We start from the raw sequence: 109,049 nt of genomic DNA, 5'->3' as shown, positions 1-109,049 counted from the left end.
GATTTGTGTGGAAAATGCTAAAGATATCAATTAGGTCCCTTTGGTCTAATGTTTCATTTAAGGTTTGTGTTTCCTTGTTGAGATCTTCCTGGTGGCTCAGAGGTTAAAGTGTCTGCCTGCAATGTGGGAGACCTGGGTTTGATCCTTATTAATTTTCTGTTTTGATGATCTGCCCATTGGTATAACTGGGGTGTTAACATCCCTTACCATGATTGTGTTGCTGTCAATTTCCCTTTTTACGTTTGTTAGTATTTGCCTTATGTACTGAGGTGCTTCTGTGCTGGGTACATAGATGTTTAGAATTTTGTCTTCTTTTGGGATTGATCCCTTGATCATTATGTAATGTCCCTTCTTATCTTAAAGTCAATTTTGTCAGAAATGAGAATTGCCACTCCAACTTCCTTTTGATTTCCATGTGCATGGAATATGTTTTCCATCCTTTTACTTTCAGTCTGTATGTGTTTCTAGGTCTGAAGTGGGTCTCTTGTAGACAGCCTATATATGGGTCTTGTTTTCTATCCATTCAGCCAATCTGTGTCTTTTGGTTGGAGAGTTTAATCCATTTACATTTAAAGTAATTATTTATATATTACTATTAGCATTTTACTATTATAATATAATATAATGCTGTATGTTCCTATAGCATTTTAAAAATTAATATATTTATTTTAATTGGAGGCTAATTAATTGACAATATTGTAGTGGTTTTTGCCATATGTTGACATGAATCAGCCATGGGTGTACATGTGTCTCCCATCCTGAAGCCCCCTCCCACCTCCCTCCCCATTCAATCCCTCAAAGTCATCCCAGTGCACTGGCCCTGAGCCCCTTGTCTCATGCATCCAACCTGGACTGGCAATCTATTTCACATATTATAATATACATGTTTCAATGCTATTCTCTAAATCATCCCACCCTTGCCTTCTCCTACAGAGTTGAAAAGTCTGTTGTTTACATCCTGTCTCTTTCACTGTCTCACATATAGGGTCATCATTAACATCTTTCTAAATTCCATATATATGCCTTAATATGCTGTACTGGTGTTTTCTTTCTGACTTACTTCACTCTGTATGCTGCTGCTGCTAAGTCGCTTCAGGCATGTCCGACTCTGTGTGACCCCATAGGCGGCAGCCCACCAGGCTCCCCTGTCCCTGGGATTCTGCAGGCAAGAACACTGGAGTGGGTGGCCATTTCCTTCTCCAGTGCATGAAAGTGAAAAGTGAAAGTGAAGTCGCTCAGTCATGTCCGACTCTTAGTGACCGCATGGACTGCAGCCTACCAGGCTCCTCCATCCATGGGATTTTCCAGACAAGAATACTGGAGTGGGATGCCATTGCCTTCTCCATCACTCTGTATAATAGGCTCCATTTTCATCCACCTCATTAGAACTGATTCAAATGCATTTTTAATCACTGAGTAGTATTCCATTGTGTATACATACCACAGCTTTCTTATCCATTAATTTGTGAATGGGCATCTATGTTGCTTTCATGTCTTAGCTATTGTAAACAGTGCTGTGATGAACATTGGGGTACATGTGTCTCTTTCAATTCTGGATTCTTCAGTGTGTATGCCTAGCAGTGGGATTGCTGGATCATATGGCAGTTCCATTTCCAGTTTTTTAAGGAATCTCCACAGTATTCTCCATAGTAACTGTACTAGTTTACATTTCCACAAACAGTGTAAGAAGGTTCCTTTTTTCCATACTCTCCAGAATTTATTGTTTGTAGACTTTTTGATAGCAGCCTTTCTGACCAGCATGAGATGGTACCTCATTGTGATTTTAATTTGCATTTCTCTGATAATGAGTAATGTTGAACATCTTTTCATATGTTTGTTAGCCATCTGTATGTCTTTTTGAGAAAATGTCTGTTAGTTCTTTGGCCCATTTTTTGATTGAGTCATTTATTTTTCTGTAAATTGATCTTCATGAGCTGGTTTAATAGTTTGGAGAATAATTCCTTGTCAGTTGCTTTGTTTGCTATTATTTTCTCCCATTCTGAAGGCTATCTTTTCACCTTATAATTTCCTTTCCTTGGAGAAAACCTTTTAACCCCTTAGGTCCCATTTGTTTATTTTTTTTTCTTCTATTTCCATTACTCTGGGAGGTATGGACAGAGGATCTTGCTGTGATTTAGGTCAGCAGTCCATGGGGTCCTCTAGGAGTTTTATAGTTTCTGGTCTTACATTTAGATTTTAATACATTTTGAGTTTCATTTTGTGTAGGTGTTAGAAAGTGTTCTAGATTCATTCTTTCAAGTGTTTTTTTCCTGGCACCACTTGTTAAAGGGACAAGGGTAGCCTGGTGGGCTGTCATCTATGGGGTCACATCTCTGGGCTTTCTATCTTGTTCCATTGATTTATGTTTTTGGCAGTAGAAGTACCATAGTTTTAGTTTCCTTTGTTATAGTCTGAAAGGTAGGTTGATTCCTCCAGTTTATTTTATTTCCCATTTGTTTATTGTTTTTTTGTATTTCTATTTCCATTAGTTCTGGGAGGTGAGTCATAGCTTATTAGGAGTTGCTTGAATGTGATTTATGTCAGAGTATGTTTTTGCCCATTTTTCCTTAGGAGTTTTATAGTTTCTGGTCTTACATTTAGATCTTTAATCCATTTTGAGTTTATTTTTGTGTATGGTGTTAGAAAGTGTTCTGGTTTCATTTCTTTTTTTCTCAAGTGGTTTCTGACCAGTTTTCCCAGCACCACTTGTTAAAGAGATTGTCTTTTCTCCATTGTATATTCTTGCCTCCTTTGTGAAAGATAAGGTTTCCATAGGTGTGTGGGTTTATCTCTGGGCTTTCTATCTTGTTCCATTGATCTATATTTTTGGCATTGTGCCAGTACCATGCTATCTTATTGACTGTAGCTTTGTAATATAGTCTGAAGCCAGGTAGGTTGATTCCTCCAGTTCCATTCTTATTTCTCAAGATTGCTTTGGCTATTCGAGATTTTTTTGTATTTCCATACAAATTGCGAGTTTATTTATTCTAGTTCTCTGAAAAATGCCATTAGTAGCTTGATAGGAAAAACATTGAATCATTCCTAGATTGCTTTTGTAAAAGTATACTCATTTTGTATACAAACATTAAAGCATTTTTTATACTACTATATTAATCAATACTGATACATGAACATGGTATATTTCTACATCTATTTGTGTTCTTTGGGTTTTTCATCAATGTTTTATAGTTTTCTATATATAGGTCTTTTGTTTCTTTAGGAAGATTTATTCCTATTTTATTCTTTTCATTGCACTAGTGAATGGAATTGTTTCCTTAATTTCACTTTCTGTTTTCTCATCGTTAGTGTATAGGAAAAGCAGAAAGTAGGCAGATTTGGTTTTGGGGTTAATTTTATATCCTTCAACTTTACTATATTCATTGACTAGCTCTAGTAATTTTCTGGTAGACTCTTTAGGGTTTTCTATGTAGAGGATCATGTCATCTGCAAAGACTGAGAGTTTTACTACTTTTTCCCAATCTGGATTCCATTTATTTCTGTTTTCTCTTCTGATTTCTGTGGCTAAAACCTCCAAAATTATGTTGAATATAGTAGTGAGAGTGGGCACCTTTCTCTTCTTCCTGACTTTAGGGAAAATACTTTCAATTTTCACCATTGAGGGTAATGTTTGCTGTGGGTTTATCATATATGGCCTTTATTATTCTGAGTTATGTTCCTTCTATGCATAGCTTCTGGAGGGTTTTTTTTATCATAAATTGATGTTGAATTTTGTCCAAATATTTCTCTGCATATATTGAGATAATCATATGGTTTTTATCTTTTAATTTGTTAATGTGGTGTATCACCTTGATTGATTTGTGAAAATTGAAGAATCCTTGCATCCCTGGGATAAAGCCCACTTGGTCATGATGTATGATTTTTTTAATATGTTGTTGAATTTTATTTCCTAAAATTTTTTTAAAGGATTTTTGCATCTATGTTCATCAGTGATATTGATCTGTAGTTTTCGTTTTTTGTGGCATATTTGTCTGGTTTTGGTATTAGGGTGATGGTGGCCTCATAGAATGAGTTTGGAAATTTACCTTCCTCTGCAATTTCCTGGAAGAGTTTGAGTAGGATAGGTGTTAGGTCTTCTCTAAATTTTTGGTAGAATTCAGCTGTGAAGCCATCTGGTCTTGGGCTTTTGTTTACTGGAAGATTACTGATTACAGTTTCATTTCCATGCTTGTGATGGGTCTGTTAAGATTTTATCTTTCTTCCTGGTTCAGTTTTGGAAGGTTAGACTTTTTTAAGAATTCGTCCATTTCTTTCAAGTGGTCCATTTTATTGTCATAAAGTTGCTGATAGTAATCTCTTCTGATCCTTTGTATTTCTGTGTTGTCTGTTGTGATTTCTCCATTTTCATTTCTAATTTTGTTGATTTGATTCTTCTCCCTTTGTTTCTTGATGAGTCTGGTTAATGGTTTTTCTATTTTATTTATCTTCTCAAAGAACCAGCTTTTAGTTTTGTTGATTTTTGCTGCAGTCTCCTTTCTTTTTTAATTACTTCTGCCCTAATTTTTATGAGTTATTTCCTTCTACTAACCCTGGGGTTCTTCATTTTTTCTTTTTCTAGTTGCTTTAGGTATACAGTTAGGTTATTTATTGGATTTTTCTCTTGTTTCTTGAGGTAGGCTTGTAATGCTATGAACCTTCCTCTTAGCACTGCTTTTACTGAATCCCTTAGGTTTTGTGTTGTCATGTTTTCATTCATTTATATGCATATTTTGACTTCTTTTTTTACTTCTTCCATGATTTGTTGGTTATTCAGAAGCATGTTGTTTAGCCTCCATATATTTGTATTTTTTATAGTTTTTTTTTTTTTTTTTTCCCCATGAGTTGACATCTAATCTTACTGCATTGGGATCAGAAAAGATGCCTGGAATGATTTCAATTTTTTGAATTTACCAAGGCTAGATTTATGGCCCAGTATGTGATCTATCTTGTAGAAGGTTCCATGTGCTCTTGAGAAAAGATGAAATGCATTGTTTGGGGGTGAAATGTCATATAGATATTCTTAGGTCTAACTAGTCCATTGTATCATTTATAATTTGTGTTTCCTTGCTAATTTTCTGTTTAGTTGATCTATCCATAGGTGTGAGTGGGATATTAAAGTCTCCCACTTTTATTGTGTTACTGTGAATTTCCCCTTTCACACTTGTTAGCATTTGCCTTACATATTGTGGTCTGCCTATGTTGGGTGCATATATATTTATAATTGTTATATCTTCTTCTTGGATTGATCCTTTGACCACGTCCTTCTTTGTTGTTTTTCATGGCCTTTATTTCAAAATCTATTTTATCTGATATGAGTATTGCTACTCCTGCCTTTTTGGTCTGCATTTGCTTGAAATATATTTTTCCAGCACTCTACTTTCAGTCTGTATGTGTCCCTTTTTTTGAGGTGGGTCCCTTGTAGACAGCATATATGTGGGTCTTGTTTTTTTATCCATTCAGCCAGTCTTTGTCTTTTGGTTGGGGCATTCAACCCATTTACATTTTGGTAATTATTGTTAAGTATGATCCTGTTGCCATTTATTTTGTTGTTTTGGATTTGAGTTTATAAACCTTTATAGCTTCCTTTGTAGCTCAGTTGGTAAAATCTGGCTGCAGTGCAGGAGACCTGGGTTTGATCCCTGGTTTGGGAAGATCCCCTGGAGAAGGAAATGACAACCCACTCCAGTGTCCTTACCTGGAAAATCTCATGGACAGAGGAGCCTGGTGGGCTGCCGTCCATGGGGTCGCAAAGAGTAGGGCATGACTGAGTGACTAACACTTTCTTACTTATAAACCTTTTCTGTGTTTCCTGTCTAGAGAAGTTCCTTTATCATTTGTTGAAGAGCTGGTTTGGTGGTTCTGAATTCTCTCAGCTTTTGCTTGTCTGTAAAGCTTTTCATTTCCCCTGCATATTTGAATGAGATTCTTACTGGGTATAGAATGTAGGTTGTAGGTTTTTCTCTTTCATCACTTTAGGAATGTCCTGCCAATCCCTTCTGGCCTGAAGAGTTTCTGTAGAAAGATCAGCTGTTATCCTTATGGGAACCCCCTGTGTGTTATTTGTTGGTTTTCCCTTGCTGCTTTTAATATTTTCTCTTTGTGTTTGATCTTCATTAATTTGATTAATATGTGTCTTGGGGTGTTTCACTTTGGGTTTATCCTGTTTTGTACCCTCTGGCTTTCTTGGACTTGGGTGGCTATTTCCTTCCATATTTTAGGGAAGTTTTCAAGTATTATCTCCTCAAGTATTTTCTCATGGCCTTTCTTTTTGTCTTCTTCTGGGACTCCTATGATTCAAATGTTGGGGTGTTTAACATTGTCCCAGAGGTCTGTGATGTTGTCCTCATTTCTTTTAATTCTTTTTTTCTTTTTTCCTCTCGGCTTCATTTATTTCCACCATTTTTATCTTTCACCTCACTTATCTTATCTGCTGCTTCAGTTATTCTATTGTTGGTTCCCTGTAGAGTTCTTTTGATCTTATTTATTGCATTATTCATTATTGATTGACTCTTTTTTATCTCTTCTAGGTCCTTGTTAAACATTCTTGCATCTTCTCAACTGGTCTAGTCTATTTATCTGTAACTCCATTTTGTTTTCAAGATTTTGGATCATCTTTACTATCATTATTCTGAATTCTTTTTGAGATAGACTCCATATCTCCTCCTCTTTTGTATGATTTTTTGGGAATTTATCATGTTCCTTTACTGGCTGAATATTTCTCTGCCTTTTCATTTTGTTTAGATTGTTCTTTTTGGGGTGGCCTTTCTGTATGCTGGAAGTTTGTGGTTCCTCTTTATTGTGGAGGTTGCACCCTGTATGTGTGGTTGGTCATTTGGCTTGTCAAGGTTTCCTGGTTATGGAAGCTTGCATCTGTGTTCTTGTGGGTGGAGCTGAATCTCTTCTCTCTGAGTGCAGTTAAGTGCCCAGTAGTGAGTTTTTAGCTGTCTATGGGTTTGGTGTGACTTTGGACAGCCTGTATATTGAAGCTCAGGGCGATGTTCCTGTGTTGCTGGAGAATTAGCATGATATGTCTTGCTCTGGAACTTGTTGACTCTTGGGTGGAACTTGGTTTCAGTGTAGGTATGCAGGGTTTTGGATGTGCTCTTGTTGATTAATGTTCCCTGGAGTCAGGAGTTCTCTGGTGTTCTCTTACCTCTGGCTTTCAGTCTTACAGTAGCCTCAAGATTTCTCCATCCATACAGCACTGCTGATAAAACATCTAGATAAATGGTGAAAAGAGTCTCCACAGTGAGGGACACCCAGAAAGGTTCAGAGTTACATGGAGAAGAGAAGAGGGAGGAGGAAGATAGAAGTGACCAGGAGGTGAAGAGGGGAATCAAAAGGGGAGAGAGCAGTCTAGCCAATAATCAATTCTGTATGTGCTGTCCACAGTCTGGAACACCCAGAGAGTTTCATTCAATTAAATAGAGAAGAGAAGAGGGAGAAGAGAGATAGAGGTGACCACGAGGAGAAGAGGGGCAGTCAAAAGGGGAGAGACCAATCTAGCCTGTAATCAGTTCCCTAAGTGTTCTCCACAGCCTGGAACACCCAGAGAGATTCAGAGTTAAGTAGAGAAACGTATGGGGAGGGAGGAGATAGAGGTGACCTGGGGGACAATAGGGAGAGTTAAAAGGAAGAGAGCAATCAAACCAGTAATCACACCCCTAAGTAAAAATGGGTACTGAAGATTAGATTCTTAAAGGTACACAATTGATAACAGATACTAAAAATGCAAAGATTAAAAATTTAGAGTAGAGTAGGTTAGACTCTTAAAAATTTAGACTCTGAAAAAATACAACATTAAAAAAATACAAAACCAATCACAAATTATAAAAAATACATATATGAAATTTGCTTTAAAAAATAAGGTCTTTTTTTGCAAGATAATAGTACATTATAAAAATGAAAATTAAAGGTGTAATAAAGAACTGAAAAATTAAAAAAAATGATAACATTAAAAATATATCTAGGAATTTCTCTGGAGCTGTTGAGGGCAATGTGGGGTCAGTTCAGTTTCAGATAGTTCCTTGTTCCAGCTTATACTTCTTTTCAAGGTCTATAGGCCCCCTCCAGTGCTTAGTCAATGCTAACTACAGGGTTTCAATCTGTTGTGCCTGTCACTTTGAGAGCAGTTCCCTGTTACTTGTTTATTTTGGCTTCCACTGTTTGTAAGTCTCTTCAGTGTCTAATTTCCGCCTTGATGCAAGGGGGCGAAGGTGGTCACTTGTTTAGGTTCACTTGTTCAGTCGTGCTGTGGGGAGGGAGGAATACTGCAAACAAATATCACTGGCATGTGTTGGGAGTGCTCACAGTGTATGGACCACACTGGGTTTCCCTAGCTCATGGTGGCTGTGCTTTCCCTGTCTACACTGCTCAGACTCCAGGTTGCTTTGAGGGGAACTTTCCAAAGCGGGCCCTATGTTGCATGCACTTCCCAGGTTTAAGCTGCTCAGGTTCAGGTTCTCCACAAAGGCATAGACTTGGCTGGGCCTGCGTTTTTTGCCCTTCCCAGGTCCGAGAAGCTCAGGCAACCAGGTCTTGGCAAGCACACTGTCCCGGTTGTGCAGTGAGTCTTATCACCTCTCTGGTCCCACTCGCTCGGTTTACTGGATGCGCCACCAGAGCGCCGTCTCAGGTGTGTCGTGTGTCTCCTCTGGGGAGCTGATCTCAGGTTGCAACCCTCCTGGCAGATGTCAACTGTCCAATATCCCAGGAAGACATGGTTAGCAAATGGGAGCCTGTTCCCAGTTTGGTGGAGGATGCCATCTCTGGGGCCAAAGTTGCCCCTCACCTTCCAGCTCTGGCTGTCGCCTGCCTGCCTCTCTGCCTCCGGTGTGGGGAGGAGCCGGTCAGCAGCCTGCTAGCTCTCCTTTGGCATTTGATCAATCCTTTGTTCTGTGAGCGGGCCAGGATGTGGCTTAGGTTAGAGCTTTTCTTTCTCTCTCTCTCTCTCTTTTTTTCCCTTTCTCTCTGTCTGTCCCACAGTTTGGGTTGCTATTTCACGTTAGCTCCCTCAGATTGTCCTCAGGGCATTCAGGACTGGTCCTTAACCCTAAGCAATGCAACAGTGCCTCCCCACTTGCTGGTGGCAGACGTGAGCATCTGAGCTATTTCTCCACTTGGAGTTTTGGTTAAGGCACATATTCTGTGTTTTTGTTTTTTTTTTTCCCTCCCTGTTATGTTGCCCTCTTCCTGGTGGCTCAGAGGTTAAAGCATCTGGCCGCAATGTGGGAGACCTGGGTTCAATCCCTGGGTAGGGAAGATCCCCTGGAGAAGGAAATGACAACCCACTCCAGTATTCTTGCCTGGAAAATCCCATGGACAGAGGACCCTGGTAGGCTACAGTTCATAGGGTCACAAAGAGTTGGACACAACTGAGTGAGTTCACTTTCTTTCTTTCTTTCTTTCTTTTTTTTTATGTTGCCCTCTGAGATTCCAAAACTCCCCACAGACCCACTGGTGAGAGGGTTTCCTGGTGTTTGGAAACTTCTCCCCCTTCACGACTCCTCCCCAGGACTGGTCTCTGTCCCTAACTCTTTTGTCTCTCTTTTTGGCTTTTATATTTTGTCCTATCTCCTTTGGAAGAGAATGGGCTACCTTTCTGGGTGCCTTTCCGCCAGTGTTCAGAAGTTGTTTTGGGGAAGTTGCTCAGCATTTAAATGATCTTTTGATGAATTTGTGGGGAGAAAGTGATCTCCCGTCCTATTTCTCCTCCATCTTAAGACCGCTCCCACTTAGCATTTTCTTAATTGTTTTGTTTTTTTTGTAGGTCTTTCCTTTGTCTTATGCTTATTGCCTATATGTCTCTTTAATATATGTTGTAAAGCTGGTTTGGTGGTGCTAAAATCTCTTAACTACTGTTTGTCTGTAAAGGTTTTAATTTTCCATCAATTTTGAATGAAATCCTTGCCAGGTAAAGTAATCTTGCTTGTAGATTTTCCCCTTTCAGTACTTTAAATATATCCTGCCATTCCTTTCTGGCCTGTAGGATTTCTGCTGAAACATCAGCAGTTAATTGAATGGCTTTTCCTTGTGTGTTACTTGTTGCTTTTCCCTTGCTGGTTTTAATATTCTTTCCTTGTGTTTAATCTCTGTTGGTTAGTATGTGTCTTGACATGTTTCTGCTTGGATTTATCCTGTATTGGACTCTCTGTGCTTCTTGAACTTGATTGACTATTTCCTTTCCCATGCTGGGAAGGTTTTCAACTATAGTATCTTCAAAAAAATTCTCAGTGCCTTTCTTTTTCTCTTCTTCCTCTGGGACCTCTATAACTCAAATGTTGGTGTGTTTAATACTGTCCCAGAGGTCTCTGAAGCTCTCCTCAATTATTTTTATTCTTTTTCCTTTATTCTGCTCATCAGCAACTATTTCAACCATTCTATCTTCCAGCTCACTGTTCCATTCTTCTGCTTCAGTTAATCTATTATTGTTTCCTTCTAGAGTATTTTTAATTTCAGTAATTGTGTTATTCATCTTTGTTTGTTTATTCTTTATTTCTTCTATATCCTTGGTAATTGTGTTAATTTTGTTGATTGCTTCTTGGCATTTTATACCTTCTATTTTCAAGGTTTTGGAACATCTTTACCATCATTATTCTGAATTTTTTTTCAGGTATTTGAACTATTTCCTCTTAGGGTTTTTTTTTTTTTTTTTTTTTTGTCTTGTGTGCTTCTAGTTTGTTCCTTCATTTGAGCAATATTTTTTTACCTTTTTTTTTTTTTTTTTTTTTTCATTGTTGCATTTGATGTCTCCTTTTCTCAGGCTTTCAGGTCGAATTCCTTCTTCCTTTTAGTTTCTGCCCTTGCTGTGTAAGGTTGTGCCAGTGGTTTGTGTAGGCTTCTTTTGGGTGTGACTTTTGTTTGTACTCTGGTGAAAGGAGTTTTTTTCTTTTTTTTTTTTTTTCCTCTGATGGGCAGGGCTGTATGAGGTGGCAATCCTGTTTACTGATGACTGGGTTTGTGTTTTTATCTTTTTGTTGTTTGGGTGAGGCATCCTACACTGGGTGCTGCTGGCAGTTGGGTGATGCCAGGTGTAGACAAGTGGAGGCCTTTATGGGAGTTCTCACTAATAAATACTCCCTGGGGTTAGGAGTTTTATGGCAGGCTAGAGTCTTGTCAGTGCTCCCACTGCAAAGGCTCTGGGCCTGATCTCTGGCCAGGGAAGTGAGATACCACAGGTGGTTTGTAATGGCATTAAAGGGGATAAAACAAACACACTAAAACAAGAAATGAACTACAAACCTCAGACAAATGGCAGATACAAAATCAGGCAAGTACTAACAAAAAATGGGAAATATACACACACATAACAAAAACCAAAATAGTGAAAAAAAAAAAATAAAAGTAGAAGAGATTGATCCAGTGAGCAAAGGAAAGTAAGAATGATATCAACTAGTTATTAACAAATCTGACTAAAAGCATAAATGGAAAACAAAACAAAAGCCATATGTCAACTGGGGAATAAAACAACTAAAGCAAAACAGACTAATAAACATAATGAGGAAAAGTGAGAAAAGGAAAAAAATAAAGAAAGGCTAGAAAAGCAAATTTAAATAGAGGTAGATAAAGAAGTTTTACATATATTAAAGAAAAACAACAACAGAAAAAAATAAGAAAAGCAAGCAAAAGAATATATGTGGAAAAATAGTGATAATATATTTTTTTAAAGCTTTGAAAATTAAAGAGGAAAACAACCCTCAAAACCACAAAAGCCCTTTCTAGGGGACTTGCATCCCTGTCTGGTGTATCTACAGCTGTGGCAAAGATAGTCTCAAAATCCCATTCAATTCAGACCAATGGTCAGCTGCTTCAGAGTGGCAGCCCTCCTGTGCAGCTCTGTCCCTTAAAGGCAAATTAAATGTGTGGTTAAAAATTTTTCTCAAAAGTGTAAATAGATTTAATTGTAGTATTAAAATCAACAGCTACAACAACAGAGAGCAAAAAACAAGTAAAAATTTAAAAACCCAGTAGCAACTACTGAATAAATTAAAATATAAGAATAATAAATGTTTTTCTTGGATCATCTGTCAGCATCCTTTTCCTCAATGTGAGTCACAGTCCACCTCACCTCCCTAGGATGCCCTCCAGTTCTGGGCTGGTCTCTTACCTGTTGTGGCCACAGCTCAGACTCTGATCTGGTCCTACTCTTTCATGTTCTTGCTCTGATGTCCACATCTTCCAGTGCTAGTGTGTTTTCTTTTGCAGGAACTCTCACTGTCCTTTATATATTCCATAGATACAAAGTCTTCCAGGTGATCATGTGGATTCAATCTTCAGCTTGTACCACTGGTGGGAATGTTTTGGTTCTATTCCTTAGACACCTGCCCCTGGATTTCACTTGTGGTTTTATCTCCACCTTTGCATGTGAGTCGTCCACAGGAGTTTACTCCTGAGGCTCCCCTGGAGGACTTGGGTGTGCCCCAGGGAGGACTGAATGTGGAGGTGATGCAGTTGTTTGGATTGCAGGAGCCCTGGCAGTACCAGGTACTAAGGGGAGCCACTGGGTAGGACAGCAGGAAATATGGTGCAATTAGGGTTTTTGTAGCCTCTGGTTGCTCTGTCCTTGTGGGATTGAGCTAGGGAGTGACACAGGAGCTTGGATAATGGGGACCATGGCAACACCGGATACATAGCTGTGGCTACTGTCACAGGAGGTATGTGACTATTAGGGATTTTTCTAGCTTCTGAAAGCTCTGCCCAGTGAGGATTGAGCATGGAGGTGACACAGCTGCTTGAATTATGGGAACCCTGGCAGTGCCAAGAGTGCAGGGAAACCAACTGTCTCAGCTGCAGAAGCGATAGTCCTATTAGAGTCGTTTCCTAGCTTCTGGCATCTGGCCATCAGAGGGCCTCTTTGGCTGGTCCTTCTCTGTTGCTTGACCCCTTCAGGCGCTTACAGACCCCCCACTTGGGGTCATTGTCTGTTGTTCATCACATCAGGGACTTAAAGATCACCCTGGCTGGGGTCCTTCTGTGTTGCTTTGCACGTCAGGTCCTTAAAGGGCCACCCTCCCTGTGTTGTTTCAGCTGTCTGGTGCTGATATGTGCAGAGAAAGGCTATAGAGATGGCTCCATTCTCTGTGTGTTACTCAGCAGTATCACGCTGCCTCCAGGTTAGCTGGCTTTCCTTCATAAGCAACTCCCACTGTGCTCTCCTCTCTCGGGTTCCTTCACACCATCTCCCTTCAGTCAACAATAGACCTTGCCATGGGATTGCTTTCCAAACTCTATGTTCCAGCTCCAACCTTAAGCCCTTTCTAGGGGACTTGCATCCCTGTCTGGTGTATCTACAGCTGTGGCAAAGATAGTCTGTGTGATCCTCATTCCATTCAGACTCTCACTGGTCAGCTGCTTCACTTTCCAACAGTCTTAGTGCTCCAGCTCTGTTGCAAATATTTGCCCTCCTGTGCAGCTCTCGCCCTGCTTCAGTTCCCAACCCCAGATGCAGATCCACTTCTACTCGCTCTCTTCTTTTTTTGCCCTCCTTCCTTTGTCCTGCTGAGTGTTGCCTGGTTCTATATATTCTTTTCCAGTGGTCAGATTCTCAGCTGGTGTTCTGCAAGATCTTCTGTGTCTGGAGGTATATTCCTGATGTATCCATGGAGAGAGATGTACTCCACCTGCACCTACTCTTCCGCCATCATGGATCTCATCATGGTATAGAGCCCACACCTCACTCCAAGTCAGGATTGCTGTGGGTGGTTGTCAAATTTCTGTTGTTGGGCTGGGATAAAAAGCAATGGATATCTTGTTCTTCTCATTTGAACATACTTCTCAGTTGATCATTTTTCTTGATTCTCTGTGTTCATATCTGTGCATTAGACTAAACATCCACTTGTCCTAGTCTTTACAGATTGGCCTCAGAAGTAGAACCTTTCCAGAATTCAACCTTTTCAATCAGCCTGGCCAGAATTTTGGTTACCTCTTTAACCTCTCTGCTCATCCAAACTTCTGTGTTTGTAGTCAGCCTCCTCCAGGAGTCAAGAGTATGCAGTAATCTACAAGTCAAAATACTTGGTGGAACAGGCAATTGGAGTTTATCACCTCACTCACTCTGCACTCACTGACTTGGGGAAAGGAGCTGTGGTTAATGCCTGCATGCTAGTTCAAACCCTGTGCCTTCTGCACCATGATTTAGTTCTCTGTAGTCCCCAGGCACAAATGCAAACTTTGGGTTTCATCAGCTCTCAGGGACAGGTTAGTTAGAAGCCAATTCCTCAGGCAGAACTGGAAAAGATGAAGGTCCAGATGTGCCGTCTGACTCCATCCATGGAGAAACTGGGAGTTGCTTACTCTTCATTAAGCTAGGGGAAGACCTGTGAAAAGTGCTGGTACAGATTTATAACTGCCACTTCATTTCTGTAATCCCAGGAGATTGGAAATCCTAGGCCTCCCAGAGGTAGGTAAATTGGAAGCTGGACCCTGGACTGCTGCTGCTGCTAAGTCGCTTTAGTCGTGTCCGACTCTGTGCGACCCCAGAGACGGCAGCCCACCAGGCTCCCCCATCCCTGGGATTCTCCAGGCAAGAACACTGGAGTGGGTTGCCATTTCCTTCTCCAATGCATGAAAGTGAAGAGTGAAAGTGAAGTCGCTCAGTTGTGTCCAACTCTAGAGACCCCATGGACTGCAGCCTACCAGGCCCCTCCGTCCATAGGATTTGCCAGGCAAGAGTACTGGAGCGGGACACTGGACTAGCATTTGCAAAATCAGAGACCTAGATTGTGGATCAAACTCTTTGCTCCTCCAGGAGAAGCTGGAAATTGAGTGTTCCCTTCAAATTGTATGGATCTGCTGCATGGATTTTATTGCAGGAATGTGTCTTAGTTTTCCCTGCCACTTAGGATTTTGACATTTTCTCACTTGCCTTGAATGCAGAACTTCTCATCTACTGTTTCTATTTTGAATCGAAGGAGCTGATATACACATAGTTGTTAATTCAGTGTGTCTGTGGAGGGAAGGAGAGGTCAAGGTGGCCTATTCCACTCTCTTACTAATATCACTGCAGTATTTCCAAATTATATGTGTTGGGCTTGTTTGCTTTTCTATTTTTAGTTTTATGGAAAAACAATTACTGATTTTCAGTCTTTATCATTACTATTATTGCTATGTAATTTTAAAATTCCCCTCAGCACACTTTTGTGTCATCCCATAAATCATATAAAACTTTACTTATTATGGTTTTATTTTCATTCAATTCAAAATATTCAGTTTGCTCTTTTGATTTCTTCTTTATCCATCAAGTACTAAAATAAATTAGCTGAATTCTATGAAGATGTCTAGTAGGTGACAGAATTGTACTTTTCCAAGTTTAGTTATTCATGGTTTGAAGGATCAATATTTTGTCCTTAGTAAAATGAATGGATGTATTGATCTTTGTCATCTTCATTGAACTCCATGTACTGATATGGCTTTAAGCACTCAGTTTTGATGACAGCATTTCAAATTCTCAGAGACAAAGGCTGGGGTCATTATGGTGGAAGATTCTGTGATCGTCACCTGATCTGTGTTCTGGGTTGTGTAAGAGATCCAGACTAGACAATACTTTCAACAAGTCCCAGGAAAGGAAACCCATTGCTAAAAGATTTCTGACATGCTGTGGGATTCCAGATCCTTTAGACAAACAGATTTCTAATAATTTCCTATAAGGGATTTGGAGTATTTTAAATCTTGCTTTGTTCTAGAAAATAGAAATCAAGTGTTTTAGTTTAATATCTTTGGAAATTCATAGTTTTTTTTTTTTTTTTATCTTACACAGGACCTTAAATGATTAGAAGTTTTCTTGGTTTATAGTCATAAATGACCCCCCTTTTTTGTATCATTATCTTATTTTGGTCCTTATGAAATGTGTATCAAATATATGCTTACCTTTTCTTTATGCTTTCTCCCTTTTAGAAACATGTTCAAAATCCAATATAAGGATTGAGAATGGATTTTTGTCTGAATCTACCTTTACGTATCCCCTAAATAAACAAACAGAATATAAGTGTAAACCAGGATATGTAACAGCAGATGGTAAGACATCAGGGTTAATTACATGTCTGCAAAATGGATGGTCAGCTCAACCTGTATGCATTAGTAAGTAATTCATTATCTTAGTATTGTTTATCCTGATGATAACTATACAGAAGTATTCTTTAACTTTGTTCTTTTTCCTTTTTTTTTTTTTTTTTTTTTTTTTTTTTGATGGCAGGGTCATATGAAGTGTTTTGTGGTTTCCATGGATGTATTTGAAAAGATCAATTACAAAGCTTTGAAAAATGTATCTTTTTTTTTTTTTTTTAAAAATTATCAGTGGAGTAGAAAATCATTGTACCTTTTAGTTCAACGTTTTGTCACTTTAAAACATCCTGTGACTAAAATCTAATTTTGCTAAGAGCCTTACCTCTCTTCCAGGATAAATTCATTTATTTTCAGCTGAGACCTTTATGCTGATTGCATCTGCTTTTATTTTAGGAGACTCTTAAGCCAGAGTCTCTGCTCCTAAGCCTAAAAGTTATGTTTTTAAGCAAAGATGTGAGGCCATGGTGCATAAACTTCAAATAATATGATATATAATTCATATGTTTGAGTCTCTAGGATAGATATCCTTGTGAAAAATTCTCTTTTAGGAAATCTTCATAAACATCCAGTTAGTGGAGACAGAGAAACACTTCTAGACAGGACCAAATTCTGCTGTGCTGAAGGTTTTTCTTGTAGCAACACATAGATGTTTATGAAGATTTTCTAAGAACAATTAATGAGTTTGTTTTATTCATCCCAAAGCTACACACTGATATTTTTGAAGTGATATTTTACATATTCACTTTAGGTGAAGTGGGTATTTATAATATCCCTTTCTACTGTTTTCATTTTATTTTTCCAGTGTCTATATTACTACAGGCACTACACCCTCAAAATGAAAAAAGTTGCACATATCAAACTTATTTTATTTTAATATATGACACTTTTCCATTATAACACTCTTTTTATGAAAAATGTCTCTATTATTATATGTTACTAGTATAATTTTGCTTTAACATATTATGAAATTTGAAGCAAATTATTTAAACTATTAACATCAGTCTATGGTGTTAGTGAAAACAGATTGTTTGTTAACATATTTTCTTGTAAATAGCTATAAATAATAGAATTATGTGTGTATTGAATCTTGGTAAGTATAAAAGAATATACAACCATTAGAAATATAGTTGGAAAAGGAAAATCAGCATGTGAATTTTAAAAACTTTATAGCATCTTTAAAAAAATAACTTGCCTTTTGAAAATTACTTTTTTTCAATGAAGTTTTCCCTGGCAAATATGTCACAACTGCTAATTAATTTGGCATTTATTTTAATACTAGCTTTGGGAAAAAATGCATAAGTACAGCAACTGAGGAACATGTTCATAAAGTAAATAATTCAGGAACCTTAAGTGTTGAGAAAAAAGTTGCATAGAAATACACTTGTTTTCACTTTGAGTAATTATTTCAGGACAGTGATATATCACTGGCATGTTTGGCTAATTTTTTATGATTAGTACATACTAATTGGTGAAGCCCTTTTCCCTTGAGATGAAACTCAATCAAATTGCCCACTAAATAATATTAGAAATGAAATCACAATCCCATTATCCCTTAGAATCCTGTGACAGGCCAGTATTTGAGAAGGCCAGAGTCAAAAGTGATGGCACGTGGTTCAGGCTGAACGACAGGCTGGACTACGAATGTCTTGATGGGTATGAGAACCGAGATGGACGTACCACAGGCTCCATAGTATGTAGTCAAGACGGCTGGTCTGATAAAGCTGCATGCTATGGTAAGCACTCTTTTCCAGATGTTCTTTCCTTGAAGATAAGCAAAATTTAACAGTAATTGTCAGAAGTGTTTTATTTTTACAAATTACACAGATCTAGAATCATCTTTAAGGAATGATGCTTCCTTCTACTTTAATGTAAACTGGAAGGAGGGGAAGTTTTAAAGTCCAATGACTCACTCAATACAAAATGACAGGGTCTTGCAACCTGTTCAAGTATTTGCTTGTAAGTGTCTGCTTATACCTCCTACCTTGAATGTTAACTTCTGCAGGTTTTGACAGGTGCTTTTTATTTTCTGACTTTGACAAGTTCTGAGGACAATGACATGGATCTCTTTTATTTTGCCAATCAGATGTGTTTTTTCCAGGTTTGAAAATAGGGCTTCAGTCTCTGGTAAGCTGAGTGGATGTTGAGTGTCCCAAGTCAAGGGAAGAGTTATGTGCAAACTTTGGCAGCAAAGTAATATTTGGAAAATATGAAGGTGGGCAGATTCTTCTGAATGAGAGAGGATTTTATGAGCTGAAGCTGATATGAGGCAAAGGAAAGATGAGCTGGGTTATTTCAAGGCATATTAACATTGATTGATTTTATGATTCATGAAAAGCCATAGGGAATTTTAAGAAAAGGAATGATATAATTTTATTTGGATTTTTGAAGGCCGTTTGTGGATTTTTCTGTATGCTGTGCTTATGATGGACAAGAGAAGATTCAAAAACCATGTGGGGTGAAAAAGTGTGGGGATTAGATAAATTCTTGGCTGAAGTGATTCAGAGCAGAGAATAGATTTGGGATATATTTTCCTGGTAATAAATGCACATAACGTTGCTAAATGTTGGTTGTCAGAAAGAGCAAAAGTTGAAGGGACTCATGTTTTGAATACCATTTTCTCATAACAAGTAAGCAAATGGAAATGACTTTATACATGGTACTGGCAGGAGAAAGAACACTCTTGCAAGAGCATCACAACTTTGACCTGAACACATTGTGGTTGGGCCAATGGGGACCATAAACATTGGATACATCAACTGTAGTGTTGAATGCATAGGTTTAAGCAGGAGATATACACATGAGATTATCACTCTCTAAATGATGACATCAGATTAGAAAAGAATGTAGAATGAAAATAGAAGAAAGCTCAAGACTGAGTCCTGAAGTTTCCAACACTGAGGTGTCTGACAGAAGAAGAATAGATGGCAAAGTGGACAGAAAGAAAGGAGGACCCAGAGAATTTAGGAGGAAAAAATGTCAGAATGAATGTTGCATAGATTGGACAGAAGAAAATGATTTAATAACAAGGGATAATAAATTGACTAATAGTAATTTCTATGGAATCAGCCTGAAATGGTTCTATATCCAATTCCACCATTTGCTAACTATGAATCTAAGGGCAACAACCTGTTTGAAGTTTGTTCACTCCTCTGAATCTGTAAAATGATTTAATATTTACAAATGTTCTAATATTTCAAAAGATTTTTTAGTTATTAAAATAAATTATTCATATACACTTGTCATAATGCCTACCATACAGTTTATTCAAGGAAATTGTAAACTAATTACATTAGAATAGTTACACTAATGAATACTTCTAATTCAGTTAATAAGCCAGGTTAAAAGACTTAAAATGTGGTGCCAACATTAATTGTGAGAGATACAGTTTCAGATGGAGTAGACAGGGGAAAACCTACTTAAAACCTGCTAAATAAATTATTAGTAAGAAATGCAATACAGCATGTGGACATAACTCTTTGAAAAGGCTTGGTTGTGACAGAGAACAAGAGGTTCAGGATAGAGATTTCAGATAGACACACAGGGGAAGCTTGTTAGAGGAACAGGCCAGGCTTGTTCAACAGTTTTCAGAGCCCAGGTAATTTCACTTTCAGGCTGTCAGCAAGCACCTAATATGTGCCAGAAGTGGCCTAAGAGTAATTGTGAAGAATACAGTGGGGGACAGTGGTATGTCTTTCAAGAGCTTTCATGCCAGTATGAAAAAAAAAAAAAAAGATGAATTAAAGCAAATAATGAACCAAAAAGTAAAAATATTTCTATTATATTGTTCCAATAAGTGTATTCTAAGAACAAAAGAATCCAAGTGCTTAGAAAGTAGGAGGGACTGCAGATCAAGTTTATGTAGGAAGACGTCTATGCAAAGAAAGCCTGGAAACCATTCATCAGCAGAGGCACATGCCTTTGCAGCAGCCATGGCAGCAAAGCAATTGGCTTATTTTAAAAAGATCAGATGGTAAAGAATCTGCCTGCAATGCAGGAGACTTGGGTTCAATCCCTGGGTCAGGAAGATCCCTTGGAGAAGGAATGGCAACCCTCTGCAGTATTCTTGCCTGAAGAATTCCACAGACAGAGAGAGTCTGGTGGGCTATAGTCCATGGGGTCAAAAAGAGGCATACCTGAGAGACTACACTTTCACTTTCAAAATTTCTGAGCCACCTGACAGTAAAATATCCACTTGCATTGCGGGAGACCTGGATTGGATCCCTGGGTTAGGGAAGATCCCTTAGAGAAGGGAATGGCAACCCACTGCAATATTTTTGCCTGAAGAATTCCATGGAATTTTGGTGAGCTGCAGTCAGGGGGATCACAAGAGATGATCCACACAACTGAGCTACTAACAATTCTAAGTAAAGGGAAAGGCTTTTAAGATGATCATGTCTTTCTTACAGTCACTCTATGTGAAGACAGCAGTTGGAAAAAGCCTAATGCCAAGATCTTTTTGTTGTTGTTAAACCAATATTTAACACAGTATGATAAAATAGGAATTTTACATAAGATAAACATAAAATATGTAAACAAAATCACATAAATTAGAAGTATTGCTATGTGGAAGTTTGGAATAGAATTTTAGGAAAGGAATCCCAATGATTCTCATCAATAGTAACCTCTCATCTAAGCTACAAAACTCAACATTAAAAAAAAACAGAAACAGAAACAAACAACAACAACAAAAAAGCAGAAACAAAGTTATTGATTTTGGGGGAGGGGGCATTACTTTTAAAACTAGTTAGCTTATATATAATTTTATGATAATGTTTGAAAATTTTAGATAGTATGATCCTTCTTTTTGGTGAGATTCTAATTCTTAAATTCCAATTGAGAAGTTTATAAATGATTTAGCAATAGGAAGATTCCAAATAAAGAATAATGCAATTTTTGATAATATGTAGCAATCCCTGATGGCTCAGATGGTAAAGAATCTGCCTACAATGCGGGAGACCTGGGTTTGATCCCTTGGTTAGGAAGATCCCCTAGAGAAGGGGAATGATTACCCACTCCAGTATTCTTGCCCAGAGAATTCCATGGACAGAGAGCCTGGCCAGCTATACTCCATGGGGTCACAAAGGGTCAGACACAACTGAGCGACTAATCCACACACAGCAATGTTACAAATTTCATAGATTTTACACATTTTCAATGATAAGTTTATACATTTTTAAAATGAATCAGAATAATTAAACATATATTAATAGTTAAGCTCATTTATAGGTACAATAAGATTAGATGTTTGTGTTGTCATATACCTATAATCAAGACACCTAGAATATGCCTATGTGACCTTGAACATGTTTACTCATTTTGTTTCATGTTTCAGTTTGATTTCTACACTTGTAGATAAAATTAAGTGATTTTTAATGTACCTGTAACTCAAATATAAGAGAAATGTCTCTCTTGTGTGTTCTAGTTTCCCAGTTATATTTTTTATATCATTTTTTCATTTGTATTCAATTTTAAAATTGTGTTTTTTTTTATTCTGAGAGAATATTTCTACATTTTGAGACCAAAAAAGTAGCATTATATTTTGTAAATGTCAGTGATAAAATCAGATCCAGTATTAACAAGTTGACTTTACAAATAAATTATCAGGCATATATGTTGCTGCTCAATACCTTAATATTTCTCAAAATCCCAGATGAATGCAGAGGATGTATAAAACCTAACATAATGTTTTTCAAGGAAGAACATTAATGTGTGTTCTGTGTATGCAGTATCCAGCACCTCATTTTATGTGACACAAATAATATTTATTTTGCAATGGTTAAATATTCTCACTCAATTACTTATCTTTTTTGATAGAAAGAGAATGCAGTATTCCCGAAATGGATCCATACTTAAATGCTTATCCCAGGAAAGAAACATATAAAGTTGGAGATGTGCTGAAATTCTCCTGCAGTCAAGGCCGTATTATGGTTGGAGCAGATTCAGTTCAGTGCTACCACTTTGGATGGTCCCCTAAACTTCCAACGTGTAAAGGTAAATATTTATCTGACAGTTGTTGGAGCAAGAGTTGGGATTTCAGATATCAACCTTTTTATTTCCCTCCCTTAATTTTCTGTCCACTTCCAGTGCATCTATAGTCTAATGCATTAAGGCAGAGATATACCCACCAAGGTGGAGAAGGAAATGGCAACCCACTCCAGTATTCTTGCCTGGATAATCCTGGGGACAGAGAAGCCTGGTGGGCTGCTGTCTATGGGGTTGCACAGAGTCAGACATGACTGAATGACTTAGCAGCAGCATACCCACCAAGGACATGTGCTGGGTAGTAGATACCTCAGTTTTCCTTCTTTAAGAAATTAACCTCCAGGTGCTTCTTGAAATATGTGGTGGAGAATCCACATAAATGCATGAGGAACCTGACACTGGCAGGATTTCTTGTTAGTTTTCCTTTTTCCTGCAATTCTACCATTAATATTGGAGAGTTTATATACTGTGGGCTTTACATCTAGTGTCCTCAAGTATGTCTAAAGAGTGTTCAAGTAACTTAAAATCAATTCAGTCACATGTATCAAATCATGTGAATCAAAGTTAAACTGTTCAAATGCTTCTCTCAAATGATATTTTTTTCAAAAAGTTTTCACACAGTGTTTCTGTGGAATAAAAGTATTGCTATAATTTATACACCCAGATTGAGTAACTGGTTTGCATATTTATTTAGCATGTCTGGATAATGAACATGCTTTCTGAGCATACATAGACTTCAATATGTTAGTTCAAGATGAGTAACAGAATCAGTAAACACTATTCTTTTTTCATTGTTTAAGAATGCTAAAATAAATTATATAACAAATAAAATTGATCATTTAGAGAAATAAATTTCTGCATTAGCTGGATTTTTCAGTTATAAGACACAATGTAACCATAATTTATGCAATATTTCTACAGCAAGGAAAGTAAAATCGTGTGCTCCACCTCCTCAACTTCTTAATGGGAAAGGGAAAGAAATACACAAAGAAGAATATGCACACAATGAGGTCGTGGAATATGCTTGCAACCCCAGATTTCTGATGAAGGGTTCTCATAAAATTCAGTGTGTTGATGGAGAATGGACAGCTTTACCTGTGTGTATTGGTAATGTATTAAAAGTAGTAATATTTCAAGGTAAATCATTACTCTTATTTGTATCTATATACACATTTAAATAATATTTTAAAGACAAATATTTTTGTGGATTTTCAGAGGAGGAGCGTACCTGTGGAAATATACCTGACCTTGATCACAGTGATATCAAACCTTCTGTCCCTCCCTATCACCATGGAGACTCGGTTGAGTTCAGTTGCAGAGAAGCATTTACAATGATTGGACCCAGATTTATCACGTGTATTAGTGGAGAGTGGACCCAGCCTCCTCAGTGCATTGGTCAGAATACATATCTCAAATTGACCTTTAGTATTTGCAGCCATTCTGTTGAAATTTAGAGTTATCCTTGAGAATGTCAGATCTTAAAATATAATGATCCCAAACATTTGATTTTTATAGTCCAATATGTGTCTAAAGAGGAAAAATATAAACTAGCAATAGAATTTTATCTATCTTTCTGTCCTGATTTGGACATTGTTTATCTTGACAAGTGTGAAACTAAATCTTACTGATAGATACTCATGTGATTAAAATGGGAGTACTAGTTATCAGGAAAATACAACTATCATTGCAGAAATGCCATTTTTGCTTTTATATGGTACTCTTTCTTTTAGAACATTGGAAACCAGGAATTATAGTTGAGGAAAATACCCATTTGATACATTTCTGTAGGAATCTTGCCTCTCTCAAGCTTCTAACTGATAATTTCTCTATCTGTTTCAAATTCTGCAAAGAAAATTTACTGTGCTGGGGAGGGTGGGCTCCAGCCCTCCCTGTTAGTAGGTAACTCTGTCATGGGAGGCACTTGGGGTGGGGCCAGGAACCTGCCCTGACACATTTCCTGTAAGAGACTCATCCTGACTTTTGGATGACCAAGTCTTTGATGACTGACCAGGAGAATCAATGTTAGCTGCCTTCTTTCATTTTTTCTCTTGGAATAGACTTTTTCCTGGAGTTTTCCTGGGCTCTGCATTCAAAGACAGCCCTGGATGTCCAGGCCTATTAACTCATTATATTTCTAGTCATTAATTATTCCAAGAAGAAGGCAGGGCTTTGGCTCAGGCCCTGAGTGAGGGCAGGGACTGATAGCTGTTTTCTTTGCCGACAGTATGTCAAAAGACCCATTCTCAAAAGACCAGTTGACAGATGGGAGACATTCAGTGGGAGTTTATTTAGTTAAATAGTAATTTTTTGCTTATTAATCCCTGCATTTTCATGAACACATTATTGTCCTAGGTATTGCCAGTTCTTCAAGACCAAACCTCATCTTTGTCCTCTTCTATCTCCTCAAATGACCTCACCTCATTTAACTTTTCATTCTACCTAATGCCAAAATGTTTGCTTCAATTATTACTCTTCTGACCTCAGAGTTTTCCTTGCAAAGGTTAATCCTCTACCTGTATTCAGTTTAATGTAGTCCCCCTTTGCTATAATAGACCTTATTCCAGTTTTCTTCTCTCGAGGTTTATTTTGTAACTCTGTCTAATCTAGCTTGTCATTCTTCCTACTATGCTTATTTTCTCCTAATAAAATACGTCTGCTTTCCTTCCAGAAATCAGTCCATCATAGGATGAGGCCCACAGCCACTATTTCTCCTTTTGAGTATACATCTTCCTTTGGCCACCATTCCTTGAAGAATACTACTGGTTTTATGTCCCTCAACACCCTGAACAAAACTTAAAAACAAGGCTAATTCTCAAGCCTTTAGTGTGTTTTCAATTCAGCTTGTTATTTTATTTTTTCAGAGTTTCATTTTGAAATCATCACTTTTCTTTGACTACCTACTTGACTTTTCCTTATTTTATTCATTTCACTTAAACCTTTATCATTAACAAATCATTAACATATACTGCCAAAGATCTATACAGATATTTTGTCAAATTCAAAAAGAACTTCCACCTGCATTGAATTTATAAAATAGGTATATATATATAAAGCTTTTTTAGTCCATATTTAACTTATCCTGGAGCTAGAAAAAAATTGTTATCATGGCTTTATATTGCATTATAATGATCTGATACATAACATAGTGGCTCAAAGACTCTAAGTGTATATACAAGATAGGTTGTAACTTTAAGTACCCATCTTCTTATTTCAAGTGTTTGTTTATTTTTGGTGTCAGGTAAAAGATTTGCTTAAAAGTTAAGATTCTATACAAAACACCTTGGATGTAGTTTTCTTATTATGTTTCATATTATTTCTTGAAAAAAAATGTATATAAAGTAGCAACTTTGTATGCTTTGTCCACAGAAAATTGTTTTTATTTTATTGTTTTAAGATTGTGAATTAAAAATAATGTAGAGATGCTTAAGGTCAACAAGCAAATTATATGAACATTTGCACAGATTTCAAGTTTGGGACCAAATTTATTCATGTGATAGCTATTTGCTATGTAGATCATCAAAAAGTATTCCAGTCAAAAAGGCAGAAATCTTTAGGATGGGTATTTTCTCTGAAATTTCAAAAACTGGATGCAAGACTCAGGCTCATGTATAATTTTTCATCTCATGCAATTTGATCAGCAAAAACTTGGCTGGTGGAATTTGTAGGCAGAAATTGTAACATCATTATTTTATTGACAAAATAAGCTATTTTTTGTTATTGGCTATTTGGTTCTTTAGAATTAGTCTTTTCAAGAGAATGTTTTCATTTTATAGCAACAGATGAACTTAGGAAGTGTAAATGGTCAACATTATTTCCACCTGAGGGGAAACCAGCACATAAGATTGAATATGACCATAACACCAACAAAAGTTACCAATGTCGAGGAAAATCAGAACACAAACACTCAATCTGTATAAATGGAGAATGGGATCCTAAAGTAGACTGCAAAGAAGGTAATCTCTTGTCCATAATGTTTTAAAAAATGTATTCTATATCTCTCTAACTTGTAAAAGTAGTATCTTTGTGTCCTTCAAGGAAATTTATCTATTTATCATTCCAAATATTTTCCATCTGCAAGGTAATTTAGAAGCTAATCAAAATACTGTGTCTAAATATTAATTGTATAATGTGCCTTAATCAGCTATGTGAAAAACCACTCAGAGACTTTGTGACTTTAAATTAACATCTGGGCAGTAGGTGTGCTCATTTTACAGAAAAAAGCATTGTTTCTGATTTTGTGTATTACACATAAATGTACTTATGTTTATGCTGAACTATTATGTATTTATCAATGTATCTATATGTATCAATCTATGTATATCTATCTTATATATATTTATGTATCTATCTAGTCATCTATTTCTTTGTTTAACTATCTTGAAAAGTCTTGAGTCATGTTTACATGATGAATTCCAATTGAATAGGTTCATTTCAGTTTTCCACTTTTAATATCTGTGTTTCTCTGCTCTCCAATCTTCTCCCTATCTTGGCTCCATGATCTTGACTCCCTATCCTCAATATGTTTACCAATTTCTACAAGCCTAGAATATCTAGAAAGAAGCTTCAAATCAATAGAAAACCAGATCTACTGTCTAATATTCAACCTCATAATTCATCCTTTTATAAAGATCCTAATATAAAAATCATATAACAATAAAGCTGTATTAATGTAGAATAAATTATTTAGAAAAACATAACTATTTGGGAATTAAACAACAAGCTTCTAAATAACTGCCATGCTGATACATAATGTACATTGTATATTATGGGCTTCCCTGGAAGTTGTGCTGGTAAAGAATCCGCCTGCCATGCAGGAGACCCCAGTTCAATTTCTAGATCAGGAATATCCCCTAGAGAAGAGTTAGGCTGCCCACTCCAGGATTCTTGAGTTTCCCTGGTAGATCAGTCTATAATCTGCTTGTTGGGGGGGACCTGGGTTCAATCCCTGTGTTGTGAGGATCCCATGGAGGCAACCCACTCCAGTTTCTTGCCTGGAGAAGCCCCAAGGACAGAGGAGCCTGGCAGGTTGCAGACCATGGGATCACAAAGAGTGAGACACGACCTAGTGGCTAAGCACAGTGTTGTATATTATACATTATATATCTATGATTGTTGGCCCTTGTGAATTAACTTTTCTATAATTATAAAATATTTCTTACTTTTTGTCATGCACCTTGTTTGGAAATCTATATTAGCTTATTAAATATAATTAAATTAAAACAATTTAATATTTCATATGATGAAAGAATTCCCAACAAATTTCAATATTCAAGTTTATAAATTATTCTAAATTTACTGTCAGATAAGATCAATCACTGAATCATGTCCAACCTTTTATAAAGAATCCAAATATAAAAATCCCTGTCCATCAATAACTCCCAGATTAACCCAGACTAAATCTATTTAGAAAAACATCCAGCCATCTCATCCTCTGTTGTCCCCTTCTCCTCTTGAATTAATCCCTCCCAGCATCAAAGTCTTTTAAATGAGTCAACTCTTCCATGAGGTGGCCAAACACTGGAGTTTCAGCTTTAGTATCATTTCTTCCAAAGAAATCCCAGGATGATCTCCTTCAGAATGGACTGGTTGGATGTCCTTGCAGTCAAAGGGACTCTCAAAAGTCTTCTCCAACACCACAGTTTAAAAGCATCAATTCTTTGGTGCAGCCTTCTTCATATCCATACATGACCACAGGAAAAACCATAGCCTTGACTAGGACAAACCTTTGATGGCAAAGTTGTCTCTGCTTTTGAATATGCTATCTAGGTTGGTCATAATTTCCTTCCAAGGGGGGACCGTCTTTTAATTTCATGGCTGCAGTCACCATCTGTAGTGATTTTGGATCCCAGAAAAATAAAGTCTGACACAGTTTCTTGTTTCCCCATCTATTTCCCATGAAGTGGGTGGGACAGATGCCATGACCTTCGTTTTGAATGACCAACTTTTCCACTCTCCATTTCATTTCATCAAGAGGCTTTTGAGTTTCTCTTCATGATATCTGAGGTTATTGATATTTCTCCCGGCAATCTTGATTCCAGCATTGTTTCTTAGTCCAGCATTATGTATTTAGGGTGACAATATACAGCCTGATGAACTCCTTTTCCTATTTGGAACCAGTCTGTTGTTCCATGTCCAGTTAACTCTTGCTTTTGATTATAAAATTTCTCAATTTTTGGTCTGTACCCATCTCTTTCAGAAATATATATTTGATTGTTAAATATCAAAGGCTTATAGTCAATACAACAATTTATTATTTCATATGATGAAGGAATTCCCCACAAATTTCAAGGAACTCATGTTTATAAATTAATAGCAAATATAAAATTAAAAGAGCTTGCTACACAACTGCATCTTTAAAGGAAACAAGTAACATTTACAGGTAGTGAAGTACATATGTTCTACAGTTTCTTCTAGAAACTTTATAATTTTATGTGAGTATATTTAAGTATGTTATCTGTCTCATGTTAACATTTGAGGATTGCATAAAGTAGGAGTTGATTTTTTATGGATGGATTGTCAATTATTTTAAGAATATGTGTGGAAAAGCCATTGAAGTGAAAAATCAGTTAACTATGAAAGTGTTGATTTATTTCTGAACTTTATATTTAGTCACTTAACTATCTTCACTGCTGCCAAATTACCTTTGTAACTAGCTTTTTAGCAGGCTGAAAGTCTGATAATAGTCTCCAAGTATGTTCCTCTCACTCAAAATTACTTTAGTTATTTTGGTTTTGAACATAGAAATTTCAGGGGAGACTTACAAATTTTGATAAAATGTTGGGTTGTATATTGAACAGGATGACTTTGTAATGAGAAACAAATTGTGGACAATTGGTTTCTTTACCATATTGAATTTTGAATTCATAAACATGGTATGTCTCTATTTATTTCTGCTTCAATCTTTCCAGACATACAAATAGGCTCCCCTGGGGGCTCAGACAGTAAAAAATCTGCCTGCAATTCAGGAGACCCGGGTTCAATCCCTGAGTAGGGAAGATTCCCTGGAGAAGGGAATGGCTACCCACTCCAGTATTCTTGCCTGCAGAATCCCATGGACAGAGAAGCCTGGCAGGCTGCAGTCCATAGGGTTGCAGAGAGTTGGACACGACTGAGCACACGTGAGATCTGATATCCAGTTTGCTTCTTCAAAAAATTCCCTTGATGAAGAATTCAGTTTCTTTAATAGGGAGTATGCTATTCACATTTTCTACATTGTCTTATCACTGTGTGACTGTTGCATTTTTCAAGAAATATCTCTATTTTACCTAACTTATGAAATTGATTGATGTAAAATCATTTCTAATAGTCACATAACATTCTATTTTTCTTTTAATCCTATAGTATATTGGGTAATCTCACCTCTTTCATTTTTGGTATTGAGAGTTGTTTCCCTCCTTTATTTTGTGAATAGAGTTTTGTTTTTCAAAGTTATTATTTTCAAATTAACATTTTTAACACAGTTTCTTCCATTTCCTCTCTTGTCTGATTTTTATCTTGTTAATATTCATGATTTTTAACTTTCTTAATTTTCTGTTTTCTCTTTTCTATTAATCTTTCTCAATTTTTTCTCTCTTGTGGACTTAATTTTCCTTTTTTCTGATCACTTCATTTTAATTTTACTCTCTCATTTTTTAAGATAAAAATGATAACATTGATTCAAACCATCATGCTTTTTAAATCTAAACCTGTAAAACTACCTTTTTTTACTTCTAAGTATTGCTTTACCTGTGCCTCAAAAATTTATAAATATGTATCAATTTTATTTTCAATTAACTGTATGTGAAATATTTTCTAATATTCCTAGTGGCTTCTTTGATGTAACAGTTGTTTAGAAATGTGTTGTTTAATTCTCACATATTTATGATTTTCTAAATAATTCATTCTCCATTAACAGTAATACTGTGGTATGATTGTTATCTAGAGAGCTGCATATATTTACTGTACACAATTTGATGATTATCATCAGGTGATTACATAGATAATTTATTCTTATTGATTTCTAATCTAATTCCCTTGTCATAGAACACACTCTGTAAATTTTTAATATTTTGAATTTTATTCTTTCTTTGTTGCACAGCATATTGTCTATCTTTGTGATGTTTCCATTTCATATAAAGTATATGTATATTCTAGTTTCTAGATCAGGTTAACATTGTTCATAGTGTTCTAAAATGTACCTATATCTTAAAATAGCTTTTTCTAGTTGTTTTATCCATCAGAGTAGGAATGCTCTCAGAATTGCTAACAAGGGGTGTGGATTTGTCTATTTCTTCTTTCAGTTCTGCCCATCTTTGCTTCATGTATTCTGATATATTCTTAGATACATTATATATTTATAATGGCTTAGTCCTTGTGAATTACCTTTTTAATATTTATAAAATAGGTCTTCATAGTTTTCATAATATGCCTTCTCTGGAAGTCCACATTAATTTATTGAAATATAGCTAATTAATTTAAAACACCTGATTATTTTCATGTGATAAAAGAATTCCTAATCAATTTCATGTAATGTGTCCTCAAATTATTCTCTATAAATTAAAAGCAATTGTAAATTAAAAGAAATGCTAGCTAAACAACTTATTCACCCATATCACAAAACTTGGAAATTAAAAAAAAAATTTTTCTGTGATTTACTGACAGAAAATATGTTAAATTAAGTAAAATGAAAACTGTATACTTTGGAATCTATGGTATACAGCAAAAAACAAAGATATGTATAGATTAAAACTTGCTTTACAAAAAAAAGGACTTAAGTAATAGGTAGTACAATCTAGAATCTAGAAAAGAACATACATCCAAAGAACATAGAAGGAAAGAAAAACTAAAATTAAAATGTCAATTTTTATAATAAGCTAAAAAGTATAAATAGCTGATTTGCAAAATATTCAGTTTATGGGGAAATGTAGTATAGACTAACTTTTGCAAGACTTTTAACAAATTAAAATTATTAGGACAAAAATGTTTAAACATCAGACAAAAAATAAATTATTGAAAATACATTGATAAAAATGTCAAAATAGTTAAAACAGAAATAAGAGAAATATTTTGATGAAACATAAACTATTCCAAGTCTTCCCTGGTGGCTCTGATGGTAAAGAGTCCACCCAAGTTGCAGGAGACCTCGGTTCGATTCCTGTGTTGGGAAGATCCACTGGAGGAGGGCAAGGCAACCCACTCCAGTATTCTTGCCTGGAGAATCCAGAATCCCCATGGACAGAGGAGCCTGGCAGATTATAGTCCATGGGGTCGCAAAGAGTCTGACATTACTGAGTGACTAAGCACAACACAGCACAAAAAATACTCCTATTGACTTAGATCAGAATAGAAAATCTGATGATATTACTAATGATGAATAAAGTGTATTCAGTCAAATATTTCCCTGAATTTAATACAAAATGTTGGCTCCCTGAAAGGATTTATGTGTTTCCAGCTTATACTTGCATAGTGTTTCTAATGAAATAGAAATGAAGTATGACAGGATAAAACAAAACCAAGGAGTCAAAAAAGGCTCCAAATTCTTCCAGGTGTATTCACGCAGTCTTCCCTCAGTTGAGCACAACAGCCTTTGTTTTCAGATTATGAATTGGATATTTGATGTATCCCTATTTGATGGACTCAGACACAGTTTACAGAGGGATCTTCTATACCCTCTGGTCACGTACAAAAAGCCAGGCTTTCTAATCTGTTAAAGGTGCATTCATTAGTGTATTTATCTTTTAACAGTGCAGGCAAGCTAGTGAATTGTACCTCCAGGAGAGTACTGAACTGTAAACAATACACTCTAAATCCCAGTGAACCTACCTAACTCTTACCTTGTTCAAGAATCAGCATCACATTAATAGTTTATTAACTAAATGTAGTTTCTATCTGGCTGATCAACTCCCATGGTAGAAAAATTGGTGAGGGCTTCAATCCAAGTCCAATATATCTGATCATGAATATCTGCTAAAAAAAAAAAAGAGACCCTGATAGCAGTTTTTCCTCAGTACCTATAACTGGGTGAGCAATTCAATTAGGGCATCCTAAAGGTTAGAAAAAATAAAATCTGTTTTACATAAATCATGCAAGATTGAGCACAGGAAGAATAAAAGGAAGAAACTACAAGAAAGACCACAAGACTATGAACCAAATGTGATATACTGAAGTGCTAAACAAGCTTAACAGTGTAATTACAGAGTATCATATTATTTGATCATTTATGATATATCATTAGAGCTTTCTGTTTATTGAAAAATTTTCCTTTAATATTTGAACTTATGCTTTTTAATCAAGAAATCTAATTTTAATATTTTCAGAAGCACAAATACAATCATGCCCAGCCAATGCTCGAGATATGACAACTACAGTGAAATATCAGGATGGAGAAAAAATATCAATTCTATGTAAAGAAAATTATTTAATTCAAGATGCAGAAGAAATTGTGTGCAAGGATGGGAGATGGCAGTCAATCCCACGTTGTATTGGTAAGTAGTGCATGCACAAGTTTGTTTAAAATATTCTTTAAAGAAGATTAATACTCCTCTAACCTTTGTATCCTTCCATGGTGGCTCAGTGGTAAAGAAACCTCTTGCAATGCAAGAGATGCAGAAGATATGGGTTGGATCCCTGGATGGGGAAGATCCCCTGGGGAGGAGGGTGGCAAAAAACTCCAGCGTTCTTGCCTGGGAAATTCCATGGACAGAGGAACCTGGTGGGCTAGAATGTCCACTGGGTCACAAAGAGTTGGACATGACTAAGTGACTGAGCATGCACACAATCTTTGTATGGATCAGCAAGATGAAGTCCTCTCTGTCTCTTCCATTTTATCTTGAAACAGTAAATCACAGTTTCAGTTTATGAACTGATGAACACTCTTTCACTTCTGATGTGAAACACAGACAAACTCCTTGGGCTACTGTGCAAATAACAGGTAAAATTTATGTTTATGCAAATTTTATTCCTAATGATCAAAAGGGCAAGAACGAAGGGACAACTGGGCTACCCAGCCTGGGAGTCATGGTCCTGAAAAATAAGCCCCCAGAAATTCTGACTTAGAAGGCCAGAGTAACTTGTGCACAAGAAAGCCAGAGGGCTTTAGGAAACAGAGTTTCTTCTGTTCTTTAAAGGCATACAAAATCTCCCATACTCTGTGTCCCAGTGAAGAGGCATCAATGGGAAAGAGGCTTGGGTTAGACTAATTTGTTTATCTTTGTGAAACTTCTAGAGAGATAGGAGACAACTGGGATCATAGATACTGGTGACAGCCATCATGAGAGACAAGTACCACTTTAGAGTTCTCCCTAACACACACATACATAGCTTACTAGCACCAGAGGCTTAACAACTCACCAGCATGACAGCACCAACCCCAGACTCCACTGGGCTCCACAGCTGCTACACTGGCATCTCACCCTGCTCTTGGGTGTGATATCACCAGCTCAAGTACGCTTAGGCCCTGAAGCCAGCTCCATCAACACTTCATCCTGCCTATGAGTGGGCTGGCAGCCACCACATGAGGCACAGTCTGTCAGCCACCTGGGGAGGAGGTGGGATCCTTGCCTACCAGTGCACCCAGAGTAGTTGGCATTGACACAACAGAAGGGCACCCCTATATCATCTAGATCTGCTGCACAGATCCTACAGAGGGGACATTCTGTTGGGCCCCATAGACTTCTGCATAAGACCACTTCTCTAAGATCAGGAATACACCTAACTCTTAGAAATAAACACAGAGTTAGGTAAAATCAGGAGACAGAAAAATGCATTCCAAATGAAGGAATAAGACAAAATCTCAGAAAAGTCACTAAACAAAGTTAAGATAAGCAATCTACCCAATAAAGCATTCAAGGTAATGACCATAAAGATGTTCAGTGGACTCTAGAGAAGAATGGATGAAAACAGAATTTTAAGAATAAGAAAATATAAAGAAGGACTAAACAGTGCTGAAGGATACAACAGCTGAAATGAAAAATACACTAGAGAAAATCAATAGTAGATTAGAGGATTCAGAAGAATGGATCAGAGATCTGGAAGACAGGGTAGTGGAAACTTCCCAAACAGCATAGGAAAAAGAAAAAAAAAAACTTTATAAAATGAGGATAGGTTAACAGACATCTGGGACAACATCAGTACCATTCTCATTATGGGGATCTAAAATAGAGAGAGACAGAGACTTATTTGAAGAAATAATAGCTAAACTTTTCTAACCTGGGGAAGGAAAGAGACATTCAGGTCTAGAAGTCAGACAGTCCCAAAGAGAGATGAACCTGAAGAGGTCCATACCAGGACACATTATCATTTAATAGAAAAAAAATAATAATGTTGTTGTTCCAAAGTAAATGCAATGGGATCATACTTATCAATAATTAGCTTAAATGTAAATGGGTTGAATGCCCCAACCAAAAGACAAAGACTGGCTGAATGGATACAAAAACAAGACCCCTATATATGCTGTCTAAAAGAGACCCACCTCAAAACAAAGGACACATACAGACTGAAAGTGAAGGGCTGGAAAAAGATATTTCATGCAAATGGAGACCAAAAGAAAGCAGGAGTAGCAATACTCATATCAGATAAAATAGACTTTGAAATAAAGGCCATGAAAAGAGACAAAGAAAGATACTACCTAATGATCAAAGGATCAATCCAAAAGATGATATAACAATTATAAATATATATGCACCCAACATAGGAGCAGCTCAATACATAAGGCAAATGCTAACAAGTATGAAAGGAGAAATGAACAATAACACAATAATACTGAGAGATTTTAATACCCCACTCACACATATGGACATGTCATCCAAAGAGAAAATTAGCAAGGAAACACAAACTTTAAATGATACAATGAACTAATTAGACCTAATTGATATCTATAGGACATTTCACCCCAAACAGTGCATTTCACCTTTTTCTCAAGTGCACAAGGGCCATTCTCCAGGATACATCACATCCTGGGCTATAAATCTAGCCTTGGAAATTAAAAAAAAAAAAAAAATCCTTTCAAAGATATTTTCTGATCACAATGTGGTAAGATTAGATGTCAACTACAGGAAAAAGAAACTATTAAAAATACAAACATATGGAGGTTAAGTAACACAATTCTTAATAACCAACAAAATAATGGAAGAAATCAAAAAGGAAATCAAAATATGCATAGAAACAAATGAAAATGAAAACACAACAACTGAAGACATATGGGAATCAGTAAAAAGAATGCTAAGAGGAAGGTTCATAGCTTTACAAGCTTACCTCAAGAAACAAGAGAAAAATAAATAACCTAATTTTACACCTAAAGCAAATAGAAAAAGAAGAACCCCAGGGTTAGTATAAGGAAGGAAATCATAAAAATTAGGGCAGAAATAAATGAAGAAGAAACAAAGGAGACTATAGCAAAAATCAACAAAACTAAAAGCTGCTTCTTTGAGAAGATAAATAAAATAGACAAACCATTAGCCAGACTCATCAAGAAAAAAAGGGAGAAGAATCAAATCAATAAAATTAGAAATGAAAATGGAGAAATCAAATATATGCAATAAAATGGACAACAAAAATACAAGGATGAAAATTGAAGAGAAAGAGAAAATCTACTATCAGCAACTATAAACTGGAATAAAATGGAACAACAAAAGGAAGAAATGGATGAATTTATCAAAAATTTAGAGAAAACACCTATAACCTTCCTAAAAAATCTGAACCAGGAAGTGAAAATAGAGAAAATCTTAATAGAGTGCCTTAGACCCTGAGGTTCACATTGTACATGAGAAATCAGAAATCCCCATGGAAAAGAAATTGATCACTGACCTAGAGCCAGACATCCTGGAATGTGAAGTCAAGTGTGCCTTAGAAAGCATCACTACAAACAAAGTTAGTAGAGGTGATGGAGTTCCAGTTGAGCTCTTTCAAATTCTGAAAGATGATGCTGTGAAAGTGCTGCACTCAATATGTCAGCAAATTTGGAAAACTCAGCAGTGGCCACAGGACTGGAAAAGGTCAGTTTTCATTCCAATCCCAAAGAAAGGCAATGCCAAAGAATAATCAAACTACCGCACAATTGCACTCATCTCACACGCTAGTAAAGTAATGCTCAAAATTCTCCAAGCTAGGCTTCAGCAATATGTGAACTGTGAACTTCCTGAAGTTCAAGCTGGTTTTAGAAAAGACGGAGGAACCAGAGATCAAATTGCCAACATCCGGTGGATCATGGAAAAAGCAAGAGAGTTCCAGAAAAACATCTATTTCTGCTTTATTGACTATGCCAAAGCCTTTGACTGTGTGGATCACAATAAACTGTGGAAAATTCTGAAAGAGATGGGAAAAGCAGACCACCTGACCTGCCTCTTGAGAAATTTGTATGCAGGTCAGGAAGCAAGAGTTAGAACTGGACATGGAACAACAGACTGGTTCCAAATAGGAAAAGGAGTATGTCAAGGCTGTATATTGTCACCCTGTTTATTTAACTTCTATGCAGAGTACATCATGAGAAACACTGGACTGGAAGAAACACAAACTGGAATAAAGATTCCCAGGAGAAATATCAATAACCTCAGATATGCAGATGACACCACCCTTATAGCAGAAAGTGAAGAGGAACTAAAAAGCCTCCTGATGAAAGTGAAAGTGGAGAGTGGAAAAGTTGGCTTAAAGCTCAACATTCAGAAAACGAAGATCATGGCATCCGGTCCCATCACTTCATGGGAAATAGATGGGGAAACAGTAGAAACAGTGTCAGACTTTATTTTTCTGGGCTCCAAAATCACTACAGATGGTGACTGCAGCCATGAAATTAAAAGACGTTTACTCCTTGAAAGGAAAGTTGTGACCAACCTAGATAGCATATTCAAAAGCAGAGACATTACTTTGCCAACAAAAGTTCATCTAGTCAAGGCTATGGTTTTTCCTGTGGTCATGTATGGATGTGAGAGTTGGACTGTGAAGAAGGCTGAGCGCTGAAGAACTGATGCTTTTAAACTATAGTGTTGGAGAAGACTCTTGAGAGTCTCTTGTACTGCAAGGAGATTCAACCAGTCCATTCTGAAGGAGGTCAGCCCTGGGATTTCTTTGGAAGAAATGATGCTAAAGCTGAATCTCCAGTACTTTGGCCACCTCATGCGAAGAGTTGACTCATTGGAAAAGACTCTGATGCTGGGAGGGATTGGGGGCAGGAGGAGAAGGGGACGACAGAGGATGAGATGGCTGGATGGCATCACTGACTCGATGGACGTGAGTCTGTGTGAACTTCGGGAGTTGGTGATGGACAGGGAGGCCTGGCGTGCTGCGATTCATGGGTTCGCAAAGAGTTGGACACTACTGAACGACTGAACTGAACTGAACACCTATCCTTCCCTGGTGGTCAGAGGGTAAAGCATCTGCCTTCAATGTGGTAGACCTGCGTTCAATCCCTGGGTAGGGAAGACCCCTTGGACAAGGAAATGGCAACCCACTCCAGTAGTCTTGCCTGGAAAATCCCACAGTCGGAGAAGCCTGGTAAGCTACAGCCCATGGTGTCACACAGAGTCGGACACGCCTGAACAACTTCACTTTCACTTTTATTTTCAACACCTATCCTACTCAAACCCTTCCCTGAAAATATCAGGGAAGGTAAACTCCCAAACTCCTTCTGTGAGGCCAACATCACCCTAATTCCAAAACCAGACAAAGATGCCACAGAAAAAGAACACTAAAGGCCAATATCACTGATGAACATAGATGCAAAAATCCTTAACAAAATTCTAGCAAACAGAATCCAACAACATATTAAAAAGATCATACATCATGATCAAGTGGGCTTTTTCTCAGGGATGCAAGGATTCCTCAATATTCACAAATCAATCAATGTCATATACCACATTAGCAAATTGGAGGGAAAAAACCCATATGATTATCTCAAAAGATGCAGAGAAAGCCTTTAACAAAGCTCAGCATCCATTTATGATAAAAACCCTACAGAAAGAAGGCATAGAAGGAACATACCTCAACCTAATAAAAACCATATATGATAAACCCACAGCAAACATTATCCTCAGTGGCAAAAAAATTGAAATCATTTCCCCTAAAGTGAAGAACAGGACAAGGGTGTTCATGCTCACCACTCCTATTCAACATAGTTTTGGAAGTTTTATCCACAATACTCAGAGAAGAAAAGGAAATAAAGGAATCCAGATTGGAAAAGAAGAAGTAAAACTCTCATGATTTCCAGCAAAACTCTTTTTCTTCAGTGCCCTAAAAATTGTGTATCACTTTTCTAATGAGGTATAGGGGAGAGATTTAAGATACAGAAGTTTAATTCATGCTGAGAAATATCACTTTATTTCCTTTCCCTTAACCTTACATATAAACTGATGACAATTAGCAGTCTTCCATGACAGATGAACTGTTGAAAAAACCATGGAATATATTTGACATTCTATTTCCTCCTTGCTGTTCATGATAATCATTATATAAGAGAGACTTTTTTCCCTTTCTATTCGGATGTTTCCTGTGTGAATCCACCTCAAGTGGAAAATGCTATTATACACAATCAGAAGTCTAGATATCAAAGTGGTGAGAGAGCATGTTATGAATGCATTGGGAATTATGACCTTTTTGGGGAGATAGATGTCATATGTTTAAATGGAACTTGGAGAAAACCACCTCAGTGCAAAGGTAGAATATCTTACTCACCCTGTCCACCCAATTTAGGGAATATAATAAGATATATTGAATCAAAATTAGGATAAAGTAGCCTTTCTGGAATAATTTTTAGTTGCAAAAAAAAAAAATGATGCTGAAAATCCAGTTCTTTTGTGGTCTGAATATGTAATCTAACATGTTTATTGTATGACATTGTTGACCAGATTTGAGCAGTTGGAATCATGGGACATTTCCTGTCTTAAAACATTAAGATAGTCAGTTGTTTTCTGAATATAAGTGTGTAAAAGGTACCATAGTTACATTTAACAGCCCAAGAAATTCCACTTTGAGACATGGAATAAGCAGCTGGGGCCTGATCACAAAATCTGACATAGATGTGGGCAGCTGTACCTATGGATGATATTTAAAGGTAGGTTACTAGCTGAGCTCCAGCAGAGCTATTTAAAATCCTACAGGATGATGCTACAAAAGTACTACACTCATTACATCAGCAAATTTTGGAAACCCAGGAGTAGTCACAGGAATGGAAAAGGTCAATCCTTACCAATTCCCAAGAAGGGCAGTACTAAAAATGTTCAGATCAAAAGACAAATGCAGTCATCTCCCATGCTAGTAAGGTTATGTTCAAAATCCTCAGCTAAGCTTGATGTGAATAGCTGATTCATTGGAAGGTTGAAGGCAGACAGAGAAGAGGGTGACAGAAGATGAGATGTTTGGGTGACATCACAATTCAATGGACATGAACTTAGGCAACTCCAGAGGAGGTCAGGGACATGGAAACCTGGCATGAGCAGTCCGTGGGGTCACAAAGTGTTAGACATGACTTGGTGACTGAACAATAACTAGCTGAACTCATTCAGGAAATGAGTGTACACATAAAAATAAAAAGTCTGAACTTGTTACTGGGACACTTCAGTGTTTAGAGATCAGACAGGATGGGAATCCAAACCAAGAAGTACATTCAGTTCAGTTCAGTTCAGTCACTCAGTCGTGTCCAACTCTTTGGGACCCCATGAATCACAGCACACGAGGCCTCCCTGTCCATCACCAACTCCCGGAGTTCACTCAAACTCATGTCCATCGAGTCAGTGATGCCATCCAGCCATCTCATCCTCTTAATGAGATGCCCCAGGAGGCATGGTCTTTTCCAATGAGCCAACTCTTCACATGAGGTGGCCAAAATATTGAAGTTTCAGCTTCAGCATCAGTCCTTCCAATGAACACCCAGGACTGATCTCCTTTAGGATGGACTGGCTGGATCTCCTTGCAGTCCAAGGGACTCTCAAGAGTCTTCTCCAACACCACAGTTCAAAAGCATCAATTCTTTGGCACTCAGCTTTCTTCACAGTCCAACTTTCACATCCATACATGACCACTGGAAAAACCATAGCCTTGACTAGATGGACCTTGTTAGCAAAGTAATATCTCTGCTTTTCAATATACTATCTAGGTTGGTCATAACTTTCCTTCCAAGGAGTAAGCATCTTTTAATTTCATGGCTGCAGTCACCATCTGCAGTGATTTTGGAGCCCCCAAAAAATAAAGTCTGACACTGTTTCCCCATCTATTTCCCATGAAGTGATGGGACCAGATGCCATGTTCTTTGTTTTCTGAGTGTTGAACTTTAAGCCAACTTTTTCACTCTCCTCTTTCACTTTCATCAAGAGGCTCTTTAGTTCCTCTTCACTTTCTGCCATAAGGGTGGTGTCATCTGCATATCTGAGGTGATTGATGTTTCTCCCGGCAATCTTGATTCCAGCTTGTGCTTCTTCCAGCCCAGCATTTCTCATGATGTACTCTGCATAGAAGTTAAATAAGCAGGGTGATACTATACAGCCTTTTCCTATTTGAAACTAGTCTGTTGTTCCATGTACATTAGTGATAGTGAAGTCGCTCAGTTGTGTCCGACTCTTTTCGACCCCATGGACAATAGCCAAACAAGCTCCTCCATCCATGGGATTTTCCAGGCAAGAATACTGGAGTGGGTTGCAATTTCCTTCTCCAGGGGATCTTTCCAACCCAGGGATCGAACCCGGGTGTCCTGCATTGTAGGCAGACGCATGTTAACTTTTGCCAGGTGTGTAATTTTTGCAATCTCCACTTGAACATGTTTTCGTGTTTAAAGCGACTTTTTTTTTAGACAACATACAGCTGAGTCTTGTTTAGGTGTCTACTCTGGCATTTTCAGGTTTTTAATTGATGTATTTAGGACCATTTATATTTAGAGTGACTTATTAAGAACAGTCTGCCATTTTCTTATTTGTTTTTTGTGTGTTTCCTTCAATTCTCAAAGTTTTTCTTTTCTTGACTTCCTTGTGGATTTTTGAACGTTATAAAATAATTTGACTTGGATCTGCATTGTTTTTGAGTATATGTCTTTGCATGGTTTTCTTAGTTTCTCTAGGTATTAAGATACACATAGGTAGTTTATCCAGAGAAGGCAATGGCACCCCACTCCAGTACTCTTGCCTGGAAAATCCCAGGGACAGAGGAGCCTGGTGGGCTGCCATCTTTGGGGTCGCACAGAGTAGGATTCGACTGAAGTGACTTAGCAGCAGCAGGAGGTAGTTTACCACTCCCCACTGTTGCTGACATTTTACCACCTCAGATGAACTGTTGAATGCTTAATTCCATTTAGATTTATTGGTTCTCTCCATATTTTTAACATAAATGTCTGTAGTATCCTCTCTATATACATTGAGCACCATATCAGATGACAATTTTGCACAACTAAAATAAAATCAACAGGGAAATCATATTCTTATTATATTTTCCCTTTCTTTAAAAAAAAGGAAGAAAAAACTCCATTCTAAAATCTCAATTCTTTTTCTATTTTGCTTTCTTTTGAAAAGTTCTTAAGTATAGTTCTGCTGGAGACAAATTCTATCAGTTTTGCTTTGTTTGGGAAATTTTTTCTTTCTCGCTTTAATTCAAAAGGATAGTTTGCAAGATAATTTACAAGAATTTGGAGTTGACAATTATTTTCATCCAGCTTTGGGAAAATGTTCTCATTTCTCTCTGACTCTATGCTCATTGATGAGATTTCCACTGATGCTTGAATCCTTTTTTCCAAATATGTATTGCATAATATTTATCCCAAATTAGTATTGCATGTCTATCAAGCTGCTTATGAGATTTTTTTCTGTAAGTTTCAGGAATTTGAACATGATGTATCTTGTTTAACTTTTGATTTAGTATTGGCATATAGCTGATTAACACTGTTGTGCTAACTTCAGGTAAACAGTGAAGGGACTCAGCCACACATATGCATGTGACCATTTTCACTCAAACTCCCTTCCTATCAAATCTGCCACATTACACTCCACAGAGTTCCCTGTGCTATACAGTAGGTCCTTATTTGTCACCCACTTAAAAAATAGCAGTGTGTTCATGTCCACCCAAATTCCCTGTCTCTTCTCCCATCATTCCCCCTGGCAACCATAAATTCCTTCTCTAAGTCTGTGAGTCTGTTTCTTTTCCAAAAATAAGTTGTCTGCAAAATTTCTTTTAAGATTCATATAGGGGATGTCTTACAATTTTCCTCCTTCTCTAACTTCACTCAGTATAACACTCTCTAGGTCCATCCATATTTTTGCAAATGACATTGTTTCATTCTTTTTTTTTTAAATTTTATTTTATTTTTAAACTTTACATAATAGTATTAGTTTTGCCAAATATCAAAATGAATCTGCCACAGGTATACATGTGCTCCCCATCCTGAACCCTCCTCCCTCCTCCCTCCCCATACCATCCCTCTGGGTGGTCCCAGTGCACTAGCCCCAAGCATCCAGTATCGTGCATCGAACCTGGACTGGCAACTCGTTTCTTACATGATATTTTACACGTTTCAATGTCATTCTCCCAAATCTTCCCACCCTCTCCCTCTCCCACAGAGTCCATAAGACTGTTCTATACATCAGTGTTTCTTTTTGCTGTCTCATTACACGGGTTATTGTTACCATCTTTCTAAATTCCATATATATGCGTTAGTATACTGTATTTATGTTTTTCCTTCTGGCTTACTTCAATCTGTATAATAGGCTCCAGTTTCATCCACCTCATTAGAACTGATTCAAATGTATTCTTTTTAATGGCTGAGTAATACTCCATTGTGTATATGTACCACTGCTTTCTTATCCATTCATCTGCTGATGGACATCTAGGTTGCTTCCATGTCCTGGCTATTATAAACAGTGCTGCAATGAACATTGGGGTACACGTGTCTCTTTTCCTTCTGGTTTCCTCAGTGTGTATGCCCAGCAGTGGGATTGCTGGATCATAAGGCAGTTCTATTTCCAGTGTTTTAAGGAATCTCTACACTGTTCTCCATAGTGGCTGTACTAGTTTGCATTCCCACCAACAGTGTAAGAGGGTTCCCTTTTCTCCACACCCTCTCCAGCATTTATTATTTGTAGACTTTTGGATCACAGCCATTCTGACTGGTGTGAAATGGTACCTCATAGTGGTTTTGATTTGCATTTCTCTGATAATGAGTGATGTTGAGCATCTTTTCATGTGTTTGTTAGCCATCTGTATGTCTTCTTTGGAGAAATGTCTATTTAGTTCTTTGGCCCATTTTTTGATTGGGTCGTTTATTTTTCTGGAGTTGAGCTGTAGGAGTTGCTTGTATATTTTTGAGATTAGTTGTTTGTCAGTTGATTCATTTGCTATTATTTTCTCCCATTCTGAAGGCTGTCTTTTCACCTTGCTAATAGTTTCCTTTGATGTGCAGAAGCTTTTAAGGTTAATTAGGTCCCATTTGTTTATTTTTGATTTTATTTCCAATATTCTGGGACGTCGGTCATAGAGGACCCTGCTGTGATGTATGTTAGAGAGTGTTTTGCCTATGTTCTCCTCTAGGATTTTTATAGTTTCTGGTCTTACGTTTAGATCTTTAATCCATTTTGAGTTTATTTTTGTGTATGGTGTTAGAAAGTGTTCTAGTTTCACTCTTTTACAACTGGTTGACCAGTTGTCCCAGCACCACTTGTTAAAGAGATTGTCTTTTCTTTGTTGTATATTCTTGCCTCCTTTGTCAAAGATAAGGTGTCCATAGGTGCGTGGATTTATCTCTGGGCTTTCTATTTTATTCCATTGATCTATATTTCTGTCTTTGTGCCAGTACCATACTGTCTTGATAACTGTGGCTTTGTAGTAGAGCCTGAAGTCAGGTAGGTTGATTCCTCCAGTTCCATTCTTCTTTCTCAAGATTGCTTTGGCTATTCGAGGTTTTTTGTATTTCCATACAAATTGTGAAATTATTTGTTCTAGCTCTGTGAAGAATACTGTGTTGGTTATTTCATTCTTTTAGTGGGTGAGTAATATTCCATTGTATATTTGTACCACATCTTCTTTACCCATTTCTGTTTTCCATATTATGACTATTGTAAACAGTGCTGCAATGAACATTAGGGTGTGTGTTTCCTCATAGACCAAGTTTTTCACCAGATCCATGCCTGGGGCAAGATTGCAGGGTCATATGGTAGCTCTATTTTTAGTTTTCAAAGGAGCGTAAATACTTGTCTCCATAGTGGCTGTATCAACTAACAGTGTAGGAGTGTTATCTTCTTTCCACATACTCACCAGCATAGCTCTTTTGACTCATGTTAAGGGATATCATGCTGTAGTTTTGATTTGAATCTCTCTAATAATTAGTGATATGAACATCTTTTCATGGACGTTTTGCCAATCGGAATGTCTTCTTTGGAGAATAAACCTAAGGAAACAGAAGATCTGTAATCTGAAACTGTAGTATATTAATGAAAGAAATTGAAGACAAAAACAGATAGAAGGATATACCATTATCTTTGATTAGAAAAATGAATATTGTCAAAATGACTATACTACCAAAAGCAATCTACAGATTCAATGCAATCTGTATGTATTTACCAATGGCAATTTTTCACAGAACTAGAAAAAAAAAAAAAAACTTAAAATTTGAATGGAGACACAAAAGGCCAAGAATAGACAAAGCAATCTTGAGAAAGAAAAATGGAGCTGGAGGAATGACACTCCCTGACTTCAGACTATACTACAAAGCTCTAGACACACACACAAATATATATATATTTATATATAAATATATATAATATATTATATATATAATATAATATATATAAATATAATATATATATAAATATAATATAAATATATTATACAATATATTATAGATAAATATTATATATTTATATTAATATATAAATATTATATAATAATAAATATTTTTATATATATATTTATTACTCATTATGACATCAAGACTTATGAATCAGTGAATTGAAAGGGACCGGAATGGGCAAATTTAATTCAGATGACCATTATATCTACTACTACGGAAAAGAATTCCTTAGGAGAAATGGAGTAGCCCTCACAGTCAACAAAAGAGTCTGAAATGCAGTACTTGGGTGCATTCTCAAAACGACAAAATTATCTCCATTCATTTCCAAGGCAAGTCACTTACAATCAGAGTAATCCCAGTCTATGCCCCACCCACTAATGTCAAAATATATGGTTGACTGGTTCTATGAAGACTTATATTACATTCTAGATCAAAACATCAAAATAAAAAAAAACAATCTGCTTTTCATACAGGGAACTGGAATGCAAGGTAGGAATAAAAAGATACCTGGAGTAACAGGCAAGTTTGGCCTTGGAGTACAAAATGAAGCAGGGGAAAGGCTAAAAGAGTTTTGACAAGAGAAGACATGGATCATAGCAAACACCCTCTTCAAAAACACAAGAGCCAATTCTACATATGGACATCACGAGATGTTCAGTACCGAAATCAGAATGATTATATTCTTTGCAGTCAAAGATAGATAAGCTCTATACAGTTGGCAACACCAAGACTGGAAGCTGACTGTGGCTCAGATCATGAGGTTCTTATTGAGAAATTCAGACTTGAATTGAAGAAAGCAGGGAAAACCACTAGGCCATTCAGGTCTTTTATGATTATATAGCAGAAAGGATAAAAATATTCAAGGGATTAGATCTGTGAGAGTGCCTGAAGAACTATGGATGGAGGTTTGTAACTTTGTACAGGAGGCAGTGAGCAAAACCATCCCTAAGAAGCAGAAATGCAACAATGCAAAATGGCTTTCTGAGAAGGCCTTACAAAGAGATGAATAAAGAAGAGAAGCAAAGTGCAAAGGACAAAAGGAAAATATACCCATCTGAATGCAGAATCCAAAGGATAGCAAGGAGAGATATGAAAGCCTTGTTAAGTGAGCAATGCAAAAAAATAGAGGAAAGCAATACAATGGGGAAGACTAGAGATGTCTTCAAGAAAATTAGAGAGAGCAAGGGAACATTTCATGTAATCATGGGCACAGTAAAGGGCAGAAACAGTATGCCCCTAAGAGAAGAAGAAGGTATTAAGAAGAGGTGGCAAGAATATACAGAAGAACTGTACAGAAAAGGACTTAATGACCCAGATAACCACAAGTCACCTGGAGCCAGAAATCCTAGAGTGTAAAATCAAGTGGGCATCACTACAAACAAAGCTAGTGGAGATGATGGGATTCCAGCTGAGCTAGTTCAAATCCTAAAAGATGATGCTGTGAAAGTACTACATTTAATATGCCAGCAAATATGGAAAACTCAGCAGTGGCTATACAACTGGAAAAGGTGAGTTTTTATCCCAGTCTCTAGAAGGGCAACGCCAAAGAATGTTCGTACTACCACAACACAATTGGGCTCATTTCACATGCTAGCAAGGTAATACTCAAAATATTCAAGCTAAATTTCAACAACTTGTGAATTGAGAACTTCGAGATGTACAAGCTAAATTTAGAAAGACAGCAGAGCTAGAAATTAAATTGACAACATCCGTTCGATCATAGAAAATGCAAAGGAATTGAAGAAACACTGCTTCATTGACTACACTAAAGTCTTTGACTGTGTGGATCACAATAAACTGTGGAAAATTCTTACAGAGATGAGAATACTTGACCACCTTACCTGCCTCCTGAGAAACCTGTATGCAGGTCAAGAAGCAACAGTTAGAACTGGAATGGAACAACAAACTGGTTCAAAATTTGGAAAGGAGTATGTCAAGGCTATATTGTCACCTGCTACTTTAACTTCACACAAGATACCAGGCTGGAAGAAGCACAAGCTGGAATCAAGATTGCCAGGAAAAATACCAATAACCTCAGATACACAGATGACATCACACTAATGGCAGAAAGCAAAGAGGAACTAAAGAGCCTCTTGATAATGGTGAACGAGGAGATTGAAAAAGCTAGCTTAAAACCACATTCAAAAAATGAAGATCATGGTATTGGGTTCCATCACTATATGTCAAAAATGGGTGAAAATAGAAACAGTGACTTCATTCTTTTCAGCTTCACAATCACTGTGGATGCTGACTGCAGCCGTGAAATTAAAAGACTTCTTGGAAGAAAAGCTATGAAAACCTTGACAGCATGGTAAGAAGCAGAGACATCACTTTACCAACAAAGGTTCATATTGTCAAAGTTATGGTTTTTCAAGCAGTAATGTATGGATGTGAATGTTTGAGCACAAAGAAGGCTGAGTACCAAAGAATTGATTTTTTGATCTGTGGTGCTGGAGAAGACTCTTGAGAGTCCCTTAGACTGCAAGGAGATCAAACCAGTCAATCCTGAAAGAAATCAGTCCTGAATATTCATTGGAAGGACTGATGCTGAAGCTGAAGCTCCAGTATTTTGGCCACCTAATGAGAAGAGCTGACTCATTGGAAAAGAACCTGATATTGGAAAAGATTAAGTACAGAAAGAGAAGGGACATCAGCGATGAGATGGTAGGAAGGCATGATCGACAGAATGGACATGACTGTGAGCAAACTCTGGGAATTAATGAAGGACCAGGAAGCCGGTCTTTCTACAATCCATGGGGTTGCAAAGAGTCAGAAACACTTAAGCGACTGAACAACACAACAGGAACTGATTATGATGTATCTTGACATTAACTTCTTTGGCTCCATCCCATTTGGAATTCACTGAGCAGTTTTAGCATGTAGTTGCTGTTTTTGGTTACTTGCTAAGTCATATAACTGATTTGAGAAATTATCAGCCATTATTTAAAAAAACATTTTTTGGAGTGTATTTCCTATACAATATAGTGTTAGTTTCACTGTACATCAAAGTGAATCAGCTACACATATACACATATGCCCATTCTTTTGGATTTACTTTCCGTTTAGACCATCAGAAAATGAATGCATAGGGAAGTCAGCCATTATTTTTTTTTCAACTTCATGTTCAACCTTCTTTGCTATCTTACCACGGGTCTTTGAAGCTATGTCCATTTTCTTTCCAGTTTATTTTCAAGGTTAGTTAATATTCAAACTTATTGATCATTCTGCTATCTGCAATATATTGTCAATCCATGTAGTTTTTTAATAATCTATTTTCTAGTTCTACCAATTGGACTAGATTTTTAAAAACTATCATCCAATGATTTCAATATCTGTGTCATCTCAGTGTTGTCTTCTGTTGATTGCTTTTTCTCTTTTGAGGTTTACCTGGTCTTTGGTCTGATAAATTATTTTCAACTGTATTCAGACACTTGAGCTTTTATATCTTGAGACTAAGGATGTTATTGGACTCCTTCATTAATCGGGCTTTCATTACTGCCATGTAGGTTGCAAGTCCAAGGTTCCCACCTGGCCTCCTCTGGCACCAGGAGAAACGGCAGAGGTTTCTTGTTCACTCTTTCAGTTCAGTTCAATTCAGTCACCCAGTCGTGTCTGACTCTTTGCGACCTCACGAATTGCAGCATGCCAGGCCTCCCTGTCCATCACCAATTAGGGGAGTTCACTCAAACTTATGTCCATCGAGTCGGTGATGCCATCCAGCCATCTCATTCTCTGTCATCCCCTTCTCCTCTTGCGCCTAATCTCTCCCAGTATCAGGGTCTTTTCCAATGAGTCAACTCTTCACATGAGGTGGCCAAAGTATTGGAGTTTCAGCTTCAACATCAGTCCTTCCAATGAACGCCCAGGACTGATCTCCTTTAGGAATGGACTGGTTGGACCTCCTTGCAGTCCAAGGGACTCTCAAGAGTTCGCTCATTATGTGGGTGGAAATGTGAGCTGCTTACTTGGACCCTGTAGATCAAGGCATGGAAAGGATTGGGCTGAGGTTTCTGCCATCATGTGTTTCTAGACTAAAGCATTCCAGTTCAGTCACACAGTCATGTCTGACTCTTTGCAACTCCATGGACTGCAGCACACCAGGATTTCCCATCCATCACCAACTCCCAAAGCTTAACTAACCTCACATCCATCAAGTCAGTGATGCCATCCTACCATCTCATCCTCTGTTATCCCCTTACCCTTCCACCTTCAATTTTCCCAGCATCAGGGTTTTCTCCAAAGAGTCAGTTCTTTTCATCTGCTGGCCAAAGTATTGGAGCTTCAGCTTCATCATCAGTTCTTCCAATAAATATTCAGGACTGATCTCCTTTAGGATTGACTGGTTTGATCTCCTTGCAGTCCAAGGGATTCTCAAGAGTCTTCTCCAAAACCACAATTCAAAAGCATCAATTTTTTGGTGCTCATCTTTCTTTATAGTCCAACTCTCACATCCGTACATGATGACTGAAAAAAATCATAGCTTTCACTAGGTGGAATTTGTTAGCAAAGTAATGTCTCTGCTTTTTGATATGCTGTCTAGGTAGGTCATAACATTTTTCTAAGGAGCAAGTGTCTTTTAATTTCACGGCTGCAGTCACCATCTGCAATGATTTTGGAGCCCCAAAATAAAGTCTCTCACAGTTTCCATTGCTTCACCATCTGTTTTCTCTGAAGTGATGGGACCAGATGCCATGACCTTAGTTCTCTGAATGTTGATTTTTAAGCTAACTTTTCCACTCTCCTCTTTCACTTTCACTAAGAGGCTCTTTAGTTCTTCTTCATTTTCTGCCATAAGGGTGGTTTCATCTGCATATTTGAGCTTGTTGATATTTCTCCTGACAATACTGATTCCACCTTGTGCTTCATCCAGCTTGGAATTTTGCATGATGTACTCTGCATAGAAGTTAAGTAAGCAGGTGACAGTATACAGACTTGATGTGCTCCTTTCCTGATTTGGAACCAGTTTTTCTTCCATGTCTGATTCTAACTGTGACTTCTTGACCTGCATACAGATTTCTCAAGAGGCAGGTCAGGTGTTACCATCTATTTAATTTCCACAGTTTGTTGTGATCCACACAGCAAAAGATTTTGGTGTAGTCAATAAAACAGAAGTGGATTTTTTTGTGGAACTCTCTTGCTTTTATGATGATCCAACGGATGTTTGCAATTTGATCTCTGGTTTCTCTGCCTTTTCTGAATCCAGTTTGAATACAGGAATTTCATGGGTCACGTGCTGTTGAAGCCTAGCTTGGAGAAGTTTGAGCATTACTTTACTAGTGTGTGAGATGAATGCAATTGTACGGTAGTTGGAACATTCTTTGGGATTGCCTTTCTTTGGGATTGGAATGAACATTGACATTTTTCAGACCTTTGTTCACTGCTGAATTTTCTGGCATATTGAGTGCAGCACTTAAAGAGCATCATCTTTAGGATTTGAAATAGCTCAACTGGAATACCATCACATCCACTAGCTTTGTTCACAGTGATGCTTCGTAAGGCCTACTTGACTTTGTATTTTAGGATGTCTGGCTCTAGGTGAGTGATCATACCTTTGTGGTTATCTGGGTCATGAAGATCTTTTTTATATAGTTCTGTGTATTCTTGCCACCTCTTCTTAATATCTTCTACTTCTGTTAGGTACATACCATTTTTGTCCTTTATAGTGCCCATTGTTGCATGAAATGCCCTTGGTATCTGTAATTTTCTTGAAGAGATCTCCAGTCTTTCCCATTCTATTGTTTTCCCCTATTTCTTTGCACTGATCACTGAGGAAGGCTTTCTTATCTTTCCTTGCTATTCTTTGGAACACTGCATTCAAATCATTTTATCTTTCCTTTTCTCCTTTGCCTTTAGCATCTCTTCTTTTCTCAGCTATTTGTAAGGCCTCTTGAGGCAACCATTTTGCCTTTTTTACGTTTCTTTTTTTGGGGGATGATTTTGATCCCTTCCTCCTGTACAAAGTCAGGAGCAACTGTCCATTGTTGTTCAGGAATTCTGTCTTATCAAATCCCTTGAATCTATTTGTCTCCTCCACTCTAATTGTAAGGGATTTGATTTAGGTCATGCCTGAATGTCTAGTGGTTTTCACATCTTTCTTCAATTTGAGTATGAATTTGGCAACAAGAAGTTCATGATCTGAGCCACAGTCAGGTCCCAGTCTTGTTTTTGCTGACTGTATAGAGCTTCTCCACCTTTGGCTGCAAAGAATATAATCAATCTGATTTTGGTATTGTCCATGTGTAGAGTTTTCCATGGATATTTGATGATGTCCATGTGTAGAGTTTTCACTTGTGTTGTTGGAAGAGGGTGTTTGCTATGACCAGTGTGTTCTCTTGGCAAAACTCTCCTACTCTTTTCCCTGCTTCATTTTGTACTCTTAACACCAAAATTGCCTGTTAGTCCAGATATCTCGACCTCCCACTTTTGCATTCCAGTCCAATATAATGAAAATGACATCGTTTTGCTTGTTAGTTCTAGAAGTCCTTGTATGTCTTCAGAAAACCATTCCACTTCAGCTTCTTCAACATTACTGTTCAGGGCATAGACCTGGATGACTGTGCTTGTTAATTGTTTGGCTTGGAAATGAACAGCAATCATTCTGTCATTTTTGAGATTGCATGCAAGCACTGATTTCAGACTGTTTTGTTGACTATCATGGATACTCCATTTCTTCTTAGAGATTCTTGCTCACATTCTACCAGATTCTACCAGATCACTGGTAGATATACCAGTCATCTGAGTCAAAGTCACCCATTCAAGTCCATTTTAGTTTGCTGATTTTTAAAATGCCGATGTTCATTCTTGCCATCTCCTGTTTGACCACTTCCAATTTACCTTGATTCATGGACCTAACATTCCAGGTCCCTATGCAATAGTGCTCCTTACAGCATTAGACTTTACTTCCATCACCAGTCACATCCACAATTGGATGTTGTTTTTGCTTTTTCTTCATCTCTTCATTCTTTCTGGAATTATTTCTCCACTTATCTCCTGCATTTTGGGCACCACCGCACCTGAGGAGTTCATCTTTCAGTGTTCTATCTTTTTGCCTTTTCATGCTGTTCATGGGGATCTCAAGGCAAGAATTCTGAAGTGGTTTGCCATTCCCTTCTCCAGTGGCCCACATTTTGTGAGAATCCTCCGCCATGACACATCCAACTTGAAGGCCCTATACAGCATGGCTTAGAGTTTCATGGAGTTCTACAAGGCTGTTGTCCATGTGATCAGATTGGTTAGTTTTCTGTGACTGTGGTTTTCATTCTGTCTTCCCTCTGATGGATGAGGATAAGAGGTTTATGGAAGCTTCCTTATGAGAGAGACTGTCTCAGGGTGAAACTGGGTCTTGGTCTAATGGAAGGGGCCATGCTCAGTAAATCTTTAGTTCAATTTTCTGTTGATGGATGGGGTCGTGTTCCCTCCCTGTTTTTTGATCTGTGGCCAAACAATGGTGGAGATAAGGAAGATACTGGTGACCTCCTTCAAAAGGTCTTATGCATGCACTGCCACACTCAATGCCCCCAAACCTGCAGCAGGCCACCTCTAACCCATGTCTCTGCTGAAGACTCCTAAACACTGACGGGCAAGTCTAGGTCAGTCTCTTGTAGAGTCCCTGCCTCTTTCTCCTGGGTTCTTTTGTGCACAAGGATTTTTTTATGCCCTCTAAGGGTCTGTTTCTGCAGTCCTGGTTAGGTTCTGGTGGCTCTGTGGTGGAGTTAATTGCAGCCTCCTCCAAGAGGGCTTATGCAATACCCAGGTCTACTGCACCCAGAGCCCCTGCCCCTGTAGCAGTGCACTGCTCACCCATACTTCTACAGGAGACACTCAGACACAATTCTGGCTTAGTCTCTGTGGGGTCTCTGGGTCCTGGTGCACACAAAAACTTAGTGTGCACACTTCGTGCAGTATTTCTAGACTAATTCAATATTGTGAAAACTGTATCTTGCTAGGCTACTCTTTTCTGGGCCTTTTCTTAAAAAGATCAACTGCTTCCTGAGACATTTTTTCTTTCTGAACTTGTATTATTTCTGGGTTGCTGTCTCAGTGGCCCATTCACAGTACATAGAAGGCAAAATGAAAACCCCAAGGACTCTCTTCAGTGTAACTCTTTGAATCCAAAGGTCCCTAAGCAGATTGACTAACTACTTGTTTCACAGTCTCCTGTGTTGGTTTTTATATTATGTTCAGGACCTTCATTTGGCAGAAGGAATACTAACAGATGCTATAAGCACACATTTTTTTTACCTCATCTTATCCAAAAATGGAAGCCAAAATTTCTTTCACAGACACTGCAACATGTTGTATATCATGGTAGTTTTTTGTTTTTGTTTTTTTTTTAGCTATCCATCTTTCCAGCATATACTCTGAAAAAAAAAAAAAAAAAAAAAAAAAAACATGTTTGAACATCAGGACACTGCAAAGCAGACATATTTGTTAACGTACTATATGTGCTTCCATGGTGGTAAAATAAGGCCTTAAAATGTGTATTTCTGATTAAAATTCTTTCTATAAATCATTTCTGTCATCAGAAATCTTAAGTTTTGATATGACATATTTGGTTGCATTTTTATTTTATTTGTTTAAAACTGTAGGAGCTGTCTTTGAATAAAGCAAAAACTATTATTTTTTAGTCTCTCAAGGAAAATGTGGGCCTCCTCCACCAATAGACAATGGAGAAATTACCTCACTCCTGCAATCAGTATATCCTCCAGGAATGATTGTTGAGTACCGGTGTCAGGCCTACTATGAACTTCAGGGAAACAGAAAAGTAGTATGTCAGAATGGAAAGTGGTCACAACCACCAAAATGCTTAGGTAAATGCTTTAAACTTCTCTTGGATCCTGGGATAATCCTTGTACACAGTATAACGTTTAACTGTTTATAATAGAGTTTTTATGGATTAAATAACAACCAGTTAATGCTTGAACACCAAAGATTAATATCTGTACATAGAAATATAGTTAGAAAATTTCATGTTCAAGCAACAATGGCTCCTTTATGAAAGCTCTTCATATGATAACTGACATTATGAATCTTATAACATTTAATGGTTATACTAAACAAAGTATCTCATTCTTATAACATTAACTTTTTAAATATGTTGAAACTTACATTATACATTTTCAGTGTATTGGTTTGGAAAAGGTTTGAGGAAGAATTTTTGGACCAAAGTTCTTGAAACCCTGAAAATCTGTGTATTTGCATATTACTCAAAGGTTTATGTTTATTTTCTTTAATTTTAGAGGCCTGTCTAATTTCAGAAGAAACAATGAGAAAACATCACATACAGTTAAGATGGAAATACGATAAAAAACTTTACTCTAAAACAGAGGATACTATTGAATTTATGTGTCAATATGGTTATCGTCAACTGACACCAAAACATACATTTCGAACAACTTGTCGGGAAGGAAAGGTGGTGTATCCTCAATGTGGATAAATCCTTGACTAAATGCAGTTATAAAACTGAAATATGTACATGTATTCAGATTTTTCCTTATTAATTCAATTCTGTTTCTTTTATCAAGTATTTTTTAACACATCTTGAATCATAAATCAGATTGTGTTAAATATTATGGGGACAATGTAATTGAGAGATGGGTCCAATGAATCACTTCTTAAAAGTACCTCATTAAACTTGGCAAATCAAAATGTTATGTGTCCTGTTCATGAAACATTTACAGCAAGAAATTAGATTCAATCACTTTCATGCCTCCTTCTATCCATCAGCTTCCTAACTTTCTTAAAGCTTTCTCCATTACTTCTGAGGGTTTCTGAAACTCTGTTTTAGAAGACATAGGATAAAAGTGTGGAAAGAAATGGAAAACATTCAAAATATTGATAATATCATTTAACAAACCTATAAAAGCAAACTATGTCATACTTATGTCAGGAATTAAATGTATGTAGTTTATCTTACTTTTGCTCATCTATCAATAGATGAATACACCAAAAATGATGAAATACATAATATTTTCAGTTCAGTTCAGTCACACAGTCGTGTCCGACTCTTTGCGACCCCATGCACTGCAGCACTCCAGGCCTCCCTGTCCATGCTCCAACTCCCGGAGCTAACTCAAACTCATGTCCATTGAGTCAGTGATGCCATCCAACCATCTCATCCTCTGTCATCCCCTTCTCCTCCCTCCTTCAATCTTACCCTGCATCAGGGTTTTTCAAAAGAGTCAGCTCTTCACATCAGGTGGCCAATATATTGGAGTTTCAGCTTCAGCATCAGTCCTCCCAATGAACATTCAGGACTGATTTCCTTTAGGCTGGAGTGGTTGGATCTCATAATATTTTACAAGATGCTTGTCAAAGTACACATAATTCAAATAAAGAACAATAAGAATGATATTGTGTAACTACAATAACACGGCATATATGATTAAAAATTCAACATTAAATATACACACACACAAAGACACTCTGCTTTAAACACTGAATAACGTTTTATAGAAAAATATTGGCAAGAAATATAAGAAACTATTTAGTATAGCTAGAGTTGAATTCACAGATTCAACAGTGTAAAAGGTGTTTCACTTCTTTTTATTTACATGAAATCCTGAATTTTTCTGTCTTCAGTTTATATCAACTTTGAACCTCAAAATATTTTCTAAAATAAACACGCAAAGTGACACAATAGGAGCTTTAGAGACCAATTTGGTAATGATCCAGGTCTAGTAACATTTTCCTGATTTTGCTGGTACAGAGCATTTTAGAAACATTCACCAGCAGTCTGAAAGGTGATTTTTATGTTCACACATTTTAAACAGCATATTAAGCTTAAATCAGTTAACTATAAACATTTTAAATTTCTAAATATCATAAAAATGTTATTATTAAAATAGATTCAAACAATCAAGCTACAATATTTAAGGTGATATCTTACTTTGTACTGCATCAAGTTAAGTGACCTTCTTAGTCTAAGAAGCATGGCCATCACCATTGGTGCTAATTGATTTAAATCTGAATTGCTGGTAACAATTGAATTGCTGAAAACAAATTGCTGGTTTTCTCACCCTTAAATGAAATTGTTACAGTTGACAAGTTATCTTTGCTGTAAATATTAACATTTTTGTAGATATTATTTCTCCAAATTTTTCAACTAATCGTTGTAGAATCTATTTGTGACCCAAGGCTGCAAACAGTTATTTCACCGTTGTCTAGAAAATGGTGATTTTTAAAGATCAGTTCTATAATTTTTCTGCATTTATTGTCATTCTTTGTAAAGATGAGTGTTAATTTACAGACTCTGTTCATAATTAACTTTCACCTAAAAAGTTTTAGCAAATCTTTAAAATAATTTGTTTTTAAATAATTTGTAGTTGACATATAGTTGATTTACAAGTTTCAGTTGTATAACACAGAGATCCACAATTTTTAAAGATTATACTGTATTTAGAGTTATTGTAAAATGTTGATTATGCTTCCTGTGTTGTATGGTATGTCCTTGGAGATTCTTTATTTTATACATAATACCTCTTAATCAAATACACCTATTGTCCTTCCCTGCTTCCTTTTCCCCACTGGCAACCACTTGCTCATTATCTGTATCTGTGAGTCTGTTGCTGTTTTGTTATATTCATTCATTTTTTAAAAATTTTTTAAAAAATATAAATGTATTTATTTTAATTGGAGGCTAATTACTTTACAACATTGTATTGGTTTTGCCATACATCAACATGAATCCGTCACAGGTGTACATGTGTTCCCCATCCTGAACCCCCCTCCCACCTCCCTCCCCATCCCATCCCTCTGGGTCATTCCAGTACACCAGCCCCAAGCATCCTGTATCCTGCATTGAACCTGGACTGGTGGTTCATTTCATAATATGGTATTATACATGTTTCAATGCCATTCTTCTAAATCATCCCACCCTCTACCTCTTCCACAGAGTCCAAAAGACTGTTCTATACATCAGTGTCTCTTTTGCTGTCTCATACACAGGGTTATTGTTACCATCTTTCTAAATTCCATATATATGCATTAATATACTCTATTGGTGTTTTTCTTTCTGGCTTACTTCACTCTGTATAATCAGCTCCAGTTTCATCCACCTCACTAGAACTGATTCAAATGTATTCTTTTTAATGGCTGAGTAATACTCCATTGTGTATATGTACAACAGCTTTCTTATCCATTCATCTGCTGATGGGCATATAGGTTGCTTCCATGTCTGGCTATTATAAACAGTGCTGTGATGAACATTGAGGTTCACGTGTCTCTTTCAATTAATTTTTTTTTAATTCCACATCTAAGTGATATCATATGGTACTTGTATTTTTCTGTATGACAAATTTCACAAAGAATAATACCTTCCAAGTCCAATCATGTTGTATAAAACGGCAAAAATTCATTCTTTTTTATAGTTACTTAGAGCCCCTTGTGTAAATACATGTGTATATATATACACACAAACACACATAATTAGTGGTTTTGGTTAAATCTTCTATAAAGATAAGAAAAGCATCATATCTTTTATCAGTGTAATCCTGGTTATTGAAGGTAAGCTAGGGAATAGGAGATTTAAACTTGTTCATAGTCGTCCAAATTAATATGCTTACACTGAGTAAGGAGTATTAATTTCCAAGCTGTGATGGGCTTCGACTAAGCATATTTGAAGGTTTGTTTTTAAGGAAGTCTAAAAAGAGCTGTGAAGTCTAACTTATTTTGCATGAATCTGGTGTGCAGGGCTGGGAGGTAAAACAGTGGAATTGTTTTACAAATGCCCCAGTATTTCAGAAGGCCAGTTATAAATACAATTTATTACAGTTTCTTTTAGTCTTTTCTCAATTGTACTAAGACAGCTAATATTTTTGGAAAACACAGAGTGAGAAAATATGTATTTATAAATATGTACCTCTAGGAGATGAAGTTAAGTGAAAGCACCATCACTTGAGGTACTAGAGAATAGACTATGGTCCGGCACCATAAATAAGTACTAGAGAGGAAAATCTAGACATATTTTGTAAGTCTGCAATGTAAAACACCAGGGAAAAAGGATTACATACAAGATGCAAATGTGGAAAAAATAATGAAGACTGAGTCTAAGGAAGTAACCTGGACAGCAAGAACCAAATCAATTTTTCAGTTTCAGTGAAAAGTTATGATTTTCTAAGCTAAAAATGAGACAATATATATTATATGTGGATCATTACATGCAAATATGAGAATCTTGAACAAATCTCAGACTTATTTTATATTTTAAAACAAATTTTATAGCAGCATAGTTGATATATAATGTGCAATATATCAGATGCATTGCAAAGTGAATCAGTTAAAGATATTCACTTTTTCTAGTTTTTTTTTTTTTTTTTTCCCATATAGGTTGTAACAGAGTATGGAGTAGAGTTCCCTGTCTTATATGATAGGTCCTTATTAATCATCTATTTTATATATAGTAGTCTGTATATGTCAGACATCATTTTTTAAATTAAATAATTATGAGCAAATATTACACAGTCAATTCTCTTGTGGAGAAGTGGCCTTATCCTCATGCTAAGATGCAAATGATAAATTATACAGCCCAAGTCTAATATTGAGAAGGAAATTTAGGTTTACACTAATGTCTTATGAGACATCAATCTTTTAAATCCATCAAGAATAATTAAGTCTAAGATCTTTTGTTAATTATGAAAATATATAGAATAAAATAAAATTCTTTCAGAATCACTTTAAAAATAATTATTTTAATGGAATATTTCACAAACATGAAATTAAAAAACAAAACTCAAAATGCAATATTCAAGGGGTTGATAGCAAATTTGTATAAAAAGTTTAGTACTCACGGTTGACAGAAAAATGCCTTGTTCATTTTTAAATGTTGATATTTGGTATTTACAGTTATTCCCGTAAAAATAGATTACTTTTACATTACATATTGTTTTAAGTTAAATGGAAGTAATAAAACAAAGAAGTGTATTTTTGACATCTGAAAAATAAAATCTGATTTTACTCAGGTACTTACATACAATAAGCTCACACTTTTTAAGCACAAAGTTCAAGAAATTTTGACCAATGTATACAGTTGCATAAGAGTCGTCTAGTCAAAATATAGACTGCTGTGCATTCAGCTGTGTCTGCCTCTGTGCGACCCTATGGACTGTAGGCTGCCAGGCTCCTGGGTCGATGGGACTCTCCAGGCAAGAATGCTGCAGTGGGTTGCCATTTCCTCCTCCGGGTGATCTTCCCCACCCAGAGATCAAAGCTATGTTCTTACATCTCCTGCATTGGCCGGCAGGTTCTGTACCACTAGCACCATCTGTTCAATAACCCTGAAGAATCTTCTGCAGGCAATCCTCTTCATCAAACCGTAACCTCTGAGAACCATTAATCTGGCTTCTGTGACTGTAGTTTTGTCTTTTCTGAAAAGAACAGCCACAACCTGGGAATAATCTAAGTGTCAGTCAACTGATGGGTGGATAGACGTTTGTTCTTATCAGCCAACTCTGTGAGTCATATGCTTCAGTACTAGAAGTAAAACTATTGAGACTTATTCTTCATTTTCCAATATTAGTATATCATCATTTGAAATCTTCAAATGTATAATCTTCAAATATACATTTGAAATCTTCATTAAGTATAAATGTAACCAATTCATGGCCTGAATTCAGGTAACACACAACAGCACAGTAAATATATCAATACACACATAGAGAATTGCAGTTAACTTTTTTTTGAAGAGCTATTAACTTCGGAAAGAAGATGGAGTAAGTCTTCCAGAATCTGCATTTTTAAATCAAACTTTCTAAAGTGACAGAATTTAGGTAGAACCTTTGGATGGTGATTAGGATTAGAGGAGGTCTTTGGCATGGAACACTTATACATGGGATTGGGGCCCCTGGAACACTAACAATAGAACTTGCTTCCTTTGGCTTCGATTTGTTCTTCTTAATTCCATGTTCTCTCTGAGAATGAGTACAATATTCTTTGCTTCTTTGTAGCTTCTGGGAGTGGCCATCAGTCCTCGCTGGTTTTTGGCTTGCAGCTGCATTAGTCTAACTACTGCTTCTCTGGCCATAGAATATTTTCTCTAGATGTCTTGGTCTTTATTTGTATTTTTTTATTCTTAAAAGACATCAATAATATTGCATTGAAGCCCACCAAAACGATCACATCTTAACCTGATTACATCTGTTAGATACCTAATTCCAAAGAAAGTAAGACTTTTAGGTCTTGGCTGCATGGATTCTTAGAACTCTTTTGAGGACACTGTTTGACACATAACAGTGCACATTGCAGCCTCTCAGCTTCCTATGTTTCCCAAGTGTCAAATATATTCACCCAATCCCAACATCTCCCAAAGTTTCACCCTTTTCAGCATCAATTCTAAGGCCCAAATTTTATTAAATGTCTTGTAAATAAGTTATGGATGAGATGCAGTTTCTTGTCCATCCTTGGGCAAAATTCCTATTCATGTGTGACCCTATGAACCAGAAAACATGGAATGTGCTTCCAAAGTACAATGTTAATACATACATAGAATAGACATTACCATTCAAAAATGGAGAAAGAGAAAGAAAAATGAGTCTCAAGTCTTAAACTCAAAACTCATGAGGAGAAATCTCATTAGATGTCAATTTAGAGAACATTTCTGTATGAAAAAAAAAAAAAAACCCTGTTGGGGATATCCACAACTTTTCAACCCACCAGAGAAGTGAGCCTACTTTCTCAGCTGAAAGAAGCCCTGTTATCAGAGCTTTATCTTTGGACACATTCCTCCTTTATGTGTATGATGCCTGTCCTTTTCCATCCATGCTGAACGCATTTCTGCTAGTATAAAGTTCTCAAAAACCTTGTCAGTCTCTTGTGCTTTAATATATATACGTTCTCAGCCATGTGGATAAAACACAGATCATCCCTGGATAGCAGCATGTCTATTTCAGTCTTTTGCTGTGCTGTGCTAAGTCGCTTCAGTCCTGTCCGACTCTCTGCGACCCCAGGGACTATAGTCTAACCGGGTCCTCTGTCCAATGGATTCTCTGAGGAACAATACTAGAGTGGGTTGTGATTTCCTTCCCCAGAGAATTTTCTCAACCCAGGAATCAAATGCCCATCTTTTAAGTTTCCTGCATTGTCATGCAGGTTCTTTGCCACTAGCTCCACTGAGAAATTTCAAAGTATATCCCACTGACTTCTTAATGATTGATGATTCATTCTTCCATTTACAACTCGCCTCAGGTATTTTATGCAAGCGGCAAGAAGAAATTAGATGAATCTTCCATAATTGGGTTGGCAGTCTCCTGAACTAAATATCCAAGTTCACCTTGGATATTTTGTATGGTGGTTAATTTTGTATCAACTTGGCCGGGTTATAGTACTCAGTAGCTTGGTCAAACCAGTTTGGCTGTTTCTCTGAAGGCATCTTAAAGATATGCTGCTGCTGTTGCTGCTGCTAAGTCGCTTCAGTCATGTCAGACTCTGTGTGACCCCATAGACAGCAGCCCACCAGGCTCCCCCGTCCCTGGGATTCTCCAGGCAAGAACACTGGAGTGGGTTGCCATTTCCAATTAACATTTAATCACAAACTTTGAATAAAGTAAATTACCTTTCATAACATGGGTATATTTTATCCATTCTGATGGAAGTTTTAAAATAAAACATTGAGCTCCTTCCAGGAAAAAGGAACTCTGCCTCTCAAGGCTTCCAAAGGAAAAACTGCAACACACACCCTTCCTGAATTTTCCAGGCTGCCACCTACACTTCAGGTTTTAGACCTACCAGTCTTCACAATCACATGAGCCAGATCCTTAAAACAAATCTCAAACTGTGTGTGTGTGTGTGTGCGTGTGTGTGTGTGTGTGGTGGGGAGTTTGGGAACTCTGTATTTTCCACTCACATTTGCTATGAACCTAAACCTGCTTTAAAATATAGAGTTCATTTCTAATGAAGTCATTTGTAGAATTTTGTGTGTGATTTCCTAGTCCATTCTCCACTATATTCTTCTTTATTTTAGTGTTAGGAAATCACAGTTTGTATCTGGAGATATGACTTGCTAGTAAGGATAACGTTTCTAGCTTCCCTTGAAGTTTGTATCCCCAGGAATGTTTAGTAGTAAGATAATTGCCTAAGAAGATATAAAATTAAGAAAAACTAAGTTTTAATAACAATCTATACTATATTTCAAGATATTGCATACTTAATATGTGCAATCTTCACAAAGGGCCGTATTACTGGGTATGGTGGTGGTTTAATTGCTAAGTAAATAACTCCAGAAAGAATGAATGGATGGAGCCAAAGCAAAAACAATACCCAGCTGTGGATGTGACTGGTGATAGAAGCAAGATCCGATGTTGTAAAGAGCAATATTGCATAGGAACATGGAATGTCAGGTGCATGAATCAAGGCAAATTGGGAATGGTCAAACAAGAGATGGCAAGAGTGAATGTCGACATTCTAGGAATTAGCGAACTGAAATGAACTGGAATGGGTTAATTTAACTCAGATGACCATTATATCTACTACTGAGGGCAGGAATCCCTCAGAAGAAATGGAGTGGCCATCATGGTCAACAAAAGAGTCCAAAATGCAGTACTTGGATGCAATCTCAAAAACGACAGAATGATCTCTGTTCGTTTCCAAGGCAAACCATTCAATATCACAGTAATTCAAGTCTATACCCAACCAGTAACCCTGAAGAAGCTGAAATTGAACGGTTCTATGAAGACCTACAAGACCTTTTAGAACTAACACCCAAAAAAGATGTCCTTTTCATTATAGGGACTGGAATGCAAAAGTAGGAAGTCAAGAAACACCTGGAGTAACAGGCAAATTTGGCCTTGGAATACGGAATGAAACAGGGCAAAGACTAATAGAGTTTTGCCAAGAAAATGCACTGGTCATAACACCCTCTTCCAACAACACAAGAGAAGACTTTACGCATGGACATCACCAGATGGTCAACACCGAAATCAGATTGACCATATTCTCAAAGCCAAAGATGGAGAAGCTCTATAATACATTCAGCAAAAACAAGACCAGGAGCTGATTGTGGCTCAGACCATGAACTCCTTATTGCCAAATTCAGACTTAAATTGAAGAAAGTAGGGAAAACCACTAGACTATTCAGGTATGATGTAAATCATATCCCTTATGATTATACAGTGGAAGTGAGAAATAGATTTAAGGGCCTAGATCTGATAGATAGCGTGCCTGGTGAACTATGGAATGAGGTTTGTGACATTGTACAGGAGACAGGGATCAAGACCATTCCCATAGAAAAGAAATGCAAAAAAGCAAAATGGCTGTCTGGGGAGGCCTTATAAATAGCTGTGAAAAGAAGAGAAGCCAAAAGCAAAGGAGAAAAGGAAAGATATAAACATCTGAATGCAGAGTTCCAAAGAATAGCAAGAAGAGATAAGAAAGCCTTCCTCAGCAATCAATACAAAGAAATAGAGGAAAACAACAGAATGGGAAAGACTAGAGATCTCTGCAAGAAAATCAGAGATACCAGAGGAACATTTCATGCAAAGATGAGCTCGATAAAGGACAGAAATGGTATGGACCTAACAGAAGCAGAAGATATTAAGAAGAGATGGCAAGAATACACAGAAGAACTGTACAAAAAAGATCTTCATGACCCAGATAATCACGATGGTGTGATCACTGACCTAGAGCCAGACATCCTGGAATGTGAAATCAAGTGGTCCTTAGAAAACATCACTACGAACAAAGCTAGTGGAGGTGATGGAATTCCAGTTGAGCTATTTCAAATCCTGAAAGATGATACTGTGAAAGGGTGGCACTCAATGTGCCAGCAAATTTAGAAAACTCAGCAGTGGCCACAGGACTGGAAAAGGTCAGTTTTCATTCCAAGCCCAAAGAAAGTGAAAGTGAAAGTGAATACCACACAGTTGCACTCATCTCACACACTAGTAAAGTAATGCTCAAAATTCTCCAAGCCAGGCTTCAGCAATACATGAACCGTGAACTTCCAGATGTTTACGCTGGTATTAGAAAAGGCAGAGGAACCAGAGATCAAATGGCCAACACCCGCTGGATCACTGAAAAAGCAAGAGAGTTCCAGAAAAACATCTATTTCTGCTTTATTGACTATGCCAAAGTCTTTGACTGTGTGGATCACAATAAACTGTGGAAAATTCTGAAAGAGATGGGAATACCAGACCACATGATCTGCCTCTTGAGAAATCTGTATGCAGGTCAGGAAGCAACAGTTAGAACTGGACATGGAACAACAGACTGGTTCCAAATAGGAAAAGGAGTATGTCAAGGCTGTATACTGTCACTCTGCTTATTTAACTTCTATGCAGAGTACATCATGATAAACGCTGGGCTGGAAGAAGTGCAAGCTGGAATAAAGATTGCCTGGAGAAATATCAATAACTTCAGATATGCAGATGATACCACCCTTTTGGCAGAAAGTGAAGAGGAACTAAAAAGCCTCTTGATGAAAGTGAAAGAGGAGAGTGAAAAAGTTGGCTTAAAGCTCAACATTCCGAAAACTAAGATCATGGCATCTGGTCCCATCACTTCATGGGAAATAGATGGGGAAACAGTGGAAACAGTGTCAGACTTTATTTTTTGGGGGCTCCAAAATCACTGCAGATGGTGATTGCAGCCATGAAATTAAAAGACATTTACTCCTTGGAAGGAAAGTTATGACCTAGATAGCATATTCAAAAGCAGAGACATTACTTTGCCAACAAAGGTTCGTCTAGTCAAGGCTATGGTTTTTCCAGTGGTCATGTATGGGTGTGAAAGTTGGACTGTGAAGAAAGCTGAGTACTGAAGAATTGATGCTTTTGAACTGTGATGTTGGAGAAGACTCTTGAGAGTCCATTGAACTGCAAGGAGATCCAACAAGTCCATTCCAAAGGAGATCAGTCCTGGGTGTTCTTTGGAAGGAATGGTGCTAAAGCTGAAACTCTTGTGCTGGGAAGGATTGGGGGCAGGAGGAGAAAGGGACGACAGAGGATGAGATGGCTGGATGGCATCACCGACTTCATGGACATGAGTTTGTGTGTATTCCGGGAATTGGTGATGAATAGGGAGGCCTGGTGTGCTGCAATTCATGGGGACACAAAGAGTCGAACACAACTGAGTGACTCAACTGAACTGAACTGATCCTACTCAAATTCTTCAGAAAATTGCAGAGGAAGATATACTCCAAAATTCATTCTGTGAGGTCACCATCATCCTAATTCCAAAACTAGACAACGATGTCACAAAGAAAGAAAACTACAGGCCAATATTGCTGATGAACATAGATGCTAAATTCTTCAACAAAATTCTAGTAAACAGAATCCTGCAACATATTAGAAAAATCATACATCATGACCAAGTGGGTTTTATTCCAGGGTTGCAAGGTTTCTTCGATATTTGTAAATCAGTCAATGTGATACACCACATTAACAAATTAAAATGTAAAAACCATATGATTATCTCAATATATGTAAATAAAGCCTTGAAAAAAATTCAAAATCCATTTATGACAAAAACTCTCCAGAAAGCAGGCCTAAAAGGAACATACCTCAACATAATAAAAGCCATATATGATAAGCCCACAGCAAACATTATCTTCAATGGCAAAAAATTGAAAGCATTCCCCATAAGATCAGGAACAAGACAAGGGTGCCCACTCTCACCACTACTATTCAACATAGTTTTGAAAGTTTTAGTGACAGCAATCACAGTAGAAATGGAAATAAAAGGAATCCAGATTGGAAAAGAAGAAGTTAATCTCTCACTGTTTGCAGATGACATGATTCTCTACATAGTAAACCCTAAAGACACCACCAGAAAATTATTGGGGCTAAGAAATTAATACAGTAAAGTTGCAGGATATAAAATTAATACACAGATATCCCTTGCATTCCTATACATTAACAATGAGAAAACAGAAAGAGAAATTAAGGAAACAATCCCATTCACCATTGCGATGAAAAGAATAAAATACTTAAGAGTAAGTCTACCTAAAGAAACAAAATACTTATATATAGAAAGCTATAAAACACTGATGAAAGATATCAAAGATGACACAAATTGTTGGAGAAATACACTGTGTTCATGGATCAGAAAAATCAGCACAGTGAAAATGAGTATACTACCCAAAGCAATCTATAGATTCAATATAATCCCTATCAATTTTCACAGAAGTAGAACAAATAATTTAACAACTTGTATGGAAATACAAAAGAATCTCGAATAACCAAAGCAATCTTAAGAAAGAAGAATGGAACTGGAGGAATCAGCACGACTGACTTCAGACTACACTACAAAGCTACAGTCATCAATACGGTATGGTACTGGCACAAGCCAGAAATATAGATCAATGAAATAAAATAGAAAGCCCAGAGATAAATCCACGCACATATGGACACCTTATCTTTGACAAAGGAGACAAAAATATACAATGGATAAAAGACAATTGCTTTAACAAGTAGTGCTGGGAAAACTGGTCAACCACTTGTAAAAGAATGAAACTAGAACACTTTCTAACCATACACAAAAATAAACTCAAAATGGATTAAAGATCTAAATGTAAAACAGAAACTATAAAACTCCTACAGGAAAACTTATGCAATACACTCTCTGACATAAATCACAGCAGATTATCTATAACCCATCTTCAATACTGATGGAAATAAAAGCAAAAATAAACAAATGGACCTAATTAAACTTAAAAGCTTTTGTGCATCGAAGGAAACTGTAATAAAGATGAAAAGACAGCCTTCAGAGTACGAGTAAATAATAGCAAATGAAGCAACTGACAAAGAACTAATCTCAAAAATATACAAACAACTCATACAGCTCAATACCAGAAAAATAAATGACCCAATCCAAAAATAGGCCAAAAAATAAACAGACATTTTTTCAAAGAAATGATTCATATGGCTAATAAGCACATGAAAAAATGCTCAACATTACTCATTATCAGAGAGTTGCAAATCAAAACCACAATGAGGTACCATCTCATGCTGGTCAAAATGACTGTTATCAAAAGTCTACAAACAATAAATGCTGAAGAGGGTGCAGAGAAAAGTGAACCCTCTTACACTGTTGGTTGAAATGCAAACTAGTACAGTTACTATGGAGAACAGTGTGGAGATTTCTTAAAAAACTGAAAATAGATCTGCCATATGACAATGGAATGCCAGCAATCCCACTGCTAGGCATACACACTGAGGAAACCAGAATTGAAAGAGACCCATATACCACAATGTTCATCATAGCACTGTTTACAATAGCTAGGACATGAAAGCAACCTAGATGCCCATTGACAGAAAAAAAAAAAAAAAGGATAGGAAAGCTGTGGTACATATACACAAAGGAATATTAGACAGGTATTAAAAAGAAAACATTTGAATCAGTTCTAATGAGGTGGATGAAACTGGAACCTATTATACAGTGATGTAAGTCAGAAAGAAAAACACCAATACAGTATATTAATAAATACATATGGAATTTAGAAAGATGGTCACCACGACCCTATATGTGAGACAGCAAAAGAGACACAGATATAAAGAACAGACTTTTGGACTCTGTGGGAGAAGGCGAGGTGGGGATGATTTGAGAGAATAGCATTGAAACATGTATATTACCATATGTGAAATAGATCACCCCTAAGTTCGATGCATGAAACAGGGCACTCAAAGCTGGTGCACTGGGACAACCCAGAGGGGTGGAATAAGGAGGGAGGTGGAAGTGGGGTTCAGGATTGGGCTATACCCATGGCTGACTCATGTAATGTATGGCAAAAAAAAAAAAAAACAAAATATTGTAAAGTAGTTAGCCTCCAATTAAAATAAATTAATTAATATTTTAAAGGTTGTTGTTCTGTTGCCAAGTCATGTACAACAATTTGTGACTCCATGGACTGCAACAGGCCAGGCTTCCCTGTCTCTCACCATCTCCCAGAGTTTGCCGAAGTTCATGTCCATTGAATTGGTGATGCCATCCAACCATCTCATCCTCTGTCACCCTCTTCTCCTTCAAGAGAAAAGACAGTAGTTACCTACAAGGAGACCCTTACAAGTATCAGCAGCTTCTGAAGAATCTTTTTTTGGTCACAAGGGACTGGCACAACATATTCAAAGAGATGAAAGTAAAAAAAACTTGCAGCCAAGACTACTGTATCCAGGAAAACCATATTGCAACCATAGTGTGATGTCCTTTCACACCTGTCATAATGGCTACCATGAAAAGGACAATATCAAGTGTTGTCAAAGATGTGAAGAAAAGAGAATATTTGTGCACTGTTGGTAGGGTTGTAAACAGGCAGAGTTGCTATGGAAAAGAGGATAGAGTTTCCTTTAAAAAATAAAAATAGAACTACCGTATGATCCAGCAATTCCACTACTGGGTATTTATTCAAAGGAACCAAAAACACTAATCTAAAAAGATACACGTACTCCAATGTTCATTGCACCATTGCATACAATAACCAGGATTTGGAAGCAACCTAGAAAGTCCACTGATAGGTAGATAAAGAAGATGTTTTATATATATACATGCAATATGAACTATAACCAAGCCATAAAATATGAAACATTTCCATTTTCAACAACATGGATGTGTCTGCTACTACTAAGTTGCTTCAGTCGTGTCCGACTCTGTGCGACCCCATAGACGGCATCTCATCAGGATCCCCCGTCCCTAGGATTCTCCAGGCAAGAACACTGGAGTGGGTTGCCATTTCCTTCTCCAATGCATGAAAGTGAAAAGTGAAAGTGAAGTTGCTCAGTCGTGTCAGACTCTTCATGACCCCATGGACCACAGCCCACCAGGCTCTTCCGTCCATGGGATTTTCCAGGCAAGAGTACTGGAATGGGGTGCCATTGCCTTCTCTGGTGGATGTGTCTAGGATGTATTATTTTAAGTGAAGTAGGTAAGATAGAAAAAGACGAATGCCACATGATTTCACTTATTTATGGGATCTAAAAATAAAACAAAACCAAAGGAAAACAGGCTCATATGGATACAAAAAATTGAGTTGTTGCAAGAAAAGAGGAGGGGGTTGGCAAGGTAGATACAGGGGATTTAGAAGTAAAAACTCCAGTTAAGTAATAAAGAAGCCAGGGGGATGTAATATACAGCATACAGAATATGGTCAATAATATTGTAATAAATTTGATACGGACAGATTGCTACTAGACATACTGGCAGTCATTGTATAATGTATGTAAAAGTAAAATCATTTTGTAGCCCATTTGAAGCTAACATACTGTTATACATCCAACATTTCAATAAGAAATTCATTTCAAAAAGGATGAAGGGGCATACTGAACAAGTAGTAGCAGCATAGTGTTTATGGAGACAAATAGCTTGCACATATCTAATATTTTTGAGTTTTAAAAACCTTTAACTTGTTCCAAGTATTATTTTTCTTCAATTCTTATTTTAAAATCCAAAGTAATATTTGATTGTATTAATATTTTTAATTTAAAGATTATATTTGTACTTTACTCTTTGACCTCTGTACTTCATACAGAAAAATTGGATGTTCTCAACCACCTCAAATAGACTATGGAACCATTAACTCATCTAGCTGTGCAGAAGAAAGGAGAGAAACACATGAACAAAGGCTGTATGCACATGGCACGAAGTTAAGTTATGCCTGTGAAGAAGGCTTCGAGATATCTGAAAATGATGTGATAATATGCCACATGGGAAAGTGGAGCTCTCCACCTCAGTGTGCAGGTGAGGACACTAGGCAAAACAAAATCTATTTTCATTACCATTCATTAAACTAATCAATTGTCATCAAAGTCATGAGATTTGATCCTTTATTTCTAAATACATCAGATCAGATCAGATCAGTCCCTCAGTTGTGTCTGACTCTTTGCGACCCCATGAATCGCAGCACGCCAGGCCTCCCTGTCCATCACCAACTCCCAGAGTTCACTCAGACTCACATCCATGGAGTCAGTGATGCCATCCAGCCATCACATCCTCTGTTGTCCCCTTTTCCTCTTGCCCCCAATCCCTCCTAGCATGAGTCTTTTCCAATAAGTCAACTCTTCGCATGAGGTGGCCAAAGTACTGGAGTTTCAGCTTTAGCAACATTCCTTCCAAAGAAATCCTAGGGCTGATCTCCTTCAGAATGGACTGGTTGGATCTCCTTGCAGTCCAAGGGACTCTCAAGAGTCTTCTCCAACACGACAGTTCAAAAGCATCAATTCTTTGGCGCTCAGCCTTCTTCACAGTCCAACTCTCACATCCATACATGACCACAGGAAAAACCATAGCCTTGACTAGACGAACCTTTGTTTGCAAAGATCTCTGCTTTTGAATATGCTATCTAGGTTGGTCATAACTTTCCTTCTAAGGAGTAAGTATCTTTTAATTTCATGGCTGCAGTCACCATTTTCAGTGATTTTGGAGCCCAGAAAAATAAAGTCTGATGCTGTTTCCACTGTTTCCCCATCTATTTCCCATGAAGTGATGAGACTGGATGCCATGATCTTTGTTTTCTGAATGTTGAGCTTTAAGCCAACTTTTTCACTCTCCACTTTCACTTTCATCAAGAGGCTTTTGAGTTCCTCTTCACTTTCTACCATAAGGGTGGTGTCATCTGCATATCTGAGGTTCTTGATATTTCTCCCGGCAATCTTGATTCCAGCTTGTTTCTTCCAGTCCAGCGTTTCTCATGATGTACTCTGCATAGAAGTTAAATAACAGGGTGACAATATACAGCCTTGACATACTCCTTTTCCTATTTGGAACCAGTCTGTTGTTCCATGTCCAGTTCTAACTGTTGCTTCCTGACCTGCATACAAATTTCTCAAGAGGCAGTTCAGCTGGTCTGCTTTTCCAATCTTTTTCAAAATTTTCCACAGTTTATTGTGATCCACATAGTCAAAGGCTTTGGCGTAGTCAATAAAGCAGAATAGATATTTTTCTGGAACTCTCTTGCTTTTTCCATGATCCAGCAGATGTTGGCAATTTGATCTCTGGTTCCTCTGCCTTTTCTAAAACCAGCTTGAACATCAGGAAATTCATGGTTCACATATTGCTGAAGCCTGGCTTGGAGAATTTTGAGCATTACTTTACTGCGTGTGAGATGAGTGCAATTGTGCGGTAGTTTGAGCATTCTTTGGCATTGCCTTTCTTTGGGATTGGAATGAAAACTGACCTTTTCCAGTCCTGTGGCCACTGCTGAATTTTCCAAATTTGCTGGCATATTGAGTGCAGCACTTTCACAACATCATCTTTCAGGGTTTGGAATAGCTCAACTGGAATTCTATCACCTCCACTAGCTTTGTTCCTAGTGATGCTTTCTAAGGCCCACTTGACTTCACATTCCAGGATGTCTGGCTCTAGGTCAATGATCACACCATCGTGATTATCTGGGTCGTGAAGAACTTTTTTGTACAGTTCTTCTGTGTATTCTTGCCATCTCTTCTTAATATCTTCTGCTTCTGTTAGGTCCATACCATTTCTGTCCTTTATTGAGCCCATCTTTGCATGAAATGTTCCTCTGGTATCTCTGATTTTCTTGCAGAGATCTCTAGTCTTTCCCATTCTAAATACATCAAGTAACATCTATTTATAGGTAATTTATGTATGGAAATAAAATGTATATATTTATATGTTAAATAAAATTTTACATATAAAATTAATCATTTTTCTAATTAAAAATTTGTTTCTTCTGTATAGAATCACTTTTCAATCTGGCAATTATTTTGTATTAACACTGGATGTGCACTAAAATTAAACTTAACTATTCATATTAGTAAACCTATTTATATTCCTATCAATTAAAGTTTCAAAAATATGTCATATGTCTTCCCTAAAATCCCTTTTAATTTCTTACAAAATATAGTACTTTTCCTGAGATGATGTTTGGAGCCTCATTGTGTTTTTCTTTTATTACTCATGATTGGTTAGAGCAGCACTGATGGTTTCTTTCATATATTGATAATTTCTGTTTCAAGTTCTTGCTCAAGTGGACACACACCAGAATGGTGATTTTAGGAAAAATTTGTGCACTTTTCTCCCATGTCATGGAGGTTCCTGTATAATCATTTATTATTTTCAAGTAAAATTACCAAATATGTTGACCCAGTACATCAAGTTAAATTTCAAAGTTAGTAAAACATGAAATCATTTTTTTTTTTTATTTCTTCCCAGGACTTCCACCTTATATTCTGAATGGTGTTGTATCTCACAAGAAAGACAGTTACCAATATGGAGAAAAAGTTACTTACAAATGTGATGAAGGGTTTGGAACTGATGGACCTGCATCTGTAAGATGTTTAGGAAGGAAATGGTCTTGTCCACAAAATTGTATAAGTATAGTGTTTTCCCTTTTATTCTTAAGCTGACAAATATCTTTTAATTCAAAGCATAAATGGCACAAATACGAAACTAAACAGTAATTCTAGAATTTAACAAGGTATCTATGAAAAGTTCTGAATTCTGGTAGAGAATTAATAACCCTAGAAATAATAAAATGAAATCTCTCAGTCGTGTCCAACTCTTTGTGACTCCATGGACTGTAGCTTACCAAGCTCCTCGGGCCATGGAATTCTCCAGGCAAGAAAACTGGAGTGGGTTGCCATTTCCGTCTCCAGGAATCGAACCCAGGTCTCCTGCATTATACGAAGACGCTTTACCATCTGAGCTACCACGGAAAGTTTGATTTGTTGTTGCAGTTAAGTATTCAGTCATTTCTGACTCTTTGCAACCTCATGGACTGTAGGAAGCCAGGCGTCCCTGTCCTTCACTGTCTCCTGGAGTTTGCTTAAACTCATGTCCATTGAACTGGTGATGCCATTCAACCATCTCATCCTTTGCAGTCCCCTCTCCTCCTATCCTCAATCTTTCCCAGCATTAGGGTCTTTTCCAAAGAGTTGGCTTTTTGTATCAGGTGACTTCCCTGATGGCTCAAATGATAAAGCATCTGCCTATAATGTGGGAGACCTAGGTTCAATGCCTGGGTCGGGAAGATCCTCCGGGGAAGGAAATGGCAACCCACTCCAGTACTCTTGCCTGGAAAATCCCATGGACAGAGGAGCCTCGTAAGCTACAGTCCGTGGGGTCGCAAAGAGTCGGACACGACTTAGGGACTTCACTCATTTTCACTTTCACTTTCACTTTCATCGGGTGACCAAAGTCTTGGAGCTTCAGCTTCAGCATCAGTCCTTCCACTGAATATTCAGGATCGATTTCTTTTAGGGTTGACTGGCTTGATCTTGAAGTGCAAGGGACTCTCAAGACTCTTCTTCAGCACCACAGTTCAAAAGTATCAATTCTTTGGCACTCAGACTTCTTTATTGTCCAACTCTCAAATTTGTCCATGACTACTGGAAAAGTCATAGCTTTGACTAGGCGGACTTGTTGGCAAAGTGATGGCTCTGCTTTTTAATATGCTCTCGAGGTTTGTCATAGCTTTTGTTCCAAGGAGCAAGCACCGTTTAATTTCATGGCTGCAGTCACAAACAGCAGTGATTTTAGAGCCCAAGAAAATGAAGTCTGTCACTGTTTTCATTTTTTCCCCATCTATTTGCCATGCAGTGATGGGACCAGGTGCCATGATCTCATTTTTTGAATGTTGAGTTCTAAGCCAGCATTTTCAGTCTCTTCTTTCACCTTCACCAAGAGCCCCTTTAGTTCCTCTTTACTTTCTGCCCTTAAGGTGGTGTCACCTGAGGCATAGCTGAGGTTATTGGTATTTCTCCTGGCAATCTTGATGCCACCTTGAGCTTCATCCAGCCAGGTATTTTGCATGATGTACTCTGCATATAAGTTAAATAAGCAGGATGACAATATACACCCGTAAAGTACTCTTTTTCCAATTTTGACCCAGTCAATTGTCCATGTACATATCTAACTGATACTTCTTCACCCACATAGAGTTTTCTCAGAGGAAGGTAAGGTGGTCTGATATTCCCATCTCTTCAAGAATTTTCTACAGTTTGTTGTGATCCACACAATCAAGGGCTTTAGCATAGTCAATGAAGCAGAAGTAGATGTTTATCTGGAATTCCCTTGCTTTTTCTGTGATCCAATGGAGGTTGGCAATTTGATAACACCAGCTAAATTGTCTTAGTTTCACATCATTTAAGGTGCAGTTTGAACATCCTCTGATATACATCACAGATTTCAGGTCTCTGTTCCTGTACTATGGCTGAACTCTGCTCTTATCACTACCCAATTTGCTGTTAATTTATCAATCATTTATTTGTAATATGCAATTTTCTAAGACATTTAACATAATTCAAGATAACATATTTTTGATAAAGGCAAAAATAGAAACATTCATAATTTAGATGGGCTGTCATGGGAGAAGAGAATTTAAATTTGAGAAGTATGCAGCTCTACCTCTTAGAATGTCACCATTCCCATGTTGTATTTTTGATAATATAGAGACAGTCAATGTGACTAAATCAAGATTTCTGACATTTGTCTCTAGGTATAAGAGAAATGCTGTAAATATTCATTGGTTTGATATGTAACTATTTATTTTCTGGAATATAATCAGTGGTGGCTATGAATCTTTAAAGATGTACTAAACAAATGCATATTCTTTTTTCTTTCAGGCACAAATTGTGTTAACTTGCCCACCTTTGAGGATGCTGTACTCATAGATCAGGAGAAGGATTTCTATAGGTCAGGAGAACAAGTGGCTTTTAAGTGTCTATCATATTATCAGTTGGATGGATCTAATACTATACAGTGTATTAAGAGCAAATGGATAGGAAGGCCAGCATGTAGAGGTACTTTGGTAAAATTTTAAAATTTATATAAGTATCTGAAGTAATATAATGTAGAAAATTGCCTCCACTATCATTAAATGGACATAGATTACTTTTAGGCCAGGTCAAAAGCAGTTTGTGCCTGAACATAAAAAGAGATGGACTTGTGTTCCCAGTGTTTGGTGTTGTAGCCCAATAGTTCTCAAAGCACAGTCCTGGAAGAGCATTCTCAGCACATTCTGTAAACTGTTAGATATGCAAGCAGATTCACAGGCTCACTCAGACTTGTTGAATCTAAACCTCTGGGGCTGCAACTCTGACAATGTCTTGATGATTCCCAAGGAATTCTGTGTATATTTCAGTTTAGGACCCATGGCTACAGCCTCTTGTAGTTACAGCCTCTTCATCCCCTGAATCACACTGAGGAATGCACATCATTGATGGTGATGTCCTTAGCATTTGCCCCAAAATATCATTAAAGTATAGTTTTTTAAATTTACACTTTATTTTTCTATTATTTTTCCAGATCTTCTGTTCAAATCTTTAATTAATCATCTTCTCCTTGCAACTATAGTATTCTTCAGAGTGTGTTAATTCTTGATCAAGTCTCTAAAGAAGAACCTACTGTGTTTATTTTCTGAAAGGCCCTAAAGTTATATCTCATAAACAGGATGAATGTAAACAAAATCTTGATGTCAAATGATATTTTTATTATGTTTTGTTTATGATTTATAAATTCATTTTGAATTTATATACTTTATAATTTTTATTTTACTAACCTCAAAAAGAGATTTCCAGGAAAACTCTTTTTTCAGTGCCCTAAAAATTGTGTATCACTTTTCTAGTGAAGTATAGGGGAGAGATTTAAGATACAGAAGTTTAATTCATGCTGAAAAATATTGCTTTATTTCCTTTCCCTTAACCTTACATATAAACTGATGACAATTAGCAGTCTTTCATGACAGATTAACTGTTGAATCAAAACAACCATGGAATATATTTGACATTCTATTTCCTCCTTGCTGTTCATGATAATCATTATATTAGAGATACTTTTTTATCTTTCTATTCAGATGTTTCCTGTGTGAATCCACCTCAAGTGGAAAATGCTATTATACACAATCAGAAGTCTAGATATCAAAGTGGTGAGAGAGCACGTTATGAATGCATTGGGAATTATGACCTTTTTGGGGAGATAGAAGTCATATGTTTAAATGGAACTTGGACAGAACCACCTCAGTGTAAAGGTAGAGTATCTTACTCACCCTGTCCACCCAATTTAGAGAATATAATAACAAGATATATTGAATCAAAATTAGGATGAAGTAGCCTTTCTGGAATAATTTTTAGTTGCAAAAAAAAATGGTGCTGAAAATCCAGTTCTTTTGTGGTCTTAATATGTAATCTAACATGTTTATTGTATGACAGTGTTGACTAGATTTGAGCAGTTGGAATCATGGGACATTTCCTGTCTTAAAACATTAAGATAGTCAGTTGTTTTCTGAAGAATAAGTGTGTAAAATATACCATAGTTACATTTAACAGCCCAAGAAATTCCACTTTGAGACATGGAATAAGCAGCTGGGGCCTGATCACAAAATATGACATAGATGTGGGCAGCTATAACTATGTATGATATTTAAAGGTAGGTTACTAGCTGAGTCCCAGCAGAGCTATTTCAAATCCTACAAGGTGATGTCCTAACAAAGGTTCTTATTGTCAATGATAGTTTTTCAAGCAGTCATGTATGGATATGAATGTTTGACCACAAAGAAGGCTGAGTACCAAAGAACTGATTTTTTTTGAACTGTGGTGCTGGAGAAGACTCTTGAGAGTCCCTTATCCTGAAAGGAGATCAAGCCAGTCAATCCTCAAAGAAATCAGTCCTGAATATTCATTGGAAAGACTAATGGTAAAGTTGAAGCTCCAGTATTTTGGCCACCTGATGAGAAGAGCTGACTCACTGGATTAGACCATGATGTTGGAAAAGTTTAAGGGCAGGAGAAGGGACATCAGAGGATGAGATGGTTGCATGGCATGATCGACAGAATGGACATGACTTTGAGCAAACTCCTGGGGGTTAATGAAGGACAGGGAAGCCTGGCTTGCTACAATCCGTGGGGTTGCAAACAGTCAGAAACAACTGAATGACTGAACAACACAACAGGTACTGATTATGATGTATCTTGACATTAAGTTCTTTGGCTCCATCCCATTTGGAATTCACTGAGCAGTTTTAATATGTAGTTGTTTTTGGTTAATTGCTAAGTCATATGCCCTATTTGAGAAATTTTCAGCCATTATTGAAAAAAATAATTTTGGAGTATATTTCCTATACAATATAGTGTCAGTTTCACTGCACATCAAAGTGAATCAGCTAAACATATACATACACATATCCCCATTCTTTTGGATTTCCTTTCCATTTAGGCCATCAGAAAATGATTGCACAGGGAATCAGCCATTATTTTTTTTTATCTCTTATTCTTTATTTTCAACTTCATGGTCAACAGTTCTTTGCTATCTTCCCACAGGTCCTTGAAGCTATGTCCATTTTCTTTTCAGTCTATTTTCAAAGTTAGTTAATATTAAACTTATTGATCCTTCTGCCATCTGCAATATATTGCTGAACCATGTGGTTTTATAATAATCTTTCTAGTTCTATCAATTGGACTAGATTTTTAAAAACCATCATCCAATGATTTCAATATCTGTGTCATCTCAGTGTTGTCTTCTGTTGATTGTTTTTTCTCTTTTGAGGTTTACCTGGTCTTTGGTTTGATAAATGATATTCAACTGTATTTGGACACTTGAGCTTTTATATCTTGAGACTAAGGATATTATTGGACTCCTTCATTAATCAGGCCTCCATTACTGCCACATAGGTTGCAAGTCCCACCTGGCCTTCTCTGACACCAGGAGAAAAGGCAGAGGTTTCTTATTCCTTTATTATGTGGGTGGAAATCTGGGCTGCTTACTTGAACCCTGTAGATCAAAGCATGGAAAGAATTGGCCTTAGATTTCTGCCATCATGTGTTTCTAGACTAAATCAGTTCAGTTTGGTTGCTCAGTTGTGTCTGACTCTTTGCAACCCCATGGACTGCACCATACCAGGCTTCCCTGTCCATCACCAACTCCGAAAGTTTAACTAAACTCATGTCCATCAAGTCAGTGATGCCATCCTACCATCTAATCCTCTGTCAACCCCTTATCCTTCTGCTTTCGATCTTTCTCAGCATCAGGGTCTTTTCCAAAGAGTCAGTCCTTTGCATCAGGTGGCCAAAGTATTGGAGTTTCAGCTTCATCATCAGTCCTTCCAATGAATATTCAGGACTGATTCCCTTTAGGACTGACTGGTTTGATCTCCTTACATTCCAAGGGACTCTCAAGAGTCTTCTCCAACACCACAGTTCAAAAGCATCGATTTATCGATGCTCAGCTTTCTTTATAGTCCAACTCTCATATCCATACATGACAACTGGAAAAACCATAGCTTTCACTAGACAGAAATTTGTTGGCAAAGTAATATCTCTGCTCTTTAATATGCTGTCTAGGTAGGTCATAACTTTTTTCTAAGGAGCAAGTGTCTTTTAATTTCATGGCTTCAGTCACCATCTACAGTGGTTTTGGAGCCCCCCAAAATAAAGTCTGTCACTGTTTCCATTCTTTACCATCTATTTGCTATGAAGTGATGGTACCGGATGCCATGACCTTTGTTCTCTAAGTGTTGATTTTTAAGCCAACTTTTTTACTCTCCTCTTTCACTTTCATCAGGAGACTCTTTAATTCTTCTTCACTTTCTACCATAAGGGTGGTATTATCTGCATATCTGAGTTTGTTGATATTTCTCCTGACAATCTTGATTCCAGGTTGTCCTTCATCCAGCTTGGGATTTAGCATGATGTACTCTGCCTATAAGTTAAGTAAGCAGGCTGACAGTATACATCCTTGATATACTCCTTTCCTGATTTGGAAGCAGTTTGTTCTTCCATGTCTGATTCTAACTGTGGCTTCTTTACCTGCATACAGATTTCTCAGGAGGCAGGTAAGGTGTTCAGTTCAGTTCAGTCACTCAGTCGTGTCCGACTCTTTGTGACCCCATGAATCACAGCAGTCCAGGCCTCCCTGTCCATCACCAACTCCCGGAGTTCACTCAGACTCATGTCCATCGAGTCAGCAATGCCATCCAGCCATCTCATCCTCTGTCATCCCCTTCTCCTCCTGCCCCCAATCCCTCCCAGCATCAGAGTCTTTTCCAATGAGTCAACTCTTCACATGAGGTGGCCAAAGTACTGGAGTTTCAGCTTTAGCATCATTCCTTCCAAAGAAATCCCAGGGCTGATCTCCTTCAGAATGGCCATCTGTTTATTTCCACAGCACATTGTGATCCACAGAGTCAAAGGCTTTGGTGTAGTCAATAAAGCAGAAGTAGATTATTTTGTGGAACTCTCTTGCATTTTTGATGATACAATGAATGTTGGCAATTTGATCTCTGGTTCCTCTGCCTTCTCTGAATCCAGCTTGAACATTAGGAATTTCGTGGGTCACGTGCTGTTGAAGCCTACCTAGCTTGGAGAAACTTAAGCATTACTTTACTGATGTGTGAGATGAATGTAATTGTATGGTAGTTTGAACATTATTTGGTATTGGAATGAAAACTAACATTTTCCAGTCCTGTGGTCACTGCCATATTTTCAAAATTTGTTGGCATATTGAGTGCAGTACTTAAAGAGCATCATCTTTTAGGATTTGAAATAGCTCAAATGGAATTCCTTCACCTCCACTAGCTTTGTTCGCAGTGATGCTTCCTAAGGCCCACTTGACTTTGTATTCTAGGATGTCTGGCTCTAGGTGAGTGATCACACAAATGTGGTTATCTGGGTCATGAAGATCTTTTTTGTATAGTTCTTCTGTGTATTCTTGCCACTTCTTTTTAATATCTCTCACTTCTGTTGGATCCATACCATTTTTGTCCTTTATATTGCCCATCGTTGTATGAACTGTCCTTGGTATCTCTAAGTTTCTTGAAGATATCTCTAAGTTTCTTGAAGATATCTCTAATCTTTCCCAATCTATTGTTTTCCTCTATTTCTTTGCACTGAACACTGAGGAAGGCTTTCTTATCTCTCCTTGCTGTTCTTTGGAACTATCCATTCAAATGGTTTTCTCTTTACTTTTCTCTTTTACCTTTAGAGTCTTTTCTTTTATAAACTATTTGTAAGGGCTACAGAGGCAACCATTTTACCTTTTTAAATTTATTTTTATTGGGGATGGTTTTGATCCCTGCCTCCCAGGAAACTCTGTCCATAGTTGTTCAGGCATTTTGTCTTATCAGATCTAATCTCTTGAATCTATTTGTCACTTTCACTCTATAATCATAAGGGATTTGATTTAGGTCATCCCTGAATTGTCTAGTGGTTTTTCACATCTTTCTTCAATTTAAGTATGAATTTGGCAACAAAGAGTTCATGATCTGAGCCACAGTCAGCTCCCAGTCATGTTTTTGCTGACTGTATAGAGCTTCTCCATCTTTGGCTGCAAAGAATATAATCAATCTGATTTTGGTATTAGCCATTTGGTGATGTCCATGTGTAGAGTTTTCACTTGTGTTGTTGGAAGAGGGTGCTTTCTATGACCAGTGTGTTCTCTTGGCAAAACTTTATTACCCTTTGCCCTGCTTCATTTTGTACTATAATGCCAAATTTGCCTGTTACTCCAGTTATCTCTTGACTTCCCAATTTCGCTTTTAAGTCCCCTATAATGAAAAGGACATCTTTTGGGATGTCGGTTCTAGAAGATTTTGTTCGTCTTCAGAAAACCATTCCACTTCAACTTCTTCAGCATTACTGTTTAGGGCATAGACCTGGATTATGGTGATAGTTAATGGTTTTCTTTGGAAATGAATAGCAATCATTTTGTCATTTCTGAGATTGCATGCAAGCACTGCATTTCAGACTGTTTTCTTGACTAACATGGCTACTCCATTTCTTCTTAGGGATTCTTGCTCACAGTAGTAGATATACTGGTCATCTGAGTTAAATTCACCCATTCCAGTCCATTTTAGTTTGCTGGTTTTTAAAATGCCGATGTTCATTCTTGCGGTCTCCTGTTTGGCCACTTCCAATTTGCCTTGATTCATGGACCTAACATTCCAGGTCCCTATGCAATAGTGCTCTTTACAGCATCAGACTTTACTTCCATCACCAGTCACACCTACAATTGGGTGTTGTTTTTGCTTTTTCTCTGTCTCTTCGTTCTTTCTGGAATTATTTCTCCACTGATCTCCTACATATTGGGCACCTCCACACCTGAGGAGTTCATCTTTCTGTGTCCTATCTTTTTGCCTTTTCATTATGTTCATGGGCTTCTCAAGGCAAGAATACTGAAGTGGTTTGCCATTCTCTTCTCCAGTGGACTGAATTTTGTCAAAACTCTCCACCATGACCCGTCCATCTTGAGTGGCCCTATACAGCATGGCTCAGAGTTTCTTGGAGTTATACAAGGCTGTTGTCCATGCGATCAGATTGGTTAGCTTTCTGTGATTGTGGCTTTCATTCTGTATGCCCTCTGATGGATGAGGATAAGAGGCTTATGGAAGCTTCCTGATGAGAGAGACTAACTCAGGGGGAAACTGGGTCTTGGTCTGATGGAAGGAGTCATGCTCAGTAAATCTTTCCACAAATTTTCTGTTGATGGGTGGGACTGTGTTCCCTCTCTGTTTTTGTCCTGTGGCCAAACTATGGTGGAGATAAGAAAGATACTGGTGACCTTCTTCAAAAGGTCTTATGCATACACTGCTGCACTCAATGCCCCAAAACCTGCAGCAGGCCACTGCTAACCCATGCCTCTGCTGAAGACTCCTGGACACTGACAGGCAAGTCTGGTTCAGTCTCTTGTGGGATCACTGCTTCTATCTCTTGGGTCTGTTGTGCACAAGGTTTTGTTTGTACCCTCTAAAAGTCTATTTCTGCAGTCCTGTGTAAGTTCTGACAGCTCTGTGGTGGGGTTAATTTCAGCCTCCTCCAAGAGAGCTTATGCAAACCCAGGTCTACAGCACCCAGAGCCCCTGCCCCTGTAGCAGTGCACTGCTCACCTGTACTTCTGCAGGAGACACTCAGATACAATTCTGGCTTAGTTTCTGTGGGGTCTCTGGGTCCTGGTGCACACAAGGACTTAGTGTGCACACTTCGTGTAGTATTTCTAGACTAAGTCAGTATTGTGAAAACTGTGTCTTAGCTACTCTTTTCTGGGCCTTTTCCTAAAGAGATCAACTGCTTCTTGAAACTTTTCTTTCTGAACTTGTGTTATTTCTGGATTGCTGTCTCCGTGGCCCATTCAGGATACATAGAAGGCAAGATGAAAACCCAAAAGACTCTCTTGAGTATAACTCTTTGAATCCAAAGGTCCCTAAGCAGATTGACTTACTACATGTTTCACAGTCTCCTGTTTTGGTTTTTATAATATGTTCAGAACCTTTATTTGGCAGAAGGAATACTTAGCAGATGCTATAAGCACAAATATTTTTACCTCATCTTGTCCAGAAATGGAAGCCAAAAAATTTCTTTTCACAGGCACTGCAACATGTTGTATAAAAGGGTAACATTTTTTAATCTTAGCTATCCATCTTTCCAGCATATACTCTGAAAGAAAACATGTTGAACATCAGGACACTGCAAAGCAGACATATTTGTTAAAGTACTATATGTGCTTCCATGGTGGTAAAATAGGGTCTTAAAATGTGTATTCCTGATTCAGTGATTAAAATTCCTCCTACAAATCATTTCTGTCATCAGAAATCATAAGTTTTAATATGACATATTTGGCTGCATTTTTATTTTATTTATTTAAAACTTTAGGGGTTGTCTTTGAATAAAGCAAACACCATTATTTTTTAAACTCTCAAGGAAAATGTGGGCCTCCTCCAACAATAGAAAATGGAGACATTACCTCACTCCTGAAATCAGTATATCCTCCAGGAGTGATTGTTGAGTACCGGTGTCAGGCCTACTATGAACTTCGGGGAAACAGAAACGTAGTATGTCAGAATGGAGAGTGGTCAGAACCACCAAAATGCTTAGGTAAATGCTTTAAACTTCTCTTGGATCCTGGGATAATCCTTACACTCAGCATGATGTTTAACTGTTTTCAATATGATTTTTATGGATTAAATAACAACCATCGCCTCTTGATAAATTTGTATTCAGGTCAGGAAGCAACAGTTAGAACTGGACATGGAACAACAGACTGGTTCCAAATAAGAAAAGGAGTATGTCAAGGCTGTATATTGTCACCCTGCTTATTTAACTTATATGCAGAGTACATCATGAGAAATGCTGGGCTGGAAGAAGCACAAGCTGGAATCAAGATTTCTGGGAGAAATATCAATAACCTCAGATATGCAGATGACACCACCCTTATGGCAGAAAGTGAAGAGGAACTAAAAAGCCTCTTGATGAAAGTCAAAGTGGAGAGTGAAAAAGTTTGTCTTAAAGCTCAACATTCAGAAAACGAAGATCATGCCATCCGGTCCCATCACTTCATGGGAAATAGATGGGGAAACAGTGGAAACAGTGTCAGAGTTTATTTTGGGGGGCTCAAAAATCACTGCAAATGGTGACTGCAGCCATGAAATTAAAAGACATTTACTCCTTGGAAGGAAAGTTATGTTCAACCTAGAGAGCATATTCCAAGCAGAGACATTACTTTGCCAACAAAGGTCCATCTGGTCAAGGCTATGGTTTTTCCTGTGGTCATGTATGGATGTGAGAGTTGGACTGTGAAGAAGGCTGAGCACTGAAGAATTGATGCTTTTGAACTGTGGTGTTGGAGAAGACTCTTGAGAGTCCCTTAGACTGCAAGGAGATCCAACCAGTCCATTCTGAAGGAGATCAGCCCTGGGATTTCTTTGGAAGGAATGATGCTAAAGCTGAAACTCCAGTACTTTGGCCACCTCATGCGAAGAGTTGAGTCATTGGAAAAGACTCTGGTGCTGGGAGGGATTGGGGGCAGGAGGAGAAGGGGACGACAGAGGATGAGATGGCTGGATGGCATCACTGACTCCATGGACGTGAATCTCAGTGAACTCCGGGAGTTTGTGATGGACAGGGAGGCCTGGTGTGCCGTGGTTTATGGGGTTGTAAAGAGTCAGACACTACTGAGCGACTGAACTGAACTGAACTGATTCTGTTGCATGCTTCACCACCGAGTATTAATATCTGTATATAGAAATAAAGTTAGAAAATTTCATATTCAAGTAACAATGGCTCCTTTATGAAAGCTCTTCATATGATAACTGACATTATGAATTTTTCATTATAACATTTAATTATTACACTAAACAAAGTATCTCATTCTTATAATATTAATTTTGTTAATATGATGATACCTACACTATACATTTTCAGTATATTGGTTTGGAAAGATTTGAGGAAGAATTCATGGACCAAAGTTCTTGAACCCCTAAAATTCTGAAGAAAATATTTGTATATTACTCAAAGGTTCATGTTTATTTTCTTTTTAGAGGCATGTGTAATTTCAGAAGAAACAATGAAAAATCATCACATACAGTTAAGATGGAAACATGATACAAAACTTTACTCTAAAACAGAGGATAATATTGTATTTATGTGCCAACATAGTTATCGTCGAATGACACCACAACATACATTTCGAACAACTTGTCAGGAAGGAAAAGTGGTGTATCCTTGATGTGGATAAAACATTGACTAAATGCAGTTGTAAATCTGAAATATGTACATGTATTCAGATTTCTCCTTATTAATTCAATTCTGTTTATTTTATCAAGTATTTTTAAAATTCTTGATTCATAAATCAGATTTGTGTTCAATATTATGGGGACAATACAATTGAGAGATGATGGGAGACCAAAGAATCACTTCTTAAAAGTACCTCATTGAACTTGGAATATCAAAATGTTACGTGTCCTGTTCATGAAATATTTACAGCAAGAAATTAGATTCAATCACTTCCGTGCCTCCTTCCATCCATCAGTTTCCTAACTTTCTTAAAGCTTTCTTCTGAGCATTTCTTAAACTCTGTTTTAGCATACATGGGAAAAAAGGTGTGGAAAGAAATGGAAAACATTCAAAATATTGATAATATCATCTAACAAACATATAGAAGCAAACTATGTCATACTTATTTATGTCAGTAATTAAACATCAGTAGTTTATCTAACTTTTGCTCATCTATCAATAGATGAATAAATCAAAAATGATGAAACACATAATGTTTTCAGTTCAGTTCAGTCACTCAGTCGCTTCTGACTCTTTGTGACCCCACTGCAGCACTCCAGGCCTCCCTGTCCATCAGCAACTCCCAGAGCTTACTCAAACTCATGTCCATTCATTCAGTGATGCCATTCAACCATCTCATCCTCTGTCGATCCTTTCTCCTCCCTCCTTAAATCTTTCCCAGCATCAGGGCCTTTTCAAATGAGTCAGCTCTTCACATCAGGTGGCCAATATATTCGAGTTTCAGCTTCAGCATCAGTCCTCCCAATGAACATTCAGGACAGATTTCCTTTAGGCCGGACTGGTTGGATCTTATAATATTTTGCAAGATGCTTATCAAAGTACACATAATAATTCAAATAAAGAACAATGAGAATCACATTGCATAACTACTCTAACATGGCATATAAGTGATTAAAAATTTCAATATTAAATATAAACACACACAAATAAAGACACTCTGCTTTAAGCACTGAATAACTTTTTCTAGATGAATATTGGCAAAAAAAAAATGCAAGAAAATATGTAGTATAGCTAGAGTTGAATTCAGAGATAATAGGTGTAAAATGTGTTTAACTTCTTTTTACTTACATGAATTCTTGAATTTTTCTGTCTTTAACGTATATCAACTTTGAACCACAAAATATTTCTAAAATAAAGAAATATGCAAAGTGACACAACATGAGTTTTAGAGATCGATTTGGTAATGAACTCCAGGTCTAGAAACGTTTTCCTGATTTTGCTGGTACAGAGCATTTTAGAAACACTCACCACCAGTCTAAAAGGTGATTTTTATACTTGTACATTTTAAACAGCATATTAAGCTTAAATCAGTTAACTGTAAACATTTTAAATTTATAAATATCATTAATATTTTATTATTAAAATAGAGATATAAATAAGCTAAAATATTTAAGGTGATATCTCATTACTTTGTACTGCATCAAGTCAGGTGACCTTCATAGTCTAAGAAGCATGGTCATCACCATTGGTGCTAATTGATTTAAATCTGAATTCCTAGTAACAGCTGGTTTTCTCAAACTTAAATGAAATTGTTACAGTAGATAAGTTACCTTTGCTGTAAATGTTAACATTATTGTAGATATTATTTCTCCAAAATTTTCAACTAATGGTTGTAGAATCTATTTATGACCCGAGGCTGCAAGCAGTTATTTCACTGTTGTCTAGAAAATGGCGATTTTTAAAGATCATTTCTATCATTTTTCTTCATTTATTGTCATTCGGTGTAAAGATGAGTGTTAATTTACCAACTCTGTTCATAATCAATTTTCACATAAAAAGTTTTAGCAAATCTTTAAAATAATTTGTTTTTAAATAATTTTAATTGCATAGAAATTGAAGAAAGTGAAGAAAACCACTAGACCATTCAGTTATGACCTAAATCAAATCCTTTATGACTATACAGTGGAAGTGAGAAATAGATTTAAGGGCCTAGATCTGATAGACAGAGTATCTGATGAACTATGGACGGTGGTTCATGACATTGTACAGGAGACAGAAATCAAGACCATTCCAAGAAAAAAAAAAATGCAAAAAAAAGCAAAATGGCTGTCTGAGGAGGTCTTATGAATAATTGTGAAAAGAAGGGAAGTGAAAAGCAAAAGAGAAAAGGAAAGATACACCTATTTGAATGTAAAGTTCCAAAGAATAGCATGGAGAGATAAGAAAGCCTTCCTCAGTGATCAATGCAAAGAAATAGAGGGAAACAATAGAATGGGAAAGACTAGAGATCACTTCAAGAAAATTAGAGATACCAAAGGAACATTTCATGCAAAGATGGACTCAATAAAGGACAGAAATGGTATGGGCCTAAAAGAAGCAGAAGATATTAAGAAGAGGTGGCAAGAATACACAGAAGAACTGTACAGAAAAGATCTTCACGACCCAGATAATCATGATGGTATGATCACTTACCTAGAGCCAGACATCCTGGAATGTGAAGTCAAGCAGACCTTAGGAAGCATCACTACAAACAAAGCTAGTAGAGGTGATGGAATTCCAGTTAAGCTATTTCAAATCCTGAAAGATGATGCTGTGAAAGTGATACACTCAATATGCCAGCGAATTTGGAAAACTCAGCACTGTCTACAGGACTGGAAAAGGTCAGTTTTCATTCCAGTCCCAAAGAAAGGTAATGCCCAAGAACGCTCAAACTACCACACAATTGCGCTCATCTCACATGCTAGTACAATAATGCTCAAAATTCTCCAAGCCATCTTCAATAGCAAGTGAATTGTGAACTTCCAGATGTTCAAACTGGTTTCAGAAAAGGCAGAAGAACCAGAGATCAAACTGTCAACCTGTGCTGGATCATCAAAAAAGCAAGAGAGTTTCAGAAAAACATCTATTTCTGCTTTATTGACTATGCCAAAACCTTTGACTGTGTGGATCACAATAAAGTGTGGAAAATTCTTCAAGAGATGAGAATACCAAATCACCTGACCTGCCTCTTGAGAAATCTGTAGGCAGGTCAGGAAGAAACAGTTAGAACTGGACATGGAACAACAGACTGGTTCCAAATAGGAAAAGGAGTATGTCAAGGTTGTATATTGTCACCCTACTTATTTAACTTATATTCAGAGTACATCATGAGAAAAGCTGAGCTGTAGAAAGCATATGCTGGAAATAAGATTGCCAGGAGAAATATCAATCACCTCAGATTTGCAGATGACACCACCCTTATGGCAGAAAGTGAAGAAGAACTAAAGAGCCTCTTGATGAAAGTGAAGGAGGAGAGTGAAAAAATTGGCTTAAAGCTTAACATTCACAAAACTAAGATCTTGGCATCCGGTCCCATCACTTCATGGCAAATAGATGGGGAAACAGTGGAAACAGTGTCAGACTATTTTTCTGGGCTCCAAAATCACTGCAGATGGTGATTGCCGCCATGAAATTAAAAGACACTTACTCCTTGGAAGGAAAGTTACCAACCGTGACACCTTATTAAAAAGCAGAGACATTATTTGACAACAATGATCCGTTTAGTCAAGGCTATGGTTTTCCCAGTGCTCATGTATGGATGTGAAAGTTGGACTATAATGAAAGCTGAGCGCCAAAGAATTGTTGCTTTTTAACTGTGGTGTTGGAGAAGACTCCTCAGAGTCCCTTGGATTGCAAGGAGATCCAACCAGTCCATCCTAAAGAAAATCAGTCCAGGGTGTTCATTGGACGGACTGATGTTGAAGCTGAAACTCCAATACTTTGGCCACCTAATGGGAAGGGCTGACTCATTTGAAAAGACCCTGATGCTGGGAAAGATTGAGGGCAGGAGGAGAAGGGGACGACAGAGGATGAGATCATTGCATGGCATCACCGACTCAAGGGACATGGGTTTGGGTGGACCCTGGGAATGGTGATGGACAGGGAGGTGTGGCATGCTACAGTTCATGGGGTCACAAAGAGTCGGATACAACTGAGCGACTGAACTGAACTGAATCTTATCTTTTTGATGTGATAGTTTGCTCTTTTTATAGTGTGTATTTATTAACAAATAGTTGTAAATATAGTAATTTTTGCACTCTTGTACTTTAACTTTTATGTAGATATTTAACATTCCATTTCAAAGTACTATAGTGTTCTGAATATAAATGTGCACTTATGTTTACCACTATACTACATATTTTCATGGTATTAATTAGCACTCTTTTACTTCATCTTGAAAAATTATTTTAGTGTTTCTAGTAAGGAAGGTATGCGTGCATGCTCAGTCACTTCAGTCATGTCCAACCCTTTGCGACCCTATGGATGGTATCCCACCAGGCTTCTCTGTCCATGGGGTTCTCCAGGCAAGAATACTGGAGTGTGCTGCCATACACACCTCAAGGAAGGTCTAATTGTGTTATATTTCCTCAGTATTTGTTGGTCTGGAGAAGTCTATATTCTTTTCATTTCTGAATGGTATTTTCCAAATAAAGTGCTCTTGGTTGGCAGTTTTCTCTTTCAGCATTTAAAATATATCATCTGACTTTCTCCTGACCCACTAGGTTTCTGCTGAGAAATATGCTAGAGCAAAATGAAGGTTTCTTAGTAAGTTTCATGGTTTTTGTTTTGTTTTGTTAGCTTATATGTTATTTCCTCATGCTGCCTTTATGACTTCTGTATTTTGCTTTGACTTTGCAATTTTATTATATGTGTGTTTTAGAGGATTTTTTATACTGATTTTGTTTGGTCACCTGTAAGCTTCCTGAACTTTTACCATTACTTCTTTAAATACATTTTACTCAGCCCTTTCATCTTTAAATACATTTTCTGCACTCATCTCCTTCTTTCCTCTTTCTGGAACTTCAATAATTTGAAAACTGGTTCTATTGATGATGTACCATAAATCATTTAGCCTTTGTTTGTTCTTTTTCATTATTTTATTTAAGATTTTTGTTTCTTTTTATTTTGTTTTTCATCCCTCCTGACTGGATAACTTCGATATGTCATTTATATCATAGATTCATTCTTCTGCTTGTTTCAGTCTTCAGTTGATAGTCTCTAATGCATTTTCATTTCATCCTTGGGTCCTTCAGCATCAAAATTTTGGGATTTTTTAATGGTTTATGTATTTTTATTAAACTTCTTGGACTGCAAGGAGATCCAACTAGTCCATCCTAAAGGAAATCAATCCTGAATATCAATTGGGAGTACTGATGTTGAAGCTGAAACTCCAATACTTTGGCCACCTGATGCGAAGAGCCGACTCATTTGAAAAGACCCTGATGCTGGGAAAGATTGAGGCAGGAGGAAAAGGGGACGACAGAGGATGAGATGGTTGGATGGCATCACCGACTCAATGGACATGGATTTGGGTGGACTCCGGGAGTTGGTGCTGGACAGGGAGGCCTGGCGTGCTGCGATTCATGGGGTTGCAAAGAGTAAGACAGTACTGAGCAACTGAACTGACTGACTGACTGCTTAAACTTCTAATTTTGTCCATTTTTTACTGTTCATTTGTTTGTTGTTCTCATGCTTTTGTTTGATTATTTCACTGCATTTTCTGTAGCACAGTGAGTCATTTAAAATCACAGATCTCTAATCTTTTGGTGTGAATAGTGAAGATTTTTATACTTTGTTGGTGTCATGATATTTTGAGTTCATGTCCCTTGAAGTTCTGTGGTGTTTTTCTAATTGAAGTGTTATTCTCCATTGGGTGAGAGACAACTTCCTTCATCCCTGCTAGAGACTCTGCAGCTACCTCAGATCTTCTTTAGTGGCACTTGCTGACATGTATCATGCTTCTTTTGTCAGAATTTCTGTGCTGCTATGTCTTGTCTAGATAGTGAGTGCACCAGAATGGGTGCTGGCAGCCTGTCTTTTGTTTCCCCAAAATTAGCACTACATCTTAATCTTGTGTTCTATCTTGGCTGGCAGGTTTGAGACTAATTTTTGTGCATGCTCAGTTCAGTTCAGTCACTCAGTCTTGTCCAACTCTTTGCAATCCCATGAATTGCAGCACTCCAGGCATACCTGTCCATCACCAACTCTCAGAGTTTACTCAAACTCATGTGCATCGAGTTGGTGATGCCTTCCAGCCATCTCATCCTCTGTCGTCCCCTTCTCCTCCTGCCCCCAATCCCTCCCAGCATCAGAGTCTTTTCCAATGAGTCAACTCTTCGCATGAGGTGGCCAAAATACTGGAGTTTCAGCTTTAGCATCATTCCTTCCAAAGAACACCCAGGACGGATCTCCTTCAGAATGGACTGGTTGGATCTCCTTGCAGTCCAAGGGACTCTCACGAGTCTTCTCCAACATCACAGTTCAAAAGCATCAATTCTTCAGTGCTCAGATGTCTTCACCATCCAACTCTCACATACATACATGACTACTGGAAAAACCATAGCCTTGACTAGATGGACCTTGTTTGGCAAAGTAATGTCTCTGCTTTTTAATATGTTATCTAGGTTGGTCATAACTTTCCTTCCAAGGAGTAAGCGTCTTTTAATTTCATGGCTGCAATCACCATCTGCAGTGGTTTTGGAGCCCAGAAAAATAAAGTCTGACACTGTTTCCACTCTTTCCCCATCTATTTCCCATAAAGTGATGGGACCAGATGCCATGATCTTTGTTTTCTGAATGTTGAGCTTTAAGCCAACTTTTTCACTCTCCTCTTTCATTTTCATCAAGAGGATTTTTAGTTCCTCTTCACTTTCTGCCATAAGGGTGGTGTCATCTGCATATCTGAGGTGATTGATATTTCTCCCAAGGATCTTGGTTCTAGTTTGTGCTTCTTCCTGCCCAGCATTTCTCATGATGTACTCTGCATAGAAGTTAAATAAGCAGGGTGACAATATACAGCCTTGATGTACTCCTTTTCCTATTTGGAACCAGTCTGTCGTTCCATGTCCCGTTCTAACTTTTGCTTCCTCACCTGCATATAGGTTTCTCAAGAGGCAGGCCAGGTGGTCTGGTATTCCCATCTCTTTCAGAATTTTCCACAGTTTATTGTGATCCACACAGTCAGAGGCTTTGGCATAGTCAATAGAGCAGAAATAGATGTTTTTCTGGAAGGGAACCCTCTTACACTGTTGGTGGGAATGGAACTCTCTTGCTTTTTTGATGATCCAGTGCATGCTGGCAATTTGTTCTCTGATTCCTCTGCCTTTTTTAAATCCAGCTTGAACATCTGGAATTTCACGGTTCAGATATTGCTGAAGCCTGGCTTGGGCAATTTTGAGCATTACTATATTAGCATGTGAGATGAGTGCAATTGTGCGGTAGTTTGAGCATTCTTTGGCATTGCCTTTCTCTGGAATCGGAGTGAAAACACTTTTTCCAATCCTGTGGCCACTGCTGAGTTTTCCAAATTCACTGGCATATTGAATGCAGCACTTTTACAGCGTCATCTTTCAGGATTTGAAATGACTCTACTGGAATTCCATCACCTCCACTAGCTTTATTTGTAGTGATGCTTTCTAAGGCCCACTTGACTTCTCATTCACTCTGAGTCCGTTGTAACCACACTTAGCGGGCCACAGTGTGGGAAGGTGTGTGAACGAAGCAGACAGAGCTCCTCCTGTCAAAACCTGGGTTCACAGAAGGACTTAGCTCCATCATGATTTTATAAGGTAGTGTATCCAGGGGCTCCTGGACTGTGGCTGGTGGGGCTTCAGCTGTTTCATGAGTGTAACTGTTTCAGTAGTGCCACTGTAGGCACTACAGTCAAGATAGAGATCTTTCTGCCTTTTACCTCATGCACGCATGAGCGAGACTCCTTCTGGGTCCCTTGGTTTATGGTACTGTTGTGTTTTTGTTTTGTTTTGTTTTTAATTTTTTAAATTTTAATTGAAGGATAATTGCTTTGCAGGTATTGTGTTGGTTTCTACCAAACATCAGCATGAATCAGCCATTGGTTTATCCGTGTCCCCTCCCATGTAAATATCCTTCCACCTCTCTCCCCATCCCACCCCTCTAGGGTGTTCCTTAAATCGGATTTAAGTTTCCTGTGTCATACAGCAAATTCTTATTGGCTATATATTTTACATATGTTAATGTAAGTTTCCATGTTCCCCACTCCATACATCCCACCCTCAACTTCCTGTTCCCGCAGTTGTGTCCGTAAGTCTGTTCTCAATGTCTGTGTCTTTGCTGCTACTGCTCTGCAAATGGATTCATCAGTACCATCTTTCTAGAGTCCATATGTATGCATTAGTATACGACATTAGTTTTTCTCTTTCTGACTTACTTCACTGTATAATAGGCTCTATGTTGATCCACCTCACTAGGACTGACACAAATGTATTCCTTTTATGGCTGTGTGGTATTTCATTGTATATATGTACCACAGTTTCTTTTTATTTATTTTAATTCAAGGCTAATTACTTTACAATATTGTAGTGGTTTTTGCCATACACTGACATGGCACCCCATTCCAGTACTCTTGCCTGGAGAATCCCATGGATGGAGGAGCCTGGTGGGCTGCAGTCCATGGGGTCACTACAAGTCGGACATGACTGAACGACTTCACTTTCACTTTTCACTTTCACGCATTGGAGGAGGAAATGGCAACCCACTCCAGTGTTCTTGCCTGGAGAATCCCAGGGACGGGGGAGCCTGGTGAGCTGCCATCTATGGAGTCGCACAGAGTCAGACACGACTGAAGCAACTTAGCAGCAGCAGCAGCAGCAGCAGCAGTGGGTTTTGCCATACATTGACATGAATCAGCCATGGGTTTACATGTGTTCCCCATTCTGAACCCCCCTCCCACCTCCCTCCCTATCCCATCCCTCTGGGTCATCCCAGTGCACCAGCCCTGAGCACCCTGTCTCATGCATCGAACCTGGACTGGTGATCTGTTTCACATATGATAATATACATGTTTCAGTGCTATTCTCTCAGATCACCCCAGCCTCACCTTCTCCCACAGAATCCAAAAGACTGTTCTATACATCTGTGTTTCTTTTGCTGTCTTGCATACAGAGTTATCATTACCATCTTTCTAAATTCCATATATATGCTTTAATATATCATGTTGGTGGTTTTCTTCTTTATCCATTCATCTGTCAATGGACATCAACATTACATCCATGTCCTAGCTATTGTAAATAGAGCTTCTATGAACATTGGGGTACATGTGTCTTTTTCAATTTTGGTATCCTCAGGGTATATGCCTGGTAGTGGGATTGCTGGGTCATACTGCGGTTTTATTCCTTGTTTTTTAAGGAATCTCCAGACTGTTCTCCATAGTGGCTGTATCAATTTACATTCCCACCAACAAAGCAGCCCTCTCCAGCATTTATTGTTTGTATATTTTTTGATGATGGCCATTCTGACTGGTGTGAGGTTGTATCTTATTGGAGTTTTGATTTGCATTTCTTTAATAATTGAGTGATGTTGAGCATCTCTTCATGTGTTTATTAGCCATCTGTAGGTCTTCTTTGGAGAAATGTCTGTTTAAGTTTTTGGTCCACTTTTTAATCAGGTTGTTTTTCTGGTATTGATTTGCACGAGCTGCTTGTATATTTTTTGAAAATAATCCTTTGTAAGTTGTCTCATTTGCTACTATCTTTTCTGATTCTTAGGTCTGTCTTTTCACCTTGTTTATAGTGTTCTTTTTCACACAAAAGTTTTTAAGTTGAATTATGTTCCACCTTTTCTTTGTTTTTATTTCCATTACTCTAGGATGGGTCATAGATATCTTGCTGTGATTTATGTCGTAGAGGGTGTACATATGTTTTATCCTAAGATATTTATAGTTTTGGTTCTTACATTTATGTCTTTAATTCATTTTTGGTTTATCTTTATGTATGGTGTTAGGAAGGGTTCTCATTTCATTTTTTGCACATAGCTGTCCAGTTTTCACAGCAGCACTCATTGAAGAGACTATCTTTGACCCATAGTATACTCTTGCCTCCTTTGTCAAAAATAAGTTATCCATAGGTGTGTGGGTTTATCTCTGGGCTTTCTATCATGTTCCATTCGACTATATTTCTGTTTTTGTACAGTACCATACTCTCTTCATGACTAAAGCTTTGTAGTATAGTCTAAAGTCATGAAGGTTGATTTCCCCAGCTCTGTACTTCTTTCTCAAAATTGCATTGGGTGTTCAGGGTTTTTGTATTTCCATATGAACAGTGAGATTTTTGTTGGTGGTGTTCTAGTTCTGTGAAAAATGCCATTGGTAATTTAGTAGAAATTGCGCTGAATCTGTAGTTTACGTTTAGGCGTATAATCATTTTCACAATATTGATTCTTCCAACCGATGTATATGGAATATCTCTCCATCTGTTTATACCATCTTTGATTTCTTTAATCAGTGTCTTATAATTTTCTGTATACAAAATTTTCTCTCTTTTGGTAGATTTATTCCTAGGTATTTCATTATTTTAGTTGCAATGGTAAATGGGATTAATTTCTTAATTTCTCTTTCTGATGTTTAATGGTTAGTGCATAGGAATGCAAGTGATTTCTGTGTATTGATTTTGTACCCTGCCACTTTGCTAAATTAGCTGATTATCTCTAGTAATTTTCTGATGGTATTTTTAGGGTTTTCTATGTATAGTGTCATGTTGTCTTCAAACAATGAGATTTTTACTTCTTTTCCAATCTGGAGTTATTTTATTTCATTTTCTGCTCTGATTTCTGTAGGTAAGACTTCCAAATGTATGTTGAAAAATAGTGGTGAGAGTGGACACCTTTGTCTTGTTCCTGATCTTTCAGAAAATGCTTTCAGTTTTTCACCATTGAGAATAATATTTGCTCTGTGTTTGTCATATATGGCCTTCATTGTGTTGAGGTAGGTTCCTTCTTTGCTCATTTTTGAAGAATTTTTATCATGAAAGGGTGTGAAATTTTGACAAAAGTGATTTCTGCATCTATTGAGAGTACCACATGGCTTTTTTTTTTTTTTTCCAATTTGTTAATATGGTATATCACACTGATGGATTTGTGTATATGAAGAATCATTGCATCCCTGGGAGAAACCCAACATGATCATGGTGTACTATCTTTTTAACGTGTTTTTGAATTCTATTTGCTAGAATTTTGTTGAGGACTTTAGTATCTATTTTCATCAGTGATATTGAACTGTAATTTTCTTTTTATGTGCTGCCTTTTGTCTGGTTATGGTATAAGAGTATTGGTGGTCTCATAGAATGGGTTTGGAAATGTTAGTTCCTCTACAATTTTTTGAAAGAGTTTCTGAAGTATAGGCATAAGTTCTTCTCAAATATTTAATAGAATTCACCTGTGAAACTGTCAGGCCCTGCGCTTTTATATTTTGGAAGATTTTTGAACACAGTTTCAATTTCAGTGCTTGTAATGGGCTTGTTTATAATTTCTATTTCTTCCTTGTTCAGTCTTGGAAGATCGAACTTTTCTAAGAATAGACCTGTTTCTTTCAGGTTGTCCGTTTCACTGGCATATAGTTGATCATAATAGTCTCTTATGATCCTTTTTATTTCTGCATTGTCTGTTGTAACCTCTCCTTTTTCACTTCTAACTTTGCAGATTTTATTCTTTTCCTTTTTTTCTTGAAGAGTTTGGATAGTTGTTTGTCAGTTTGGTTTATCTTCTCAAAGAACCAGCTTTTAGTCTTATTAATCTTTATTATTATTCCTTTATTTATGCTCTGATCTTTAAGATTTCTTTCCTTCTACTATTTTTCTTTCTTCCTTTTTTTTTTTTTTTTTTTTGTGTGTGTGTGTATGTTTTCACTTTATTTATTTATCTATTTTTTTTTGGGGGGGAGGCTAATTACTTTACAATATTGTACTGGTTTTGTCATACATTGATATGAATCTGCCACGGGTGTACATGTGTTCCCCATCCTGAACACCCCTCCCACCTCCCTCCCCATACCATCCCTCTGGGTCGTCCCAATTCACCAGCCCCGAGCATCTTGTATCATGCATTGAACCTGGACTGGCTCTCCGTTTCACATATGATAATATAATATGCTTCAATGCCATTCTTCCAAATCATCCCACCCTCGACCTCTCCCACAGAGTCCAAAACGCTGTTCTACACATCTGTGTCTCTTTTGCTGTCTCGCGTACAGGGTTATCATTACCTTTCTAAATTATTTCTAAATTATATATATATATATATATATATACATAATGTGTATATATATATATAACGTATATATATATATATATATATATATATATACTGTATTGATGATTTTTTCTTTCTGGCTTACTTCAATCTGTATAATAGGTTTCAGTTTCATCCACCTCATTAGAATTTATTCAACTGTATTCTTTTCAATGGCTGAGTAATATTCCACTGTGTATATGTACCACAGATTTCTTATCCATTCATCTGCTGATGGACATCTAGGTTGCTTCCATGCCCTGGCTATTATAAACAGTGCTGCGATGAATATTGAGGTACATGTGTCTCTTTCAGTTCTGGTTTCCTCGGTGTGTATGCCCAGCAGTGGGATTGCTAGGTCATATGGCAGTTCTATTTCCAGTTTTTTAAGGAATCTTTACACTGTTCTCCATAGTGGCTGTACTAGTTTGCATTCCTATCAACAGTGTAAGAGGGTTCCCTTTGCTCCACACCCTCTCCAGCATTTATTGCTTGTAAACTTTTGGATAGCAGCCATTCTGACTGGCTTGAAATGGTACCTCATTGTGGTTTTGATTTGTATTTCTCTAATAATGAGTGATGTTGAGCATCTTTTCATGTGTTTGTTAGCCATCTGTATGTCTTCTTTGGAGAAATATTTGCTTAGTTCTTTGGCCAATTTTTACTGGGTCATTTATTTTTCTGGAATTGAGCTGCAGGAGGTGCTTGTATATTTTTGAGATTAATTCTTTGTCAGTTGCTTCGTTTGCTATTATTTTCTCCCATTCTGAAGGCTGTCTTTTCACCTTGCTTAGAGTTTCCTTTGTTCTGCAAAAGCTTTTAAGTTTAATTAGGTCCCATTTGTTTATTTTTGCTTTTATTTCCAATATTCTAGGAGGTGGGTCATAGAGGATCCTGCTGTGATGTATGTCAGAGAGTGTTTTGCCTATGTTTTCCTCTAGGAGTTTTATAGTTTCTGGTCTTATGTTTAGATCTTTAATCCATTTTGAGTTTATTTTTGTATATGGTGTTAGAAAGTGTTCTAGTTTCATTTGTTTACAAGAGGTTGACCAGTTTTCCCAGCACCACTTGTTAAAAAGATTGTGTTTTCTCCATTGCATCTTTTTGCCTCCTTTGTCGAAGATAAGGTGTCCATAGATGTGTGGATTTATCTCTGGGCTTTCTATTTTGTTCCATTGATCTATATTTCTGTCTTTGTGCCAGTACCATATTGTCTTGATGACTGTGGCTTTGTAGTAGAGCCTATAGTCAGGCAGGTTGATTCCTCCAGTTCCAATCTTCTTTCTCAAGATTTCTTTGGCTATTCGAGGTTTTTTTTTTTTTTTTTTTTTTTATTTCCATACAAATTGTGAAATTATTTGTTCTAGTTATCAGAAAAATACCATTCGTAGCTTGATAGGGATTGCCTTGACTCCATAGATTGCTCTGGTTAGTATACTCATTTTCACTATATTGATTCTTCTGATCCATGAACATGGTATATTTCTCCATCTATTTGTATCCTCTTTGCTTTCTCTCACCAGTGTTTCATAGTTTTCTATATATAGATCTTTTGTTTCTTTAGGTAGATATATTTCTAAGTATTTTATTCTTTTTGTTAAGATGGTGAATGGAATTGTTTCCTTATTTTCTCTGTTTTCTCATTGTTAGTGTATAGCAATGCAAGGGATTTCTGTGTGTTGATTTTACATTCTGCAAATTTACTATATTCATTAATTAGCTCTAGTAGTTTTCTGGTAGAGTCTTTACCGTTTTCTATGTATATGATCATGTCATCTGCAAACAGTGAGTGTTTTAATTCTTCTTTTCCAATCTGGATTCTTTTTATTTCTTTTTCTGTTCTGATTGCTGTGGTCAAAACTTTCAAAACTATGTTAAATAGTAGTGGTGAGAGTGGGCACACTTGTCTTGTTCCTGACTTTAGGGGAAATGCTTTCAATTTTTCACCATTGAGGATAATGTTTGCTGTGGGTTTGTCATATATAGCTTTTATTATGTTGAGATATGTTCCTTCTATTCCTGCTTTATGGAGGGTTTTTGATCATAAGTGGATGTTGAATTTTGTCAAAGGCTTTCTCTGCATCTATTGAAATAATCATATGGTTTTTATTTTTCAATTTGTTAATGTGGTGTATTACATTGATTGATTTGCATATATTGAAGAATCCTTGCATTCCTGGGCTAAAGCCCACTTGGTCATGATGTATGATCTTATTAATATGTTTTTGGATTCTGTTTGCTAGAAATTTGTTAAGGATTTTTGCGTCTATATTCATCAGTGATATTGGCCTGTAGTTTTCTCTTTTTTTTTTTGGCATCTTTGTCAGGTTTTGGTATAGGATGATGGTGGCCTCATAGAATGAGTTTGGAAGTTTACCTTCCTCTGCAACTTTCTGGAAGAGTTTGAGTAGGACAGGTGTTAGGTCTTCTCTAAATTTTTGGTAGAATTCAGCTGTGAAGCCATCTGGTCCTGGATTTTGTTTGCTGGAAGATTTCTGATTAAGTTTCAATTTTCATGTTTGTGATGGGTCTGTTAAGATTTTCCATTTCTTCCTGGTCCAGTTTTGGAAAGTTGTGCTTTTCTAAGAATTTGTCCATTTCTATAAGAAAGCTTGGTACATATTAAAAAATAATAATAAAATAAAAATATTGAAAGCAAAAAAAAAAAAAAAAAAAATTTGTCCATTTCTTCCAAGTTGTCATTTTATTGGGATATAGTTGCTGATAGTAGTCTCTTATGATCCTTTGTATTTCTGTGTTGTCTGTTGTGATCTCTCTATTTTCATTTCTAATTTTGTTGATTTGATTTTTCTCCCTTTGTTTCTTGATGAGTCTTGGTAATGGTTTGTCAATTTTATTTAACTTCTCAAAGAACCAGCTTTTGGCTTTGTTGATTTTTGCTATGGTCTCTTTTGTTTCTTTTTCATTTATTTCTGCCCTTATTTTTAAGATTTCTTTCCTTCTACTAACCCTGGGATTCTTCATTTCTTCCTTTTCTAGTTGTTTTAGGTGTAGAGTCATTTATTTTATTTTTTACTTGTTTCTTGAGGTAAGCCTGTACTACTATGTACCTTCCCCTTAACACTGCTTTTACAGTGTCCAATAGGTTCTGGGTTGTTGTGTTTTCATTTTCATTCATTTCTATGCATATTTTGATCTCTTTTTATTTCTTCTGTGATTTGTTGCTTATTCAGCAGCATGTTGTTCAGCCTCCTTATGTTGGAATTTTTAATATTTTTCCTCCTGCAATTGAGATCTAATCTTACTGCATTGTGGTCAGAAAAGATGCTTGGAATGATTTCAATTTTTTTGAATTTACCAAGGCTAGATTTATGGCCCAGGATGAGATCTATCCTGGAGAAGGTTCCATGTGCACTTGAGAAAAAGGTGAAATTCATTGTTTTGGGGTGAAATGCCCTATAGATATTAATTAGGTCTAACTGGTCTATTGTATCATTTAAAGTTTGTGTTTCCTTGTTAATTTTATGTTTAGTTGATCTATTCATAGGTGTGAGTGGGGTATTAAAGTCTCCCACTATTATTGTGTTATTTTTAATTTCCCCTTTCATACTTGTTAGCATTTGTCTTACATATTGTGGTGCTCCTATGTTGGGTGCATATATATTTATAATTGTTATATCTCCTTTTTGGATTGATCCTTTGATCATTATGTAGTGTCCTCCTTTGTCTGTTTTCACAGTCTTTACTTTAAACTCTATTTTACCTGATATGAGTATTGCTACTCCTGGTTTATTTTGGTTTCTATTTGCGTGGAATTTCTTTTTCCAGCCCTTCAATTTCAGTCTGTATGTGTCCCTTGTTTCAAGGTGGGTCTCTTGTAGACAACATATATAGGGGTCTTGTTTTTGTATCCATTCAGCCAGTCTTTGTCTTTTGGTTGGGGCATTCAACCCATTTACATTTAAGCTAACTATTGAAAAGTATGATCCCGTTTCCATTTACTTCATTGTTTTGGATTCGAGTTTATACACCCTTTCTGTGTTTCCTGACTAGAGAAGATCCTTTAGCAATTGTTGGAGCGCTGGTTTGGTGGTGCTGAATTCTCTCAGCTTTTACTTGTCTGTAAATCTTTTGATTTCTCCTTCATATTTGAATGAGATCCTTGCTGGGTACAGTAATCTGGGCTGTAGGTTATTTTCTTTCATCACTTTAAGTATGTCTTGCCATTCCCTTCTGGCCTGAAGAGATTCTATTGAAAGATTAGCTGTTATCCTTATGGGAATCCCCTTGTATGCTATTTGTTGTTTTTCCCTTGCTGCTTTAATATTTGTTCTTTGTGTTTGATCTTTGTTAATTTGATTAATATGTGTCTTGGGGTGTTTCACCTTGGGTTTATCCTGTTTGGGACTCTCTGGGTTTCTTGGACTTGGGTGACTATTTCCTTCCCCATTTTAGGGAAGTTTTCAACTATTATCTCCTCAAGTATTTTCTCATGGTCTTTCTTTTTGTCTTCTTCTGGGACTCCTGTGATTTGAATGTTGAGGCATTTAACATTGTCCCATAGGTCTGTGAGGTTGTCCTCATTTCTTTCAATTCTTTTTTCTTTTTTCCTCTCTGTTTCATTTATTTCTACCATTCTATCTTCTACCTCACTAATCCTACCTCTACCTCCGTTATTCTACTATTGGTTTCCTTCAGAGTGTTTTTTTTTTTTTAATCTCATTTATTGCTTTATTCGTGATATATTGACTCTTTTTTATTTTTTCTAGGTCCTTATTAAACATTTCTTGCATATTCTCGATCCTTGTTTCCATGCTATTTATCTGTAACTCCATTTTGTTTTCAAGATTTTGGATCATTTTCACTATCATTATTCTTAATTCTTTATCAGGTGGATTCCCTATCTCTTCCTCTTTTGTTTGGTTTGGTGAGCATTTATCCTGTTCCTTTACCTGCTGGGTATTTTTCTGCCTTTTCATTGTGTGTATATTGCTGTGTTTGGGGTGGCCTTTCCGTATTCTCGCAGTTTGTGGTCCCTCTTTATTGTGGAGGTTCCTCTCTGTGGGTGGGGTTGGACATGTGGCTTGTCAAGGTTTCCTGGTTAAGGAAGCTTGTGTCGGTGTTCTGATAGGTGGAGCTGGATTTCTTCTCTCTGGAGTGCACTGAAGTGTCCAGTAATGAGTTTTGAGATGTCACTGGGTTTGGTGTGACTTTGGGCAGCCTGTATATTGAAGCTCAGGGCTATGTTCCTGTGTTGTTGTAGGATTTGCATAGTATGTCTTTCTCTGGAACCTGTTGGCCCTTGTGTGGTGCTTGGTTTCAGTGTAGGTACGGAGGCGTTTGACAAGCTCCTATCGATTAATGTTTCCTGGGGTCAGGAGTTCTCTGGTGTTCTCAGGATCTGGACTTAAGCCTCCTGCCTCTTGTTTTCAGTCTTATTCTTACAGTAGCCTCAAGACTTCTCCATCTATACAGCACCAGTGATAAAACATCTAGGTTAATGATGAGAAGATTCTCCACAGTGAGGGACACCCAGAGAGGTACACAGAGTTACATGGGGAAGAGAAGAGGGAGGAGGGAGATAGAGGTGACCAGGAGGAGAAGAGGGGAAATCAAAAGGGGAGAGAGCAAGCTAGCCAGTAATCACTTCCCTATGTTCTCTCCACAGTCTGGACCCCTCAGAGATGTTCATGGAGTTACACAGAGAAGAGAGAAGAAGAGGGATGAAGGAGACAGAAGTGCCCAGGAAGATAAAAGGGGGAATCAAAAGAAGAGAGACAGATCCATTCAGTAATCAGTTCCCTAGGTGTTCTCCACCGTCCAGAACACACAAAGAGATTCACAGAGTTGGGCAGAGAAGAGAAGGGGGAGGAGATAGAAGCGATCTGGTGGATAAAAAGGAGAGTCCAAAGGGGGAGAGAGAAATTCAGCCAGTAATCTTACTCCCAAGTAAAAATGGGTACTGAAGATTGGGTTCTTAAAGGTACAAATTTGATAACAAATACCAATATGTAAAGTTTAAAAATCTAGAGTAGAGGTTAGATTCTCAAAAATACAATATTAAAGGAAAAAACAAAGTCACAAAAATTATAATATATATATACATATATATATATATATGAAGTCTGCTTTAAAAATTGGTCTTTTTTTTTTTTTTGAAAGTAATAGTAGGTTATAAAAATGAAAATTAAAGAGTAATAGAGGACTTAAGAAAAATTTTAATTAAAAAATGATAATAGTAAAAATATATCTAGGACTTTCTCTGGTGTTGTTGTGGACATTGTGGGGTCAGCTCATTTTCAGATAGCTCCTTGATCCAGCTTACACGTCTCAAAATCAATAGTCCCCTTCCTATGTAGTCGGTGCTAACTGCAGGGTTTGAATCTATTGCACCTGTCACTTCCAAGGCTGTTCCCTCTGTTTAGCATCTTCTGTTTGCTGGCCTCTTCAGTGTCTAATTTCCGTCCTGACACAAGGGGGCGATGGTGGTCACTTTTTTAGGCTCACTTGTTCAATCGTACTGTGGGGAGGGAGGAACACTGCAAACATCACTGGCATCTGTGGGGAGTGCTCCCAGTGTCTCAGCCACAATGGGTTTGCCCCCGCTCACGGCGTGTGTGCTTTCCCAATTTACACTGTTCAGGGTCTACGTTGCTCTTCCAGGAACTGTCAGAGGTGGGCCCTGGGTTTAGTGGACTTCCCAGGTCTAAGCCGTTCAGGTTCAGGTTCTTGAATACTCCACAAAGGCACAGACTTGGTTGGGCCTGTGTTTTGTGCCCTTCCCAGGACCGAGCAGCTCAGGTGACCAGGTGCTTGGTAAGCATGGTCACTGTGACTCACCACCTCCCCCGTCCCTGCTGTTCAGTTTTCTGGGTGTACAACTGGCACGCCTTCTAAGCTATGCCATGTGTCTCTTCTGGGGAGCTGGTCTCTGGCTGTGACCCTCCTGGTGGATGTCAAACTTCCAGAATCCCAAGGAGTCTTGATTAGCAAGGAAGCCTGCTTGTGGTTAGTAAATGATGCCTCTCTGGGGCCAGAATTGCCCCCGTCCAGCTCTGGCTGCCATGGCCTGCCTGTCTCCGGCAGGGGATGGTACAGTCCACAGCCAGCTGCCACTGCTCAGTCCGTTGTTCTGTGAGTGAGCCTGGCGGTGACTTTAATTCAGTTCAGTTCGGTTCAGCCTCTCAGTCATGTCCGACTCTGCAACCCCATGAATCACAGCATTCCAGGCCTCCCTGTCCATCACCAAATCCCGAAGTCTACTCAAACTCATGTCCATCGAGTCAGTAATGCCATCCAGCTATCTCATCCTCTATGGTCCCCTTCTCCACCTGTCCCTAGTCCTCCAACATCAGGGTATTTTCCAAAGAGTCAACTCTGCATGAGGTGGCCAAAGTACTGGAGTTTCAGCTTTAGCATCAATCCTTCCAATGAACACCCAGGACTGATCTCCTTAAGGATGAACTAGTTGGATCTCCTTGCAGTTCAAGGGACTCTCAAGAGTCTTCTCCAATACCACAGTTCAAAAGCGTCAATTCTTCAGCGCTCAGCTTTCTTCACAGTCCAACTCACATCCATACATGACCACAGGAAAAACCATAGCCTTGACTAGATGGACCTTTTTTGGCAAAGTAATGTCTCTGCTTTTGAATATGTTATCTAGGTTGGTCATAACTTTCCTTCCAAGGAGTAAGTGTCTTTTAATTTCATGGCTGCAATCACCATCTTCAGTGATTTTGGAGCCAAAAAAATGAAGTCTGGCACTGTTTCCACTGTTTCTCCATCTATTTCCCATGAATGATGGGACCAGATGCCATGATCTTAGTTTTCTGAATGTTGAGCTTTAAGCCAACTTTTTCACTCTCCTCTTTCACTTTCATCAAGATGCTCTTTAGTTCTTCTTCACTTTCTGCCATAAGGGTGGTGTCATCTGCATATCTGAGGTTATTGATTGGACCCAGATTCATCATGTGTGTAGTGGATGTGGGCCCAAACTCCTCAGTCGTTAATCAGAATACACGTCTCAAATTGACATTTAGTATTTACACCATAATGTTGAAATTTAAAGTTATCTTTGCAAATGTCAGATGTTAAATTATTATGATTGAAAACAACTGTTTATAGTTTGATATGTGTCTAAAGAGAAAAAAGATAAACTAGCAATAGAATTTTATACATCTCTGTCCTGATATGCACATCATTTATCTTAACAAGTGTGAAACTAAATCTTACCGATAGGTACACATGTGATTAAAATGTGAATACTAGTTACGAGAAAAATATAACTATCATTGCAGAAATACTATTTTTGCTTTGATAGGATACTCTTTCTTTTAGAACCCATGAAATAAGGAACTACAGTTGAGAAAATACCCATTTGATACATTCCTGTAGGAATTTTGTCTCTCTCAAAGCTTTTAACAATGATTATTTCTAAATCTGTTTCAAAAGCAGCAAAGAGAATTTACTGTGCTGGAGGAGGGTGGGCTCAAGCCCTCCCTGTCAATAGGCAACTCTGTCATGGTAGGCACTTAGGTTGAGGCCAAGAACCTCCCCTGACTGACACATTTCTTTGTAAGACACTCCTCCTGACCTTTGAATGACTGTCTTTGATGACTGACCAGGAGAATTGATCTTACCTGCCCTCTTTCATTTTTATCTTGGAATGGACTCTTTTCTGGAGTTTTTCTGGGTTTTCATTCAAAGAGAGCCCTGAATGTCCAGCCTTCCTTGTTCATTGTATTTCTCATTATTAATTATTCCAAAAAGAATGTAGGGCTTAGCCTCAAGCTCTGTGAGGGTGGGGGTCCATAGCTGTTTTGTGCCCTGACATATTTTCCATACTCAAAAGATGAGGTGACAGATGGACATTCAACAGGAGTTTATCTAGTCAGTCAATAAATTTAATTGCTTATTAATTCCTGAACACGTCCCTGTCCTAGGTATTGCCAGTTCTTCAAGACCAAACTTCATCTTTGTCCTTTTTTATCTCCTCAAATGACCTCACCTCATTTAACTTTTCATTCTACCTTATGCCAAAATGTTGCTTCAATTATTATTCTTCTGATCTCAGAGTTTTCCTTGCAAAGGTTAATCCTCTACCTGTATTCAGTTTAATATAGTCCCCCTTTGCTATAATGGACCTTATTCCAGTTTTCTTCTCTCAAGGTTTATTTTGTAACTCTGTCTAATCTACCTTGTCATTCTTCCTACTATGCTTATTTTCTCCTAAAAAATAAGTTTGCTTTCCTTCCAGAAACCAGTCCATCAAAGGATGTTTCCAGCAGCCACCCCTTCTCCTTTTAAATATACATCTTCCTTCGGCCACTATTCCTTGAAGAATACTACTGGTTTTGTCTCCCTCAACACTCTGAAGAAATCTTAAAAATAGGGCTAATTCTAAAACCTCTAGTGTGTTTTGAATTCATCTCCTTATTGCATTTCATCTTTTCAGAGTTTCATTTTGAAATCATCACTTTTCTTTGACTATTTGACTTTTCCTTATTCTGTTCTTCTCACTTAACTATTGTCACTAATAAATCATTAACAAATACTACCAAAGACCTATACTGATATTTTGTCAAATTCATAAAGAACATCCACTTACACTGAATTTTTGAAATAGGTGCACTCAATATGCCAGCAAATTTGGGAAACTCAGCAGTGGCCAGAGGACTGGAAAAGGTCAGTTTTCATTCCAATCCCAAAGAAAGGCAATGCCAAAGAATGCTCAGACTACCACACAACTGCACTCATCTCACACGCTAGTAAAGTAATGCTCAAAATTCTCCAAGCCAGGCTTCAGCAATACATGAACCATGAACTTCCTGATGTTCAAGCTGGTTTTAGAAAAGGCAGAGGAACCAGAGATCAAATTGCCAACATCCGTTGGATCATGGAAAAAGCAAGAGACTTCCAGAAAAACATCTATTTCTGCTTTATTGACTATGCCAAAGCCTTTGACTGTGTTGATCACAAGAAACTGTGGAAAATTCTGAAAGAGATGGGAATATCAGACCACCTGATCTGCTTCTTGAGAAATTTGTATGCAGGTCAGGAAGCAACAGTTAGAACTGGACATGGAACAACAGACTGGTTCCAAATAGGAAAAGGAGTACGTCAAGGCTGTATATTGTCACCGTGCTTATTTAACTTATATGCAGAGTACATCATGAGAAATGCTGGACTGGAAGAAACGCAAGCTGGAATCAAGATTTCTGGGAGAAATATCAATCACCTCAGATATGCAGATGACACCACCCTTATGGCAGAAAGTGAAGAGGAACTCAAAAGCCTCTTGATGAAAGTGAAAGAGGAGAGTGAAAAGGTTGGCTTAAAGCTCAACATTCAGAAAATGAAGAACATGGCATCCGGTCCATCACTTCATGGGAAATAGATGGGGAAACAGTGGAAACAGTGTCAGCCTTTATTTTGGGGGCTCCAAAATCACTGCAGATGGTGATTGCAGCCATGAAATTAAAAGACACTTACTCCTTGGAAGGAAAATTATGACCAAGCTAGATAGCATATTCAAAAGCAGAGAAGTTACTTTGCCAACAAAGGTCCATCTAGTCAAGGCTATGGTTTTTCCTGTGGTCATGTATGGATGTGAGAGTTGGACTGTGAAGAAGGCTGAGCACCGAAGAATTGATGCTTTTGAACTGTGGTGTTAGAGAAGACTCTTGAGAGTCCCTTGGACTGCAAGGAGATCCAGCCAGTCCATTCTGAAGGAGATCAGCCTGGGATTTCTTTGGAAGGAATGATGCTAAAGCTGAAACTCCAGTACTTTTGCCACCTCATGCAAAGGGTTGACTCATTGGAAAAGACTCTGATGCTGGGGGGGATTGGGGGCAGGAGGAGAAGGGGACGACAGAGGATGAGATGGCTGGATGGCATCACTGACTCGATGAACGTGAGTCTGAGTGAACTCTGGGAGTTGGTGATGGACAGGGAGGCCTGACTTGCTGTGATTCATGGGGTCACAGAGTCGGACATGACTGAGCGACTGATCTGATCTGATCTGATATAAAATGTTATTTTAGTCAATATTTAACTTATCCTGGAGCTAGAAAAAAATTGTTATCATGGCATTATATTGGATTATAAAATGATTTCTTATACAACATAGTGTCTCAAAGATTCTATGTGTATATATAGGAAACATGTTGTAACTTTAAGTACCCATTTTCTAATTTCAAGTATTTGTTGATTTTTGGTGATCAGGAAAAAGATTTGCTTAAAAGTTAAAATTGTTTACAAAGCACTTTGGATTTAGTTTTCTAATGTTTCATTACATTTCTTGAAAAAATATATTAACTAGCAACTTGGAATTATATGTCCACAGATAATTGTTTTTATTTTAATGTTTTAAGATTGTGAATTAATAATGCAGGGATGCTTAAATTCAACAAGCAAATGAATGTGAACATTTGCACAGGTTTCAAGTTTGGGACTAAATTCATTCATGTGTTGAATATTGCTATGTAGATCATGCAAATTTTTCCAATCCAAAAGGCAGAAATCTTTAGGATGGGTATTTTCTCCTAAATTTCAAAAATTGTGTGCAGAACTCAGCTTCATATATAATTTTTCATCTCATGTAATTTGATCAGTAGTAACTTGCTTGGTGGAATTTGTAAGCACAAATTCTAATTTCATTATATTAGTGACTCCATTCCTTTTTATGGCTGAGTAATATTTCATTGTATATATGTACCACTTCTTATGTATCCTTTTTTCTGTTGATGGACATTTAGGTTGTTTCCATGTCCTGGCTATTGTACATAAAATAGATAACTAATGAGAACCTATTGTATAGCATAGCGAACTTTACTCAATGCTCTCTGGTGACTTAAATAGGAGGGAAATCTCCCCAATAGGGGATATAACATATAACTGATTGAATTTACTGTACAGCAGAAGCTAACACAGCATTGTAAAGCAACTACACTCCAATAAAAACTAATAAAAAGCAAAAAATTAAATTATATAAATATATTAAGTAGTTAAATCATATTAAAAACAAATATTTTACTCCAAAAACATATAAGTTTCCTGATGTTTGTTACCATGGTGCTTCTTCCGAGCATAATAAGAACCACAGGCTTGACAACCACAGTGTTGACTCCTATCCAGAAAAGTCTGTGGGGGTTCCACGCAAGTACTACATCCCACATGGGTGCCTCAGACAGCCCAGTGACAGCGTCACTAGGGTAGGCTGGGAATGCTACATCAATTGCCTAAACTTGGACAAAGGGTAGAGAGAAGGAGTTTAGAAATTGAAGAAACCTGCATGTCCATTTAAGACAGAGTGGCTGAGCAAATGTGAGAGAGGGGAGAAATAAATAGTAGTGCAACATCTGTGGTAAATGAGTGGCTTGAGAAGCTATCTTGACTTTGAACAAAGAAACAAACAACAAAAATAAAAATACCTTATTATCAGAAACCAATTGAAAAGCTTATGTCCAGAATAGATGCAGTTAAAGTCAAAGGAGGGGCTTCCCAGGTGAATCAGTGGTAAAGAATCCACCTGCCAATGGCAGGAGATGCAAGATGTTTGGGTTGAATCCCTGTATTGAGAAGATCCTTTGGTATAGGAAATGACAACCCACTCCAGTATTCTTGCCTGAAAAATCCCATGGATTGAAGAGCCTGGAAGGCTATAGACCATGGGGTCACACTGAGTTGGACACAAGTGAGTAACTGAGCACTCACATATACAGGTAAAATTGAAAGAATGCAGGATAGAAATCTAGGGAACTCACTACTGGTTGTCTCAATTGTTTACTGTGAATGCAAGGACTTATTATCTTGATGAAGGAGCAATTGTGTTAGGTACCTTGAGTAAAGTGAAGAGAATGTGCATCATTGATG

General features: G+C 37.5%; 1 protein-coding gene across 1 annotated transcript; it reads left to right on the top strand.

Moving 5' to 3' along the window:
• Positions 1-8,716: 8,716 nt before the first annotated feature.
• Positions 8,717-84,132, top strand: LOC102287685 (complement factor H-like). Its single transcript, XM_070384791.1, has 17 exons — positions 8,717-8,919; positions 8,983-9,091; positions 13,960-14,193; positions 14,368-14,395; positions 15,889-16,071; positions 17,613-17,789; positions 21,871-22,047; positions 22,960-23,145; positions 23,254-23,433; positions 25,812-25,991; positions 32,337-32,505; positions 69,216-69,424; positions 71,858-72,019; positions 74,269-74,445; positions 75,498-75,671; positions 82,320-82,502; positions 83,945-84,132. Exons 1-17 carry the CDS (start codon positions 8,717-8,719, stop codon positions 84,130-84,132), a joined length of 2,919 nt encoding a protein of 972 aa, XP_070240892.1.
• The last annotated feature ends 24,917 nt before the right edge of the window (positions 84,133-109,049 follow it).

Source organism: Bos mutus, chromosome 16 (genome assembly GCF_027580195.1).
Source record: "Bos mutus isolate GX-2022 chromosome 16, NWIPB_WYAK_1.1, whole genome shotgun sequence".
NCBI lineage: Eukaryota > Metazoa > Chordata > Mammalia > Artiodactyla > Bovidae > Bos > Bos mutus.
The sequence above is the reverse complement of the archived record's forward strand: the minus strand, read 5'-3'. Positions and strand labels throughout refer to the sequence as shown.

What these genes read in the sequence shown, in the direction of transcription:
- LOC102287685 (XM_070384791.1), top strand. Translation starts at nt 8,717, where the DNA reads ATGGTTAGCAAATGGGAGCCTGTTCCCAGTTTGGTGGAGGATGCCATC. An exon ending in ATCCCACGTTGTATTGGTAA is followed by an intron (nt 32,506 to 69,215) that starts GTAGTGCATGCA and finishes TACTTCATACAG; the next exon opens with AAAAATTGGATGTTCTCAAC. An exon ending in AGAACCACCTCAGTGTAAAG is followed by an intron (nt 75,672 to 82,319) that starts GTAGAGTATCTT and finishes ATTATTTTTTAA; the next exon opens with ACTCTCAAGGAAAATGTGGG.